At 32.8% G+C, this 109,146-nt stretch overlaps 1 protein-coding gene across 1 annotated transcript; it reads right to left on the bottom strand.

Moving 5' to 3' along the window:
- Positions 1 to 18,228: 18,228 nt before the first annotated feature.
- On the bottom strand, positions 18,229 to 103,705 carry Fpps (Farnesyl pyrophosphate synthase). Its single transcript, XM_085808377.1, has 9 exons — positions 103,446 to 103,705; positions 77,056 to 77,215; positions 66,939 to 67,076; positions 58,841 to 58,921; positions 42,855 to 42,977; positions 41,158 to 41,322; positions 25,115 to 25,192; positions 24,884 to 25,018; positions 18,229 to 22,940 (listed from the first exon to the last, which is right to left on the bottom strand). The coding sequence occupies exons 1-9, from the start codon at positions 103,616 to 103,618 to the stop codon at positions 22,740 to 22,742; spliced, it is 1,254 nt and encodes a 417-aa protein (XP_085664503.1). The 5' UTR covers positions 103,619 to 103,705; the 3' UTR covers positions 18,229 to 22,739.
- Positions 103,706 to 109,146: the final 5,441 nt, after the last annotated feature.

Raw genomic sequence — 109,146 nt, 5'->3', positions numbered from 1 at the left:
GCTTTCTTAAATTTAAAGTAGATGTAGAGTATTGGATGAGAATATTTACGAAATGTACAATCTGTAAACCAAACGAGCAGCTGAAAGTATTAGTAGCTGACACAAATATGCAGTTCCTTTTGTGAGCAAACAAGTGTTGCTAGATAACATCCATAATTTACTGCGAGATGCATGGCTAATTCATAGTCTTAGACTATCTGTACATCTCGTTTAGAAGGCATAATGTCATTTTATGCCGGTAATTCTCAGTTCTGTCTTTCTTCTTGAATCACTGATTCAAACACTAGTAATCTACAACTTTTTGAAAGCAAGTGATCTATTTACTACATTATATGCAAAAATAAAAAGCTTTGATATAAAATTGTTTTAAAAGATAATTTCAAGCATCTGACTTATAAATGGGTCATACGAATTGAAATTCCCGGTAATATGACAAGGATTATCTGGAATTTGTAAACTACCACAAGTAGAAACATTAAAACTCCAATAAAATATCAAAAACATTATTTTCAGAAGACCTCAAGTTCTTGCCAGTTTGCGAAGGAATTTGCCCAGTGACTAGTTACTAGTGTTGATTATACTGTAGCAGGATATTTCTAAATCTTAGAAACTCACCACTGTTGAACGGATAATAGCGCTAACATTGGTGGTCTGACCTAGGTTCGAATCTTGGTAAATGATCTGGGCTGGTCACATTGGCGTTTTCGTGGTTTTCCTTATGTAATGTATGCTTTTATAAATTTCAAATTCTAAAATTATGTTAATAACATTCATACGTAGTTTCATTACTTTAAGATCATAATGAGTATTCATGTCAAAAATTTCATTGGATAAAAAATATTGTTCAACTTTAATTTATTCAAATAATGCCTAATATTCTGGTGAGTGCCAATGCAAAAGCCTGCGACTGTTTTCTAGGACATGAGTTTTATCAGAATGACAGGCTTGGCGAAACGGGTAAATAACACATCCTTCTTGAAAAAATTCAAACTGGTCAGAACTTTTCACGACAGTCTGCATATCAGATACTTGGCATTTAATCTATTAAAGTCAAACCTTTTCTAAACTGAAATGTAATGCTTAGTTAAATGTAAATTTTAATACTCAGTATCTAGCTCTTCAGTACGTGTACAGTTCCTGAATTTTCTGAGAACATAATCTCAAATTTTAAATATTTCGGTGTCGTCGTATCGGCGCCAAACTTTTGTATTTCATTTTTTAGAATGAGTATAAATTTTAACTAAATATATGGTCAGAGGGTACCACTGAAATTTAATGAAAAATTATTAATTTACCACTGAAATTTAATTTCGCAATTTTAAAAAGGTTCATTTGATAAATTTAGAAATGCCAAACATGAATATTTACTCCATTTCAAACATTTTTTTAAATGAAGTATATATCTACGACCAATGGTTTTGAAAATAATACAATTAACATTTTAGCAAAATCTTTTATTACTTAAAAATTTCCATCAAATATATAATTTGCACAAGATTTTATTTCGTCACAAAAGTATTCATGCAGAAAACTGGAATTAACAAACTTCATCAAAATTTACGCAACATGTGAAATCCTGTCAAGTCTGTTACATGCATTTTAATGGAATGTAAATGTCTTTTTAAAAAAATACACTACTCCTTTTTGTGATAGTCCTAAAATTCTATCACCTCACAAATACCGCGTGGTTTAGACCGCTGAATATTGGGAATTTGAACTGGGTTTCGATCTCAGACAAACTGGCTGCATGATGCGTTTTCGGGTTTTTTCCATGCGTAACATGAACAAGAGTCAGTTTTCCTTAAAATGCCCTGCCCTCTAGAAAGGCACTCTTCATCTTGGACAGATAGCCCTCGTATGCTTTGCGATAATCATGCATACCAAACTATCTGTTCCCCTCAGGGGCTCACTTTTGTCAGTATAGGTGTAGCAATCCCGAGGTACCCTAGCCCTTCAGGGGATCATCATCTTGGTGAGACGGGTGAAACGATTCTGGAGCCCTAGTGATCTATCCTCTTTTCCTTCCTCTTAGCTGTAACTTTTTTCGTTTCCTTCCTCCTTGTGGTTTTCCTCTTCAGAGGTTGGGGCACGTCATGACAAACTGGAACAACTCATATTTCTAGTTTTGGAGTGGCGAAAAAACTGCCCACGTGTTTGCCGTACGTAGAGACCCCTGCCGCTGAAAAGAATGGTCCTGGTAGTTGAGGGGAGAGGTATTATCCCCAGCAAATTACTTTGTCCTCTGCTTCAACCAAAAGGTAGGCACCTTGCCGTCCTCACGGGTGTCAATTGGCTGGTCACAAGTCTTTGTGTCAGTGGCTTGGGGATAAGCTCTCGGGAGTACCTGCCTTCGGGAAAGCCGACTGTGGAGCTTCAGTCTGCGTATAGGTTTGGCTAGCCCTAACACAGGAATCTGTGTTCTCTTGTTGGGTTCTGTTGTGGGTGCGGCGGTCGGACCCGAATCTTTTCTATTTTCATTATGGCTCTTTCCAATAATCTCCAAACGATTTATAAAAATACCTCTCTGACCAAAAATTTGACAACAAATGCCAATGCTGTTCAATCGAAGATTCAACCTCGTTTTGTTGTAATCAATGATCCAATAGATGAACTGAAAAAAAAAAGTCGCATTTTTTAATAAACAGATATGTTCAAGGAATTCCTGAGGGGGGGACCAAAGTTTATGAAGCGGCTGCGATCCGGTGACGTTTTAATAGAAACTATATCTCCTATTCAAGCCGTAACTTTTCTTAACATAACCAGACTTGGGAACCTGGATATTAGTGCTTCAGCTGACAAAACTATACATTATTGTCGGGAGTTACCTCGGAATTGGATCTTCTCTTTGTTTCGGAGGAAGAATTCGTAGCAGAATTCTCCAGTGAGAATGTCTGTACTTGCTAAGCGGATTAAGATGCGTAAAGAGAGTCGATTGATGTCAAACATGTCATGCTGACTTTCAGTTCGCCTGATCTGCCCAAAAGTGTCAAGGCCGAGTATCTTCATTGCCCAGTAAGACCGTACATCCCGAACCCCATGCGATGCTTCCAGTGTCAGCGCTTTGTCCATTCCAAAATTTCCTGTCGAGGTAAGCCCATGTGCTCCGTGGAGAGCCACGACAGAGATAACTGCAACGCTGTGCCACTGTGTATCAGCTGTAAGGGAAGCAAACAGCATTTTCACGTTCATGTCCAAAATGGAAAGCCGAGAAAGAAGTGCAGGCACTAAAACTAACTAGAAATATCACCTATGCGAAAGCTAGAAAAATTGTTGCTAGTACACAGCCACGCTTGATCTGCCTCCGACTGAATTTTAAGCCCTGCTATATGCGATATAAGATACTATTTCAAAGGATGATAGATAGAAAACCATTCTTTTTCCTGCACACCAGTGACAAAAGATGAAGCTACTGAAGCATCACTAATGAGGAGGGAGAAAATGCTAGAAACTGCATGAGAGAATGGAAGAAAACTTTTAGCTTCAGAAACAGACAAAACAGTGTAGCAATTTCTGATCGCGATGCGACTGGGAAAACGTTCTCCAGAATTAGATCTAGTAACATCGTGAGAACAAATGTCAGGCTCCGTACAAGTGACAATTTCCTCCCCCATATTTAGTTACATCGTTTAAGAAGTCTGCAGGGTCTGTACAGTGGGAAGTCACTAGCGTTACACATGCACAATCAGAGTGATCACTTTTAGTACTTTTGGGTAAAAACATTTACTCATTGTCGTAAATTCATAGTACTTTCTGGAGAATAATTATTTGATATGTTGGTGGGAATTTTTTCTTTCCTTAAAGGTCTCAACCTCCATCAAAGTACCTATTCCCCAAGGAAAGAGATGCATACAACCGGAACATAGAATCGATTTTTAAAGGATATTTATTAAAATAAAATGTGCTAAAATCATGCTTCATCACAAGTGAAAACAAGTGCCAGAGCCCTTTTATTTAGGGTTCTGGTGTGCTCCGGCTACAATTACGATTCAGTTGAAAAAATTGAGCAGTATCAAAGCCAGGCTCAGATGGGCTCCAACGGAATTTGAGCACTACACATATACATACATATATGTGTAGTGCTTAAATTTCTTTTTCGCTCAACATCCTACATACTCCCGATTTACATACTCCGGGGTATTTGCGCATGCTCGCGCCATATTGGTTTGTGCTTTCTTCGTCTCCTGAAAATACACTATTTTTTCCGGTTTATTTACACTATTTACACTATTTTATACTATAAATACTATTTTATAGCGTTTTTGTGATATTTTGAAGCTAATTGTTCCGGTTGTGATATTATATCACACTTTATGTTTCTGAGACTATTTGACGAACTTACGGATGTTTGCATTTTTGTCTACGTGGCTCGTCGTGCTTTGGCTTCGATTTGTGGATTACTATTTCTACGATATAAAAGGTTTGAAATGATATCACACTGTAAATACGTTTGATTTCTACATTATTCTACTACTTTAAAAAGGGTACTGATTGGATAATGTCTTTACAAATTTGTCAAGAAATTCAGACACAGCCATTTGAGTCTACTGCTATATTAGCAGATGGACAAGAAATTTTAAGTTCTTTAGAAACTGTATTATACTCAAGTAGAGTCACGAATATTTCAAAAGTAAAAACTATTTCTATGGCATATCAAATTTATGATTTTTTGGTTACACAAACTTTTGATAATGCCATCCTTAAGGGAAGGCTTGAAGAGCAAACAAAAATGTTATCGAATTTTCAGCCACTTTCATTTGCAGCAGTGGCAGATCCAAAACGTTTCCCTCAGAAAACAATACAGAAAATACGAGATAGATCTACAAGTAAGAAATAGGTCCGAAGAATTCACAGTTCTACTCTATCCAAAAAAGAAAGAAACTACTTCCGAGGAGGTCAAAAACAAAATTGTAAATTCAATTAATCCCACCCAGTTACACATTGGTGTTAAAAGACTAAGTGTGTGTGAGTATGGCAAAGCCTCGAGGGCTATCTGCCTAAGAGGAGGGATGCCTTCGTGGAGGACTTTCTAAGGGAAACTGGCTCGTATGTTAAAAGACTAAGAAAAAATAATTAAGGAGGTGTTCGAATAGAATGTTCCAAGGCCTCTGATATTGAAGCCTTGAAACAGAGGTTAATACAAATGATTTGCTTAGAAACGACATGGTAATTCAACGTCCTGTTAAGAAAGATCCAAAAAATTATTATTTATGATGTAGATTCTGATCTTTCTCGAGATGATCTTGAGATTATGATTAGAGACCAAAATATGGTCTTTGAAAATGATGGTTTTGACTTTATATTTTCGATAAAAGGTAGAAATAACAAAGTACATTGGGTGGCCAGTGTAGATGCTAAGAAATATAGAGAACTTATAAAAGTAGGAGAACTTAAAATAAGATGGTCTCGTCTTAGAATTAAAGAATTTTTGAAAGTAACTCAATGTTTTAAATGTTCAAAGTATGGGCACTTTCAAACAAAATGCCTAGAACCGCAAATATGTGCCAAGTGTGGTGAAGTTGGGCATAAACATTGGGAATGTAAAGCTAGTCCAAAATGTATTAATTGCAAAGAGGCAAATGAAAAGTATAAATTGAAGTGTTGATCATTCTAGCTTGGATAAAAATTGTCATTGTCACAAACGACAAATGGATCTTTTAATCAGTCATACTAATTATGGCTAGTAGAAGTGACGAATACTTTAAAATGGTTCAAATAAATTTACATCCCACCAAAGCTGCTGTAAATCAATTATATATTAAAACTATCGAAAGAGGCTATAATATAGCCTTGATCCAAGAACCTTATGTAGTGGATAATAAAGTTCGGGGAATCCCGATGAAATTTCGAACTTTTTGTGACAAAAATTATCCACGAGCGGCAATCGTTCTGTTTGACAGCTCTCCAGCAATGCTTTTGTATGCTTCCTCGAATATAGTAGCTATTAAGATGATCATTAATAATAGAAACATAGTTTTTGTTTCCGTGTATTGCCCTCCTAATGATGCCTTGAATGACTATTTATATTGTATTAACAGTATTATTGATTCGCATGATAACTCAGAAATAATAATTTGCGGAGATTTCAATGCCAAGAGTCCCCTATGGGGTCCTTATGATCACTCAGTAGATCCAAAAGGTGATGCTATAATTGAATTCTGCTCAACAAACAATTTGAATATTCTTAATAGTCCTGATAGCCCGGCTACATTTTCCGGTGCCAGAAGCGAAAGCCAAATAGACCTTACCATTGTAAGATCTTTTATCGTGAACTGGTCTGTTTCTATGGATATATCATGTAGCGATCATCGCTACATTAAGATTGTGGACTTTTAAACAACTTACTTAGAGAGAAGAAATTTGAACGTTTCTATATTTGAGATCTGAATTGGCTAAATTTTCGTGCAGAACTGTATAACTTTATAAATCAAGTTTCTGAAGAAAATTTAGAAAATACTTCTGATTTAAATATTTATATTAAAGATCTTACTAACTCAATAGTGGATATCTGTACGAAAAATAAGAAGATGAACAAATTTAAACACAGTAACGCTCTATGTAAACAGGTGTATTGGTGGTCCGAAAAACTGGCTGTTTTAAGAAGTCAAGCTCGACTGTATCGGAGAAAATGTCAGAGACGTTATAATCATATAGAGAAAAATTTGTTAAAGATTCAATATAAGAAGAAATTAGCTGAATATAAACGAGCAATCAACATTAGTAAAAATTGTGCTTGGGAACAACTATGTGACACTTTGAATATTCATCAACCTTTTGGCATTCCTTACTATATTGCTGTTAATAAATATAAACCAGCTTTACAAATTTCCTCTTTGAAATATCAAGATGGGTCTTATACCAAGAATATAGACGAAACAGTAAATTACCTCCTACAGTGTAACTTTCCTTGTGATACTACTTATGGTGATCTAGCATGTCATTATCAATATAGATCAGATTGTAGGATACCTCCAGAGACCGTAAATGATTATGATTTTACTTTGGATGAAGTGTAATTTACTCTTAAAAAGTTAAAAGAAAAGTTCCTGGTAAAGATGGCCTGACAATGGATATTATTTTGAAATCTTTGAATGTAATAAAAAGTTCTTTGTAGCTATTCTGAATGAATGTCTTCGGAGGGGGATATTTCCTGAATGTTGGAAAGAGGCTGATTTAGTTTTGTTCAACAAAGAAAGAAAGGATAAAGATTCCTCTTTTAGCCCCATTTGCTTACTGCCTTCCTGGGGCAAGGTGCTGGATAAACTCATGACACAACGGTTACAATATTATTTATTACCAAATAATCTTTTAAATAAAAATTAGTTTGGTTTTACGCCGGGTAAAAGTACTACCCAGGCTATAAATAATTTAATTTCTGACATCCTTCGAAATAGAAGGAATGGTAAACTTACTGCAATTTTATCCTTAGATATTAAGAGCGCTTTCAACAATGTTTGATGGCCAATTTTATTAAAGGAATTAAAAAATATGAAATGTCCAAGAAATATCTTATGTGATTTTCTGAATGAAAGAAAAGTTTCCTTATATGATGGTAATAACTGGCATCACAGAAATTACCAAAGGGGTTGTCCCCAAGGCTCAATATCTGGTCCACTTTTGTGGAATATTATTGCTAATAAAGCTTTAAACATAACCTTACCACAAAATGTTAGTATACAAGCTTATGCTGACGATTTTGTTTTATCGGCCACGGAAAGTGGTCGCCATACTGTTGATAAAGCTTTAAGTTTCGCCACTCAAGAATTGGAGAAGAGGTTTTTCCATGTTAAACTCAAATTTGATCAAAAGAAGAGCTTTCTTTCGGGTACTAATACTAGATCAATACATTCTAGGTGCAAACTGTATGGACAACCAATTAGAGTTTCTAAGAATATCAAATATTTGGGCATCGATGAAAAGCTCACTTTTATACCTGACCTAGATCATCAAATAAAGATCGAATGCACCCATATTCTTAATAGACTTAGTAAAATGAATCTCCAAGGTTAAGTTCTTAAGAGTTTACGTAAAAGAGCTATTGAAAGAAAGATCTGGTATGCATGTGGCGCATGGTGGAGTGGAACGATCAAAATGCATAACAAAATTTTGCAAATTCAAAGAATCGCTTTATTGAGGATCACTAAGTGTTTTAGAACTGTTTCCACGGTAGCTCTTCAGAATTTGACTGGATGTCCTCCGATCGATATTTTAGCGGAAAAAGAATATGCAATCTTTAAATTAAAAGCTGGTAATACAACTGTCGATTGTTTCAGTGAGATCTTCTCAGCTAAAGAGTTTGACTTTGAAAAAAGGTTTAGTCATTCATCCAGCTTTGTTGAAACGGTTGAATTGGCATAAAGCCCTCCCCAATATCACAGGCTACACGATTTTTTACAGATGGATCTAAATTAAATGGTCATGTTGGGGCAGCCTTTTGTGTGTTCTCAGATGAGAAACTAAGCTTACAAAGGAAATGTAGGCTTTCTGACAATACCTCTGTCTATCAGGCAGAGTTAGTGGCCCTGCGAGAGGCCTTGTATTGGCTTATTTCTAATTCTGCGATAGATCCTGTAGAAATCTATAGTGACTGCGAACTTTTTTTATTTTACCTTGTGACCGCAGTGAGTGTTAACGAAAGGCAATAACTTGCTTTAATATGTAGACATAATTTTTAAGGATAAGCAGTTAGTTATAAATTAGGTAATTAGATAACCTTAGTCATAATGGATTTATATGGCCATTACTAAATTTTATTTTTTAACAATACTTGTTAAAAAAGCCTATTTAAATCAAAAGCTAATAAATTTTCACAGTTTAAAATATATATAATTTATGACATTGATTCTTAAACGATATTAGGATATACATTAAAAGCTTCAAAACATTTATATTTTGTAACAACACTCAACAAAATATTTATGCTTCATTTTAATTTGAAGCCTTCCCATTTTGGCTAGCTTATATCGATTTCCTTCTCTTTAAGCATCTTTTCTAACAATTAGAGATTTGTCTCAATATGCAAACCAATGCTCTTGCTAGTTTCTGCGTGCTTATCTTCTAACTTGTCAAACTCTCCACAAGGTCTATGAGGGTTTACTTGATCTGGTAATAGTCCCAACCCCTCGACTAAATCATAAACTGAAAGGCTGAAATCATAAACAACAGGTAAGTTACATAATAACAACTGCACATATCTTTGAAGAGTAATTTTCTTTATCAATTTCTTTCTTCAAAAAAAAGAACATGTTTCCTTTTCATTTTAGAATTTTTGAATCTAACTAAGGATTTCTGTTATTCTAAAAAATACTAAATGCATTTAGAATGTATAGAAGAAGTAGCTAATTTTATTCCTTTAGTAATATGAACATTCAGAAGAAATATGAAGTATATATGGTAAGACCCGGTTACAAAGCAGATGTGGCAGAATTTTTAGAACTTAGTGACACACCGAACAACAAAATATAGAAATAGCAAAACTTTTAGAATTTAGAGCAGGCATTGGAAACAGAATTTAGAAAGGCACTAGGCAGCAGAATTTAGGATCCACAGAGATTGCATCAGGTAGGAAATGCTTAGTGCCAGCTATGTTTTGATGCATTAAGACATATTAGATGAATCTTTTAAATTGTAAATTTTCAATTTCTTTATTAATAAAAAAATCTCTTTCTGTAATGTCTGGCCATGTGATAAGATTAGAAGCAGTTTTGATATTTTCGATACTTGTGTATAGTGAGAAGTAGAGAAAATAAAGGGAAGATAAACATGTTAGGAAAAAGATTCTAGTATCAGAAGTAAAACATTCAAATATTATGTTTTCATTGTTCTTCCAGACGTTCTCCAAAAGGTAAGAAATTCATCGCACACTTTCTATAAGATACATCCATTACATGTTGATACCATGGAGACACTTTTCATTTTGTCACATATTTCTGGAATCTTCTAGAATCATGGGTCTATAAATCTTGCCTTCAAATCCTTCTAAACTTTCCAAGCTGCAATGTCTAAAATACTAAAGAAAAATTATCCCTAACAATTCTGTAACAGCAAAAAAAAAAAAAAAAAAAAAAAAAAACAGAAATATTTTGGAAAAAAAAAAGGAGGGAAAAAGTGTAGAATTAATTTTATAGAGAAAATTGATGCATATTCTGAGAATTTTGAATATTCTGAGACGGAGAAAATGCTTACTACGAAAAAATTAAAAAGAAGACATTTTTAATTAATTACATAGCTAATTTTGCTCTTGTTAAGAGCTGTTTCGTAAATTACGCTTTATAGCATTACGCCTTATTTTTCAGATTCATAATAAAGTATAATAAGTTGCCAAAATGAAACTTTATAATATGACAGCGAAAAATAGAGATGTTTTATTTTAATGTTATTTTTTAAATATAATTTCAATATATTACCATTATTTTAATTAAATTTATCAATGTTGTCATGTTTTAAAAAAGATCGTCTAAAAATTCTCAGATCTCTGAATTAAAAATTTTTTATAGAAACTGATCTTAAAATCGCCAAAATGTTGACAAGTCGCCAAATTTAGAACCGTCTAATAAAAGAATTCAAATTCCCAAAAGCGAAAAGTTGTTTGATTTTTTTATTAGAAAAAATGAATTTCGAAATGCTTATGTTTCACTTCTTGCTTAGAAATTTGAGTATCCCATCATTTATATTAAAAATAGAAACAAATTATAACCCATTCAAAAGATAACCATATGTGTCAGTGAATCACCAAAAATATTCCTCGAAAATGCTAATTCACACTCAAAATGGCAGTCATAAAAACAGACAGAAATTTCAGATGATTAAAATTAAGGACCTTCTGCTGATTTTGGCCAAAATTAAGGACTTTTAAGGACCAAAAATCGATTCCAAAAAATTTAAGGACTCTTAAGGACCGTACGAACCTTGGATCAGGCTTTTGTATACTTTCAACAAAAACACATCGTCTACTGCCCAAGAACTGTTCGCTGAAACTTTTAAAATATTTTTTGCGTTCTTGCATTTTGCCCCGATTTAAAAATGTAAATTACCTGTCCAAAGTAATACCACGAAACTTAACATAGGCAGGTACAGTGAAAAGAGCGCCATTAAAATGTATTTCTGGCTCTGGAAGGAGACTGCATTTGCAAAGAAAATGCACACAGCATATCTCACTGCTAGAAAATATAAATCGATTGGCAAAATATTATGCCGTGAGACTAGCAGTTGTCTTTTCATGCAATTAATCTATTTCACATTACAAGAAATTTGCAGGTCATTAACGAATAGACAAGCTTTCAACGACGGTGGAATCCGCTTTATTTTAAATATAAATAGAGATGCTCAACATACTACTCTAAGATACATCTTCGTACTGAATATAATAGTCCGATAAGACATATCCAATGCATAGTCTAAAATGCCTGAATTCTAAAATTTTCGGTACAAAAATTGGAAGGTTACATCTCATCTCCAAATCAAAAATGTTTTTTAGGATACCATACCTCCAACATCTTGTCATTTGCCTTTTCACTGTCAAAACATATACTAACCAAGTGGTTCCAGAGTAAGAATGTGTTTCTAATTTCATTTTCTATACATAGTTTATTGTTCATTGTGTTTCTACCTTTCCGAGATGCACTCTGAAAAGGTGACAAAAATTTCTTAGTCTCCAAATAAAATATGAAGTGAGCGTTAATCACTTTTTCTAAAAGCTTGCACAAGCAACTAGTCAAGGCGATCGATCGATAACTTAAAGGGTGTCTTGGATCTTCACTAGGTTTCAGTATTAGGATAACTATTGCTTCCTGCCAGGCTTTAGTAAAAATATGTTTGTTCCAGAATTTACTGTATAATAAGAGGAGGGTATGCAGAAATGAAGGTCAGAGATTTAGAAATATGTAACTTATGCTGTCAATGCCAAGTGCAGATCTGCCACTCTGCTAGTAAGATTTCCATTGCTTCCATGGCTCTCTTCCACACTGTTTGCTTGGAGACAAATAACTTAATTTGAGATACATAAGATTTCTACAATTCCATCTACTTAGGTCATCTAAGTTTTCATGCCAACGCTCTTCATCTTTCGAATTCAATAAAGTTCTCATGATTAGGGAATCTTCTGAACAGATTCCATGTAGCAAGAACTAACTGGCATGCCTAGCTAACTAGCTAGGAAATACTAGCTCGTCACCCCTTTCCAGCTAATACTGTTGATGAAGAGTGGCATAGACTTGAAGTAGCATGGAATGAGTTGCTCATTTCTGTCATCCAAGCCCAGTTTGACTCCATGCCTAATGGGGTAAGGACCCTTTTAGCTTTAACATTTTCTATTAATTTCGCACCCCTGTAAACTTCCCTAATGCTTACAAATTTAATAATTTTGTCTTCATGCCATACTCTTTATGTGCAATAAATATCTTTTTTGTATTTGCTTTTCTTCATGGTGTTGCCAGGAATGTAGAAAGCATCTTTCTTTATTGCTTTTAATTCTTGAGAAAGATTGGTGTCATTAATACTTTAAAAAAATACTGTATGATACTACCATATAAACGTTAAAATAATGCTATATCATAATGTTATAAAACAACACAAGCATGTACCTTTTGACACCCATAGAATTTCTGTATGTAAAAGAAATCTAGCAAAATCCTCATTATTTTCCTAACATGACTGACAAAACATTCTGTCATGTCTGGAATTGGATTTGATCTTGTTTACAGCTTTAATTAATATACTTAATCATGAATAAAAACTTAGACGTTTTGCCACAAGATGTTGTCTATGTATTATACAATGAATGCAAAAACATTTGGCAACTCAAACAAGTTATAAATCCATGATAGTGGCCTACCATTGATGGTACTCCATCAGTAGTACATGCAATGCTATTGTTAGATTATTTTTGTAAAGTAAGATTTTACAGCATTAAATATTGATAACCCTGTGAAATCTATAATAAGATTTATTGGAAATAACTTTTCTTGTTATATAGTATATTGGTTTCATTAAAATAACATAATTAGCAATAGAACATTATTCTCTTCAATAGTTGACTTGTCCAATTGTGCAGAAAATGAAGAATACTTATCAATTTATTTCCATTTTATAACCATTTCTTTAACTCATCGTCTTACTGTGCTACCAATTAAAGGCAATGTTTTTAAAAATTGTAATATATCCTGATGTATCATGGTTGAGATAAATTCTTTTACAAAGGGTGTTATTAAAGTTTATCCAATATTATAGCTTTTGCCACTTTTTGCAATTAACTGATATATGATATTAATGGCATGTTGTTTCTTAAATTGATTGTTTCCTATTGGTTGATTGAAATACCTATTGTTCGATGATTTTGAAATTTTTTTACAGTTTCCTTGAAAATATCCAATGGGACTTGTGCTTTCTTGAATGCTTTGTAGCAAAGTGTTGTCACAATTAACTTGGCTTCACTGGTTCATTTGATATTTTATAGGATAACAAACACAATGGAAGTTATTTATTTGCAACATATTCAATGAAACCTATCTTCAGATATTATGATGAACAGTCATATTTTTTATGGCACAAACAAACTATAAAACTTATATTCAGCCATAGACACATGTTTACTTTCTCAAATCGGACTAGATACAGCCCCTACATGAAATGAACAAAACTCGAAACTTGAGTGACGACACCTTGCTCTCATTCTCTATAGCCACAAAACAACACCTAAGAGAAGTGACAAAGTTGTGTAAATATATGGAAACACAAAAGCCCTGCACACAGGGGAAGGGTAAAGGAGAAAACTAAATTTTCACATGTGTGTATATATGTATATATCCATGCATGTGAAAGTGTGTTTCGACCTTCCTTGATCTTCATCGGACAAAATCCTCCATGTCTATGCAAATGTTACACAAAATTTTACAAAGGGCCAGATTAAGCAATTAAAAGAGCCACACTTAGTCTGCAAGTAGCTTTTGCCCACCCCTGCTCTACATAAAAATGACAGCTTCCTAAGCCAAAATGGTGTACCTTGTGGCAGAGACTGAAAAGTCGTACTTTCCACCACACAGTAGGAGTAGAGTTCACAGGATTGGAAGTGATACATTTCTAATTACAAAGGGAAGAGAACAGCACTTTTTTAAAACATTTTTTTAGATTTTGCAAATTTTTAAACATATACACAAAACACAATAAGAAACAAAATACAGACTTAGTAACAACAGTAACCAAACAAAATACCAGATCTGAACAAAAAGGGAAAATGAAAAAAAGAAAGTAAGTATATACACAGGGGAGAGGAAAATCAGAAAATAAGAAGTATTGCTGGACCCCTGAAAGAATGCTTAATTTTGCACATCTGAAGTTCTTTAAGCAGTTTTTCCTTTTCATTTTAGTACAATTAATGAATTTACATAAATATCTCCTTTTTATTTTGTGATGCATGGAAAAATTTAATATTTTCACTGAATAAGTAGATAGCAAGACTAATTTATAATTCTTAAATCTCTAAGGCATACTTGCCAACCTATGACACTTAAAAGTCAGGAGATTTTTTTAAGAAATCAGGAGATTTTTCACAATGTTAAAAAGACTTTTTAAATGATAAAAATATAGTTTTTAATAATGAATTCACTTTAAATAGTTACTAAATCTTAAATGTAAGCAACACAAAAATACCTTAGACATAAAAAACATTTTTATTACTTGCATCATTTACCAAAAAAAAAACTTTAATCAGTTTTCATACAAATGTTATGAACAGTGGCAGATTTTGCTTTCGTTAAGAAAGAAACTTCATAACTTTGTTCATAGCAATTGCCACGTAGGCCTGCTTTTGCTAATAAAAGTTTTTCTAATGTGTCATCACTAATATTAGATCTAAATTTAGTCCTCGTTTTCGCAACAACACTGAAAATCCTCTCACACTCTGCATTACTATGGGGAACTGTCAAGATGGCCAACATAATTCTAGACAGTTCACTATATTTTAAAATTCCATCAGCACCTTTCAGTTTTCCAATTAAACTCCACTGGGTGTCAATCCTAGCTGATTTTATAACTTCATCCAAGTTTTCTAATTGTAAACTGCAAAATTGTGACTGCAGTATATCAGTAGCAACATCAATATCATCATCTTTCATGACTAAATGAAGTAACACAGGAAATCTGTTCAAAAAGTACCTTATATCAGAAAAAGATGCATTTGCTAGAGCAGAAACATCACAAACTTTAGCATGCAAAATCACTTCATCGTTTACTGGAAATTTATGTAGTATGTAATCACATACTTGACAGAAGTAACTTCTAACATGAAGATAAAACTTATTTTTGTCTTCTTCTGAAAGTTCTTCCACTACTTTTGTAGTTGCAGCTCCTATTACCAAATCTTAATCTTTCTTCTGATTTTCTATTTCACCATAAATCACATCATATATAGAATTACAAGACAAAACACAGACTGGTTTTACAAACTTTGATAAAATATCTTTAAACAGATCATAAATCATTGGTTGCAAAACATGAATTAATGGAATTCTGCTTTGTAGAATTGTGTTAAGAACATCGAGTGATGGCAAAATGAATTGTAAAAAAAAGCAAAAAGCTTTGTTAAGGTCCGAAGAGAAAAACATAAATATTCGTTCTTCACAAGATAAACTTACAGTAATCGGAAAATGTTTTGCGTGTTTAGCAATTATTTTAGTTTGAGAGAAATTTGTATCAGCTTTACGCTTATATTTTGCAGTATTATTTTGGGAACTGCCAGTTGAATTGCTGAATGATGCAGAAATTACTTTATTTTTCTCAAACCTATTTTTAACAATGGAAGTAGTAACTACATCTCCATTTACTTTAGGTATTTTATAACTTTCAATAGAGCCTTTTATCTTAACTCTTGAAGCATTTACTTCTTCTTTAAAAAATGCAAGAAGTGGGTTCCATTGATCGAGGATTCTAGATAAGCATTTCTTTAAAGACAGCCAGCGTGTACACATGTTTCAAAAATTTTCTCATTTCAGTATTATGCAGCTGTTTGAACTGTTTCAATTTTCCTTTCTTTTAGAACTCCTTTCAAGATAATAATAAATATCAACAATGTGTTCATCCACATTTATTGGTAAAGAAGCTGCCCCTTTTTCAGCTGCTAAATTTAAGAGGTGACAAGTGCACCTCATAATCTGAAATTGCCTTTCTTAAGATGCCTGCAACACCAGTCTTCAAGCCTACCATTACTGGTGCATTATCGGCACCAAGTGCTAAACAATTATCCAGAGGGACTGCATTTTCTTTTAAAGTTTTAATAGCTGTAATAATAGTGTTAATAGTTTTAATAGCTGTGCTATATTAAAGCCTGTCGAATGTCCGGCTATAGTGGGGACAGAAAGTAAACTGCACTAAATTTCTGAAGACTCTGGATTAAAAAAAGAAAACAATTGGATACAGTTTTGAATCGGTATTATTGCTTCCATCCGTAGAGAGGCAGAACGGAGCTGTTTTAATACAATCAATAACTGAAGATTTATTTTTCAAACCCATTTTTTTAACAATTGCACCTGTTTTGGTCCTTGCACTTGAGTATTTCTTAGCGATTTCACTATCGGGAAACATTTTTCTAAATAAAGCTGCAGTGTGATCCGATGCATTCAGTGGCAGGTTGTGCTCCAGTAAAAAGGCAGAGAACAGACATTCTGCATTAATCACTTTTTGGTCTTTTGTTTCCGAAGGAAAATTTAATTTTTCTTTTTTTTTCAAAACAACTCATGTTGTCCTTGTGTTTTTGTGTATGCACATGTTTGAGAACATCTGCCCTTCCACCATGCGAAATTGAAAAATCGCAACGACAGATGGTACACATCACAAATTTATTACATTTCCTTGAGGAAATAATGGAAGGAAAGTCAACTGTGTACGATTTTTGAAACATGCATGAGTATTTCACCTTTCTCACAGACATAACAAAAGATGATAATTTCTAAAACTATTTCTCAAAGGCACGTGTACTCACACAACTCAGGACAAGTGAATGAAATAACGAAAAAACATCCAAATAACGGCCAATGGCCTTGAGCTTGCTTTGTGCTCATTGGCTAATATATGCCAGATGACACGCAGTGGAGCTCGATGCCCATTGGAGAACTGGAGAACGACGTTTCTGGATACGTATGCTGTCACTCACAAAGCAAAAATTCTCATCTGATTTGCAAGGTTTTATTTTAGATATAATCTAGAGAAAATTCATTTGCTTTCAGACGTCCAAAATCACTTTTTTTTTTTTTGTTCATATAACGAAGTATTAAGCCAAGTTCCATAAAAATTGTGAGAAATATTAAGAATAAGAAAAAATCGGGAGAAATATATTGTAAATCGGGTTGGCGGGAGAGCGGTCGAAAATCGGGAGCCTCCCGCCTAAATCGGGACAGTTGGCAACTCTGCCAAGGGCTTAATGCACCTCAAAAGATATGCTTTTCCTCATGTGTAACATATATGATTCTTAAATCTCTAAGGGCTTATCAGACAAAATCCTCTATGTCTATGCAAATGTTACAGAAGATTTCATAAAAGGCCAGATTAAGCAATTAAAAGAGCCACACTCAGTCTGCACGCAGCTTTGTAGAGTTCACAGGATTGGAAGTGATACATTTCTAGTTACAAAAGGCAGAGAACAGCACTTTTTTAAAATATTTTTTTTAGATTTTGCAACTTTTTAAACATATACACAAACACAGTAAGAAACAAAATGCAGACTTAGTAACAACAGTAACCAAACAAAATACCAGATCTGAACAAAAAGGAAAAATTAAAAAAAGAAAGTAAGTATATACACAGGGGAGAGGAAAATCAGAAAATAAGAAGTATTGCTGGACCCCTGAAAGAATGCTTAATTTTGCACATCTGAAGTTTTTTAAGCAGTTTTTCCTTTTCATTTTATTACAATTAATAAATTTACATAAATATCTCCTTTTTTATTTTGTGATGTATGGAAAGATTTAATATTTTCACTGAATAAGTACGAGTAGATAGCAAGACTAATTTATAATTCTTAAATCTCTAAGGGCTTAATGCACCTCAAAAGATACGCTTTCCTCATGTGTAATATACTATAAGTGAGTTTTCTATGAGAAAGATGTAAAAACATTCTTTCTCACAAATTGCTTTGCCATAATCAAATAGCCTAATCATCGTTAGAAGATACCAAATGTTCTCATTCAAAGGATTTCTCGTTAGAGGATTGTATTTTCCAAAAGAAATACAATCCACACTCTCTCTCTTAAAATTCACTGAACTTTTTATTTCAAAATAATATCACATAAAGGTTGATTTTTACAATTTATTAAAATCATTAAAGTAACAAATACAATTCAAATATATGATAAATAATTTTCCATCACAATACTGAAAATAATACAAATTTTTCAATCACAAAAAGTACATTTCATGAAAGTGTTTGTCTTGCCAGAACTAATATTTTCACTTTTAACTATCTTAAATCACATATCATTCCAAAATTTCAGAAAATCCTTTTTCAATATTATATTATTCTAAATTTATGAGGATTATTTTCTACAAGAAAGATTGTTTTAGAAACTTCATACACATGGGCTCCATTTTATATCACAAATATCATTTCTCTAACTTCCCCTCTTCCAAAAACAAGAGCATTAAGTTTCATTTTCCCCCTCCTACTGGTAAGAAAGGTTTTAGAGAAATGTCAAATCTAACTACAGTACAAAGTCCGAAATCCGGACTCATCAGGACTTCGGCGACTCCGGATTTGGGATTTTTCCGGATATTAGATCATCAGTTTAAATCTAGTAATATGGCACGTAGAAATTATAAAATTAAAAATATGAAATTGTGATTTATGAAATAATGAAGTATTTATGATCTAAAAGTATCAAAATTTACAAAAAAAAGAGAGCTTAATATTTATTTGTTTACCTTATTAAACATTTCTTTCAATGCTAGTTGTTTAAGTTGCTTCGTTTTTTGTGATCATACTTTCTCTTTAATTCTGTAGACAGACATAATCTCTTGTTTAGTTACATTGTTGAAGTCCTGTAACTGCAGTTTCAAGAATTTCGACTAACTTGTTGATCGAAATTTTCTCGTTTTCAGTATCTTCTCGGTCACTTTTTTCGCTATCGGTAGCGGTATTTTCTGGATTCAGAACCATACTACAGATTTTGCCATTCATTAATTGATTGGTGATTGAGAAGCAATGTGATCACAATGAAAAATTTTTTTATATCATCTTCATTTACTACTTCTCCACATTTCCTTACGAAATCCGTTCATTGGAAAATTTCACCTTTGTTCTGCGATATCCAAAAACCTTTAAAATTAGCGGCTATCATCATTAAATTTAGCTATCCTTCACTATACATATTTGGCTGTGCATCATGAGCTTGGTGACTAACGACAAGTTGTTCCGTTAAATTTTATCTTGCTTCTATCGCGCACTGAGACAATTAAGCGTGAATTGTACTACTTTAGTTATTTATTATACTTATGTCTATTTCTTGCACATGCTTAAGGCTTATCAGAGTTCTGAATAAATAAATTCCCACATATACTTAAGCCTTATTGAGGGCCAGCGCTAGATGTCTTACCACCTGACGCAGTCTCTGTGGGTCCTAAATTCTGCGACACAGTGCGGCCATACGAGCCCTGCCGCTGGTTCTTTGTGCGGACATACGAGTTATTCATAATTCAAATAGCCCTAAATGTAATCTTTGGGTCTATGAGTATCATCAACAAAATCTATTTTTAGCACATGGGAAGAAATTTTTCATAAATTTTTCCTTGGCAACATTTTTTAGGGCATTTAACTTAAAGCTGTAATCATCACCAAGCGTAATGTCAACATAAAAGGTTCCCATACTCCTTTATTATTCAATTAATAACATAAAAAAAAATTTAGGCATCGCTATGCAAGTCATTACTCAAGCTGTCATGTTCTGATAAACATGCAGTGATGAAAGGAAAGTATAAATAACGATTCACCAGGTTGGCGTCAGATCAATGATGTATCTATGTGGAAAGTTTCGGTTTGAGATGTGTGCCAAGCAGATATGCAGCAACGAAACCAAATTACTAAACATACAAATTCATGCTAAAATGATTTTTTTTTTCAATAACAAGGTATTTTTAGTGTCTAAGTGAAATTAAGAATCGGGACTCTCCAGACATTTTATTATGCGTGGAGGGGGAAATCAAATGCACATGCATAAAGCCTACAAGAAAAAACGTTGTTGGTAGTTTTGAGGTCCAAATTTTAGATCATTCCAGATAATGGACATTGGGATTTCGGACTTTGTACTGTATAGAAAGGTTCATATAGAAAAACTACTTTCAATGTCACTAAAACATTCACTGCAACATGAGAAGTATAAGGTAAGTCAATATTCACAAAATCATTCTTCATATTGAAGAGATTGGTGATAACATATATATATTAAACAAAGGAGTATTAGTAAAACACTAAATTTTCTTTGCATACATTTTTGCTATTTAAAAGCCATTCAAAGATCCATTCAAGCTACACACAGCAAACATATGGCACGAAAAAAAAAAGATTGTGCATCTAAATACCTAAAATTCATAAAACAAGTAAGGACTTCAGACTTATAATTTTGGAGTAGTTAAACATTTTAGTAAAACTTTGAGAAAAACAATTGTGAAATACGTTGCCTAAGAAAATAAATTAACGTTCTAAAGATGGAGTTCTTTTTCAAATTTTCAAAATTCCATAAATTACAATTTGAGGATACCACATAAAAATGATGTAAGAGACAGCTATGCATATGAATTTTAGAACATAAATTTCTGAAACATAGCTTTTATCCCAAAAGAACTTGAATACACAAGTATATGCTCCAATTTCTCATTTGTATCTACCAAGAAACACTTAAATTTCAAATATTGTATTTCATGATATTTTAATATAACCCTTAAATTACATTTCTTTTAACTGGATGAAAAAATGGTTACATTATTAATTTTCAACATAATTACATTTCTTTTAACTGGATGAAAAAATGGTTACATTATTAATTTTCAACATAATTTGCATTTTATGCTGACTCCGAAATGCTATTTTCGAGCAAACTTCTGTTATTTGGCAAATGTACTTAATGTCATAACTCTGAAACATTTTAGGGTTAATTCTGCACATTAAATAATTAAAGAAAATAAAATTTTACAGGCAGGTTGAGATGTATAAAAAGTCTTTTCATACATAAATTTTAAGTATTTTTTATGAAAAGGTATAAATGAAATTGTCATATCCTGAAAACTATTTTACTTGAATGATTACTTAAACCATGTAAACACAAACCAGTACTCCTTAAAAAAAAGTCCTCCACAAAAGGCATCTCTATTTGGACAGTCTTGTATGCTTTACCATAGCCTAAATATTCTTCAAGCCATGTGCCTATGACTAACCATTTAAGATATCTAAGTCTCTCTGAGATAATCATGTATGAAAGGTGTTCAGAGAGAAAGGTTACAGTGGTTTCCTTCAATTCTGTTACTAGATATAAATTTCCAATTACAAAGCTTTTTAAAATAAAGAACAGAATTTTATGAAAAATTATCCATTATTGGTAAAGAGATTACCAATATAAAATATTGTACTTCCCCAGGGTTCTATTCCTAAGGCTCAAAGGTTGGACAAACTGGCTCGATGAAGTTCCCATCCTTTTCTATATATGTAATGTAAGTGCATGCCACCTTCACAGAACATTCTCTAAAAAAGAATCTTACCCTATAGACAAATAGCCTCAGTATTCTTTGTTGCAAATAAATAATCTACATACAATCCTTTTAATAAAAAGAGTCCAAACCACTGGATACAGAAGCTTCATTAGGAAAAATCTAACCTGCTGTAAAATCTCATATAAGTAAACATTCCAATTAGTAAAATAATATTCACTGTACTTTTAATTTTTTTTAAAAACATGCGAATTTGATTCCCCTCCAATATTATCAGCATAATTCAGGACTTCCTTTAGCTGAAACAACACCTGCTGTTTATTTGTAGCTGCCCTCTGAAAATGTTTACTAAGAATATCTCAAAGAAATATACAATTTTAATGATCATGCAGTGTAGAATATTCCAAATTTGTTTCAAAACTCATTATTTTCACAACTGTGTGAAGTATTTGATGAGTAGAATATGGAAAGTTTTTGGAAATTATTCTAATGCACATAAAAATATGTTTCAGGAATGTTTTAATTAGAAAAGCCTTTTTGAAGGGTTACATATTTACAAAAGTATTAGCTATCATAAGCATTACCAGGTGTAGGCACTTAAGTAACATTTAACCATTAAGTAGATTACTTCTAATAAAATAATCACTTTGCCTTTATGATATTAATGACTTTCTGAAGGTTAAGTAGTTAAATATCATATGAACTTTCAGAACATTCAAAGCTAACTGGAAACAGTCACAGTACTTAGTGAGGTTTCAAATATTTTAAGAATCCACCTCAGCGATGCTGTTTACTTCAAGCACAGTAATTGATCATGCTCCTTATATTAAAGGCTTAAAACACTAGTTATTTTCATTAGGGATAAAACTGCAAATTTCCATATTTTAGAATAATTAACCTCTGTAATAAGGGATGATATTTTAAAAAGAAAATGTTAGAACATTTATCTTGAAATACAACAGTAAAACATTATCAAAAATATATTAGTAAAAAATACAAACACTATAACATATAAAAAATTTGACTTAAGACACATTCCATTCAAAAAAAATGTGTATACATTATTTTTTCCTTTCATATATCTTATGTAAGAGATAATCGAAAAGTTTTTCCATAGGTTCTGACTGCAAATGAGAAATATCTTTTTTGATTTCAGAATATAACTCTTCTTCATGGTCCTTATATTTTTTTTCCAATTCCAGAGCTTCATACAGTTTCAGGACTTTGAATACTGATTCTGAATTATCAATACCATAGCTTTCCTGTAATATATAAAATATTAAACTTTTGAATTAAGTCACAGGGGGGGAAAGCAGACAACTACTCATAGTAAAATTAAAATTCAGAAATTTTTAACTCTATAAATTTGCTAAACCAAAGAACTCAGGAAGGGAATTGGTATAATCTAGAAATATCGATGTTCTGACGTTTGCATGTATTCTGGCCCTAAATTAAATGTCTTAAAAAAGCTAATTTTTCTTGCAGACAACAATCACAATGCAAAAGAATATAATGACCAGTGTACTTATCCTAAATCATTTTATCATATACTCAAAAGCAAGGTACCTTACAAGGATAGAACCAGAATGAAGATAACTCTGGTCTATCAGAAGACACACTACACTGTTAATAATGACAGGACAACTAATTAACAGTGTTTGGAACTAAGTTCATTTAATTCTGTTTTCAAGGGATTATCTTAGAATACAATGTTAAATGCTGCTAGAAAGGTTATGCTTTATACAGCTTATTTACTTGGGTATAGGCAAAAAATGGCTCAAAACAGTTTTATTAATGAAATGAAAAGTTCAGTAGGACTAAACAACAACACAATAAATGTTTCCAGATGTTATACACTAATATTACACACTTACATAGTTTGACAAAACTGGAGGAACTCATACTGAAGTTTGCAGAAATATGCTTCATAAAAAGATTTTTAATTTCTTTTCCCGATTATTACTTGACTGACCAATACACTTTATCAACAGAAACAACTATATATGTTAGCTGCTTATTAAACATGCTTCAGCAAAAGAAACATGAAAAGAATTGGCAAATTATTTAACACACTGAAGTATTTTCCAAATATCAGTTATTTTATTCAAGAAAGAGAATCCTCATTGACAACTCTCAATTGAACACTGCAAAAATACATCATTTCTACCTAGAGGATAATTGCTAGTATATCATTATTCTTAATGAAGAGAAAATGAGTAAATTGGTCTGCTATAAACTTAGTTGGAATTTTCATAATTATCATTAATACTTAATTTTTTTTTTCTCTTTCACCGAAATTACTCTGTGTATCTATTAAAAGCATAATTCAGAAAAATTCTTTTTCCATTTTAAATGTCACAGGATTAATGTGAATGAAACTGATACATTCATGTACCTTTTTATAATTTTATTATTTTGATACCTTAATTATGATAATTAAAATTTTATAATAAATGTATTCATTTTATTGTAATTTTGAAGTTTGTACATTTAAAGGAAAATGTTTCATAACAATATTAAAAAAATAACACACAAAAAAAACTTCTCCACATAAATTTTTTAAATTTAATTATTAAATATGCTTTAACCCATTCAAGACCAGCGTCGCGTATACGGGACGCAACGCTTCTACTCCTACCAGCCCAGGGTCCCGTATAGGCAGAACAACGATTCTGCTCCTACGAGCCCAGCGGCGAATATACACGTCAGTAAAACGGAACGATTTATTTGAATTTTTAAAAGCCAGTAAATGGAGCTAAGTGGTAATTGTTTTCACATAGGTTACTTCATATGGCATTTTGGCTTCATGTACTGGCATTAGTTTTTGTTTTGTGCTTCTGGTTTTGAGAGATTTATTGAAATAAACAAACTGGAAATCACGTTCTTTATAAATGCACCTGTGAATTAAAGGAGCACAGGCGTTCTTGTTTATTTAGTTAGGATTTTTTTTTCTGTTTATTTTGATCCTTAAACCTGCTGAAAATTTAAGTTTTAAACACGGAAACAACCTGACGTTTCTTCCAGAAATTACGGTAGATCATTCCAGATACTGGATGTTCAAATTTCAGTACTGTAATAATATCAATTTTATATTAATTATGCTATTCATAAGCTTTGCCCCTGAATACCTAAATAAAAGAATTTTAGGAATAATACATGAGACCTCATAAAAAACATATATTAGTATTTATAAAAAGTTAAATACCATCATTTCGTTCTTCATGGCTTCTGAGGCATGTGCTAGAAAAGTGACAGCAAGCCAAGTGCATTTTCCTTCTTTTATGTCATTACCAACTTTACCAGTTAAATTGGATTCACCATAACAGTCTAAATAATCATCCTGTAAGATAGCATACAATGTATCATAAATTAAGAAACATATACATAAAAACATTGCTTTGTTTTATGCTTTTTACCAACATATAAAAGCATATACCTGAATTTGAAAAAGTCTTCCCAGCTTCAAACAAAGGAGTTGGCTGGACTCAAATTCTTTAACAGAACAGTTACCAACCTCATAAATGGAAAAAGAAACTAATAAATTATTTCCTCGCAAATCATAATATAACTAGTTTCTTACAAATATCAGTTATATGTTATTTTCGACTATATGCTATTTAGTGTTAAGACATAACATAATTCAACTTTATACTGATTTAAAATCTTCTCAGGAAAGGAATAAAATAATCAGCATGGAAAATGATACATTTCCATACTGTGACAATATAGAAGTATTAGTATGATTAAATTCAATACAAAGTTTTCAGAAGCACAAAATAACACTTTAAGGTAGAACCAAGCTTAGGTACATTTTTGCCTGAGGAAAAGAAATAAATATGTGCCTCTACCTACAAAAAAAATTAATTGCATCTCTATATTTTTATATTCAACAAAGTTAACTATACTAGTATCAATAACTCATATAATATTTAAAACTTTATAGACATTTAGAAAATTAATATGTACAGTATATAATTTTTAAATGAAAACACTAAAATGTGTACCTTTTTAGCAAATAACATTGAAATAATATAAAAGTATCCCAATAATATTCAAGCATTTTTCATTTTGGGGGGGGGGGTAATTATATTGTTCTTGCTTTTAACCCAGTAGAATTGACAATAACATTTTCAAAATCTACTTGATTACTTAATTTATATTCTATAGAGCAAATGGTATTATTTGAAATTTTTTAGGGCAAATAAGGATTCTGCTTTTCTTTAAAAGAAAAGATTTGAAGTTTTCTTTAAGCTTCTTTCACCATAACAAAAATAACTGGCAAGTTTTTAAAAAATATTTTGAACACAAATTTTCAATTCAAATATGACTGCATTAAACTGTATTCCAGAGTTATTTTTAAAACATTTTATTTTTCTTACTGGGCAGAATTATTGAAATAGTGAGTTTTCAAAACTAGATATTTAAAATGAAATATCTGCAGCATATATATCATTTAGAAATTCAAATATTAATCTGGAATCTAATCCTTTTCAAAATATCAAAACTCCTTCCTTTAAGATGCCCTCTTCTGCTTGGCCAGATTCAACCTAATTAAATCTAACCTTGCAGAGGCATTACAATTTTTATTATGAAAAATTAGCAATGCCCTCACCGGGATTCAAACTTTGAGTCTCCCAACTGCTAGCCACATGTGCTTCCAATTACACCATAAAGGGGTGCGGCAATTTGGAAGAAAATATCTCACATTCTCCTTTAATTAAGGAGTGATTGAGGGGGACTCTATAGGCAAATCCTGGTGGTTATGAATTATTGTTCTCCAAACTTTAGTCCGGGTGTCCCTGTATAGTTATTTGGATTTTTTTTTTTTTTTTTTTTTGAGCAGGAAACATGAAAAACGAGCATTGCCTTCACTGGTATTCGAATACTTGACCCCTTGATTGTTAGCCAGACGTGCTTCTAATTACACTATGAAGACATGCAATAAGGAAGAAGAAAACACTAAACCCAATAATAGTAATATTTTACCAGTTAGAAACTGGACATTGGAAGCTATCTTGTTTAATTTTTGATACCTTCATTTTTATTTATGATATTAAAATATCTATCATTTCTTTCATTTCTACAGTGAAAAAAATTTTTTTCTGAAAAATCAATTCTTTTTTAATTTAATGGTTGATTTCTTAACTTTTCTTTTCAACTCTGTCAAGCAATTAGTTTTTTTTTTTTTTTTTTTTTATCATCAGGAAATACGAATAATCAAGGATGCGCTCACTGGGACTCAAACTCCATATCTTCCAACTGCTGGTTGAATATGCTTCAATCACACCACGAAATAATGAAGGAGAAAAATTCCTTATATTCATTTCCAATTAAAGGATGACTGCAGAAAGAGCAGACCCAGCTTTCAATTCCATGTGGTATAGAATTATAGTTCAGGTGTCACATCGAAGCCAAAAAAACTAAAGAAATCAGCTATGCTCTTGTTAGTGTTTGAACTTCAGATCTACTGGTTGCTAGCTGGGTGTACTTACAATTATAACGGAAGGACGAAATGAAGGAATGAGGGTATAAAGAAGGATGAATTCCTTACAACTTCTCTTCATATACTGTTGATATATTCATCTTCAGAACTAAATTTTAACATTTCTTAAGATTTATTTTTTCTCATGTTTTCATAAAGACGAGATATTTCTGTTGCACTTGTTTTTTTATTTAATATCGTAAACATATGAGTGCTCCTTGCCTTTGTGGAGGACTTTCTAAGGCAAAGATTTTAACAGTTCCTTTTCATGTGGGAGAATATAATGAAAACACCCATGAAGACAAACCATTTGCAAGCATTTAATATCAGGTTAATTCCTCTATTAAAATTGCAACTTTATATATATTTAAAAATTCTGATTGCAAGGCTTTATTAGCCCGAAAAGGCTGTTATTTTCAAAATATGTTTTTGCGATGATGATGTCATACTGTAAATGCTTTTCATTCAAGTCTGCTGCCATTTGGCAAATTGTACGATTTTGCCAATCTTTCAAATTAAATTTACCAGTTACTGATTAAAAAAAGACTAGGCTCTTTAAAAGTAGCAGATACAGTTCTTAAGAATACTATTTTTTCACTTTTTTATCTGATTGGATTTAAATCAAAATGCATTTAATTCATGATATAGCTAATAAAAATATTCACATTTTTGTAAAATTACCTTATATATTTTTGCACTTTTCAAATACGCAGAAGATATATTACATTCCCATGTTAATCGAAATCAGGGGTTCCCAATGGGATTGGTATTGAGCCCTTAGAGTCAATAATAATCAAGAGGTCGTTTGGGAGTTAAAAGCCTGATATATACCGGCAATCAACCAACATACTCAGGATCGCATTAATTAGAAAAAATCTATTAATAAAATTTATAATTAATTGGTTACTGATGTAGAGCTATATCGTGCAGTAATGAAGAAACCAGATAAAATATATATATGGGAAATAATACATTCAAAGATTTTAATGTTCTCTTTCAAGACAATGAAAATTTATATGTTGAAATTTATATATTTATTTTTCAGACACAGCTCATATAATCACTGAACTGCTATCTATTTCATCTTATGTCACAAGAAGAGCTAATACTGTGTCATTAGAAGAGCTGATACTGTGTCACAAGAAGAGCTGATTGCACTGAAAGAGGATGTTTAAGCACAAGTCTTATTCAAAGCACAGGAATATACTCAGTCTTGGAATTTAAAAAAACATCTGAGATAAATATTCCAAAATAAAACTTTTTTGCTAAAACAAGGTTACTGAGTTTTCTCTCTTCTTAGTCGAAACAGGCTTTAGTCAAGAGTAATTTACTATGGAAGACAAGAAACTGACTGAATATTTTTTGATGAGGCAATTTAAGAAATAAGTTAAGCAATTTTATGCTAAATATTTTTTAAAAAGGTGTGTCAATACACCAAACCCAGTCATCACAATATTTAAAACAGAATTTTTGTGCAGTTAAAATAATGATTTGTTTCTGAAAACTTGTTTATATTTGTAATTAAATATAATAATAATACAAAAAATAAAAGATAAATCAAATAAAAATTTTTTCAAAACTTTTATTAACATTCTTAGTTTAATTAAGATCTTTAAGTTAGTTATGTATGATTATTTATATTAGAATTATATGCTGTATATTACAGAGAAAAATAAAAAGTGGTTGATGAAGAAAATCATTCTTTTAAAAGGAGTCAATACAAGAAAAAGTTGGGAATCCTTGGTCTAAAAACAAATTCATCTAGTATTCTAAAACTGCTTTGCTGAGCCATATTTATTGATAATATCAACTGAAAAACCATATTAAACATGAAAAGAGCCCTTCTGGGTGGCAATTTAAATCTGAACCCTTTGAGACTTTTTTTAAACTTCTTTTTCTTGAAGCATTAAATTCCACGATGACATACATGAACTTTTAGATTGATTTTCTGAAAGAGGCTTTAGATTCAACATTCTGTAACAATTTATCATTTTATGTCTTAGGTAAGTTTGAACTTCATATAAAATAGTAATAAGGAGTTGAAAATTGCATAAAATATGCAACAATGATTTATTTCTCCCCTTTTTAGTATTAATTCGTCAATAATTAATTAGTTTTTGATTTTATTTGGTTTGGTTAATTGATTTCAAAAAATGCATACGAGTTGTGCATATGCTCTAGAATACGGCATCCTTTTTTACTGATTTAAATTCGTTACTTTAAAACAGTGCTTCTTGCTATATTTTGAAACTATAACTATCAGAATTTACTTTTAAAATATATCTCTAAAATTTCACAGCTAATTTTGCAGTCTACCTAATCATTCACCTAAGGCAAGTGCCTGACTTACTTCACCATTGTCCTGGCTCTGCTTAAAGCCCCAATATGTCCATGCAGAGAGCCAATTTTGCTATCACAATTCAAACTTTACATAAAACTCAGCATATCATATCTTCGGCCACTTATCTGATGGTGTACCCCTTTAGTGAATGGTTTATATTTCAATCTTCTAATGCTCTTTTTGTTGTTATTCTTATGTCCTGTTTATTAAATTAATCATAATTTTGGTCTCTCTCTCTCTCTGCTGAATGTATTATTGAGTTATTTGAATTTTGTGTCTGTATATTTGAGGATTTGTTACCAATGAAGGAAGAAAGGATAATCTGCACTTTCAATATACATTCACTTTTTCAGATTATATAGGTGGATTCAAAAAAAAAAAAAAAAAAAAAAATTAACATTACATGGGACATAGAAAATGTACTGTGCAATGCCCATGTTTAATTCCTTGAATGAAAAATACTGAAAAATTCACATAGCAATGTTTTGCATTAAATGGAACAGAAACATGGCAAGTAAAATTTAAAATTAGGCAAAAATAAATAAATAAATAAAGGAATCTTGGTTTGGTGAACATTTTGAATACATACACAATAGATTCCAGTACAGAAATACAAATTTACATTAAACAAATACATTACTGATCATTACAGATTTTGATGGCAATCACACATTAGGTCCTCTTCATCAGGTGCTAATTTTTTTTTCCTGTGTCTGACTGCCCTCAAAATTAATAGAGATTTATTCAAAGTCTACATGAACATTAAGTTTTTTTTGGGGGGGGTCTAATTTTAAATGTCTTACATGCTCTCCAAGTATTTGCCATCATTTTGGAACATGTCCCATGCAGCCTGCATATAGCTGCATATATGCCCAATAATATAATCATTACAGGGCTTTAATTTTTCATGTAGATCATTAGCATAACATAATGTCATTATGTAACACCTTGTTTAACCATCCTCTACAACCAAAAAAAAAAAAAAAAAAAAAAAAAAATCGCACATACACTTCCAGGCATGGCCATCCTTAATGAAATGCATAGAAGCTCCATCTGAAAGTACTCATATTGAAGAATATGTAGTGATACAGTATCCAGTGAATAGATTTTCATTAAAAAAATAAGAAAACGTTCACACCTATGTTGCATTGATTTTACATACTAAACATACTGTATAACAAGCTGAACAAGAATAAATTTATGTCATTACAGCAAAAATTTCCTTCTTTAAGTAAATTTTTTATTACCCATATAGTGGTAATATTTTTTTAAAAAATCACTGTATTATTTGTATACAGTTGGCAAGAAAGTAATTTCAGTTCTTTAGTCTTAAACTCAGTTTTTCTCATAAAAAATGTATTTTTAATCAGTCAAGTGTTTTCCATTCTGTTCGCTGACCTTTTGTATATTTTTTGTTACGTCATGATTCCATGTTCATAGAACTTCTGGTACTTATCCAGCACAAAAAATGAAGTCATTGTTATAACTGAAATTTTTACATTTAAGAAGTTTTATAAACTTCAAAATAAATGATAATCCAATGGTGCATGGTAGTGGCTATATCAGGAATGTTACATTTCTGAACTAAGCTTTAATGATTTTGTACATATTGCTAATGATGTGTGAAGCCTTGCATTGTCTTAGTAGAACAAGTTCCTTTTATGATTTGCAAATTCTGGCCTCTACTCTTTGATTGATTCTGTTGGCAGTATACATTTAAGTTGATCATTTAGTTGCTGGTAAGCAGCTCAAAATACACAGCACCTTTGTAATCCCGACAAAATGACAGTATGACCTTTCTCTGATGCAACTTAGCACTCGATTGTGCTGATTCATCATGCTTGGACCATAATATTTTCGTTTAATTAAAAGATCACAAGTGATAATTTGTTTCATAAAAGGGTTGATTGCATTATGTCTGATATGCATTTGGCAAATATTGATTTATGTTCAGTGATTTTTTTTCGATTCATGCAGAACCCAAATAGCAAGCTGCTTAACGAGTCCAAAACATTTAATGTGATTTTCAATTACTGTACGTGATACAATTAACCTCTTTGCAATCTCTTGCACAGTTATACAACAATGCTTTAAATTCATCAACTTCAGAAGATCGACCAGAACGTTGGTCATCTTCTCGTGAAAAATCTCCAGAATAAAAGGGAAAATTGAAGGCCTTTAGTAAATTTAATATGCTTTAGTTGAAATACAGTTGATCTAGGGTTTATTTTAGTAGCGAATATGGCTTCCATGAAAAAAAAAAAAAACTAACACAATGCTGGTTTCAAATGCACAGCCATTCATTTTGCGAAATAAAATGGAAATTGTGCTGCACCAAGAGTGTTTGGTGTAGGTGAAAGATGGAGCAGATGATGATGATGATGATTTATTAATAGATCAGAGTAATACAGATGGTGAAGATGAAGCACAATTTGATGATGTGCTTGAAGATATAATGGAAGATGAAGATAAACTTTTCGTGTTATCCGTAATGAACATTTTTAAGTTCATAAGGTATGTCACTTTTTTCAAATAAACAGCATTTAGGTATGTATAGAAATCTAATTTTTTTATGCTCATTCCTTAATCCATTAATTTTATACCTGGCATATAACAAGCACCCTTATATTTCAATCTTATTTTTGGTATTGAAAGTGCATGCTATGAACCAGAATATACAATATATATATATATATATATATTGAATTTAACAAATATTCTCTATTTGTATACAGCTAATTTATAGTTAATTCAAATTTAAAATTTAATTATGAAATTTTAATTGCAAATATAAAAGATTAATTATTGCCGCAAACTAATTTATAATATAATTTAAATTATATTCTAAAATTGTCGTCAAATTATAATTTTAAATTATATTGTAATTGTATTTAAATGATATTCTAAATTGTAATATTTAAATTATATTGTATTTAATTATATTGTAAATTAGTTTGCGGCAATAATTAATCTTTTATATTTGCAATTAAAATTTCATAATTAAATTTTACATTTGAATTAACTATAAATTAGCTTTATACGAATAGAGAATATTTATTAAATTCAAATTTCATTCCTTGCAGCAATGGCACAACAGAATTATTAAAATTTAATTTAACTTTACTACATTCTTGTGAAACAATATATATATATATTTAATATTAGAATTTATTTATTAACTCTTACAAAGAGTATTTCAGTATTATTGTAACTTAAAAAGTATGAGTTGCATACAACTTTCAGTATTATATGCAATTCAACTAGTTTTGAAATGTGAGAAATTATTATCAAAATTGGCTAAGGAATACTAACCATTCAAAATGTTATTAAAGTTTACCTGAAGGTATATTTGATGCAATATAAAATTATACAAATGACACAAATGTTAAAAAATTTTCACAACAGAAAGAAAATTTAAAAATCAAAATTAAATTGTTTATTTGCTAAAGGAGAATTGACTTTAAGGGAAAATGATTTTCCTTTAGCAGATATACAATAAATTGGTGATTATCGCATTTCGTCACAATCGATCCTTGAATACAAACCAAAAATATTTATAAAAGAATATCACTTTATAAGCTTGGAATTTTCCCCTAATACTTACAGGTACAGATAATATTATAACTTTTATTACTTTGGATATATAGAAAAATGCAACATCTATGCACCTTGCTTAGCTCTAAAAAAAACCTATACCAATCAGGAAAAAATATATTACCTTGATTTACAAACTACCCAGTACAATAAAATCAAAGTATTTGACAAAAGAAGGGGATGTAATTCTCCCATAATCAGACTAATAAACTGGAATACAAACCTATTAAAAAAGTTATTAGCAACAAAGTAATTAATCAAATACACAGAATTAAATATATCTGTACAGAAATTAACTACTTAAAAGATGGACTAAATGTGCTGATACAAGTACTTTTAAACAATAAAATTCCTTCACATTTTATTCACTATTCATTTAAAAAAGCAGACGCTAATTTTAAATCCTAATCCTTAAACTAATAAGTAATAATGGGCTAGTCTTAAAGCTACAACAGGAGGATTAGACCAGATATCTCATTAGCTTTAAAGATTTGTATATAATGTATTTATTGTAATAAAAAATTGTCTTGCAAATACTCTGGCTACTATACTTTTATTAACATAGCAACTTTTTATTTTCATAAAGCCTCAAACACTGCTGGTCCTAAGTGAAGATTTTCGACTTTTCTTTGCTGTCCAATCACTTTTAGGTAGACAAAGCAAACTTGACAGCCAATTAAAAGATTTATTCATTTTTTATTTATACAGTCAAAAGTCTTTAATCCGAACTCACCGGGACTTCGGCGATTCTGGATTATTGATTTTTCCAGATTAGAGATCATCAGTTTAAATCTGGCAAGATGGCATGCAGAAATTATAAAATTAAAAATATGAAACCATAATTTATGAAATAAAGAACTATGGCTGTTGTTAATGGATGCCATTTTTGATTGCACGTTGAATGTTAACAAAATCTGACTCGGTATTATTAACATTTATATTTAATTCTAGGATGATATACATTTTAACATATATTCACTTATACACAATCACATTGCATGCAGTTACAAGATGAGGATTTTTCAGTTCGCAAGTCCGCATGAGTAAAAATCAAGAAAGTCATATTACAGCTACAATAACATCACGGAAGGAAAGAGAGGTGAGTGCGTGCTTCACCGACAGCAGCCAGGAACCGAGTAACCAGTTCGAGTTTTCCTCCAGAGAGGAAGAGGGAGAAAGCTGGTAGCGCCCTCTCTCGGGGCAGCGGACAAATAATAATAATAAAGAGTTCTCCATAGAACAATTATGATCTAAAGGGTATCAAAATTTATCAAAAAAAAGTTTATTTGTTTTATTTTGTATAAAATTTTATTTGTTTACTTTATTAAACATTTCTTTCAATGTAAGTTGTTTAAGTTGCTTCATTTTATGTGATAATACTTTCTCTTTAATTCTATACACAGACATAATCTCTTGTTCAGTTACAAAGTTCTGCTGTTCAAGTCCTATAATTGCTGTGTTGAGAATACCGACTAATTAGTCAATCCAAATTTTTTCATTTTCAATAACCTCTGTGTCACTTTCTTCAGTATCGGAAGCGAATTATAATGACAAGGAATTTGATTCAAATCATATCAAATACGGACATTTAGTACGGAATTATAAACCAAATAAAATAAAAACATCTGCCTTGAAGATAAGGATAGTGCTGACAGATCAACTTCCAGTTCATTGGGCGCCGCGATGTCCCCCCCCCCGGCAGAGCAGCGTGAAATTGATAAACAGATTTCGGAATGGTTAGAGAAACAAAGGATATAGCCTTTATCCATTTTTTGCAACAATTCCACTTTTTGTTTGATGGACATCGAAACATACTTTTGCTTTAGAGATCCTTTGGCAGCTCCAAGATCGGAAATTCTATTTGACATAATCGAAAGTTCAAGCTTACTTTCATGAAATTGCTCTAACAGTCTGCAAAAAATAATAAGCTGGATCTGTTTTAATCCTAGTATTCGGTGCACAAGGGATTTGGCTACTTTTGGCGACTTTATGACGAGCAGTAAACGGGACATATACGACGAGTAGTTAAAACCAGTCATTTTGGTGTTGGAGATAATTTTCAAAATCGTGCCAAGGCTGCACCGTATACTAGGATTTTACAGCCGGATCCAATTCGAAGATTAAGGAACAACACAATCTGCAACATTAACTAAAATAGATAATTAGATAATTTTAACTTAGCTTATACCATCCGTTATACATTAAACGCGCATGCGTAAAGTATTATGCACGTGTGTAAAGGTATTACGCACATGCGTGAACACATTATGTGTTGACGCATGCACAGAAATTTAGTAGCTTTGAGGTCCAGATTATAGATCATTCCGGATTAACGACTTTTGACTGTATATATTTTTTCCCAATGGTGGGGCTCTAGTCCTTTATGGGCATTTGCCACTACTAAGGTCGAAACAGTGGTCTCTTTATAATGGAGACACATAATAGGTGGGCCACCAGTGTATCCAGTGAAGGGGCAGACAAATAACATACATGCCTTTTCTGGAATTCGAACCCAGGCCCTTCGGTACAGCAGTCAGAGTCATTGACTTTCCTGTCTGGGTGTTTAAGAGATTTATAACAACAAGTAGTCCCATTCAGTCTAAAAATTATAGCCAAACACAAGATTGTGCTCTAAAAGTTTCTCACCAACTAATCACGTGTCCAGTTCTAAGTTCTTAGCTGACAAATTTTTCTGGTAAACCTAGTATGTCACTTTCATCAGTTCCACTGTACTTTAAGTAGTTCACTCCCTTTCTTTGATGTTGAACAGTAAGTTTAAATAATATTTTTAGGCCTAAATTTGTATTTAGTTGTACACTAGCTTTTTTAGTTTTTCACTTAATTAAATGGCTAGTTCCTTTCTCCATTAAATTTTTGCCTATATTCTATTGCATTACTTACTTGTTTTACATTACCCCTCCCTTTTTCTACACTATTATGAATATGTCCCATTATCCTGTCGGGGGAAATCAATCATCATGGAATACATATTTAAATTTCATCTTCATTTTGTTTTTTGTGTATATCAAAAGTAATTTGTGGTTTGTATTCAAGGATCAATTGGGTGATAATCCCCAAATTTACTCAGCATCTGCTAAAGGCAAAGCCAGATCTTGGATTTTTCCAAGGTGGGACAAAAAATTAAGACTGTTGCCCTCACCCATCCTCCTTTAAGTTTCATTAATGAATTTTATTTTGTTAAATGAACACAAAAGTAGGGTAGGATTTGAGATAAAACATAAAATCCTTTTTATAGTATAAAATTCTTTATGTGTCATTTTTCATTATAAAGGAAAAATATATACCAAAAGTTATATAATTGAAAACCCACACACCCCCTCCTAGGGATATGGTCTTTCCAGTGAGCTTACTTTGTGATTCAGGAGTGCCTATAATCCTTCAGTCTTTGCTACCATTCGTTTTTCTACTCTAGGAGAAATGAGCACCCACTAAGCTTCTCATGACTCCGTATGTTAAGTCCCTCTGAAGCCAGATGGCGCTGCCATCGTTACTGTTTACAAAAAGAATGTGAATTACTTTTGAGAGTTGGCTTCAATGGCGAAGCAGAAAGTGATTGTGGGAGCCTGAGCGTCTCTCAAAAATTAGTATAATAAAGATAAAGATATGTTACAAAGTAGTTTGTAAATTAGTTTAATTGAGAGTTACAGTCCATTTAAAAATCGCCGGATCATTTGAGTGGTCCAGTAGAGCCGCAGAGATATCAGCTAAATAAATAATCTAGTGTAAAACAGTGAGTTTGCCATTTTGTTTCAATGGAATTCGTGTTTGTGGATTATAGCCAGTTGCTGAAAGAAAGGGGTAAGTAAAAAACCCTTGACACTCTATTCATTATTAACTGTTGCATTTAGTAAATTCTGAATTAAGTTTGTGTGATAATTTGTTATTGATAAGTGAAGCGAAAATGGCTACGAAACTGAAAGATGTTCTCACTAAAAAGAGAACTCAAAAAACTATCCTATCGAAGTTGCAAAAGAAACTTTGTGAGCCAGATTTAAGTGTTAGTGATTTAGAATTGTTAAAAACTAAATTTAACAATCTGCAAAATGAATTCGATAATATTTTTGATTCTATTATCAATTTAACTAGTGAAGAAAATATCAAAAAAATCTTCAGTGATCAAGATGAAATCAATAGTAGTATTATTGATATAGAATTTGAAATAAATAATAGATTGTCGAACGTTGTTAAAGAAAATAAAGTAGAAAATGCAGTAATTTCTGAAAATACTGTTGTGCGTTTACCTAAGATTTAGTTACCGACATTTTCAGGAGAAATGCATTCTTGGCTTTCCTTTAAGGACATTTTTAAAGCGAGTATTGATCAAAACCCAAATTTATCAGATGCTGTAAAATTGCAATATTTGAAATCAGCACTGAAAGGAGATGCTTTTAGAATTATCCAAACGATAGCTATAACGGATAATAATTATAAGTTAGCGTGGTCTCTTCTTGAAGAAAGATACTCGAATCCTAGATAACAAGTGTATGCTCATCTTAAAAGATTTATGAGTATTCCCGTTATTCAAAACGAGTCAGCTTCTGCGATTCTAAATTTAATTGATGTTACAAGTGAAGTTGTAAGATCGTTAGAATGTTTAGAACAAAAGTTAGATGGGGTTTCATCCGCTATATTTGCCTTTATTCTTAGCCAGAAACTTGATCAGAATACTAAGTTATGGTGGGAAAGGAATTTAAAGAAAGAAAAAATACCGAACATTACAGAGTTATTAGAATTTCTAAAGGATCACGCGAGGACATTAAACGCTTCTAGAATTCCAGTAATGTCTAAATCAAAAGCTTCAGTAAGTCAATCAAAGGTTTCTTCAATGGTTTCATATGTGACTGAAAAACGTGCTTTAATTTGTAAACTGTGTAATGTGGAACATAAATTATTTAAATGCCCTAAATTTCAAAAATTCAGCTTAAAGGATAGAGTCGAGTATGTTAAAAAGCACAACTTATGTTTCTGCTGTTTTGGAAATCATGGAGTGAGAAATTGCCCTTCAAATTACTCTTGTAGGCTATGCAGAAAAAAGCACAATTCGTTACTGTGTTATGAGCGAGAAAAAGTTTCGATTTCCCAAAATAGAGAGAGTTGCGAAATCGCCTCTCTGTCGGATCAAAAGTCAGACGCCAGTTCGTCTACGGAAGTAGCGAAACTGAACGCTCACGCAAAGCCATTTATAAATAAAGATAGCGAGTGGTTTTATGACAGCTAATATAAATAAAAATTGTAATGCAGTTAATAGAGTCCTACTATCGACAGCGATTGTTTATATTAAGGGAAATGGAAGAGAAATATTTCCAGCCAGAACTTTGCTTGACAGTGGAAGTATGATTCATCTTTGTTCATCGCAATTAGCTGAGAAGCTTCATTTGCAAAGAGAAAATGTAAACCTATCAGTAGGATGTTTATCTGGGATTTCAACAACGGTGAAATCAAAAATAAGTGCGGTTATTTTAAATAGAGGAAACACATACAGTTGTAAACTAGATTTTTCGTAATTCCGAAAATTACTCATTTGATGCCTTCTACACAAATTGAAGTCTGTAATATTGAGATTCCACAAGGAGTTACGTTAGCTGATCCAGACTTTCACAAACCGGGTAAAATTCAGTTACTTTTAGGATCTGAAATATTTTTCGATTTGATAAGATCCGGGCAAATTTATGTACCAAATACAAATTTAGTGTTACAAAACTCAGCATTTGGGTATTTGGTAAGCGGTAGCATTGAAGATTTACCACATGAGAAACAAATGCATTGTGGGTTAATTTATGACAATGTCGAAACACAGTTGAAGAAGTTTTTTGATTTGGAATAAATTGGTATCAGAGATGATCCCAATTCTTACGATGAAGATAAAGCATTAGAGATATTCAACAAAACTGTTAGTTTCAGAGATGGTCGTTATATTGTTAGTTTGCCTTGGAAGAAACGTTGGGAACATTTAGGCGACAATTTTGGTGTCGCAGAAAAAAGAATAAAAATCCTGATGAGAAAAATGCAGCATGATAATACATTATACCTGAAATATAGAGAAACTTTAGAAGAGTACCTAAATCAAGGGATAATAGAAAGAGTGTTAGATCCTACGAAACCAGTAAACAAGCCAGTTTTTTATATGCCGCATCAGGCAGTTTATAGAGAAGAAAGCATTACAACAAAAATGCGTATTGTATTTGATGCGAGCTCACATGAAATAGGTAGTCTGTCCCTGAATGATTGTTTGTGGCCAGGTATTAATCTGAATCAAAATATATTTCACTTGCTGATATATTTTAGACTTAATAGAGTTGCAATCTTAGGAGATATCGAAAAGGCATTTTTACAGATCGTGTTAGCTGAGAAAGATCGAGATGCAGTTAGATTTTTATTTGTTACGAATATTGATACACCTTTGCAGAATACCGACGATCAGCTAGAAGTGTATAGATTTAAGCGTGTGCTCTTTGGTGTTAATTCCAGTCCTTTTTTGTTAGCGGCAACTATAAAGCTGCATATCCAAAAGTACAGAAATTTGTATCCCGATACCTTTCAAATTCTTGATACATGCATGTATGTTGATGATCTTGTTAAAAGAGCAGATGATGTATCAGAAGCCTTAAAAACTTCAAGGGAAGCAAAGGAAATTATGCGTGGAGCTGGGATGAATCTACGCAAATGGGTGACGAATGATTATCATTTAGCTAAAAAATGGGAAGAAGAAAATTTTGATATTCATCCCCTAAGCTCAAATGAAAGGATACTGAAGGTATTAGGAATTCAATGGAACATTCAGGAAGATAGTTTGAGTATAGAGACTTCTTGTTTGACGAAAATTTCGAGGAGAAAGAAAAGTACCAAACGCTTCATCCTCCAAACAGCTGGAAAAATATATGATCCTCTTGGACACATCACACCATTCACTGTTAGAATAAAACTTTTACTACAAAAGCTATGGTTACGTAAATTACCGTGGGATGAAGAGCTTCCTTCTGATTTAAACGACGAGTGGTCTGAGTGGTGTAGCGAGCTTTCAGAACTTAGTAACATTACTGTTCCAAGATTTGCTTTGGATTCATGTCATGAAAATATAGAGATCCATGTTTTTTCTGACGCAAGTCAAAAGTTGTATGGTGCAGCCGTTTACGTAAAGGTACAGAATCAAGAAAAAATTTCTGTGAATTTGCTGGCTTCCAAGATCAGAGTTTCACCTGTCAAAAAAGTTTCCTTGCCTCGACTTGAATTAATGGGTGCACTGATTGGTGCAAGATTGGGAACGGAAGTTAAAAAAGTTCTAGATCGTAAAGGTTCATCTAATATCTTTTTTTGGAGTGATTCTAAAGTTACACTGTATTGGATCAAAGGATCAAGCAGGAGATGGAAGTCTTTCGTTCAAAATCGCGTCGACGAGATTCAGAAGTTGACTAATCCAGATTCATGGTTTTATTGTTCAACCAAAGACAATCCAGCCGATCTTCTAACGCGTGGAGTTAGTGCCTCTTCTCTAGTGAACAATTCAAAGTGGTGGACTTGTGCAGAATTTTTTACAGAGCCGCATCTTCCCTACAAGTGCTTACAACCAATAAATAGTTCCAGAGGTTGAGAACCTAACACCAAATGAAAGGGAGTCCTTTGTGCAAGAAAGCAAAAGTTCTAGTGACATTAATGACATTTCTGAGAGAACTATGTTGATTGACATGAACTCTAACGTTTTAGACGAACTCTTGAATATTAGTAACAATTATTATAGAATAATTAATGTTCTTTCTTATATTTTTAGGTTTATTTGTAATTGCAGGAAAGGTGAATCAAGAAAGGTAGGCCCTCTTCAACTAGAGGAGGTAAGAATAGCTGAGGAAATTTTTCATAATTCTAAACTAGTTAAATTGAATATTAATTACTTTATTTAAATTATAATAATATTGTAATACTGTTCCTGGGAGGTAATAATTAAATTCTAGTATTATAAAACATATATGAATACATACCAGTGCATATGTGTGCATTATTAAATATTTGAAACAGTAAAATTTATAATAATGAAAACAAAACTCACAAGGTGCATAGCAAGATGAATAGGCAGGCAGTATGTATAATACGAAGTCTTATATTCAACATTGGTATTATACCTTTGTATTAAGAAGTTCTCAAATTTTGGCCTTTGGTTTGGAGGATTGTTTAACATATCTAAACATTGACCATAAGCTGTTTTACGGACAACCTGAAAGCAATATAAAGACATTAATATGCCAATGAATGCAAATATTATTATGAAAATCTTTAAACTTATACTTTTTGTGAGTAATAACATATTTAGTTATACTATCGTAAGATTTCATGCTCTTGCACACGAAGCATGATATGATAACTGAGAAAACTTTCATGTGACTTTAGAAGATTACATCAAAAAACAGGATTTTAGCACAGCTTAACAGCCATTTTTAAATGAAAACAAAATTTTTTTGCTCATTTAAGACCTATCAATTATTCAAAGGAGTCTACTCAATCCGATAGCACTAATGCTGAAAAATTCAGACATTAGAAAATTCAAATGTAATTACTTTACATCGTGTTCATATTAAAAAATGCTTTACCTGAATAGAAGATATATATATTTTTAGAAAAGTAAATTTTAAGTAGGGCGAAAAAAGCTTCAACATAAATTTTTTAACATGAATTTTACACTTATGATTTTTACTCTCAGAAAACAGAGATGAATGTTATGAAAAATGGCCAAGTATGTCATAGGTCAGCAAAGACTGCTTTGAAAGGTGAATGAAAATAAACTATAATACAACATGATAAACTTTCAATTGCAGTATACATTTGTATATAGAATCTCGCAGGCCCAATAACTGCATTTACAATTTTACATTACTTATGATACTTATTAAAATATTCTTCAAACATTTAAAAAATTTCAGCAAGCTTTTAAATCTTCCAGGTTCCTCTAAAACTTGACAAGATGAAGACACTGAACATTAGATTTAATTATATGATTTCAGTGGGGGGAAAATGCAATGAACACTGGTGAAATAATTCAAATGCTATTAAATGCCTTACTTATATATTATTTTATGTATGCAAAAGAAAATCTCAATTACTTAAATATCCTATTAAAATGCATTTTTCCTCCCTTCCCCATGGATATAAGACAAAAATTTCAAAAATTATCGATATATCAAAAGTTTTTAATGCTTTATACAGAAAATCTGGTCACTTGAACTAGTTAGTAAAGCAACTGACATAAGCCAAAAAAATTATACCTCCTGAAAAAAATAGACTCCTTTTTCATTAATTTTGACATTCATTTAAAATATTTCACCTATTTTTTCGAAAGTTTAACTCATTTACTTATATGTCTCATATTGAATCAATGACTTTATTTTTACTTTTTCATCTCATCCCACAAAAAAGTTTAAAGTTTAACTCTCTGAGTATTCTACATAGTAAGTGAGATATTTGTCCAAGAAAAAGCTTTAGAAAAATACAGCACCTCAATCAAATTCTACATCAACATTACATTAACTAATTCTGCAAACTGGATTAGTTATTTGCAATTATAGTATATATATATAATATCTGGTTAATTATGTTTGTTACTAATAGGAATTAAGCAGAAACGTACAAATTCCTTCCTCAGAGAATATATTTTTCTTAACTATTATTCTTAAACTAGCCAGACTTTTAACCAAATAAAACTGAAAATAATTAATTATGCAACCTTTTCTGGAAGTCGAAAGTTGGACTTACCTCAATAAATTCATGCAAAATATTCATATAGGATTTTAAACCTTCGAAATGCTTCCTTAAAACTTTGTAGACTCCACAATGAAGTAAGATAGCATCATTGACAGCACAAAGACCAACTTCAGGCTTTCGAAATATAAACCAAAAAAAAAAAATTAATTTTAAAACTTTGATAATGATGATGATAATGATAATAATGTAAGGCACTAATTTTATTGCACTGTTGAAAAAGCAAAATATTATCAACTCAAATCTTTAAAAACACTGGAAAGAAAATCTAATCGATATGACTACTACAAGCGCTGAAAAAAAAAAAAAAAAAAAAGAGTTAAAAATTTAACACAGAATTATTGTGTGTGAAGCATGCTACACCTCAGCTTTCTTCTGGTAGTGGTTTTGGTTCAAGTTTAGGACCTTCAAAACACAAGAAGAGGGAAAGAAACTCTGCTTTGAATAATTGGCGAGCAGATAAGTATTCAAAATTAAGATTAATATAATTACTTGTTATTAATGTTATGTTTAATACACTCACTTCCAAAAGTTATGCACGAAGATGTAAAATGCAAAAAAAATCAACAAATACTGCTTTGATTGACACAAAATTTGGCAGGAAAGTAGCATATATATTTATAAATAAAACAAAATCAATAATTATATACAAAAATGAAAACAATATTAAATTTTTGTATGTTATCAGATAAAGACATACTGGAGACTTAAACAGAATTATGTATAAAGTGAAATAAACAGCATAAAATGAAAAAAAAAGGACATTAATAGGGTACGTGATCCCCCCTCATCTGTATACAAAGTTTACACCTTGCGACCATGCTTTCAATTAGGTGGTCAACCACCACAGAATTAAGCAATCACCACTCTTCTTGTAGAGCAGTTTCCAGCTCAATAAGAGTGGATGGAGGTGGGAAATGTGAATATTCAGCACGGCCGAGAGCATGCCAAAGATTTTCAATGGGATTAAGGTCGAGCGAATATGCTGGCCACACCATACACAATCCCTTCACTCTCCAAGTAGTCATCAACGATGTCAGCTCTATGGGGACATGTGTTATCGTCCATTAAAACAAAATTAGGGCCAATTGCTGCAGCATACAATCTCACAATGGGTTCTAGGACTTCATCTTGATATCGAAGAGCCGTCAAAGAACCCGTTTATAGATGTGCAGGTCAGTGTGGTATCCTAATGAAACCCCTGCCCACATCATAATGCTTCCGCCTCGGAATGCGTGACGTTCGGTGATGTTTTGGGACTGATTGCGTGTTCGTAGTTCACCCCATATCCTTATACGCTTGTCATCTGGTTCCAGAGGAAATCTTGACTTATCAGTAAACATGACATTGCCCCAGTCAGACACATTTCAATTGACATGTTCCCAGCACCACTGTAACCGTGCCCCTCTTAAATGGACGGATAGAGGAACACAAACTCGAGGTATACGGGCGTACAGTCCACTCATATGTAATCTTCGGTGTACAGTAGCTGCAGATATCGCCTTACCAATGGACACTGTAATCATAGATGTCACAGGTGTGGAGGTCACTCTGCGATTCTGCTCGGCTACAATAGCAATAGATCAATCTTCCGTGGGGGTTGTAACCCTTGGGCGACCAGCTACGGGTCTTTGGACAACTGTCTGTGTGGTTTGGAATTGTTTCCATTAACGTGAAATTACAGAATGATGAATGCCAAAGAAAACAGCAACATCTGTGATCGACTGTCCTGCTTCAATGCACCCACAGCACGTCAGCGCTCAGAATCTTCCATTCATCTTCTGGAGATCATAGAAACACGCATGTCTTGAAAACAAATTGTACGAAAGTTTTAAATACCTTCTATCAGCACTTACAATCAACTTCTGTAACCCTTCATAAAGCTGGCTTCTTATAAGACTGCCTTTTTTCATATTTCTTGACATGAAAGTGCGATTGGCTGTTACCTAACATATTTGCATACATCCATCTACCTCTGCAGCGAATTGCATCCTCTTCAATTCTGATTGAGGAAATTAGCATTTTCCTCTCCATGCTTAACTTTTGGAAGTGAGTGTATGTTTAGCATTTCACTAAGATAAGGCCTCTTCACGTATGGATTACTTATTTGACATATAACGAGAGCAGTCACCTTGGGAAGAAAAGGTAGGTTCAATTTTGATATTTCTATTGAAATATTTAAAGAAAAACAAAGGAACATGGCATACCTTGCTGGGATAATGATCTGCATTTTATATCGTATGATATAATTTGTTTGAAATACAGTCAAATACCACAAATCTGCCAACTCCTGAAATCCACGTTGCCTCTCAAAATATAAACATTCAGTTTGTAGGTTCCGGAAACCGCAACATTGAGTACAAAATATCGAAGAAAAAATACTTACCGAATAATGACGTCATAATTACTGAATAATAATGTGTCATAACGAAAATACCAAATTATTGACATAAAAAAAGTTTTAAAAAATAAGATAAAAGTTTTCTCCCTCTAATCTCTGCATCAAGGTAAAAAAGCAGATGATTCACTCAACTCTTCAAGTTCACGATTCCGGTTGTTATATTTTCTGAGCTCTGTTATTTCACAAGATTGTTTAGTGCTGCCTTTTTTTATATCCTGATATCGTGTGGATAAATTAGGAATATTTTAAATTTCAGCCCTTTTTAATACAATGACAGATAAGAAACGCACTCATGGTTTTACGGCTTGCAACATTGAAAAAACGTAAACACGTTGCATTGATGGTAATGCAAAAAAGTGAAAATTCTGCAAAAGATGAAGGCAGGTGCTACTCCTTGATTTATAGCAGAATGGTATGGAATTGCAACAAAATTGTGTATGATATACAAAAAAATAAAGAAAAGCTGTTGAAATTTTACAGCAACAGTGATTCTAACACCGGAATCCGAAACCGGAAATCTTTGCACGAGGCGAAATCGTCAAACCTCGATGCTGTGTACCTATAATATAATTCATTGAATAATTGCAATTTTATGAATATAATAAATTACTGCAATAATGTATGTAATAATTTAATTATCTAATACGCCTTATTTATTTTGCACTTTTAGTCCGAATATTATGCTTTATCTTTTCTATCCTGAAATCCGCAAAATCCTAAAATCCGCACAACCTCTGGTCCCAAGATTTGTGGATTTCTGGACTTTTACTGAATATTTGAATATCACATAAGTACTGAATTTTGAATTAAGCATAGAAAAGCAAAGTCTTCTTCAATGGCCAGACAGCCCAGGATGGACTCTTACCTTCCACAGAATCGAATTCCAATCTCTTCTATCCCTGGCCATGGACATCCAATTGGTTATTTTTAAAATTCTTAAGTCTGTTTTCCAAACAGTCGAGCTGCCTAAGTTTCGATCTCCCTCTTTTTCGGGTGCCGAATCGTCTGGCCGAGATCTTTTTAGTTACTCGATTTTCATCCATTCTGCACAGGTGTCCTGCCCATTTAATTCTCTGAATCCTTATATATTTTACTATATCTATTTCTTTATAGGATTTATAGAGTTCAGAGTTAGTTGTTCTTCTCCAAATAATATTACATTGTATGCCACCAAAAATACTTCTCAAAATTTTTCTTTCAAAGACAGAAATGATACTTTTAGCTTTTTCTGTCACTGCCCAGGTCTCAGCACAGTATGTACGAATGGGTCTGATTAAGTTTTTGTAAATTAAAATCTTTGTTTTTCTACTAGTCAAGTTAGACTTCAAATATTTGTTGAAACCAAAAAAACATCAGTTAGCATCTGTGACTCAACTATGGATCTAAGGCATTAAATCATTGAGAGTATTAACTTCTGATCCTAAATATTTAAATTTGCTAACAGTTTCAAATTTGTAATTCCCAATTTCAAAGTAGAGGCTGCTCTTATTACCACATGACATGTATTTAGTTTTATTTTGGATGAAAGCAAAGTAGAATAAGAAAAATGGCCACTGAACCATTAATACTGTTATATGAAAACAGTCAACATTAAAGGCATCAATTTTAAACCTTGTTCAAAGATCGAAGCTGAAATTGCAAAAACAGAAGTAACTGCCATAGTTAGTGAAACTGAGTTTTATTTAGAATAATTAAACAACAAATTTGAAAAGTCTTAAATTGACAGATATCAAAATAGAAAAGTTTGTAGATTCCAAAGATCTTGATAAACAATTTGAATCTGCCGATGAATACCGAGAAAAAATCGTGACTTGGAGATTCAGGGCAAACAAATATTTAAAATGTCTGATTCAAAAGAATAATCCTTTTGACTCTTCCGATTCATCACTTAATTTAGATGCAAATCCTCAGCAAATGCTTAATGTGAAGTTACCTAAAATAACAATTCCAAAGTTTTATATAAGTGGACTCTGGAATTCATTTAAAACTTTGATATACAATAAAAAATTACCTGACAATGTTAACAAATTCAATTATTTAAAAGCCAATTTAGCCAGAACTGTCCTGAAAAAATTTAAAAGGTTTTCCTATTTCGAGAGAAAATTACAAAAAAATCTGTTTCTTTGCTTGAACAAAAACTCAGAAGCTGAAAAAAAATGTGAAAGCTTTCAGATTTTACATTATACAAAGGTAACACACAAAACCTTTTTTAAAATTTTGTGTTACCTTTATTTATTAAATATCATGCTCTTCGCACTTAAACCATAAAATTCAATTCAACAGCAGCATCGCAAAATAATTTTTAAATGAGCATATCTTTAAAATTTCTGATACACAGTCTTGCACACCGGAGGTAAAAATTTTTTTTTCTATATGGTGTTGCCACTGCTCGCTTCGAAATCGTCGATTTTGTTCATCAAAAATTCATTAAAATGTTACAAAATATGAAATCAATAATAAAATAAATTCCAAATTAGGCCTTCCAGATGCCCATATTTGGGTGGAGACGTACGGTATTAAAAATTGGATGGCTCTAGGTACCATTGTTTTATCACAATGTGAGAAATATACATACACTTATGCAGATTTTTCATTTTTTAATTTCTTTAAATATAACTCAGGGCGAGAATATTTGGTGGCAACAATCTGAAAAGTGAAACAGACATTTAAAGTTTTTGATGCAAAATGCCAAAACGAAATTAACAGACCTTCTGGGCTAAAAAGCAGCTTTGATAAATGCCTACATGAAATTATTACTAGAAATAAATACGTATGCTTAAATGTTCCAAAGACATCATTTTAAAAGATGTTAAAAGATCTGCCCATGACAGCCCTAGATCGCTTTCTGAGTTAGGAGCATCTAAAAATTATTCAGTTTAAAAGGAAAGAAAAGGTGCTCTGTGGAAGATGATATCTATGCCACAACCAAAAAAATTACTTTACGAAATACAGTACAAAGTCCGAGATCCGGAATCAATGAATGCAGATTTGGGATTTTTCCGGACATTAGATCATCAAATTAAATCTAATAAGATGGCACATAGAAATTATAAAATTTAAAAAATGAAATAATGAAGCATTTATGATATAAAAGGGTATCAAAATTTACAAAAAAAAGCTTAATATTTATTTCTTTACTTTATTAAACATTTCTTTCAATGTAAGTTGTTTAAGTTGCTTCGTTTTTATGCTAATACTTTCTCTTTAATTCTGTAGACAGACGTAATTTCTTGTTCAGTCATAAAGTTCCATTGTTTAAGTTCTGCAATAGCTGTGTCAAGAATTTCGACTAACTTGTCAATCTAAATATTTTCATTTTCAATAACTTTTTTCACTATCGGTAGCAGTATTTTCTAGATCTAGAAATATACTACAGATTTCGCAGTCCATTGATTGATGATTGGGGCATTGTCATCGCAATGAAAAACTTCTGCTCTATCATCTTCACTTCTCTACAAAATCCATTAACTGAAAATTTCACTTTTGGTTTGCAATATCAAAAAACCTTCAAATTGAGGCTATCATCTTCATCGTCCTCACCATGAAATGTGGAAGCTGGCCATAAATTATGCCAAGCATTTTTTAGCATATCTGGAGACACATCCTTCCACGATCTTGCGATGCTCCATACAGCAGATTTTATGCTAAAATATTTCAAAAATTCTTGAATAGTCTTGCCATTACTCAAGAAATTTGACATGAATTTTAAAAATGCTGCTTTATTTGCGCATTTCAGAGTGCGCACCATTTCGATATCCATAGGCTGAATGACGGATGTACAATTTGGAGGAAAGAATAATATGGATATATTATCTTTCACTAAAACTTTAAGAGACATATGAGCCTAACAGTTGTCTACAATTAGGACAATTTTTGCGTTATCAGGTAAACCAACCGAATGTTGCCGAGCCTCGGGTATTGATTTTTCAAACCAATCATTCATTAACGCTTGTATCATCCATGTCCTTTTATTTCCACGATGTATAACAAGGAAAATCATTACTCCATTAAATGCTCGAGGTCGTGTATTTTTTCCGATTACCGAAAGTTTACACTTGAGTGTTCCTGCAGTATTTTTGCATGCTGAAATTGTTAGTCTCACTTTGGAATCTTTGACACTAGTTGGAGCCTTTTCTAGAGATGTTGCAAGGTATTTCATGGTACAAATTGCCAGAAAATACCAGTTTTATCAGTGTTGTAAATTTGTTCGGGTGATAACTTTTCACTAGTAACGAGTTCAAGGAATTCAAATGGTTCAGAAGCTTCAGGATAAGCTGAAGCTTTATCACCTGAAATTTTTAATTGCCTTATATCATGGTGATTTTTAAATCTGGTCAACCAGCCTGTGGAATATATGCACTCAGTTTTCAAGTTAATTTCTACATGAAATATTTTGGCTCAAGCCATTAGCACTGTATCCGTCAATAGCATGCCTCTGCTGCGACGCTGTCTAACCCATTCAATAATTATTTTGTCAGGATCGTAAATTCTAGCATAACGAATAACTTTTTTGTTATTCATTGTGAGTAGGGTGTCGGAATCACCAAAAATTCAAAAAATTCCCTTTTCTGTTTCCTATGTCATATACGTATACTTTAATGTAGTAACAACTCAACTTTGTATCAGACAAGAGACAACTCAACTCTTTTGTTTACCCTAGTATCCTGAATATAGCATGCAGTAATAAATGGTTACGTTGCTTGCTCTCAATATGCATCTTAGTTGTTTATTTGTACTTAATTAATTGCTTTTTGTTTTAGCCCTTATATAGTATTTATCGATAACCTGAACAGGTTATGGGCTCGGTGTGTTTTAAATCTGTGTGAATTTAATATCTGCTAAAATTTTGAAAAAGTGAACCACGTGCCAGGCCTAACAGCAAGACGCTATGGATTTGAAAGTACAAATCGACAAACTAGAAGGTGTGGAAAATTGGAGCAAGTGGGAAGTGGCAAACAAAAATGCACTTTGAACAATATGATCTCACGTCAATTATTGACAGAACTAAAATTTGTCTGGTCGCTGTAAACAGTGATGTTAGTGTGGATGAGCACGTGAAGAAGGTGGCCGAATGGTGGCGTGATAACGCTAAGGCAGTCGCGCTTATTGCAAGTACGTTGAGCGCTTCTGTAGGCGATTTAGTGATGACGTACTCAAATGCAACGGACATTTGGGACAAATTAATTAGTGTTTGGGGGCAAAGCAGTATTCAGAGACTAATTTATTGATGACACAATTTTTTCAAGTCGGCAGAGATCCTAATGACAATGTTGCTACACATGCAGTTAAAGTTGAAAGAATCTACACGGATATGAATGGTGAATTAAATCATATTGGATCAAGTAATATTCCAGAAGAATTATTGCATGGCAAAATATTGCTTACATTGGGTCCAGAATTCCAAGAATTCAGAAATGTTTGGGAGTCCCTAGACTCTGATAAACGAACAACCAAGAATCTTGTTGAAAAATTGTGTACAATTGATCAAAGTATTAAATCAGATGCTGCTGTGGTTTATGGTGCATTTACAGGTTATGTGCCTGGTTTTAAGCAAAAAAACTGTGAAAAATGGGGAAAGACTTCCTGAAAGTACTCCTGTAGGTAATAAATTTAGTAATTTCAAGCAAAAGAACTGTTTTAAGTGTAATTCAAATACACATCTTTGTAAAGACTGCCCTAAGAGAAAGTCAAATGTCTCAAAGCATAATAAAGGTGCATTTGTGGCTAGTGCAAACAGTACACACCCTGATGTTTTGGGTCTGTGATTCTGGTGCTTCACACCACGACTGCTAGCAAACAGTACTTTACTTCCTAGAAACATTTTCCTGTGCCCACTGTGGTATCATTTGCTGATAATAACAAGATCTATGCATATGGATCTAGCAGAATAAACATTGAAGTTTGTATTCAAGGTAAATGGTATGATGCCCACATGGAAAATGTCTGGTATGTCCCTGATGTGAAATGGCATCTCTTCTCTGTACAACAGGCTGCCAAGCATGGAGTTGAAGTAAAAATGACTGAATGGTACGGTGAATTTTTTTGTAATGAAGAACTTGTTACATTTGGATCCTGGAGCGATGGCACATACATTACGTCTATGAGGGTTGTTATCCCAGCAAGTCCATCTGAGATAAGTATTGCTACAGAGATTGAATCTTTGCAGCTATGGCATGAATGCCTTGGTCACCAAAATAAGTGGCACGTTCGAAAACTGCTAACTGATATGGGCATATCTGTAAGTCATGCAGTGACAAGTGAATTTTGCGATGGATGTGCTCTTGGAAAAGCTCATTGAAAACCCTTCAAGTCACATCCCTATAGAGCGATGTCGACTGGTGAAATCATTAATGCTGATGTTAATTGCCGTATGTCTGTGGGCTCCTTTAGTGGTGCAAGATATTATGTTTGCTTTAAAGATGACTATAGCAAATATCATAAAATCCTCTTTTTGAAAAAGAAAAGTGATGTTAGTTGTTGTCTACGTACATTTCTCAATGAAGCTTCTAATCTTGGCCATGTTGTGAAAAGTTTCCATTGTGATGGAGGAGGAGAATTTGACTGTGGTGAAGTTCAAAAGATACTTGCTGAAAAAGTATAGCACTAACTCTCAGTGTACCATACTCAACAGAACAAAATGGCGCAGCAGAGAAGGAAAATTGTTGAATTGTTTTAGCCCATAGATAGTATTTATCGATAACCTCAACAGACTTTCCAATGTGATACTCTCCTCGCATAATCTTCAAACGGATATATTTTATCCTTTTTTTGTAGCAATTCCACTTTTTGTTTAATGAAAATCAAAACATGCTTTCCCTTTGTAAATTCTTTTGCAGCTCCAGAATTAGAAACTCTTTTCGACATAATCGGAATTTCAAACTTTACTTTTAATAAAACTGCTGTAAGAATAACAACCTGCGAAAAATAATTAAGCTGGATCAAATCACAAAGTTAAGGAACAGGGTAATCTGCTATATCAACTGAAATTCCTTGGAATCAGTAAAGTATAATTTTAGCCTAGCTTAAAAATGTCTGGTTCACATTATTGGCTATGTAGCATGAGATTGTCGACGAAAGACAAGTTCTTCCGCTAAATTTTGTCTTGCTTCTATCGCACACTGGAGCAGTTAAGCTTTGGATTATATTAATTTAGTATTTTATTATACTTACACGTCATTTATGCACATGCTTAACGCTTATCCGAGTCCTAAATGAATAAATTCGCACATTATAAAATCCAAAAGTTTTGTCTTTCCTAAATTCTGTGGCCCGGTGCGGTTATACGAGCTCTAGTGCCGGTCCCAGATTTATGAGAATAACAAATCAGTTAGTTATTCTTAATTCAAATAGCACTAAATGTAATCTTTTGGTCTAAGAGTATCATTAAGAAAATCTATTTTTAGCATATGAAAAGAATCTTTTGTTAAATTTTTCCTCATCAATATTTCTCAGCACATTTAACTTAAATCTGTAACCATCACCAAGCATAATGTCAACACAAAAGGTAACCATACTTTTTGCTATTCAATTATCTATTAAAAAAGTAATTTAGGTGGCGCTGCATGAAACATTACTCAAGTTATCATGTGTTGATAAACACGTGATGAAAGCAAAATATAATAATGATTCGTCAGGGATATAAAATATTAGTCACGTAAGAGCAACAATGTTTATATGTAGAATGTTACGTTAGAGATATATGCCAAGCTATATGCAACTATGGAGCCAAATTATTGATCACACAAATTTATGCTAAAATGAATGTTTCTTGAATAACAAAGAATGTTATGTAATGCCTAAGTGAAATTAAGAACTCTCCACATGTTTTATTATGGGTGAAAAAAATCAAATGCTCATGCGTAAAGAATACAAAAGAAGTTTTTAGTTGTTGGTAGCTTTGAGGTCCGGATTTTAGATCATTCCGGATATTGGACGTCCAGATCTCGGACTTTGTACTGTAACATACTTATTCAAAATCTAGTAGATATCCGTACGGAATGTGATCCAGTTTTTAAGGAGCTAAAAAAATTTCACAGATTTATAACTGAAGGATGAAGTAATTCCATACTTTTTCTTTTTTTTTTCTTTCAGGGAAGAGAATACTACTGCATTAATAGCAGACAGGAAGAAAACAATTGCACAAATTAAAACCTCTTGAAATAGGAAGAGAATACTATTGCATTAATAGCAGACAGGAAAAAGAAAACAATTGCACAAATTAAAACCTCTTGAAATAATAAACAAAATGAGAGATGATGCTTTTAATAAAATACTTTCTAAAAGTAACCACAGATGAAGTCTGGAGACTTCCTGCTCCATACAAAAGTGCAAGAGTTGAGCAATGGATGTGTTCTCTGTGTTCTACATAACCTGATTTTTTTTAAGAATATGAAGAAAAACATGCAAAATAAAAAATTTTGAGTTGCTGCAAATTTAGTTTTTCTTACGAATATTACAAAAACATCTGATAAAGTTACAAATAGACAGGAAAACTTATTTTAAAACTAATAGGCATTTTTCAGAGTTCAGCATACGCCAAACATTTTTGCTATTTGAAAAGAAAGGTGGAAAATGAATATGAATGCACTATGAATTGGTTTCCTTTGCACAATGCTGTTTAAATTACTTAATGAGTTATTTTCAACTTTACATTGTAATGTATAACTCTCTCTGCGTTATGGATGGAAAATTCCCTATAGAATGTGGGCTTTTGTATCATTACACATGAAAATTTCTGCTAGATTTTAATGTATTTGACTTCCAGTTGGATGTATATTGGGAAAAAAAGGAATCAAGGTACAAAGTGATAAAGTCATTTTTTAATTATAATCAAGAAAATACCACTTATTCATGACATTTTGAGGAACTCCGAAATTTCAGGGCTAAACCTGTAACATACAGAGGGTTAATTGCTTGCTGAATACTCTAAAACAAACTTATATCTTTAACTAATAATCTAGGACAAACTTACATGCAGCAAACAGTCAGTGCATACACTTAATTCATTCAGTTGCAATATCATTTATTCTACCAGCTACTCTGCCCTTAAGCACATATGATTAGCAGATGACTGACCAAAGGACAGCACATTATGTCTAATGCTAGATCTTGGAATGGTCCAGTCTTGGCTTACACACTAAAAAAGATGAAAAGTACTTATCCAACTTATAAGTAGCACAGCAACGTCGTAATGACTTTCAAACTGGTCGCAGATGTCGTCACAAAAACGCTGTAATATGTCGTCTTTAAGACGCTCAGATGTCCGCTAAACTTCACCGTTTTGCAACCGTTGCAAAGACATCTTTATTATGTCTTTGCAGATAAGGTTTTTCTCGCATAGACGCTGTTATTGCATTTTTTGCAGGTAATATTTTGGTTGTGAAAGCATCATATCACAACGTCTTAATGATGCCTAAATGTTCACAAAATTCCACCTTTTTGCAACAATTGTGAAAATGTCATGTCCTTGTGTTAAATATTGATTTATGCAGAAAAATAAGCTTAATAATTAATATATCTTTCTTCTTTTTTTAAATTTTGTATTCCGTGTATTTTTCTAACGTTTAAATATTATATCCTTTCCTGAAAACCAGAAGATAATACAATTTTTCTCTTTAGACTAAATATGCATAATTAATAATAGCTTTAATTATTTTCAGTACTTTAAACTATATTTTCTAAATAGCTTAAATTCTAAGTTACGATTATTTAAGATTTCATCATTTTTTTTCTTAAGTGAGTAATTATGAAAGTGGTTATTATAAATATATAATATTAATAGTAGGTTTTAAGTAAATAAAACTCAATTAGACATAAATAACAGTAAAGATATATATGGGGGTAAAAAGAAGAGCGTTTCTGATAACAACAGCATTATCACATTTCTTTCTGTTAAATCTCAGAGATATTGAATATTGCCCGTCATGATAAATTAGAAAGCGGTTCTTAAGGTAACATAATCAGTATTTTACCTGAACTCAAGTATAAATTTATTTGCGCTTCACAGTAAAAAATATAACCATTAACTTTTATATCTCCAAGATATGCAACTGAAAGACAGTATAAAGTAGTTAATAAATGTGATCAAAAATATTTCATTCAAAAATATACCTAAATCTAATAACTTCCCATATTAATATCTAAAATGAAATAATAACCTAACAAACAACATACATGACAGCACTATTTAAGAAAAAACATGAACTAGTTGTGTTTGAAAGTATAAATAGCAGAAGGAAGGTAACAAAACTAAACTTTCCAATTAATAAAAAAAATATTTGTGTTTTTAAATAGTAAGTAATTAAAAGTGCAATAATTATGGATTGCAGTGTTTACTAGTAATGATGATGTTTCTTAACACCATTTCTTTCTATCATATGCTAATGTATTTACTTATTTTTAGTTTCTACATTTTAGAATAGTGATAGATTACAATGATTATTTCATGCACTTTTTATAATCAATAACTTTCCTTTTGTTACTGTATATAAATAACTGAAATGATATAGTATATGATATTAAGCTGAGCACGTTAAAGTAAGCTCTTCATTAAATAGCAAACGATGAAACTTTTTGTTTCTATTTATTATGAATTTCTTTGTTATCACAAGCACATTAAAAGTAAGCGAAGAAAATAGAATATACTTAAATTTAATAAAACTTAATTTCCAACATTCATTTATTGAGATAATCTAATAAACATACATAACGGCAATATTTGAAAAAACAGGAATTGCCCAGTGTTTGGAAGAATAGATGATACCAAACGAAAAGTAATTAAACTGCAATTTACAATCAATAAAAAATATTTAGTGTTTTTTAATATTACACAATTAAATATCACATAATTATAGATTACAATATTTCATAGAAATGCTAATGTTTCCTTTACACTATTTTTTCGATCATACATTTCATAAAGTGTTTAGAATCATTAACCTTTTCTGCATACTATTCAAAATACAACATACTTATAAAATGTGCATTATTATTAATTTAATTATTAATACTGCTTCTTGCTATTACATATATCTAATTCATCTTCAGCAGTCATATTAAGTACTGGTACCAGTCCAATAATTTCTTTGTATTTTGAAAATGATGAGCATACCATAACAGCTTGAATTATTGTTGCTTCTGTAGAGACTGCATTTTTAGCAAAACCAGAAAGTGCCTTACCATTGTATGTTATTTTTGGTTTTATACAAATTAATTCTGAGAATCAATCTTTCAATATGAACACAATAATCGATTAATATGAATGATATACGATACAGCACTTAGGTCGTTACAACTGAAGCAGAAAGCTAATAAGGGTATCCAAATATGGCACTGCTAGAACCACAGTGATTGGAGACGGACATTATTTCCATAGAGACGCTACTTCATGAACACTATATTCCACAGACCACTATAGACCACAGAAACACTATTTCACAAACACTATATTCCACAGACCACAGAGACACTATTTCACGAACACTAGATTCCCAATTATCATTGTAGCATTTCTTGTAGAGCAGATACTCACAAACAAAATAAGCACAAATTCAGCATTCTCACCATAATTTCTCCTAAATTCAGAGGCTTCCAAGCAGGAGCTCACAGCAATTAAATTTCACTCGCTGAAGGCAGTTGAACAGGACAAGACAGTATAAAGTAGTTAATAAATGTGATCAAAAATATTTCATTCAAAAATATACCTAAATCTAATAACTTCCCATATTAATATCTAAAATGAAATAATAACCTAACAAACAACATACATGACAGCACTATTTAAGAAAAAACATGAACTAGTTGTGTTTGAAAGTAACTAGTTGTGTTTAAGTAGATACAGAACAATGAGAAGATTCACAATGTATTTCTTGATTGACAGTGCATTACATTTACTTTTAATATAAGCAATATTATTTATATCAGTCATTGCTTGATTCAATTTCAAACATATGTCAGTCTTTTCAAATGCTTTACAGATGGCATTTTTACCAGATTACTTGAAAGAACTGATAGACGCTCAATTAATTGCGCAGTTACTTTGAATTTGGCACCTAGCCAAAGCACGCAAATCTCGAGATGTTCGTTTATATAAGCATTCAGTAAATAATGTACAGGTCTGCTTCTCCTGAGTGTCCATGAGTTTTCCGTCATATATATTAGACAGCATTGTCTTTTAACATTGGACGTTTTCTCGGAATTCTTAAAATCGCCTTATTTTTATTCATGAATGCACAATCATATCTTCACGAAAATTGTACTTTTTGCACTGTATGTGGTAAAATGTTTCATATAATGTCACCATATTAATTCAGATAAATTCGTCCTTACTTCAAAAATAATAAATAAAGTCATATTTCAGTAGTGAAATAATTGCTAACATGTGATTTGGATTGATTTTGGAATATAATTTTTTAAAGCATATAAAATGCATAACTTAATAACTTGCTTTATAGATTAGTTTCATTTTTAAATATTTTGCTATAATATTTATAAGAATATTTTAAGTATTAATTATTTTAGCAAAATTTTAAACAATTATTTAGCATATATTTTTAGTACTAATTAAATTTAATAAATCAAAAGTATTTATATTAAATTTACATTTCATTAAATGAATCCACCTTAGATGAAATAAAGTAATGAAACACTGCAAAGTAAATCTTATGCGAACTTCAGATTCTTGAAAGGGCAGATTTTAGTCTCTTTTCATTCTAAAAGTAATGCTGATGAACTAAAAAAAATGCTAAAACGACTACATCTAAAAGGAGTCATATCATGACATTTCAGTGATGTCGAAAAATTGCCAAGATGCAACAGCAAATATTTCGTGTCTTCGTAACGTTGTAAAGACGTCTCAAAAGTTACCACGACCACTTTGCAACCTCTCGGACCAGTTTGCAACATCATGTGCTATTTGGGATTATATTTCTAAAAGTCAACCATATTTTCTTGAATATTCTGGACTTCATATAACCAACTCCTTCATAACTAAAAATTTTAAAATATCAGTTATAGAAAACCATAAAAGTGCAACCTTTAAAATATTAAGATTTCCAAATACAGCAATTTCCTCGATAGACCGAAGAATTCTATATAAATTTCAATTTCCTTTACCTTTAAGCATAGATGCTTTTGGAAATCATCATTCAGATTAGAGAATAATTATTAATGCATAACAATGAATTATTTTTAAAGCATTTTGCTTATTGCTGTTAGCACATATACCATAATATGTAATAACCTCAGGAAATGGTTAACACTTTTGGAATAATGAACTGCAAGTTTCCAATCATTTTCACATTCCATTTTCTACTAATAAGCTTAAAAGATAAAATAATTTATGGTAAAAAGTATTTTAAAAAACATTGAACAATAGCTAAAGCACTACATATTAAAAGAAAAAAATATGAAGTTAAAATACAGTTTGAAATAAGTTTAATAATACAAGCATAAAATACAAAAAAAAAAAATACACTTTCATTAACATGATGTCAAATCTTACCTATTTTAACAACCCCACTAAAAAAAAAGATTTTATATCACTATTAACCTATCTTCAAAAATTTTTTCATTAACTTACCTTTTGATACCAGCATATTTTTCCTCTCCTCATCGTAGACTCATCCATAACATCATCCGTAATTATAAAAAAAGCTTGAAGCTATATTAAAAAGAATATTTCAAGCATTTTTAATGAAAAACGAATTGATATGTGCAACCATTAAAAGACACAACAAAAGTGTACAAGGTTCCCAACATTTATCAAATTATACAACCATTTATATAAAAATAGATTTATAAGCATTTAAATGGTTATAACCAAATGTATAAATTTCATTTGATATGAGTTATTTGACTTCTCTATTTGACTATTCATCATCAGGGTATTGTTACACCATATTCAAAAACACTTCCTTTTTTTAAAAAACACTAAAAAGATGACCATCATCATTTTAATTGTTTAAGATTTATTCTTGAGTGCTATGTCTTTATTTGTAGGCTGAGGCTCCTGAAGTTTTGTGATTTTTCCTAACTTTATGTGATACACACTTTTACAAAATATGTTTTAGTTTAGAACCATCATTTTGATAGCACCATAGGAAACAAGCAGAAAATTTTAAAATGATTCCTTAAAAAATATTTTCATGTAAGTAGTTCTATGCATCTTCTCTCCCGCATCTGAAAGTTGGACCTTGAAATCACATTTTTCTTGTGATCAGTCACAAGAGAAAGGATTCATGGAACTATGGGAAATATTCTTTTGATATTCTTCATCACAGAAATGAATATAGCTCATAGTAGACACCTCACAAGTGAATACATTGCGTAATATTTAAGTGAATTAGACAAAAATAAATCTGAAGAAATATTCAAGGAAAATGAAGATTTTTGTTCTGCAGAAATTTGAAATATCTCATAATGATCCTAAAGATGATAGAAAAACAGAATAAACTCAGCTTCAGGTTAAAGTGAGTTAAAAAAGGGGGTCCCCAAAACTTACCATGCAAATATTCTAACAAAGAATAACTGAAAAAGAATGACAAAAATAAAGGAATTTGGCATCACAGAAATTCTTCCGATGTGGAGACATCAAAGAATGAAGTATTTGCAAGAGATGTTAAAAATGTTTTGAGCTATATTGTAAATAAATATACCTCAATACATTTCCAACACAAAAATATATTCGCAAAATCTGGCATAATACTAATATCCAAAGAGAAATATGGAAAATGAAAGTTGCATATTTGTTACAGTTATTCGTCCCATGCGGATACAGCACATGTTCTATAATATTCCAGATTTAGCTGCAAACAATACTTATATTATGTACCAAGGAGCTATGGGAAGCACAATTCTTAAAATAGATTTGTTACTGCAACTTTCCAAAGAACTTTCCAAAAATGAAAACATACAGCTATCAAGTGCGTTCTATTCTCTGTTTCTCAAGTTTTAAGACTTAAAATTAAACTTTTTTGCACAGTGCCAAACTGAAATATGCAATAAAAATATGTTTGTGTGTATGTGCTACACATGCAGGACATCCATTTGTGAAAAAGCAGGAACAGCATAATTAAAACTGAGTGTAGTGTGTGAAAGTGAAAATATCAAGTATCAGAACCTGAGCAATGAAAAAATGGGCAATTGAATGTATATTTTTACATAGGGGCAACACTATGCAATCTCTATATACTTCATTTAAAATTAAAGTAATTTATATATTCTATTTTTGTCTACATTATATATGCATAATTTCATGACAATTTCATTCGTTGCATGTACTTAGCTTAAGTTATTGTTAACAGTACCTGTATTACTTTTACTTAGAAGGCTTTTTGCATCTACTTATATAAAGCTTATAGAAACATACAGTGAAACCTCAGATCATGAACATCTTACTTCACAAACAGTTTGGTTCATGAACAGAAAAGCCACAAATGACAAACGATATTTCAAGTTCTGAATACTAAGTCAGCAATATACAGGGTGTTTCAGTACTTCACATACAAACTTGAAAGGGAGGTTGAACACATCAGTAAGAATTATATAGGAAAGCAGAGTCCGAGATCCACCCTCAGATAATACAGAGATATAAAGATAAAGCAAGGCCATAATACAGAAAGCAGTACCAAGGCTTTATTTGACAAAAAAAAAAAAAGTATAATAGAAACATTACAGGAGCTCTTTGAAATTCCGGCCATCGGCATTAATGCACTACTGACACCACTGCATGATTTAGTTAACATGTTCAAAAATACTGAACGTTTAGCAGTTTAGAAGCAGCAGTGATGGCGATTCTTGTAACATGGGCCATTTCAAAATCTGCTGGCATTTTGCAGAGTACCTTTATGGCTGGCACCTTAGAAATAAAAATCAAGAGGTGATAAATCAGGTGATCTTGGAGCCATGTGGCAGGACCACCACACGCAACCTATCTACTTCCAGATGCCCAGTCCAGATGGTCATGTATGGAAATTCCAAAATGAGATGGAGCCTCATCGTGTTGAAATCACATTCAGCATGTAATTTGTGCAGGAACATCTGTCAACAATTCTGGAAAGACCTCTTCCAGAAAAAATGAGATACTTGCAAGTGTTCATTTGAGGTGGTAAGATGTATGGGCTGACCAAACAGTCAGCAATGATTCCAGCCCACATGCTAACAGCAAAGTGCTGTTGTGTGGCACCTGGTCTCATACTGTGTAGATTGTCTACAGCACATATGTGCATGCTGTGGGTACAGAACAACACCCTCACCTCCTCATGTGTAAAGGATGCTTCATCAGTGAACAAAAGAGAACATGGGATGTGTCTTCGGGCAAACATTTTTATAGAAATCGTTGTGCAAACACAAAATGTCGTGGATAATCTTCCACCTTACACTGCTTGGACTCTCTGAAGATGAAAAGGATGTAAGCCTTTGTTGCACACAAAGTGCCACACAGTTGATGAAGATGCATTTGTTGCAATGGCAAGTGCACGTACACTGGTGCCGGGATTTTGGTTCGCAGCATCCGACAGATCCTCTTTCAAGTTGGTTATTTGTGTTGATCGCACCTGGCAGGTGTCATGCATTAGTAGTCAATACAATCTACATTCACACAAGTTCTGATGCACATGAGTGAAATTTGGTGATGTGGATTTCCTTGTTGGAAATCTTTCTTAAATCAGATGTATAGTAGATGGATCCATTTCCATTAGCAGTTTCCATACACAAAATGAATATTAACTTGGCATCAGTAAAATAATGCAAGTTTACCTCACTCGGTCGCCAGATGCAATGAGGAAACACGTATGCTGACCTTGAGAGCTCACTCACAGCGCTAGCTATCCATTTAGGTCCCTGCTTTTCTAGTTGTAGTAGACCTCCTCTCCAAGTTTGTACATGGAGTTCTGAAACACACTGTATAATTTTCAAATGTGTTTTTAGGTAACGTCTGGCCCAGAATTAATATTCTGGGGCTTCTAGAAATGTTTAAACATTTTCCGAAAAAGGAATTAATGAAGCCTTGCAGCTAGTGACTTAAAACTACAAATTCAGCCCGGAGGAAACTGCCAAACAATTTCAGAAGTTTTCAAAGGCCTTTGAGACTCAGGAATTTTGTTACCTATGATACTGTGGCTTTACATAAAACTATGAGGCAGGAAATTAACAATGAAGATGAGAGGGAATTACTAGAGAACCATAAAAATGAACTCAACAAGAAATAACAATTCCAAAAGCAGCAGCAAAAGGTGATTGTAGAAGAAATGACTTAAAAATATGAGGAGGAAAGAAAAGTAACATTAGCTGCTTCACGGGATTTGCGAGAAATGGAGTAAGAGACAAAGTTTTCATGGAATGGTATCACCCTCATAAAACAGTACCAAGTTATAACAAACATTTTCAATGATAATGTCCTGTCTCACTTCAGAAACATTTTAAAGTGCAGGCACATAAAACAAATTTTGAGTGAAACAGAGGCTCACTCACAGTGATGCTTGAAAATTTTAAAGAGGCACTATCTAGGCAGTTACATGAAAGGAAATTTCACATCTGAGTAATATCTTCCTGATAATTTTCTACTTATCGCATCTACTCTCCTTCATAAAGTGCAGCAAATTAGATTTTCTGTCTATTTCATCTGTTTAATATTGAATATCTTTTTGGCTTTGTATTTAATTATTTCCTTTTTTAGTTATGCACCCTTTTGATATGATTTTGGGTTATAAACTTGTCCACAAAGTGTTGTTGTAAAGTTTAAAGAAGCAATCATCTGTGATCCAGAAATTAATTAATCCACTTTACATCAATTCGATTTACTCTATTTTTGCTATTTAAAAGCTTGTCAGTGTCCAATCATTACAGAATAAATGAAAATTCATATAAAGAAGTTACTAATACACCAGTTCATTCATAATTTTTTCCCTAAACATAAGGTGTGAGAAAAGGTGGAACCAATTTTAAATGATCATAACATTTAACTCAAAATAACATTTAACCAATAACATTAAAATTTTTGGGATTTGTAAATTGAATAAATGTCTGTGTAGACAAATATTCTTTCCTGCTAGGAAGGTGAATGAAATGGGTAGAAATAGAAATATGATTTGAAACACAATAAGGATTGCATTCGTTTGTTCACCTGGCGTAAACTCCTTCCTTCTCCCTGGATTAATTAACCATTTGGTGACAGAGAGATTAAAAAATTCTCTCTTCCCAAATATGTGTGATATCTTTGTTACAAATTTGTATTGCGTTCTGTATTTGTCTGCACCCACTGTAGCGTAACTGTAATGCGAGCTAGGCTCATTGATGATCATCGAAAGGTTATGGACAACATTTAAATCACAAATGCTGAAACTACTAGATACCTAAAAAAGAAAATATGCAGGCAAAAATTAATAATACTACCATTCTAGAATGAACATGAATAAGCACTGTTCCTATGAGAAATGGTACCCATGCCAAATACATGTAAAAATTTCATGAATTTAAATAAGACAAGATATTTACTTATACCATTTATATCATAGGATTTATGATCATATAAACTAAATTGCATTTGTTCAGATTTAACTACGTAGGATATCCTAAAAATGATACTTTTTTTAGTATATCCTGCATAACTAAATCTAAACAAATACAAAAGAAAGTTATTATGTAGAATTCTGGGCAACAGGTATTTATTTTGCATCAAGTTCTGACATGATCTTATAAGGTGTATTTTAATTTTATAACAGTTATTTTTAATTCTGAAACCCTTTCCTATTAATTCTTGTTTCCCACTTACAGCTCCCTACCAGAATGAGTTTTTAGAATCATGCTGAATATAAATGAGGTAGGTAGAAGTAGTATTTAAGGAAGTTCAGATTACTTCAGTAGGAGAGCTTAGAAGTCCTTGGTGGCATGTGTTTGCTGTCCGACTACTTCACTATTAAACCTACTACCCTCGGCCGCATTGTATGTGCCCGTTGATAATCACCCACTAAATTAAATTAAGGGACAACTACATTAGGTACTTGTATCTATCTTTGGCTAAATCAGTTTAGTTTAGCATTAGTTTCTTATTTTTCTTATCTTGAAGCCCGAGTGCAGACTTTCTTGTACGCCCGAGAAGATGCCGTCTGTAAATATTTCTTTGAGTGAAAAGGTTATTTTAACACTTTTCTAGATTTTTTTGTTATACATGTGAACTCAGTGATAAATCACTCCACAGTTCAATAGGTTCCACTTCATTGTAGTATGCCACTTCATTTGTAGAATGTGTTTTAATATTAATCATTAGTACTTATATTTAAAAGAAAAATGGCTTTTGGATTAATAAGAATAGTAGAAAAGGAGCTTAAAAGACGATATAGGAAAGGTTATACAAAATATAACATCCTAAAATTTTAACCTAACAACTCAAGTGCATAAGCTATGAATTATAGCAATCCATCTCCATACAGCTGTTCTGATTAAAAACGGGAAGGGATAGTGCACTAGAAAGGGCACTCAGACCTCGCATTGCTCAAGGCAGCCTTACACAGCTAATTGCCCAGACCCCTAGAGGTGATCCAAAGGGGCATAAACCCCCTGGTCAACCCAGGAAGATAATTTTTGCTTTACAAAGTCTGGGTTATAGTACACAAAGTCGTCAATGATGGATGGCTACACATCCACCTAAAATGGAATGCTTGTTTGATATCAACTGCCCCCCCACTGTTGACCAAGGAGAGCCAAACCCCTCAAGAACAACCACCGATATCAAACCATGTAGCATCCCCACAACCAAGGGGCAGACAAGATAGTACCATATGGTCCCTGCTGAGCCTGAACCTACCACCAAATAAACAATGGTTCAGACTGTTAATTTTTCCCGAGATGTCAGAGTCTGTCTAGATCAGAAGTCAGCAACCTTGTTGCTGTTGGTGTGCTAAACCAATCTACCAATATGATTCAGGATGCCGCACAGTAGGAAATATTTGAAACAAAATTATGAAACAATTTTATTCTTGTACCAATGCATGCAGAGTTAAGGAATAGAGGACAACAACCACAGATTTAGAGTTTTATTATATACCAATTCTGCATCATTTAAAGATATTTATTTACATAAAAATAAACAACATAACTATTCCTTCAACATAAATAATTAAAACTGCACATACATTATGTACCTTTTAAACATATTTAATAAAATAAAAATAAACAACATAAAATATAAGTATAGTTACATAAAATATTAAAATGTTAAGCAAATCTTATCTCTGTACCGTTGTACTTAATATCTCAATATCAGGTGTACAATTTGTGACTCAATATCACTTATGATTCAGAATATTCAGTTGTTAAACAATTTCTTTGTGGACTCAAAATATTTTTCACGTGAGAAAAGATTTGTTCATATAGATATGTGGAACCAAAAGCAGAAAGCAAAGCATGTGCATTTTTCTTGAAACAATTAAATCTCTCCGGCATTAACATCCAGCAATTTAAAATAACTGTTGATTTATCATTGAGTTATCTTCCAGATTTTTTTTTTTTTTTTTTTTTTTTTTTTTTGTAATTCCTTAAATCTTTCTTTCCATAATTCTAAAGATGTTAGTTCAATAAGTTCCATTTCAAAGTTATCAACTTCCATCAGCACAAAAATTGACAAATAGGATGAGCTTTTTAATGGGCCTATTAAATCCAGTTTGATTAGGATGGAAATTATAGGCACAGAAGATTTTACCCGTTAATTCTTAAAGAAGTCCAAACGCAAGTCATATGGAATAAATAATTTTTATTAAATTTATATATCACAAGAAAAGCAAACAACACAAATTTAATAACACTTTTGGGAATTTGAGATATTGGGAACACCACCCAAGAGATCACCCAAATTAATTTTAAACCATTTATAATTAATCATCCATTCACAATGTTTCTAATTTACACTCTCGAAGGATATAGCAATGAATCATTAAATTTTGATTATTAATTTTAATTACATGTTTAAAAGCATACATCAACATACAACTTATTAATAAAGTTTCAAGTGATAACCAGTCAAGTAAAATTTTTTAAATAACATATCTAAAATAGCCTTTCCACTGCTTATTTTTAAAATTAAAACCCAACTCCCAATATTTTATAATTAGTACCTTTTCTAACATTTAGGAACAACTAGGAATAACACTGCACGGCTACAGTAAAAAAAATTATGAAGAAATCATCAAATTTTAATCTCCATGTCTAGGTATAACTATTCATACATATGCATTCTGCTGGTGTTATTATCCTGATACCCAAAGCAGATGAGACAACAACAAAAAAAAAAAAAGTCAGGCAATAAATATCACTGTTAGAAATGACTCCACAAAAACTTTTGACATTCATCATAAATACAATTAATATAAATTAATATGTATAATTTTAACAATTATTAAGTTCCACCATTTGACATCTTGTTAATATTTAATTTCATCTGATGATGTCAACTGAACTCTAGGAAGGAAAAATTCACAATCGGAATCAAAATTAGCAAGCCTCTTTCCTTTGCTATTGCTATATTTCTCAATTCCGTCCAGTTTCTCCTATGTCAATTAATTCTGTGTTTGACATATTTATAGATTTTACATTCTATTAACTGTATATTCTCAAATTATTAACAATTAGTTTACATAAAAAGCAGATCAATACAATAACTTTTCATAAACTTGTAAAATACATACCATTTCAATGCACCAGCCTAAAATACATGCTAAGTTTAAATCTTCAGCTGAATACTTATTTTGTGACAAAAATTTAAAAGCTTTCAAAACAGCTAACCCACGAATCTTTTTCCCTGTTCTTACATTATAATTGAAAACCTGAAATAAAAAAAGCATAAGTAACTTATAATTGAAATAAACACACTAGAGAAAATCATTTATTTCATGTTATTATTATTATTTTGTTGTTGTTGTTGTTGTTGTTTACTTGATTACTGCCAAGCATTCAAGGGTTAACTGCCTAAAGAGAGGGATGCCTTCATTAAGTTCTTTCTAGAAGAAACTGACTCGTATACACATTATGCATGGGAAAAACCAAGAAAATGCCCATGCTGTTCACCAGGATTCTACCCCCAGACTGGAATACCAAAGTTCAGTATATGTACTGCTCGGCTGCTGGTAGGCTTTATTTTGTTTTAAAAAGTAACACTATTACATGCAATGCTGCAATAAGAACATGAGATTGATTGTACTATACTAGGCAAGAGATGGCACAGATGTAAATAGTCACAAATTGGGAATAAAAACAGTTTCTTGCAAAGAACTTGCTATGTAGATTATATCTCTGAAGAGCTATTTAAAGTGCATAATAAATCAAATTTATCAAAGGAAAACTTAAATAGAACACAAACAAAATTTTTGATGACATGAAAACAAGATAAAAAATTTTAATATGATGAAACAAGAATAGAACATTTCCCTATGTCATGCATATTTTTCAACAGCATAAATGCTGCTGCAGAGAAAAAAATTCACTACATGAACACAGATTTGCCAGGATATCACAAATTGTATCCTGACAAGTATGATAAAGAGGTGAAGGAAATGATCTCTGCTGACTGAACTGGAACCACTTGTATGACTCAGGAGTTCTCAGTGGGGTTGATATAAACTCCTTGGGGTAGATGGAATTTTAAAAGAGGTTGATAATGACAAAAGGGTTGAATGGGGATTGATAACCGAATACCTAATGGCAATTGATTGGCATAATCAAGATCTCCTTGATTACAAAAAATTATTAATAAAACAGATATATAAAGCTATATCATATAGTATGGAAAAAATCATAGAAAATAAATAGAAGGGTAAAATACACAAAAAGTATCCAATATATTTTTTAAATCAATAATATATTTCTAAACATATTTTTTTTTCAGCAATAAGTGCAGTATAAAGAAAGTAAAACTCAAGAATACAAGAAAACACAACCAAAAAATATAAAGAAAGCAAAGTTAATGAATCACAGGAAAATTTGAAGGTATTTTTGCCCATGTCTGCCATTGAAACTTCTTAAGAGAAGTTATGCTCAAACAGTAATTACATCAAAATATATTTCAGGGTGCCCCTTCATGAAAATTGGTCATTTGCCAGTAAGGCATAATTTCAAAATGGCAGCTACACAAAACCAAAATAACAAGTCAAAGAATTGCACAAACTCAGTGTCCATGCACACATCGATAAATTGTCTTTTAAAATAACATCAGAGACTTGCACAAACTTGGCTTTTCACACTCCTTTGACTTTGTCCATGTACACACCAATCTATTTTCACTTTAAAAAAATCAGGAGAATGATGACATCATATAATGTTGAAACAAAGTTACTTATCACCAGAACTGAACAAAATTTTTAGCCAATTGAAGCTCAATAAAATGCATTTTAAATCACACAATGAAATAACATAAAAAAAGGAAATGCATGTTATTCCATATACACACTACAAAAAAGAAGTATCAACCTTCAATATTAGAAATTTCCATGTCTGCAGTCTGTGACACACAAAATTCCTTAACAGCATCCAAAAACTTTAAAAAATTACCTGAACTAGAATATGCATACTGCTATCACCACATAAATTCACAAAAAAAGGGTAAAAAATATCATCTCTAGTGCCGGCCTGTCAGTGGCATTTCTGCATGAACCTTTCTTGTAACAAACCCATTCAAAGCTATCTGAACGATCTTTACATTCGACCATACGCATTTCCTATGTACAAACAGGACACTTATAATGACTACTAAGCAAACCTTCATTTACACACCAGTCAATTAATACTTTTTTCCCTTTCGTTCCAAATCGTACAGGAAATTTCATTAATCTCATCACATACAGACATTTTATGGTGTACAGCACAAAATAAGCAACTTTCTAACTGACATCCAATGCAGAAAAAAAGCCCTTACAAATATTTTCCCATCAGTCAAATTCACCGCAATCATGCAACCAATCACTTCATAATTGGGTTTCTATAGCATTCAACAACTCAGGTTACCATAAATGAAACAACAACTTGGCAATAATCTAAGAGGCACCTTAAATATAGACTAACCATCATTATGTAAGTGTATCCTTTACATTTGCCAAGAACGTAACAAGCGAACTACTGTTCCCCCCGCCACCACCATGAAGCATGTTTCTTAAATAAAGCAATAAACTGTCTAACAAAAATCAGAAAATTTTTCAAAAACCAAAAACATTCTCATTAGAATCCAAGTGATGATTAGCATTTTCTAAGACATAAAAAGAACTGCGCACAAAAAAAGTTGTTCACGGCAGAGAAACTGTTACTGCTATAATTTTGTTTAGGTGTTATGAAAGATTGTAACCAGGATGTCACTGAAAATTCTCAGCCATATAAATAAATATGTATTTTGCCATAAACTGCTTATTATTTGTCAAACTTGCTCCATCTTACCATTTTTATTACCACCCACACGGTATAGCATGGATGTAAATTGTCTTTTTCCTCGCAGGAGGTAACAGTGGTTGCCTATCACGTGCCTCTGCAAGAAAATGGCCACCATTTCTGGCCTTAGGAGTATAGAATGCCGTTATAGCAAGTGTGCGGCATTTGAGAAAATTTTTTTTTTTAATTTTCAAAAATAAAAATGTGCACTTAACAACTCTTGAGGACCAGCGTGTGGAGAACAAAGGCAGCCACGGGACCAAACGCCCTGAAACGCAATGCCGCCACCGGCCTACGCATTGTCAGCAGTTAAACCTACTTTTACAAAAAAATTCACATAAAATCAGCATTTTAATATAATGACTTCAATGTCTGAAGTTACGTACCTAATATACTAATTATTAATATGTATAAATATAAAGAATAGCACACTAATAGAAATAAATGAAACATGCAAATACTAAAATTTTAGCATATAAGCATGAAAACAAATACAATACACATGAAAACAAAATTACAAATACGAAATGTAAAAGAAAATTAAGCAAATACAGTCAAAAGTCTTTAATCCGAAATCTGGTAAGATAGCATGCAGAAATTATAAAATTAAAAATATGAAACCATGATTTATGAAATAAAGAGCAATTATGATCTAAAGGGTATCAAAATTTACAAAAAAAAAAAAAGCTTAATATTTATTTCTTTACTTTATTAAACATTTCTTTCAATGCGCGCATGCGTAAAGCATATATTACGCATAGTCGAAATTAGAAAATTGCAACCAGAAAACTATTTGATGTGTACTCGTGATATTTATAATGACGAGGAATTTGATTTAAGGTGATCTACTACAGCAGCATTACAATACTAAAAATTTGTTTACACGCAGAATCGCTAATTAAGAAACTATGCTGCGTTAAATTTGGCAGAAATATAAAGCAATAGGTCAGTTTTGGAATCAAAATGTTAGAATCAGGTTTGGAATGAAATTTACTTAAATACAGTCAAAAGTCGTTAATCTGGACTCCTCGGGACTTCGGCGATTCCGGATTATCGATTTTTCCGGATTATAGATCATCAGTTTAAATCTCGTAAGATGGCATGCAGAAATTCTAAAATTAAAAACATGAAACCGTAATTTATGAAATAAAGAACGATTATGATCTAAAGGATATCAAAATCTACAAAAAAAAAAACTTAATATTTATTTGTTTACTTTATTAAACATTTCTTTTAATGTAAGTTGTTTAAGTTGCTTCGTTTTATGTGATAATACTTTCTTTTTAATTCTATAAACAGACATAATTTCTTGTTCAGTTACAAAGTTCCGTTGTTCAAGTCCCGTTAATTGCTGTGCCGAGAATACCGACTAACTTGTCAATCGAAATTTTTTCGTTTTCACTAACCTCTCTGTCACATTCTCACCATGACCAAGAACCACCACAACTGTTGCCAGATCAACCTAAGCAAAAATTATAAAACAGTTACAGTTAAAATACATGACATTAAAACAAGAACGGGGAGTACGTGTGATTATTCTCAACACCCTCCCTTAATCACATATTATTTTACATTTATCTCTTAAATAACACAATCTTGGTTTAGGCAAGCATTTTGTAAACAAATCAGCTAACTGATTTTCACTAGAAACATATACAAGATTTATATCGTACAATTTTACAATATCCCTAATATACTTTAATTTAATATCCAAATGTTTTAGTCTAGCACAATTACTTTAATTCAATATTGCTTTAATTACAGACTGATTATCCTCATAAACTGAAACTTTAATATTGTTGACTCCTAAAATTTCTTTAGATACATTATAAAATACAGTTAGGTCTTGAATAGCTTTTGCTAAAGTCAAAATTTATGCCTCAGTAGAGGACAGAGCAATAGATGTTTGCTTTTTAACAGACCAAGTTACAGGACAACCATTAAAGAAAATAATATACCCTGAAATAGATTTTCTGTCATTTGTATCTGACCCCCAATCAGCATCAACATAAACATTTAACATAATATCAACACTATTAGATTTACAAAATAATAATTTCAATTCAGATGTCCCTTTTACATATCGAAGAATTTGCTTCAGACCAGCCCAAGCATTGTTAGTGGGTTGTTCTTGTATCTGACTCAGACAGTTCACAGAAAACAGAATATCAGGACGAGTTGTCATAGACAGATACAGCAAAGCACCTACAAGTTCACGATAAGAGCCATGAAATCTTTCACCATTCACAAAATTTGATGAAGTTGACTTAGGCACTAGAGGAGTATCAGATGGCTTACAATCTAACATTCTAAATCTATTTAACAATTTTTCAACATAAGATTTTTGGCCTAAAGTAAGTTTGTTCTGTGAATATTCAAAACTTATTCCAAGAAATTCATTTGCAACTTCAGCCTTGGACATCTCAAATTCATTTCTAAGTAATTCAATCACAATTTTTACCTCTGAATCATTAGAACCAGCAATTAACAAGTCATCCACATACAGCACAATAAATATTTCACTCTGTTTAGTTCTTCTTACAAAAGTACATGCTTCACAGTTAAGTTGTTGGAAGTTTAACAGAATTATAAAATCAGTAAATCTCTTGAACCACTGCCTCGGTGCTTGCTTAAGTCCATAAAGACTCTTAAGAAGCTTGCACACACGACCACTGTTGTCACTGTAGCCCATTGGTTGTTCCATGTAGATTGTTTCTTGGAGATCACCATTCAGAAATGCAGTCTTTACATCTAATGCATAGATTTCAAGATTCTTTTGAACAATGATAGCCAGCACAAGTCGAAGTGATGATGTACTAAATACAGGAGCATAGGTCTCGAAGTAACCAATACCTGGCTTCTGTTCAAAGCCACGAGCAACCAATCTAGCTTTGTAAACATTGTTTTGTTTGATGCGCAACACCCATTTACAGGATATTGGCTTTTCATCCTTTGGCAAGTTGACTAACTCCCACACTTTATTTTTATTAAGAGAAGCTATTTCCTCATCCATGGCTTTCCTCCACAGGACTTGCTCTTCTGTCGGCAATGATGTTATATCTTCATATGTTACTGTATCAACAGTTGCCACATTAGCTTCATACACAAAGTAATCATTCAACTTTACAGGTAATTTTATATTTCTTCTTTGCCTAGTAATTTCTTCATGACTTTCTTCAAGATTTCTGGATTCTACATCACTTGAATCATATACTACCTCATCTTTAGCAGGATCTTTACTTTCTATGGAAAAATCATCTTGAACTGAGATACATTTCTTTTTCTCTTCATTGAACAATACATTTCGAGAAACCACAACATGATTTGTGACTGGGTCCAGTAAACGATAACCCATGGTAGAGTATCCAATAAAAATCATCTTTTTTGATTTTGGATCCAATTTCTTTCTTAAGTTATCAGGAACTCTCATGTATGCATCAGATCCAAACACCTTAATAATATTCAAATCAGGCGGCTTCCCATATTTGAGCTTATAAGGTACATTTTCAACAGTCTGATTTGGAATTCTATTCTTAAGATATGCAGCTGTCTGTACAGCATAGCCCCAGAAGGATTTAGAAAGCTTTGCTTCACATATTAGAGCTCGGGCCTTCTCTAAATGATATCTGTTGGCTCTCTCAGCCACACCATTTAAAGGAGGTGAATATGGAGGGGCAGGATCTATCATAACACCATTTTTCCTGCAATGACGAGCTAGTTCACCAGACACGTATTCCTTGGCATTATCACACCGAATTTTGTAGACATCAGAATTCTGCTTTAGGAACAATTTAAACACTTCATTTATGTCACTTTTGTGCTTTAAGAGATGCACTTCAGTAAATCTAGAAAAATCGTCTATGATTGTAACAAAATACTTTTCACCTTCCCTAGTGGGTGGATCAATGGGACCACATATGTCAGTGTGTACCATTCTCATCAGCACATGCTCTCTGCTTCTAGGACCTTTGTTCATAGGAGTGTTGGAATGTTTTGCTAATATGCACTCTTCACAAAAGCTTGAAGGTGACTCAGATACTGGCAAACCCATTTCTTTTAATATTTTATCAGATGAGTGCCGCATACGCCTGTGCTATAATTCTGCACTATGATTTGCAATGTATGTTGAAGCTTTAACAGGTTCAAATTGACTCACATACTGTCCTTTCTCATTGAGTTTAGCAAACTTAAATTTTTCATTCCTCTTTTCAATAACAGCTACATCATTCTTAAAAATTACACTGTAACCTGCTTTTTGAATATTCTTCACAGATATTAATTGACCGTTCAACTCAGGCACATATAACACATCTTTAAGTAATATTTCTCTTCCATTTAATGTTCCAGGTACTGTACCAATACCTTCTACCTTTAAAACATCATTTTTTGAAGCACATGCAACAGTTCCAGAAAAAGGTTTAATTTCTTCAAACCACTCACCTTTATTACACATGTGTGTAGATGCTATAGAATCCAGAATGAAATTTCCAACAGGCTCACCAACCATGAATGTTACAGCAGCCGATTCTCTATCATCTGATTTATGCTTAAATCTGCAATCCTTCCTGTAATGCCCTGGGCATCCACATCCAAAACAAACTAATTTTTTCTTGCAAAGCCTGGCAATATGACCTTTACTTTTACATTTGTGGCAGATGATATCACGCTTATCAGCGCTAAAAGCTACGTTATTACTTGAGCCAGAAATACGAGAATTGCAAGAATTTCTCTCACCTTGCAATTCTTCAGCATTCAAGAGCTTTTGCATAACAAAGTCCAGCGTAAGCATTTCATTTGGCTGGTTCTCAATCGTCGATTTAATAATGTCGTACTCAGAAGGTAGCGACATCAACAAATAAATAATCACATCCATATCTTTGACTTCAGCACCCGAAAGCCGCAGTTCATTTACGATAGCCAACAGTTCATTAATATGTGACTGCATACTGCAATCTCGGTGTTTCTTCAGTGTCGATAATTTCTTTCGTACTAATATTTGACTAACTGCACTCACCTTATGGTATTTATTCTTTAAACTGCTCCAAATTTCACATGCAGAAGATTCACTCGACATGGTCGCCAATATGGCATCATCTAGAAGGGTTAGCAGCAATGCGTAAGCCTTTTTTGCATCTTTGATTTCAGCAACTTTCGTTTCATCCGCTTCAACGTCTAAATATTTATCAAGTTCTTTGGCTGCAAACACAGCTTCTACACAGCGCTTAAACAGAGAAAAGTTTTTACCGTTAAACGGCTCAACACAATACTTTGTGTTCTCGTCACGTGCTGCCATTTCAAATTTCACTTAACGCGCGATTCCGTTCCAAACAAATAAGTTCCACAAAACAAATATAACTGCTTCGCCTCTAGCGTGTTCAATATCAGAACCACGCTCTGCTGTAAAGATTAAAAAAAAATTAATCAGAGGCCAATGATAATTAAGTAGAGGCTTTATTAAAAGATGGAATTTCACGCACATGGCACAGCACGTTTCTACATATCACACCATGACCAAGAACCACCACAACTGTTGCCAGATCAACCTAAGCAAAACTATAAAACAGTTACGGTTAAAATACATGACATTAAAACAAGAACGGGGAGTATGTGTGATTATTCTCAACAGTCAAGAATTAGGCTTGTGATATACTGTCATGATTTTGCCCACATGTTCCCTGAATATACTACCATTTCCTTAGGAAGACTTCCAAGAAGAATACTGTTGTGAGTTCTAAGCTTAACTATGGTTTGGAACTATGTTTATAATGAATTATTGGGATTCTGCACATGTAATGTGGATGCAATTCTATTTCCATTTAGAAGATTTTCTGCAAAGGCAATGCTTTAGCTGTGAGATAATTCTGTTTTGGAAGTAAAAATTATTTATTTATTTAGATCTGTGATTTTAATGAACATAGAAACATACTTTCGCTTTGTAGATCCTTTGGCAGCTCCAGAATCGAAATTCTTTTTGACATAATCGAAAGTTCAAGCTTTTTTTTTTATAAAACTGCTCTAACAGTCTGCAAAAAATAATAAGCCGGATCCAATTAGAAGATTAAGGAACAACACAATCTGCAACATTAACTGAAATAGATAATTAGATAATTTTAGCCTAGCTTATAATGTCCGTTATACATTAAATGTGCATGCATAAATGTATTATGTGCACACGTAAATGCATATGTGCATGCATAAAGGTATTATGCGCATGTGTAAATGCTACGCATGCACAGAAAGTTTGTAGCTTTGAGGTCCGGATTATAGATCATTTCGGATTATGGACATCCGGATTAAAGATTTTGTACTGTATATAAACTTATGCAATCTGAAATCAGTGCATTTGCTGGATTTGTCGCTTTTGCGCATACATTTTCACTGCAATTTTTTTACGTTCCACAAAATAAAATAGTACCGAAAAATGTCATACTGAGCTAAATTGATTGCATCAATAAGCAAGTACTCAATTTTTATATGAAGTTTTTATTAATAAATTTTCAAAAATCTAATTTAAAGAATTTTAAAATGCATAATTTGAAAACTAAAACACATGCATGAATTTACTGTGTTTCACAATAAAATTTATGAGTTTATTAACAATAAAAAATATTTTTAAAAAATCTGAAATGTTTCAGATTTTAAATTACATCTAAAGGGACTTTTTTTAACATTTTGTGTGTTAACTTTATTCATTAAATATCATGTTCTTTGCACTTAAATTATAAAATTTAGTTCAATAGCAACGTCGCAAAATAATTTTAAAATGAGCATATCTTTAGAATTTCCGATACACATGCTGGAGATAAAAATGTTTTTTGGTACAATGCTGCCCTTCCTCACTTTGAAATCATTGAGTTTCTTAATAAAAAATTCTTTAATGTCTGACAAAATATGAAATAGATAATAAAACAAATTCCAAATTAGGGCATCCAGATGCCCATATTCGCTGGAGGATTACGTTATTTAAAATTTGATGGCTTTAGGTACCGTTGTTTTATCACAATGTGAGAAATATACATACATTTATGCAGATTTTTCATTTTTTAATTTCTTCAAATATAATGCAGGACTCTAACATTTTGTGGCAACAGTTCAGAAAGTGAACCGACATTTATAGGAGTCCGACGCAAAATGTCAAAACGAAAGTAATAGTCCTTCTGGACTCAAATCCCTTTGGACTAACAAATTTTTACAGCCTTTAGTATTCTACAGTTTTTTTTAAAAATATATACAGCATATATACTACAAAAGCATTAACAAGAATTCAACACTATAAAAATATTCTTATCTTCAAACATAAAATTTAAATATTAGCAGAATAGTTTGTGTTTTTCTGTCCAATAATTGAAAAACAGTTTATAATATCAATACAACTCTAAAATTCAACAGTACCTTTTCACACCACTCCAGTGCATCTCCAAGGGATTCATTATCTTCCTCCACCAAATCCCTACAAATATTTGCACAAACTTTGTCAAATTCAACCAAATCGGGATCAATTTCTCCTGTTACAGAAGACAGCTCAGCTTTTGGATTATAAATCTCTTTGTTCCTGGAGAAAATATTAGGTCAAATTTTCTTCATTATTACAATAATGTAATTTAAGAACTTTGTTAGTAAGTTAATCTTAAACTTTTAAAGCGATATTTGAGAAAATAGCTTCAGATTTTACAATGCCATTAATATGATGAAATTCCAATCAGTTGCATTTTTCAGATCATTCAATTAAGCATGCATGCATTTTGTATTTCATACCCTTATAACGATTCCTTTACTTTCTCTCCTAACAATTATAAAAAAAACTTTAAAAAATATTACTAATATTCATCACATTAATAATTTAACAGGGAAGAAATAAAATCATATTATGAAACATTTACAACAAAATAACATTTCATAGACAGCTAGATCTTTACATGCTGATTAGACTACAATGTTCGAAAAATAAACATTTATTACAGCTATTTTAGCATAGAGGAATTTTAATAGATTTATTTCAAAATTTAAAATAGTTTGGTTTAATTTGTTTCATTATTGGCAAACCACACAGAGGTTGCCTGCCTAAGGGAAGGGATACCTTTATGGAGGACTTTGTAAGAGAAACAGGCTTGAATCTACATTAGACATGAGGAAACCATGAAAACAACCAGGCAGCCAGCCTGTTCACCAGGATTTGAACGTGGGTCGAACGACCACTAGAAAACTTAAAATAAGTTTCTTAAGAAATGTTCACTGTTAATAGTTTCAACATAAAGTTAATATATTAATTCAATGTTAATATTGTGAACTTGAATTTTATATTGTTTCCCTGAAATGTACTTTACCTTTTGTCTTATATTAATATTTATTTGCATGTGCTAAATCAAATTTTGTATAACTTATTCAGCAGCATTTAATGGGAACTATGAGGAAATGCATTTGGTAGATAATCAGTGTTACTGAGGTTTGCACGATGCTAAACTTGGGAAGAAGAGCATAAAAAAATTACAGTAATATTTGGGAGATGAATGTGCTTTATCCTGTTAATGTATCCTGTAATCCTTACAAGAGGTAATGTTACGTTTCATTTTTAGAATGCTAGGAAAAACCGTTCTAAAAATGAGACATAACATTACCTCTTATTAATGCACCACACATTGCAGATGGTAATAAATGCTTTTCTAGTCACTATATGTTAAATAAATTCAATCACCACTGACTTAATAATACAGTCAAAAGTCGTTAATCCGGACTCGTCGGGACTTCGGCGATTCCGGATTATAGATCATCAGTTTAAATCTGGTAAAATGGCATGCAGAAATTCTAAAATTAAAAATATGAAACCTTAATTTACGAAATAAAGAACAATTATGATCTAAAGGGTATCAAAATTTACAAAAAAAAGCTTAATATTTATTTGTTTACTTTATTAAACATTTCTTTCAATGTAAGTTGTTTAAGTTGCTTCGTTTTTTATGTGATAATACATTCTCTTTAATTCTATAAACAGACATAATTTCGTGTTCAGTTACAAAGTTCCGCTGTTCAAGTCCTATAATTACTGTGCCGAGAATACCGACTAATTTGTCAATCGAAATTTTTTCGTTTTCAATAACCTCTGTTACTTTCTTCGCTATCGGAAGCGAATTATAATGACGAGGCATTTGATTTAAATCATATCAAAGACGGAGTACATCGAGATGAAATACTACATTGAGTAAGCAATTATAAGCCAAATAAAATAAAAACATCTGCCCTTAAGATAAGGACAGTGCTGACAGATCAACTTCCAATTCATTGCACGCCTAAAGATAAACAATGTTTAGATAAAAAAACGTTAAAGTTTAGATAAACAAAGGATATGCCTTTATTTATTTTTTGCAGCAATTCCACTTTTTGTTTAATGGACTCCGAAAGATACTTTCGCTTTGTATATCCTTTACATATTAGTAAATATATATCGGAAATTCTATTTGAAATAATCGAAAGTTCAAGCTTACTTTTATAAAATTGCTCTAACAGTCTGCAAAAAATAATAAGCCGGATCCATTTCGAAGATTAAGGAACAACGCAATCTGCAACATTAACTGAAGTAGATAATCAGATAATTTTAGCTTAGCTTATCCCGTCCGTTACACATTAAACGCGCATTCGTAAACGTATTTTGCGCACGCCCACACGCAAATTCGCAGCCGTAAAGGTCTTACGCGCATGCGTCAATGCGACGCATGCGCAGAAAGTTTGTAGCTTTGAGGTCCGGATTATAGATCATTCCGGTTTATGGGTGTCCGAATTAACGACTTTTGACTGTAGTACTTTAAGAGGTTATGGCTGCCAGCATAACTTTACCTGCGTTCTAAGAAATTTTTTTGCTAAGCCTGACTGTGTGAATTTGTCAGAAGTGAAAATGAGTTTCATTGTAAGGATGGAAGTATTTACTACAGACAAACTTCATTCACAAAAAACTGGGTGGAATAGGAGTGGGTGGTAGAAGGTTTACTTATGAAACAAGGAGCTCTAAAAGTGTGTTCTGGGAAAATAGTCAAACCACAGCTGGTTGCCAAAGGTACTCCCTTTGAAATCCGGAATAAGTATAATGCAGAGATAGTCAAGTTTTACAAGGGTAATAGTGCTGCTCGTGGAATTTTTTCATGGACATTGCTCAACAATTTGTGATTTAGTTTCCCTACGCAAAACAGCAACAGAAATATGGGTAAAGCTGCATTAATTGCTTGAACAGCAAAATAAACAAGCACAGTATACATGCCAGTTGCAGTTTTCATTATTTGTGTGTAATCCTACAGATACAATGGCCATACATATAGAAACATTAGAATGTTTGATGCTGCAAATGCATGATTTAAACATTAAGCCTAATGGCATTGTTATCCTGAGCAAACTATTAGAACCTCTCTCTAATGAATTTGAGCCACTAAAAATGGCTTGGTGTGCAAGGCCAAAAGAACAGAAATTTTGCTAGAGTTGAAGAGACTGCTAATTTCAGAAGAGCAGAGAAAGAACAAACAGAGAAAACAGTATAAATGTTTTCAATGTGGTAACAAGGATCACTATATAAAGGACTGTAAACCTCAGAAAAATAGTTACATGACAGTCACCCATGATGAAAAGTCCAACATAGGGGAGTACTTATGGGTGACTTATAATAATGCATGGTTAATCAACACTGGAGCTACTCAACATATTACTAACAAAATTGACTGGTTTCAATTATATACACAATTTAAGAGTCCAATAAAAGAACTGATAATAATGCAACAATGAAAGCTTATGGATATTTTGTCATCACTTGAAATGTTTGTACAGGGTTCAAGGAGAAACAGCTTCATGGAAAATGTACTGTATGCCTCTGATGCTGCAAGGAATTTACTTTCTGTAAGGCAAATGCTAGATCATGGATGCGAGTTTAATATGTCAAATGATAAATGTCAATTTTTGAAACCCAAAAATTTTGTTGCTGTTACAATTTGCTGAGGTAATTTATTCAATTTTTAAGCAAAACTTTGTTTCCTAAAGTTAAGTGTAGTGTTGCGTGTTACCCTGAAGCGTAGTTAAGTGAAACATATTCTCTTCAAATCTTGCATGAAAGGCTGGGACATTTAAATAAACAGCATGTTAAAAAGGTATATCACTGATGTAGAATTGAATAGGATGCATTCTTATTAAACATAACTATAAAACAAATTTGAGAATGAAATCCACATTATAAAATTTATCAAATAGCATTAAATATTTTGCATGTATAATAGTTGGACATATTTGAAAGAAGATTGGGGACATTTCATTTACATTTTATTAACAGCTTCATGCTGATTTTTTCTTTTATGTCTCATTTTGCCATGTACTTACTCAGTCTAGAGGTTTAGTAAATAGCAGGTAAATTTAAAGTCAAATGGCATAGGTTAAAATGAGAAATAAAATCAAAATCAGCATGATTTGTAACAGAAGATTAGCTGTTGCTAGTGCTACTGCTTGCCGAGAGAGAGACCTGTTGATCAGAAAAAAACATGAAAGCCTGTTGGAGGCATGGCTGGCAAGTTTTGGAAGTTATTTGTGCTTCGTCTGTCTGAAGCAATTAGTGTATAAGGTATTTCTTCCGCATTTCTTGGCATGTCTTCATGATGTGGTGATCTGCACACTCGGCTCGTATTCAAGAGGTCTGCGGTTTGATTCCCGGCGAAGGCTTTGCATATTTTTCTTCTTTCCTCCTTCCAAAAAATACCTAATGTTTCTACAGGGGCGTCCAAACTAAAAGGGTGGTGGATGATGATTCTCCTCACCCAGGATTTGACAATTGGGTCCTCTAAAACCCCAGTCACCCTTTAAAAGGGGGAGTATATAAGGTATTTTTCCCACCTTCTTTACATGCCTTTGTGGTGTGGTGGTCTGCATGCTGGGCGTGTATTCCAGAGGTCTGCAGTTCGATTCTTGGTGAAGGCGCTTGTTCATTTTTCATTTTTTCCTGTTTAAAAAAAATCCTAATGTCTCTACAAGTGTTGTACTTTCATATAGAGTTTCTGGGATTGTAACCTGGTTAATATATTTTAAGTTTCCAATAAGCCACTAATATAGCAGAGGTGATAAGTTGTTTTGTATTATTTTAAGTCTCACTAGATGCAAAGAATAAGTTTACAATAGTTTTTATATTTTCATGCCATATCTTGTGGCCACAGTAATGATTAGTGAAAAGCAATAACTTGCTTTAATACGCATGGATAACTTTTAAAGATGATCATTTAGTTATAAATAATTAAATTAGGTAGCTAAATACCTCCAGTCGTTATACATTTACATGACCATTATTAAAATCACAATCTAATAACATTTCACAGTTTAAAATACATGTAATTTATGACATTGATTCTTAAACAGTATTAGGATAATTACACATTAAACATTACAAAACAAAATACTTATGCGTTTTTTTAATTCGAAGTGTTCCTAGACATTTTGGCTAATTTATATCAATTTTCTTCTCTTGAAACATCTTTTCTAACAATTAGAAAACTGTTTCAATACACAAACCAATGTTCCCACTAGTTTCTGCGTGCTTTATCTCCTAACTTGTAGTCTCTCAACAGTGTACTTAAAGAGGTTTTACGTGATCTGGTAAAAGTTAAATAATCCAAAACCTCTGATAGACATGAAGCAAATTATCTTTATGTCTGTAAGTAACTACAGCGTCACATAAAGATTTAAATAAACCTCTTATTTAAAAAGAACTTGGAACATACAGGCACGTACATATGTTATGTTGACAAAATAAACTACAGCTTTTGGTGATGCAAATAAACAGGAACAGCCAAATTCAAACTAAAACTGTGAACTAGTATTCAAAGACTAAGCAATTTAAATTTAATTTAAGGTGGCTCAGTAACTTTATTGTAGCAACAAATTCAAATATTAGCAATGATAATACAAAGATGAATAATTACGAATTATCAGATGTAGCAGGAACTAAGACAACATCCAAGTGGAGGGCAAAAACAATCCAAAAATCTCAGTTTAAAAACTATCTGATTTGCATTATGTTGAGGAAATGGAAAGCTATAGTAAAGGCTAAAATTCTAAACAACTGATTAATTTGCATATGTATTCAGTTTCTTTCCTCTTCACTTCAGAATTTTTGGAATTAAAGATTTCTCTTATTCTAAAAAACCAAATGCATTTAGAATATAAAGGAAAAGCTGCTAATTTTATTTCTTTAGTAACATGAACATTCAGAATAAATATGAAATGATATGTGGTAAGGGCTGGTTTGAGCCGATGAGGCAGAATTTTTAGATTTTAGTGACACGCCGACCAACAAAATCTAGAAATGGCAAAACTTTTAGAATTTAGGACAGGGACTGGGAGCAGAATTTAGGAGAGTAATTAAGCAGCAGAATTTAGGAAGGCACTAGGTGGCAGAATTTAGGAACCACAGAGATTTCATCAGTTGGGAAAAAGCCCAGCACCAGCCCTGTGTATGATCCATTGAGACGTATAAGGTGAATCTTTTAAATTGTCAGTTTTCAATTTCTTTATTAATAAAAAAATTCTTTTTTTTATAAATGCCTGTCCAGGCGAAAAGATTAGAAACATTTTTGGCATTTTCGATGCTTGTGTCTAGTGAAAAGTTGAGAAAATAAAGAGAAAAAAAATTAATTAATTATTAATTATTAGTTAATTACAGAAATATTATATTAATATATATTATATATTAATTATTAGTTAATTACAGAATTTTTAATTAATTACATAGCTATTTTGGTTTTCCTATGAATTGTTTTGTAAACTGTGCTTTATAACATTTATTATCTTGTTTATTTTTCATATTCAAAAACATGTTAAGAAAAAGACTTCTAGCATCAGAAGTACAACATTCAAACATTATATTTTCAGTGTCCTTCCAAATATTCTTCACAATGTAAGAAATTCATCATAAAATTTCTGTAAAATACATCCATTATGTGTTAATACAAATAAGTTAATTTTTTATTTTGTCACATTTTAATGGAGCCTTCTAGAATTGTGGGTCTGTAAATCTTGCATTCAAATCCTTCTAAACTTTCCAAGTTGCAATGTCTAAAATCCTAAAAAAAAATTAGCCCTACAAATTCTGTAATAGAAAAAAAGGCCAGAAGCAGTTTGGAAAAAAAAAATCAGTGGAAAAAAGTGTGAAATTAATTTTATAGAGAAAACTGATGCATATTCTAATAATTCTGAAACAATTACATGGGAAAACATTTTACCATGAAAAAATTGAAAGGAAGAAATTTTTAATTAATTACATAGCTATTTTGGTTTTGATATGAATTGTTTTGTAAACTGTGCTTTATAACATTTATTATCTTGTTTATTTTTCATATTCAAAATACTGTATAACAAGTCACCAAAACGAAAAGTAACGTCTCTTCATAATATGACAGAAATGTTTTATTTAAACGTTATTTCCTAAATATAATTTCAATATATTACCATTAATTTAGTTAAATTTATCAATGTTATAATGTATTTTAAAAAATCGACAAAAAATTCCCAGATCTCCGAATTATGAATTTGAAATAAAAATTTTCTATAGAAAGTGATATTAAAATCGCCGAAATGTTGATAAGTCACCAAATTTCGAGCCGTTTTATAAAAGAATTCACATCCACAAAAGCGGAAAGTTGTTTAAGAGCTCTTGATTAGAAAAAAAATGAAATAATTTTGAAATGCTTATGTTTCACTTCTTGCTCAGAAACTCCCAAGTACCCCCAAGTCCCTTTATATTAGAAATAGGAACAAATTATAACCCATGAACCCATTCAAAAGATAATCATATTTGTCAGTGAATCGCCAAAAATATTCCTCCAAAATGATTATTCACATTCAAAATAGCAGTTGTAAAAACAAGACCGAAAGTTCAGATGATTAAAATTAAGGACCTTCTGATGATTTTGGCCGAAATTAAGGACTTTTAAGGACCAAAAATCGATTTAAAAAAGTTTAAGGACTCTTAACGACCATACAAACCCTGTTATTCATATTGATCTTCATGGGCCTGGAACAAGAATACATAGGTGCCTCTAGCTGTTATATATGCTTTACAGATGATTTCTCTAAGAACAGAAAAGTTTGTTTTTTTAAGCATAATTCAGAAACCGTTGCTAAGTTTGTTTTGTACATTTTTTTCAAAATCAAACATAGAAGCCAATCAAGGCAGTGTGGGATGTAAATTCTGTCTCTACATCTGTTGAGATTACAAGGAAAGATGATGATTGGACAAATTGCGAGAAAATTCCTTACAAATAGGCTGTTGGTAGTATGATGTACTTGGCTGTGGCTACTCAACTGGACATTTCTTTTATACTGTCATTTTGTTCACAGTTTTTGGAGAAGACTGATCAGAGACACTGATCAAGTCTAAAAACTGATTTTGGAATATTGTTCCAAACAGCCTTCAAACCTGAAATCTTGGAAGCATATTGTGATGCTGATTAGGCGAATGATCTTAGTACTCAAAAATCAGTGTCTGGCATGGTATTTAAATGCAGTGGTGGAGCTATAAGCTGGAAAAGCACTACTGAAGCAGAATGTGTTGCAGCTAGTGAGGCTCCCATCACTACAGGTTGACAATGCAAGTGCTGTTCACTTCACTAAAAACCTAGAATATCCTCAAAAAACTAAATACATAGATGTTAGGTATTAATTTGTATGTGATAAAGTTATAAATGGTGAACTCTTTGTTGATTGTATCTCTGGTAACAAACAACTTGCTAATATTTTTACAATATCATGGCCAAGGAAGAGTTTTGAAACTCTAAAAACTGCTCTTGGTATCAATTGTCACTAACTAATATTGTCTAAACTAATATTGTCAACTCGAACTTATTTTATGCTTTTGCTTTTATATTGTTTCCCTGAAATGTATTTTACCTTTTTTTATATTAAAATTTATTTGCATGTGCTGCATCGAATTTTGTGTAACTGATTTGGCAGCATCGTACTGTAGTAGAAAAAACTGTTCTAAAAATGAAATATAGGTTACCTCTTGCTAGCACTTCGCATATAGCAGATCTAATGAATGCATTCATAGTTGTTTAATGTTAAATAAATTAATAACAGTTTAAGAAGTAATCTGTTATTATCTGAAGGACCATGGTATACCAGGAATTCGAATAGTTAAAGAATTTTAAAATTTTTTATATATATGCAGGGTGTTTCATAGATCATGGGACAAACTTGGAGGGGTGGTGGAGCGTACTAAAACATGCATGTTTTGTATAGGAATGTAGGGTCTAAAGTGACGGGTTAAGGCAGGAATGCAAAAAAATAAACGACACAAGAAGAAAATGTGTTTATGTACAAAATCAATGCAAAGTGCTTCTTTGCAGCAATACAGTATTCACAATAAATGTTCAGAAAAGGGAACAGTAATAGGAACTACAGCTGTGATTGGCTGGCAAGGCAGAGGTAGAGGGCGGTAGTGAGCCGGACAAACCACGATCCGATGCATCAGAGGATCATTCACAACTCTGATGTCGAACGTGATGGGTGAATTTACGCACAGGGAAAAAGTTGACATGCATTTCATGTAGGGTGCTGCTAATAGGAATGGCAGAGCAGCGCTACGGTTGTACCAGGAAAGGTTTCCGAACAGGCGTATGCCGAAGTACACAATGTTTGAGAGGTTGCATCGGTCTCTGTGTGAAAACAGGTCATTTGAAGCCACCTCTGACACTAAAATGGAAGAAGAAGTGCACGACAACCGACCAATCTTGAATATTGTGCATGAATCACCTCAGACAAGTACAAGAGCTATTGCACGTCGTCTGCCACTGAGTCATTCCACCGTTTGGAGAGTATTGTATGAAAATGGTTTGCACCCATACCATTTGCAGAGAGTCCAAACCTTGCAAGAGACAGATTATCCTCTTCAAGTTAATTTCTGTCATTGGTTCTTGCAGCAGTGTGCGGCGCAGGCGGATTTCCCATCGGATGTGCTATTCACGGACGAGGCAACTTTCTCACAGGACGGCATCTTCAATAGCCACAACATCCACGTGTGGGCAACTTATAATCCACACGTCCACATGCATTCCAAACCCGCTTATCTGTGAATGTGTGGGCGGGTATTGTTAACGACTACCTCATAGGCCCATACCTCTTACCTGCACGTACAAATGGCTTATGTTATCATAATTTTCTGCAAGAGGTGCTACAGGAATTGCTGCAGGATGTTCCGGCTGTCGTTCGTGATCGAATGTAGTTCCAGCATGATGGTGCACCAGCCCATAACAGCGTGCAGGTCCGCAATTACTTACATGGGACATTTCTGGGCCGATGGATTGGCCGTGGTTGTTCAATTCGATGGCCACCCCGTTTGCCAGATTTATCCAGCTTGGATTTTTTTTTCATGGGGCCATCTGAACAGCATCATTTACGAGACTCCCATTGATTCACTGGTCGACTTCATTGTACGACTATCCATTGCGGCTGCAAGCATGCAGGAAATGCCTGTCATTTTTCAAAATGTTTGTCAATCACTTCTGTGACGTTCCCAAGCATGTACTACTGCTGCTGGTCGCAATTTTAAACATTTATTGTGAATACTGTATTTCTACAAAAAGCACTTTGCGTTGATTTTGTACATAAACACATTTTCCTCTTGTTTCGTTTTTTTTGCATTCCTGCCTTAACCTGTTACTTTAGACCCTACATTACAAAAAAATGCATGCTTTAGTACGCTCCACCACCCCTCGAAGTTTGTCCCATGATCTATGAAACACCCTGTATATATTCTGAAAAATAAGGTTTCTTCATAGTTAACTGAATTCGTACTAATTCTCCAAGGATTATGGGAATAAAATTCCACTTTGGAGGGCAGCTTTTCAATTCTTTACACATGAAAAATCCTACCAGATCCTGATGGGTGCAATTTTGAGCTGGATGAATACTGGAAGTTGTTTGATTGGTTGACTGACTTTTAATGGCACAAAACCTTGCAAGTTATTATGCACCAGAGGAATGGTGAATAAAATCCAAATGCACAACACACTGTATTGTATTAATGTTATCGTACCAGTAGTATTGATGAAGGTGTGTACAGATGAGTGTGAATATTGGAAGAAAAGGAGTTTACATATGAAGTGCGAGTCATTTTAGAATATAATCAAGAAAATATCACTTATTCGTGGCATTTTAGGGAACTTAAAGGTTTCAGGCCCAAACCCTTAATTGCTTGAAGGATTATATTATACATATATTTTTAATTGAATCATAATCAGAATACATTAATGGGTAAATTCTTCTTCAAACAATGACATGGAAACTGACTTGTTTTCAGCACCACAATAATATATCCAAAGTTTATCAGAGCTACTGAACAAAGTGATATTTTACATTACACAGGCATCAGAGTAGAATATTTTTCAGTTGACAGATGGCATGGTAATATACCAAATATGAAATCATGGAATAATAAAGAATAAAATATAAAGAAGCAGATCTGATACATTCAGATGTTATAAAAAGTATCACAAATTTTTGTTATAAATAGTTGTTATGAAACGCAATACATACAAATATCTAAAATATTTGGAAATTAAAAAAAGGGGAGGGAATGTCATTTGATTATTTCTGAACATGCAATAGATGTTTCAGTTATATGCAACAAAACACTGCAGCAAGTTTGTTTGCACAGACTTATCCATACTATGAGCAGAACTTTTGCTTACCTAAGATATTAAATTTTATTTTTTGGAGAAACAATCTATAGGACAACATGCAATTAATCTGCCATAGAAAATCTATATCCTTACCATGTATATTACACTAGAAGAAATATAAAATAAAATACAAACAGAATTTTAAAAAAGAATCTAAATATTTTTTCACTTTCATTTGCTTTAATGAATCTACAAAATAATTTTATCCTTAGCCAAATAAGCATATTTTTAGCCAAAAAAGAAACTAAAAAGTCATAAATTTGGCATGACAAAAATATTAAATTAAAATAATAAATATTCATTTGGCCCTGTTTAGATTTTAAGACAGGAAAGAAATCTTTTTTTTTTTTTTTTTTTTCACTGAAAGAATTTGTTCTTTATATTAATTTGTTTAAATTCTACACCAGTGTTAAAAAACTTTAGCCTTTAATTGCTCTTTCTTCCAGGAGTTCTCTTTAGCATTATTTTGCTTAGTATCATACAGTTTCATCACAAGGCACAGAAGCAGCCTGCTTAATGATCATTTGGTGATGCATATTATTTTCTCTTATGAAAAAGATGTGATCTTGATAACTCACTAAGCATACACAATTTCCTTGCTCAGTTAACATCTGTTATGAAAGTACAAAATCGTATTCTTTTAACAGGTTACAGGTGTACAAACACTAATTTATATAATAAAAGCTCAAAATTTTATGCTTTTAAGTGGCAGTCATACAAAAAAAAGAACATATATCGATATTGGTTCCATTACAAAAGTCAGGCAAAAATATTTAACAGATAAATTTTTATAAAGTCAGATTTTTAAATTACTGATGGTCTTATGTTTTTTCCTCTAAAAGAATATATGCTGGCATTTTTATCATAGAATTAATTTTATATAAAAAATAAAGTTTACTCTTAGTCTAGAATTTAAATAAGTTTTTACTGCCATATAGGCCACTAGCCTAAATATTTCAAATAAATTATGTATGTAATGTATTTATTCAGTGATTTATAATTCATAATTAAATTGTTCATGTTAATTGAGAAGATGTACACAGAAACAAAAAAAACCAAAAAGAAAAAAAAAAAAAAAACACTAATTAACATTATTCAAATTGCTGCAATAGTTTCCAAAAGGCTGAACTGAAGGTTGTAAAGACATTAGGTTAATATTTTTAAAGCAGGAGTGATGAAAAATGAGCAATGCCCTCACTGGGAATCGAACCACGATCCTCTGGAATACGCACCCAGCATGCAGACCACTACACTACGAAGGCATGTTAATAAGGCAGGAGAAATATCTTATATGCGCCCCCTTTTTAAAGGAAGACTGGGTTTTTTAGGGGGCCAACTCACGAAATCCTGGGTGTGGAGAAACATCATCCATCACCCTTTTAGTTTGGGCGCCACTGTAGAGACTTTATGTTATTATTTTTAAAGCAGGAGTGATGAAAAATGAGCAATGCCCTCCTCGCCAGGAATTGAACCATAGACCTCTGGAATATGCGCCCAGCGTGCAAACCACTATACTACGAAGGCATGCTAAGAAGGTGGGAGAAATACCTTATAAGGTTAAACAAAAATTTCTCTAGGAAACAACCTACAGCATAAAAAAGCAGTGCGATTTTAAACTAAATATACTGAATTTATATGAAAATTATATTTTGTTCAAATGTCTTTCAGAAATGACTGACACTAGGTTGTATATCTATAATAAAGAGAAAACTAAAGGCTTGAGATTCAGCAGAAAACCCAGCAAAATAGCCACTACATCAACAGAAGGTTACACACATCACAGTAAGTAACAATTAAAGGCAAGAATTAATAATTTTTAATGTATCAATTAAAGGCAGAAAAACCTGCAAATCAGCTACTACATCAACAGAAGATTACAAGCATCACAGTAAGTAACTCTCAACACAGAAACGAACCACTGAAAAATTAAAAACACATTTTCAGTATAGTCTTGAACTCCTTTTTATGAAAACTGCAACACTTGAATGAATCATGAGAATAAACAGAAACCTGCAGGAAATGCAAAGCAAAGTATGATATACAAACGATCAGATTACCAATATCAAAGAAAATGAGAGGGCTGAGCTACTGCCTCTAAACCAGTGGCTCCTCAATCTTTTTAATTTCAAGCACCCCTTTTAGCATTACCTAGATGATCATTTCTCACCCTCCTTTCCCAAAGCCAAAAAATACATATACATTTACTTAAATTTTGATTATTTTTAATGTGTTTTTTAAATTAAAAGAGAAAAAGTATAGAAAACGTACACAGATACCAAAACTTTAATTAAAGTTTTTATATTTCTAAACTAAATAACAGTTAAATAACAGGCTGACCACACTCCTCCGTTGTTGAAAGCCCCTGCTCTAATCAGTCATGAAAGGCATATAAATAAAAGGTTGTAATGGAATGCTAAAAGTAGTGTTTTTTTATATATCAGCAATAAATGTTTCACAAGAAGTCACTATTCTTCATCGATGACAAAGATCTCAATACAGTCAAAAGTCGTTAATCCGAACTCGTCGAGACTTCGGCGATTCCGGATTATTGATTTTTCCGGATTATAGATCATCAGTTTAAATCTGGTAAGACAGCTTGCAGAAATTATAAAATTAAAAATATGAAACCGTAATTTATGAAATAAAGAACAATTATGATCTAAAGGGTATCAAAATTTACAAAAAGAAAAAGCTCAATATTTATTTGTTTACTTTATTAAACATTTCTTTCAATGTAAGTTAAGTTGCTTCCTTTCATGTGATAATACTTTCTCTTTAATTCTATTAAACAGACATAATTTCTTATTTAGTTACATAGTTCTGCTGTTCAAGTCCTATAATTGCTGAGTCGAGAATACCGACTAATTTGTCAATTGAAATTTTTTCGTTTTCAATAACCTCTGCGTCACTTTTTTCACTATCGGAAGTGAATTATAATGACGAGGAACTTGATTTAAATCATATCAAAGACGGAGTACATCGAGATGAAATACTACATTTAGTAAGGAATTATAAGCTAAATAAAAACATCTGCCCTGAAGATAAGGATAGTGCTGACAAATCAACTTCCAAATCATTGTGCGCCGCGTCGTTTCCCTTCCCCCGCAGAGCAGCGTGAAATTGATAAACATATTTCGGAATGATTAGATCATCAAAGGATATGCCTTTATCCAATTTTTGCAGCAATTCCACTTTCTGTTTAATGGACTTCGAAACATACTTTCGCTTTGTAGATCCTTTACATATTAGTAAATATATATCAGAAATTCTATTTGACATAATCGAAAGTTCAAGCTTACTTTTATAAAATTGCTCTAACAGTCTGCAAAAAATAATAAGCCGGATCCAATTCAAAGATTAAGGAACAACGCAATCTGCAACATTAACTGAATTAGATAATTTTAGCTTAGCTTATACCGTCCGTTATACATTAAACGTGCATGCATAAACGTATTATGCACATGCGCACACGCATATTCGCTTGTAGCTTTGAGGTCCGGATTATATATCATTCCGGATTAACGACTTTTGACTGTATAAGCAGATTATGCTGTTTGAATGGAGGCAATAATTAACTTACAAGAAGGATTTTCCTATTGTTATGAAATGTCAAGGCGCAGTAAGATGGCTTCCATGCAAAGCAGTTTTAGGGTTGCCATAAAATGGCAATTGAAGGCAGGGTTGCCACATTTGGTGAGAAATCGCCCATTTGGCGATATTTGGCAACAAAATTGACGATATGCCATGGATGGATGGAGAACCTTCTGGAACGAATTCTTACCGGTTTAGCCCAGAATGTCCTCGAACACAAGCCGAAAGCTATATAAACCCTGCTGGTCCGTAGTCAGTTAGTGTGTGTCTCGTCTAGCGAGTCAGTCCGTGCGGAGTCGATCAAGTTGACAGCCGGGCAGCGAGTGCCGAGTGGGTCGTCGAGTGCACCGAAGGAGTCTGTTAGTGTATCACGGTTAGTGCATCATCAAGAGAGCGTGTTGAGCTCAGGGAACGATTGAACTGAAGAGTCAGGAGCTGTGCTCGTGTGTCGTCGAGTGCATCGCGAGTTGTAGCATTAAGAGTCGCGAGAGTACATGCAGTTCCGAGAACGACCAAGCAGAGTCGGGAGCTGTACTCTAGTGCTTTACCGTGAATCTGTCTCCACCATGATAGCCTGATAACCTGGAGGCTGTGTTGCTGATCGTGTCAGCGTGTTTATAGTAGTTCATCGACGACTGTAAAAGTGTTTTGGAGCTATCCTGATAAATATTGGTAAATAAAGTGTGTTTCGATACTTCGTCAAGTGTCGTCATTATTCACTCAAAATCCACACATACCCCATACGTGCGAATGTGAAAGGAGAAGAAAAACGCAACAACTGGTGTCAGAAGAAGAAAACGTAATACTATTATGAAACTGCAGTTCATATTGGGTGTAATGCCTCATTAGTAATGTATGTGTAGAAGCAATGAGAACCGGACTAATCACAAAACTTGCAGAAGGCCACAAAACGTGAGAACAGCACAGGATGACAAACACCTCATCCACATGAGGGTGATGAATCATACAGGTCTGTCTCAACAATTGATACAATATTAGAGTACTGATATAGGTGTATTAGTTAACAGTTTGGCAACTTCTACTACTACATGTACTTCAATTGTGCAGTATTCTCCTAATGCAAAATGAGTGTTTGTGGCTACAATAAGCTTATTCAACACAGTCACTGGCATATAATTGACAACAGATCACGTTTTTCTAACGAATTCTTCTTCAAACTGGAGAACAACAATGGTCAAGTACAGGTTTGACACCACAGGGGTGAATGCCATCTTCCAGACTGCATTATCCTGCAGCATACTGGATGACTGCCAGATATAATGATCTGGGCACCAATGGATATGATGGGTGATCTCAGACTGGAATTAATGATACTCTCATCATTAACCACAGGCAGGGAAATTATATACCCCAAAACCATACCCTTCATTCAACACATTCCTTGATAAATATTTCAATAAAACAATGTCCATTACAAATTGCTAGAAATGTTTAAGAGAAAAAAAGTGAATTCAGCATCATGTCAGCGCACCGCAATTTGATTTCAGCAGAACTTCTCAACAGTGGATAATATATAAGCAACTTTCTTATTCAAGATTTGTATTCAAAAAATATATTGACATATTTAGTTTTTACTTAGTTTAAAAAAGAGCTATCAATATTTAATATATTAATTATTTTATCACAAATATGATTAGTTTCAGCAAATGACATTCAGTAAATTTTGCAATTTTTACTTTACCTTTCTAAGTACAACAGATACTTTTACCTCTCGCAATTTCTCCTTAAAAACCTATCTTGCATGCACTTATTCTAGAATGGCATATTATTAGAAAATTCCCAGCCGCGGTAAGATAGCTTCCCCACAAAGCGGGTTAGAAAATAGCAAGGAGAGGCAGGGATGCCAGATTTGGTGCGCTATCACACAATATTGGCAATATCCCACAGACGGAGCAAGAACATTTTGGAACGAATTCTAATCAGTTTGCCCCAGAATGTTCTCAAAGGCAGGTCAAAAGATACATAAACCCTGACTGTATGTGGAGTAGCAGTGTATCATGAGTTTTATTCTGAAGAGTATCTTCAGTGTGTTGAGCTTCGACAGCGATCAACAAAGTCGGGAGCTATATTTAGTGTTTTGCTGTGAAGCTGTCTTCACTGCTATAGCCCGACAGCCAGAAGGGCGTGTTGCTGATTGTTTCAACGTGTTTGTTGCAGTTTTTCGATGACCGTAAACATATTTTTGGAACTGTTCTGAGTAATAAAGGCTAACTGTGCTTTGATTCTTCATCAAGTATTCTCGTCAATCATTCCAAATCCATAAACATGTATGATGCAACAATATTTAGAAAACAGAAATTTTGAATTTTGCAGTATTTATATTATTTTGCAGGTGTTTATTATTTTATGTTTAGTATGACAACTCAAAGTTTGCAATTATAGTTGCTTAGTGAATTTGGCATTTTAAGGTATATTTTTAAGCTGAGAGGCTTTTATATAAACCTTAAGTTATAATTGTTGTTATTATTATTTAATCCATGATCAATGAGTTAAAATAAACCTTGTTACCTTAGTTCATCATTGCATTCAATGCAGGAAAACAATCATATTTAAAATGCATTTGTAGCCAAAACTTCTGCAGGTTCCATTAGCAGATATGCTTAAGCATGGAAAGTATGGCATAAGAAAAAAGCTATGATGATGAATTTTACATTAAACATTTTTATATTAAGCATTATAATGATTAATAAATTTCTTGGTTAGTGTGTAACATCAACATATATATGCACTGAAGCAATTAGAAGATATACTAACCTGCTGATTAGAAAGCAAAACACTAAATTTTTATAATATCAAACTTAGAAAATTCTGGAAATAATTTAACATTTAATCTCTGATACTTACATTAAATGAATTCCTCAGAACAAAATTTAACGGCACAAAATATTGATTTTCTTTTAATAAAGCTCCAATTCTTAAACTTTAATTTCACTAAATCACGCAATTTTCTTCCATTACAAACAATCTTTTTGTTACTATCTAAATTCTAGGCATCTCTAAATTTTCATCAAATACACTTTCTGCATTTCAATGCAATTTCCCGACAGCCAAAATTATATGGACATATAATACAGCATGTTTGCAATAATTTAATCATGTCAATCTCATGATGAAATCAAATTTAATAATGCTAATTACAATGATTTACAAAATGTTGATTGCACTTTTAGTTTCATTCGAAATCCACAGAAGCCAGTCTCCCAGTAACGAGTCTGAAAATAAATACTTGATTTTTAAATTTATTCTCTGGAATATTTTCATAATTTATCGACAAATGTAATTTTTCACAACAAAACTTCATAGAGAATAAGTACAGCGGATTTCCAATACTCTGTGATTATTCCCCAAACGCATTCTCAGCTTCTAATTAACAAAAATGAAGCTGTTGTAAAGGAAACTCACAATTTTAGACATAGTAAAATTAATTGCTAACTTTTGCAATTAAGTTTAAAATTTCGCTAAATCATTGGTGAGAAAACTCAACCTGATATCATAAAACAAGATTTTGTTGTAAATGGAAAGGCAGGGTAACCAGGCTTTGTTGAAATTATTTCTGTTTTTTAAAGTTTGAGGGCACCTTTACTAACAGCCTACAGGATTTTATCACACCAAGAGATTCTTGATGCAATAATATAAAAAGTAGCTAGGAAAATAAAGATGATCGTGAAAAAGCAAATGTGGAAACAGAACTGCAATGAAAAGTATAGACAAGTCATTAGATTTTATGGGAGAATAAACCAAATTCAAATTTATACTAACCAAGCATTAATTACAATTTTATTTGCCCATTTTGAATTAAGCATGTTTTCTGATTTTACCCATTAATTAGCACGGATAATCAGGAGTCTAAAAAATATACAATAACTAACATGTATCAATAAATAACAAACATAGTTGCTTTTTGACATGGTCATGCATTACTTATCAATACAGACACACACAATATACAGTACAAAGTTTTTAATCCAGGCGTCCATAATCCGGAATGATCTATAACCGGACCTCAAAGCTACAAACTTTCTGCATATGCGTCAATGCATAATGCATTCACGCATGCGCATAATACCTTTACGCATGCACATATACGTTTACGCATACACATAATACATTTACGAATGCACGTTTAATGTATAACGGATGGTATAAGCTAGGCTAAAATTATTTAATTATCTATTTCAGTTAATGTTGCAGATTGAGTTGTTCCTTAATCTTCTAACTGGATCTGGCTTATTATTTTTTGCAGACTGTTAGGCCCATATCACACGGCATTTGTTTCACACGAACAACTGTTTCGGACAATTTTTCTGCCTGGTTTACTATTGAAAGAAAGACGTGCGACTTTTTCCTTCCTTTCCAAAAAAATTGCAGGTTGTTTGTTTTCAACCAATCAGCTATCAGCTTCGATTGCTATCAGCTTGTTTGTAGTGGGAAACCAGTTTTCCCTGCATTAACCCCAAAGCGATATGTTTTGATTGGCTGTTGTGACAAAGAAGAAAAATTGTTCCAAACAGTTGTTCTTCCGAAACAAACCGACATGTGATAGCAGCCTTAGAGCAATTTTATAAAAAGTAAGCTTGAACTTTCGATTATGTCAAAAAGAGTTTCCTATTCTGGAGCTGCCAAAGGATCTACAAAGTGAAAGCATGTTTCGACGTACCACTTCCGATAGTGAAGAAAGTGTCAGAGAGGTTATTGAAAACGAAAAAATTTCGATTGACAAAATAGTCGGTATTCTCGACACAGCAATTATAGGACTTGAACAGCGGAACTTTGTATTTGAAGAAGAAATTATGTCTGTTTATAGAATTAAAGAGAAAGTATTATCACATAAAACAAAGCAACTTAAATTAAAAGAAATGTTTAATAAAGTAAACAAATAAATATTAAGCTTTTTTTTTTTTTTTTTTTGTAAATTTTGATACCCTTTAGATCATAATTGTTCTTTATTTCATAAATAACAGTTTCATATTTTTAATTTTATAATTTCTGCATGCCATCTTACCAGATTTAAAGTGATGGTCTATTCGATAATCCGGAATCGCCGAAGTCCCGACGAGTCCGGATTAACGACTCCTAACTGTATTTTAACTTGTGCCATTAGCATGTCACCCCTCAATAGCACACCCTTGCTGCGATGCTGTCTGACCCCCTTCAATTATCACTTCATCATGATCTTCAGTTTTAGCATAATGAAAAATTTTTCTGTGATTCGTTGCAGGCGGGATGTCAGAATCCACAAAAAATTCCCTTTTCTGTTTTCTTGTGTCATATACAACTGACTTTCCAATGCCATACTCTTCTCATAATTTTGAGACGGATATACCTTTATCCATTTTTTGCAGCAATTTTATTTTTTGTTTAATGGACATCAAAACATGCTTTCGCTTTGTATATCCTGTTGCAGCTCCAGAATTCGAAACTCTTTTCAACATGATCGAAAGTTGAAACTTTAATTTTTGTCAAATTGCTGTAATAAAAACAGCCTGCAAAAGGTAATTAACCTGGCAGAAGGCGCGCACCCAACACTGACGTTGAAGATCGCACGGGGTGACAGCGTCACCCCAATCAGTTTCATTAGGAAAATGTGTTATATATTTTATAGAAATCGTTTGATTATAAACAATAATTGCACTATTTCATTTAGAAACTATACTTCTTTACTTAAGAAACTTATTTCAATACTTAAGAAAAAAATCCATTCAAAATAAGTATATACCTAATCAGGAGTCAGAAGCTAACATACACTTCTGGCAAACATAGGAAGAATGAATTTTACATGAAAAATTATCACATATTTTGCAAGAAATTGTAGTTTTATTGTCTTTGGATCTTGGACACATAGCATGTCGGCCTTTGTCGAGTTTTGGTTTCTTTGATGGGTGTTCTTCTGATACACTAGAAGTCGCATTATCAATGCTTTCACGAACCACTTTAGGAAACATTGACATATTTTTTGTAATCTCTATGTAAGGCGCTGTATAAGAGATATAGCCAAATTTTTTAGGAATTTTCTACTATTTCCATATTGTAAGGGAGGGGTCTTTGTTGGGAATAAAGCAACTCGGGTATTTATTGCAGTGACGTTCAACACAGTAAAAGACGACCATCGGCCATCTGTTGGTTTTTCGAGATGTCGAATATAACGATAACATTTCATCAACTTTATTTACACCACCTTTTGTTGCATTATGAAAGTAAATTATTTCTGGTTTCTTCGTATCATCACTTTTATCAATGGCATCATCGCAATGCATTGTAGATAACAAAACTACACATTTTGATTTTTTAGGCACATACGATACTATTGTCGCATTCTTTTAGAACCCAAATATAGATAAATAACCGTTTCTAGTTTTTGTTTGGACAAACTTGGTGGGAATTTCAGCCTTGTTTCTGTTCAGGGTTCCTACAATAGTTAACTTCTTTGACAAAAGTTCTTTTGCTAGAGGATAACTCGTATACCAATTATCCATTGTTACATTTCTGCCCAAACAAAGGGGTGCACAGGCGTTTTGTAATTTCAAATGAAGAATTTTCAAATCTAAAGGGACCTTCCGACTGTTGTCTTGTGTATATCTGCATGTTATAGCTGCAGAAAGTTCTTGAATCTACTAAGGCAAATATTTTGATTCCATACTTCGATGGGTTGCTGGGTATATATTGACGAAAGGAACACCGCCCTAGAAATTTCTCTAATTTTTCTTTGATAGTAACATATTTACCAATAAGGTATATCTTTTGGCAATTTTCATTGAAATCGGTAAAAAATTCTCTCGCAGCCGCCAGTTTGTCCAATTTTTTCCGAGCTTCACGATTGGTCACATTGTCTAACCGTAGACACCTGAGAAGAAATTTAAATCTTTCATATGACATTGTGTTCCGTAAAATTGCAATGCCTGTTTTAATTTTCAGTAGCCCACAAATCTTGCGTATTTTTATGTGATGATTTATGCAAGCCGTACAGATGTAAAAGCCCAAAAAGTGCTCTAATTTCCACATCATTTGTCGTAATATTTTTCCAATATAAATATTTGTACACTCTACAATGGATTGTATCATTTTAGCATTGAAAAACAATTCTCAACTTTCTAGAAGCTCCTTTATATTGCGTGCAGTTTCTTTTAATCCTGCTAAATGAGTTATTATAATTTGAGACCTTTTTCACTTTTTGATTTGGTTTTCCATTCCGCCAAACTCTTATTTTTGCTAGTAAAAATACTTTTTACTAAATTAGGATTTCCGTCGTCTTCATCATTCTGCTCAAATTTTCTTTGGCTGTTGTGAGAACTGTATATTTCTTTCAGGTTTATTTTTACTATCTTGATCAATTTCTCCTTCAGAAGACTCAACTTCATCTAATACACTTCTCAAACATTCCATCTCTTTTTCATGTTCGGTAAATTTACATTTGTAAACCATTATCTATCAAATAATCCAACAGAACCACAATGGCAACACTCGAGAGCACGAAGCTAAACTTCTACTAATGAAAAATTTCGAAGCAGTAACGGTCGCACGGGGTGACTCAGTCACCCCATTCCCTCATGGATTCCAAGAAACGATTGCTTCTCTCGCAGAAAAGAAAAACAAGCAAAAATAACAATACACATTCCAAGGGGAGTGTCAAACAGGAGGATACTAAAAGGATGATTCATTAAAATGAAATATTTTCGGTTAGGATTGTTGATTTTTGACGTATGGGGTGACTCTGTGCCCCGCGCGACTTCTCCTCCCGGGTTAAGTTGGATAAAATCAGAAAGGTAAGGAATAGTGCAATCTGCTATACTGGCTGAAATTCCTTGGAATCGGTAAAGTATACTTTTAGCCTCGCTTAACAGCATCCACAATACATTATTGTTATACATCATGAGACTGGGGATGAAAGACAAGCTGTTCCGCTAAATTTTGTCTTGCTTTTTCGAAGACCGAGAGAATTAAGCCTGATTGTACTAGTTTAGTTATTTATTATACTTACATGTATTCCTTGCACATGCTTAAGGCTTATCTGAATCCTGAATAAATCAATTCCCACATATACTTAAAGCTTATCGAGGGAAGGCACAAGATATCCTACCGCCTGTTGCAGTCTCTGCGGATCCTAAATGCTACCAAGAGCTTCCCTAAGTTCTAAATTTTTGCACCCCAGTGCTTTCCCTAAATTCTAAAAATATTTTCCCCTTTAATTTTGCTGCTTGGTCTTCTCTAAATTAAAAAAATCTTGTCCCAAATTCTGCCACCTGGTGGGGCCATACGAGCTCTAGCGCTGGTTCTGGGTATATGTGAAAAACAAACGAGTCTTCATTCAAATAGCATTAATTTAGTCTATGATTATCATTAACAAAATCTACTTTTAGCATATGGAAAGATATTTTTGTTAAATTTTCCCTCGTCAATATTTTTTAGTACATTTAACTGTAATTAATCTGTAATTATTGCCAAGCATAATGTCCACATAAAAGGTTGCTATACTCTTTGTTTGTAAAATTACTGATGTAAAAAAAAAAATTGTTTGGGCATCGCTGCATGAGTCATTACTCAATTCGTCATGTATTGATAAATATGCGGTGATGAAAGCAAAATATAATAAATTGTGATTCGCCAGGTTGGCATCAGGGATATAAAATATTAGTAAGTATAAATTCAACGATGTTTTTATCTAGAATACTTCGTTTTGAGATGTATGCCAAGCAGATATGCAGCTACGGAGACAAATTATTGATCACAAAAATTTATGCTAAATTATTGTTTATTCAATAACGAGGTATTTATTTAGTGCTGAAGGGAAATTAAGAATCGGGACACTCCACATGTTTTATCTGCAGGGGGGGGGAAAAATCAAATGCGCATATGTAAAGCATTGAGAAAAAAAGTTGTTGACGGTTTTGAGGTCCAGATTTTAGATCATTCTGGATATTGAACGTCCGGATCTCGAACTCTGTACTATAGAAGCACTTTAAGTTCAGAGATTAGCATGAGAGCAATGGACCAAGTTGGCAGCTGTACTTAAGTGCTTTACCATGAAGCTGTCTTCACCATTATAGCCTGACAGTCTGAAAGCTGTGTTGCTGACTGTTTTAGTGTGTTCATCATAGTTTTTCAATGACTGTAACGTGTCTCTGGAACTGTCCTATGTAATACTGCCGAATAAATTGTGTTTTGATTCTTCATCAAGTATTGTCACTCCAAATCCACAAACCCGCAGAACGCAACAATGTTAATATACTCATCAATAAAATCATAACAAATTAAATAACCAGATTTCCTTTAAATTTAAGAAATAAGCTGACACTGCCAACCCCCATAAAAATTCTTCTATACAACCTATAGAACAGCTTACATTTGTTTTTCAACACTAGTATTTTTAAAATTTATTTGCATACATCTTGTACTAAATAATGAAATAATTGAATATTAAACTGACTTGAAATTATTTCTCTATTTTAAGACATTTTTGTTGCAAAATAAATATCATCAAAATATTTTTTGCAATAAAATTATTTACTTCAAAAGTATTAATCCGTAACTCGCATAATAACTCTAATGCTAGAGAGTTTTGTTGAGATGCTTGAGAAAGTTCTAACCATGTTCTTTGTCACTTTTTTTGTTTTAAATAAAAATATATCGCAATCATCTGCATTTGTAAATTATTACTTGCTTAGCAAAATATATTAATACTTTCATATCTGAAGCAAACACGCTTAGACATTACAAATTAATAAGCTTTATTCGAAATTTAACTATTCATGATTTTAAAGATGATAGATAAAAGCATTCTAAATATTAAAAAAATCCCAGATGCAAAGCAATAAACTAAAAATGATGGAAATTATGTGAAACTATTCAAAATGCACTGAAGTCCGAACCACAGTCCAAGATAACAGGAAAGAATCGAAAAGAAGTACCTATAAGAAGTCAAAACCTAAAATTTAGTGACATAAAATTTTCAGCAGATTTAGATGCATTGTTTGTAATAAAAGTCAACCGTGAAACTGTTAGAAAAGTCATTAGAACATGTGGGTACCATGAGCAATCAGCAATAAAATGATGAAAGTACACCTGGTATTCACAAAATCCATTGTAAGCAAAGATTTATCCCAGTTAAATAATGGTACAGTTGCAGACGAGTCAAATTTAAGATATTTGGGTTCGATGGATGAATTGTTGCAAGGTAAAAGTCAAATGAAGAACTAAATCCGAAAACCCTACCATTAAGCATGAAAATGGAAGTGTAGTGGTTTGTGTATGCTTCATTGCCTCTCAGATGAGAAATTTTTATAGAAAATAATGTTGATCAGTATAAACATATAAATATTCTTAACAAAACTTAGAATACATAATAAATTCAAATTCCATCAGGATAATGATCCTAAACATACAGCCCTGAATGTTTGCTGATGGTTATTATAAAACTCTCCTGAAGTTTTCCAAACTTTTCCAGTTTCTTCGGACTACAATCACATTGAATATTTATCAAATGAGTTGAAGAAATGAATAAGTAAACATAACATTTCTTTGCAAGCTCTATTTAAAGCTATTCTTATAAAGGAATGGAACATTTGGTAACAGTTTACAATTGGGTGGCCTTTGTTTTTTTTGACGCCAAGATCAGTGCCAGGAAGGCACAACTTCAAAATGGCCACTACACAAAATCAAAATAAGAAGTCAAAGAATTGCAAACTCAGTGTCCATGTATACATCGATTTGTTTTCACATTAAAAAACATTTGAATGAAGAATTGCACAAACTCCGTATTGCGCACTGCCTTGACTTTGTCCATGTACTCATCAATCTATTTTCACTTTAAAAAAAATCAGGAAGCTCAAACCAAGTTAAAACTATCATGGTAACCAGAAATGGGATTTCATCACCAAAACTGAACAAAATTTGTCGCCAATCAAAGAAGGGTCACCTAATTCTACACTAGAGGCAAACATTCCTACTTGAAAAAACAGTTAAATCCATATGAATTGCATGAAAAGTGTAATTTAAGTTAAAAGATAGCTAATGAAGTACTGAAAATACCATTATTTTTATGGCTTTATTAAACATGAGCTAAGTGTCCAAATACGTATTTTATTTTCGGAACATTTTGACTAAACTCTTTTCTTTTTTTTTTTTTTTTTTTTTTTTTTTAACCAAAAGTGTTTCCAATAGCTTTTTCGAAAACAAGCGGGTTTTAAGAGAGATGATCACAGTATACGTGAAAGAAAAATAAAATCCATTCTCAAATATTGAGTAACTAATATTTTTTAAAAAATGAAAAACACAGGATTTCGAAAATAAATGTAAGCAACTGTAAGAATTTTTAATGAGACAGACAAATTCATTAGTTAGTTAATTCATGCAAAACACTCAATGGATGCATGACTATTTCACCAATGCAAATAAACCGCATCGACAGATATTACTGACATTTCACACTATTTCAATTCAGGAATAACATACTACCATACTTTTAAAATTATTAGTTCAAAAACTTACATGGATGTTGCACAGTGTCCACAAAAGAAATTGTAATTTGCAGCTATTTTTATATCTCGTCTTGGCAACTTCAGCGAATGAAATTTTAAAATTTGATGCCAAGATGACATCATGAAAGACGATTGCTTCCTAAAAGAATTAAGTACATTACATACCGGCCTTAGAAACGACATACCGATATATTTGCAATACTTACACCAAACGACGTGTATGTGAACAACTTACACGTCCGAATTCGAAACAATTCGGAATTCAAAAAATGGGAAGTAGAACTTTCTTATTTTTCCCTATTACTTGATTTATTTCCCTATTCCACCGAAAATTTCTCTTGGCATATTTTCAGTTAATAATTTCTTGTATATATATTTCATTATTTCCTCTTAATTTCATATTCATCATTTTCGGTAAACGAAAATTAATTATTTTCGCCATTCATTAAAGTTAAACATCAAAATCATAGTTATGTAAATTGAGATGGTTACCGAACGAGATTAGGTTTAGGCGCTACCCAAAATTAAATCCTTAGAAGCCTAATAAATTCCCAGTGGTTTGTCAGAAATCAACAGCTACATCATGATTTCGAAATTCCTCATGCCCAAGATTATTTACTGATGACCGCGTATAATCTCTTCAGAAGTGTACAAAATTCAACCAAGGCCAACTAGATATACAAGGCCTGCTCACCGATTTGTGACTTCACAAGCGAAGGCGATCGTGTCTACGGTAGACACCAGAAACCTTTACAGTAGAGATGCCTTAATGAGAACTTTTTACCTTTATGAAAGCTATATTGGGCTTTCAGACTAATTCGGCTAATCTTTCGGCCTAAAATTCAACTCACAACGTAAAAAAGTTATATTGCCAAAAGATCTTTATTCATTTGTACATGGAATGCAAATGGCTTGTACAGTAAAATCCATGAAGTACGGGACTTTATAGCAAAGCACGATATTGACGTGTTTTTAGTCCAAGAGACTCACTTTATCCCAGAGCGAACTCCCAGAATTGGGACTGACAGAGTGTCATATGGCAGATAAGTCTGGTCTGGTCTGGTCTGCACGGTTATTTCCGAAAAATCGCGCGTATGCGCGATTTGTCCGGCTCAAGAAAATAAAGCCCAGAGGGCACATGACATTAATCTTCATGATAATTAGATAAGGTCAGAGGTGGTAACAGGGGACGACCATGAGTCGCAAAGCCTTTGAGAGGCAAGAGCAGCGAGAAACGCACGATTCAGGAGCTGTGAGGATACTGTGCTGTATGTTTGTGTTGTTGCATAAATTAACTTACAGAAACACAGCAGACAAATAATTCAAAACATATTAAATGTAATACAATAGTGAAAATAAAACATAAATGATACAGCTATATGCAATAATGATACATAAGATACTGAAATTATGAAACTAATCAGATACAAAATTACGGTAAGAATACAGTAGAAATACAAAATATAATAACATATATACAAGGATTATGTACAATCAGCGAGGCAGGTTACATTGGAAAATTCAAGTCCCGAGTGAGGTGGGCTGCAAGTGGTCTAATCATAGAATCTTCCTCGAGAATAATGTAATTTAATACATTTAGGTCAACCATATGACTACAATCCTGTGCTTTCTTGAAGAAGTTTACATTTGCTTTATGCAGATACTGTTCTACAGTGTCTAATTTTAAGTCTCTATGCAGCGTCTGATTTGAAACGTAGTAGTGGGCATTTGTGATTATTCTCAGTAGTTTGTTCTGAGTTACCTGAGTTTGTTTAAATCATTCTTTTGAACTGAGGCCCAGGCGGGAGACGCATAGGTAAAGATGGGTCGTATAATGGAGATGAAAATGTGCCTTTTGCGCTTTAAATCTAATTTGGATGTCGAGGAAAGAAGTGGAGTGAGACTTTGGATAACTCCTATTGTCTTGCCTCTGATACGATTAACGTGTTCTTTCCATTGGAAATTAGAGCTGTATTTAAGCCCTAAGTAAGTGGCGCTTTTGACGACTGGCACTACTGTATCGAAAAGTTTCAGTTGGGTAGTCAGAGGAGTGTTCATTTTCTTCCTCTTGAAAATTATAAGTTTAGACTTGTCCGCATTTATTGCTATCTTCCACTTGGAGTACCAGAGCTCGAGCTTCGGCATAAGTCTTTGCAGCTTGGCAATGGCAAAATTTGGTGATCCAGACTTGACAACGAAGGCTGTGTCGTCTGCATAGCACCCCATAAAACAGTTCTAATCTAAGTGTTCTGCTGGTAGATCAGCCACATAAAACAAATACAACACGGGTCCAAGTATAGATCCCTGTGGGACGTCGGCCTTTACGTGCTTATTATTAGAAATATCTTTGCCTATTTGAATATAGAAAGTCCTGTTGGAGAGAAAGGAATGAATGATCTGAATTAGTTCACTACTGAATTTTAAGTTAATCAATTTGTAGATAAGCCCCTCATGCCAGACGCGGTCGAATGCCTTCGCCACGTCCAGCATGAGTAAGGCAACATATCTCTTGTTGTGCAAGGGCACTGTCTATGAATTCATTTAAACGCACCAGCTGTTTGGTGGTAGAAAGAGCTTTACAAAATCCGAACTGCTCTAGTAGAAGCTTGTCAAGATGTGGCTGTATCCGGGTAAAGATGATGCGTTCTAATATTTTGCCCATACTGGGAAGCAGGCTGATGGACCTGTATCCTTCTGGCTTTGTCAGATCTTTTCCCGGCTTGGGGGATTACAATCATTTTGGCAGTCCTCCAGATCCGCGGAAAGTAGCTGTTGTAGAGGCATGCATTTAAAATGCCCGTGTACCGATTGATAATGTTAATAGGGAGCCATTTCAGTGCAACATTATTCACATTGTCAAGCCCAGGGAGCTTTCTATTTCTGAGTTTCTGGATTATATTTAAGACTTCTTGAGGCGAAGTGAGATCAAGACGGTTATTCATGGTGCTTGTATTAAACCAGTCGGAGACTGTGGAGCTGACTTCAGTCCAGAACTCATGATTGCATGGGGTAGTGTTCGGGGAGAAATGCTTTCCAAAGTGCTCGGCAAGAATATTACTCTTGTCAATATCAGTAAGAGCAATGCAGTGATCTTGATAAATAGGCCTATTAACTGTGGGCTTATTCTTTAGGCGTTTTACAAAAGACCAAAAGAAGTTACTAGGCTCGTTAAAACTCTCTATCCTTTCATCCCACAGCTCTTTGCGGTACTTAGTAATCTGTTTTTTAATTTTTCTATTCAATCAGTACATACTTTTCTTGGTGCTAGGGTCACAGGTGAGGTGAAATCTTTTTCTAAGCTTATTTCTGTCTTTGATAAGATTTTTGATCTTGCTTGGTAACTTGCCAGTGACCTGATGTCGAGGGATTTTTCTGGTGGTGTTGTTGTAGGCATACTGAATATCTGCGGTAAGTTGATTAACTGCAGAGTCATTATCGTCCGGATTTCGTAAGCTTTGATTATTGCTGTGACAATCGCAAAGAATTTCGTGGAAAAGTTTCCAATTTGTCGTGTTGATCAGATCTTCCAGAACATCTTTATGCGTGCCTAAGGTCGCGACGACAGGACAGTGATCAGAGTTAAGATCTTGATGTACTTCGAGATTGAAGGAGAAGGAAGTAGTTGATAAGAAGACATCAAGAACGTCGCCTGTTCGTGCGTTCTGAGGCAGGTAGATATATTCACTTGGCACGTGAAAATAGACAGGATGAGTTTTGATAAATTCAGCTTAATTTCATGCCGTTTTTATTCGTTCTTCTACAGTACTATTCCTGATTTTTGGCGTTCAAGTCTCCCGCGAGTATGACTTGTTTATTAGTATCCAGAATCTTGGCAAGGTAATTGATATCTAACATATTAGTCGGTGGGTTATACATGGAATTGAAATATACATTTCCGTAGTGCGGAAGGAGAACAGATACAGTGACAAGTTCATGTCCATTATAACGGTCATCAGCAATCATGCAGGATTGTAGAGAATTTCGAACATAAATGGCGACCCCTCCCCACCTCGGTGACTTAGACGATCGCATCTGTAACATTTAAAGTTCAGAATCGTCATCTTTGTACTTGGAGTGGCAAAAGTTTCAGTTATCATTGCCACGTCAATATCATGATTCATAAGGAAGTCTGCAAGTTCCGGAATCTTGTACTGAATGCCTCGTGCATTCTATGTCATAATAGTAATGGGAACGCTGGTTGGTCTAACTTGTCCCATTATCAGTAGTGGATGAAGATTTCAATTCTTGATTTGTCTGTTTAATTTCTTTGACCTGCTGCGAAATCTGAAAACCAGCATTTGTGATAACGGAAGCGAGTTCTACTAAGTCGGTGAAGACCAGTTTGGCTTCACTTAGAATATCAGAATAGAGGCCTGTGGAAAGATCCAGTGAATATGACTTATTCTCAATAACCCTACTAGAGTAAATGTTAGTTTTGTCTGGCTTTCTTTTGGGAAATTTCTCACACCCCCTAAAACTGGAAGTGGGAGAATCCCCGCAGTTCACACAGAATAAAGGCTTATCGTTGTTATTTCGGTCAGGGCAGTCTTTAACATAGTGATCTTTACCACATCTGACGCATTTGGGGGCATAATTGCACCCTGCTTGGGTATGATAGAACCCCTGACAACGGAAACATGGTAGGGGTCCTTATCTGCCGAGATACACCTTGAATTTGATTCTCATGTCACATAAGTAACGTTCATTGTAAATTTCCTTTGACTTTCCATTTTTGGAAGGGAGATTAAAAACAATGGAAGTTTAGTGACTTCACCGCTGCGTCGTCTGGTCATCTGTTTTATTTGTTTAATCTGGTAGTTAAGCTGCTCTAATTCTGATTTAATAACCTCGATTGGGGTAATTTCAGTAAGTTCCAGAAGGATAACTTTTAAATATCTATCCTCAGGGAGGATATAAGAGTGATGTTCTACTTGTTTGTCTTTGAGAATTTGAACTATGATTCTGTAATCGTCTGGGGATTGAGTCATGACTTTAATACCCGTGGGTGTTTTTTGTCCGTGGAAGTTAAGTTTATTCTGGTGGAAAATTGTCCTAATTTCATTCCAACTCAGTTTGTTTTCTTTGACAGTAATAGGAGGAATCTTAGAATTGCTATTATTTTGTGTCTGTGTATAAGGTATTTCTCCCACTTCCCTAGCGTGTCTTTGCGGTGTAGTGGTTCTGCACAATGGGTCGGTATTCCAGAGGTCCGTAGTTCGATTCCCAGCGAAGGCGGTTGCATATTTTTCATCTTTTCTGCTACAAATTAACCTAATGACTCTACAAGTGGCATCCGAAATAAAAAGGGTTGTGGATGATGATTCTTCGCACCCAGGGTTTGGCAACTAGGTCCCCTAAAACCCTAGTCGCCCTTTAAAAAGGGGAGTATAAAAGGTATTTCTCCCACTTCCCTAGCGTGCCTTCGTGGTGTAGTGGTTCTGCACACTAGGACGGTATTCCAGAGGGGCGTTGTTCGATTCCCGGCGAAGGCGGCTGCATATTTTTCATCCTTTCTGCTTCCAATTAACCTAATGACTCTATATGTTTATTAGTATTTGTTTCATTTGAATTTTCATTATCAGGTGGATTGGTGTCCGTATTTTCATTAGTCTGATTTTATGTATTGTCACGCTTCTGTCGTAGCGTGTTCATTAGAACTGGTATTCAGATTTTGTGGCCTTTGTGGCGTATTTTCAGATGGGCTACTGAGT

The sequence above is a fragment of the Stegodyphus dumicola genome, chromosome X1 (assembly GCF_044657685.1).
Source record: "Stegodyphus dumicola isolate Sdum_Otavi_A_Nest chromosome X1, ASM4465768v1".
NCBI lineage: Eukaryota > Metazoa > Arthropoda > Arachnida > Araneae > Eresidae > Stegodyphus > Stegodyphus dumicola.
The sequence above is the reverse complement of the archived record's forward strand: the minus strand, read 5'-3'. Positions and strand labels throughout refer to the sequence as shown.

What these genes read in the sequence shown, in the direction of transcription:
- Fpps (XM_085808377.1), bottom strand. Translation starts at nt 103,618, where the DNA reads ATGTCGTTTCTAAGGCCGGTATGTAATGTACTTAATTCTTTTAGGAAG. An exon ending in TTTTGCATGAATTTATTGAG is followed by an intron (nt 41,323 to 42,854) that starts GTAAGTCCAACT and finishes TATTGCTTTCAG; the next exon opens with GTTGTCCGTAAAACAGCTTA. An exon ending in TTCATCTTGCTATGCACCTT is followed by an intron (nt 25,193 to 41,157) that starts GTGAGTTTTGTT and finishes TCCATTTATGAG; the next exon opens with GTTGGTAACTGTTCTGTTAA.